Genomic DNA, 113,330 nt, shown 5'->3' with positions numbered 1-113,330 from the left:
TAGCAAATAAGCAAGCGCAACAAATGCATTAACGTCTTCGGTCCTTATTGCGTCGATAGGATCGGGGTGATCGCGATCGTGAGCGTGACCGGGAGCGTGAGTACGACCGCGAACCGGACCGACCATGCCGACGGGACGCGCTCGAGCGTTTTGTGTCGGACCGTCCGTGACTAGTCGATGAGGCGGTCGATTTGGATGATGAACGTTGATCACTCGAACGGCGTCTGCGATCAACACCGGGAGACTTTGAGCGGGAGTTTGATCGTGAACGATGACGATGAGCAGCTTGTTTGTGGTTGGAGGAGGCGTTGGTTGGTTTAGGGGCCGGTTTGGCAGCAATCTCCTCATCGGATCCCCATAGATCGTACTTGGAAAGGTCCTCATTGTCCTCGTCTTCATCGTCGTCTTCCTCTTCGTCATCGTCTTCGTTGCCTTTATCGGATAATTCGTCCTCTGTTTGCTTACGTTTCTGCGGCTCTCGACGGGTAGTTTTTCTTTGCTCAATCTCCTCCTCCGAATCCGTACTTCGGCGCCTTTGTGCTGGACGACTGTTGCCTTGATCATTCGGTTTGCCCTTTGATTTCTTTCGCCGTCCAAACTCATCGTACTCATCGTCCGATTCAACGCGATCCTTGTATTCGACCACGCCACGATCATTGTATCCCCCTCCGTATCCTGCGAAAAAAAGCGCATGATGTTTACCACCGGAAGAAAAAAGGTATACTCTGCAGCATTTGATTTGAGTACCACCTACCGGTTCGCTCTTCCACGTCGCAAAACCGTGGAGCGCTGCAGATGTTGCATGTGTGCCGTCGAGCCCAATTCACGTTAGCGCATTTATTGCATTGCCAGTCTTCGGCGCTGAACAGTCCGCGCGATTTCTCAGCAGCCGCCTTGCCAATCTCTGTGCCAACTTTCTTTTTCCCTCCAGCGCTACTGCTGCCGCCACCGTCCGAGTCGCTAGCCGTAGACCCATTTTTGGAACCACTGTTCGGACGCTCCTTCCCGCACCGATTACACTGGTTCCGTCGGGCAAAATTTAGGTTCTTACAACTAATGGGCGGTGAGCGTCATGGTGCGAATTGCGCGTTACCACGCCGTGTATTTTGTGGCGCAAGCCATACCATAGGAGGGATGCATGGAGGAAGCCAAAAACGTTAGATCCCAAATCTACTCTTCAAATGTGGTTGGTTAATAAATTGCCAGCGGGGGTTTGCTTACTCGGGCTCCGGACAAGTCCAATCGCCGTTCTTGTTATTGGATGGTCGCTTTCCATCGGTTTCGAATTTGACGGATCCGGCACTGTTCATTGCATTTACCTTTGCTGCCACCCGAGCGAAAAGGATGCTCGCCTTAGTTTACCGTTTCCGATCCAATCGTCCAGTCGTTGGTACCGTGCATTGAATAGAAATACTTATTGAACAACTCCCTTGCGCAGTAAAGTGTAAACAATTTATGTTATTTTCACCAGCACTCGGGGCTAAAATCGAACCTCACTATTTTTTTTTTGCACTGCTGTGTGTCAAAATCTGTCAACAATCGAATGACGCCAAACTGTCAAAGACTCAGGGGTAGGCAACTCATATATATTCTATGTTAGTTCAAAATTTTTATATTTTCTAAAATACAAGTTCAAAAGTTTGTAAAACTCTTATTTACTTCAGCTGGATTATTTATATTTAATTATTTATTCCATCATTATTTACTTATGAGGTAATTTTCCGTTAATGAATGCATTCTTACTAAAGGTATTATTGGTACTATTGATATACAAAAATTAATATTTTCCACAAAATGTGTTTGTTTGCTTCGTTTATCGTTGGCTTTTGATCATCTCGGTCAGCCAATATATTATTTTAAGAGAAATGTTTATTTATTTACAACGAACTGCATTTTGTAAGCGTTGTCAATCCCTGGCCCGGCTGGTATAAAAATCTGAACAGATATTAGACGAGTTTAAAATGCACAACACGATGTAATTGCTCAGCGTGGTGGTTGCAACGTATAAAATCTAATTGCGTACATCGTACCGACGTGATGCACTCTTCAAGTATTCTGCAGAATATTGACTTCTTAATAGTATCAATCTTATGATTATACGTAATCCTTTTATAACATACTCAACTATTTTTATGCGATATTACATAACGAACCAGTTTTGCTTTCGTCTAAAATGATAAAGACGCTATACGCTTCGCTACAGAAAAGGAATAGGGTACTTTGAAGACGCCTGGGCTGTCTGTTTGGAGAGGAAACCAGTGGAAAAGGAAAATTTCCAGAAGGATCTCCAGAGAATGTCGGAAGTTTTAGTGCAGGGTCAGTCATTTTGCTTCAAATGGTTCCAAGATTTACCTTCCATTGGATATCAATAAGCAGTTGTAAGTTAGTTTTGTCGAATTCTTCATTGCACAGCTCAAGTAAGAGACCTTATGCTCAGGAGTCGAAACCGTACAGAACTACCAGCTGCAACTCATAGTATTCGTTTTCTGTAGGTTTTCCCAAACTAATACAAGACTTCCCAAACGAGGATACTTTCTCGATAACGTTGGTTGGCCTATCTAAATATTAAAAACTAGAAATTTACTTTTCTTTTTAAACCTTCGAAACGCATCTGAATTACACAGAAACTATTGCCACATACGTATTTACAATAGTTAACACGGGTTCGCAAAGTTTTTATAGCCTTCTTGCTTAGCCAATTATTTGCCAACATTTTCCCAGATACATATCGCAACAAATTGCTGTTGCGAAATGTGTTAATTCGTAACGACTGGATTTGTTGCCAACAATCACCAAACATTACTTGTTTGATTATCGTTTCGCCTCAAGCACACCGCTGCAGACGTTCGGAAAATTATTAGCAACTTTACGTTGACAATCAACTTTCCACCCGGTGTGGGGTGTTATCTGCCAATTCCCATCAAACTCAAAGAGGCAAACGAACCGTATCGCTTACATAGCGCTACCGGTACAAGCAACTGGTTAACAAACTGCGTTTTCCCTGCTCGGCTTCTATTATGCTTTCCCGACTTTCCCGCATCTTCGGTTCACGCGGAAAGAGCATAAAAGTATCAACTCCCGGGTAGCGGCGTGACTGCCATATAGGGTGGGGCGATAATTGGTGGGGTGATTTTTCACGACCATTAATAACAATCATCCTCATCTTCCCGCTGACACTACCGTTGGGCCGTACTGTTGCTGTCCAACACCCAAAATAAGCAATATAAGCAAACGGCGCACGAGGGAGAAGGCATGGTGTCAGCGAATTAGATGGTATCGATGGCACGAATTCTTATCATCGGGTTGTCTTGTGGTGCGCTCGTCTAGAGGGATACGTGACTGGGAGGTGGCCACCAAAGAGATATTCTCTCTTCCCCCACCCTTTGTTGTACACACGGTCCACGTACTCGCACGAAATGAAGTTCCCAAATGGTCCGCAAAAACACTAATGCTCCATCAGGTGCCACACGAGACGAGAATTAGCAGAATACATAGGGGCACTAGCTTATGTGGAGCCATGTACTGTCACCCAGGACACCAAAAACCACCGCGTATGTGTGTGAAGACTGATGCACAAACAAACAAACACACGTCGATGGCGATCCGTCTGACTGTCTGACGATGGACGATGGATTAACGGAAGGCTCAAACGAACTATTTGCGAACCCGGCCATACGGGGGTGGGTGGCGGGAAACTTCCGGCCGCCACGTCCAAACAGGGCGCAAACAGACATTTACCCTGACGCAACGAGGAAGCGTAGGCACGAAATCTATTTGTTCGCTCGTCACTCGGCACCGGCAGCATACTTTTAATCTATAGTGCATAATGCTCGGCAAATATAGTTAGCCGCCTTTCGCACGTCACGTGTTCCGCTTCTCGCTGCGTGCCATCATTATCAACATTTTTGGGCGACCGTTGGCACTATCGTTTGGCGATTGCACTGGGTGGGGATGGAAGCCTTTCCACCCCCCTTGCTCTCTGGTGCCGTTGACCGCTTCACGTCGGAATTGCTTCGGGTGAGTGCGTGATGTTTTCCCGCTGTCTTTAATCCTTTCTTCTTCCCTCTGTCGGTTGTGGGCAAGATTTTTTTGTTCTTACACACTACACTTTTCCCTTCAGCACACCATCAAACGGTCCTAGGCATCCTGGGGTTGTTTGCTCTGGGCCAAATTCACGCAGCAATCTTTGCACCCGTCCCGAAGCGCACCGCCTCATGCCGGGCCGAACGCTTTCGGGCTTTTCCGTGTGGGCCGTGGCTCTTGAGTGGGTAAGTTTTGTTTGGCAAGCTTATTCCCTTTTTTCTTTCGGGGGCGAAACGGCAGCGGTCGGACGCCTTATCCGGGGAAGGGAATGTATTCAAAAGCCGGACCAGTCCGACGAGAGTTATCTGTCGTCCGTACGGTGTGGGATGTGTGAAATTCTGATCCTTTCCCACCCCCCTCCCCCCCACAATTCTTCAGTCGGTTTTGCCACCCCTGTGCCACCTCTCGGATGGGGGAGGCGAGAGAGCGCGCATAGATAAATGGATACATAATGTCGACATCTTGATGGTTGGCGCACACACATGCGGTCTGCTGTCCTAGGTCGGTCGGTCGGTTCAGTCGGTCGGTTCAGTCGGTCGTTCGGTCGGTTGGTCTATGGGACGGAAAAGGTTGATCCCTCCGTTTCTCACCCCCCCATTCACTTGTCTCCAGCTCCACATTCGGTCTAAGCATTCATCTCCGATACTCCCGCCGGTTTCCAAATCATCATCCCTTCCCCCCCTCCTCCCCCCACCTGGATTTGGGTCGTCCATTCTGCACGGTGTCCAACTCAGCCGGGGGGGGGGGGGGGGGGGGAGGGGGGTAGGGAGGGCTTCAGCACAATCGAATCCGAATCGTTGCGTTGTGGCAACAGACGCCGTATGTGATAGGGACCGTCCGAACCTGTACATAACACTACGGGGACTCACAATTTCGAAAGGGAGTCAATAATGCAAGGTAACGAAATTTGGAATATCTTACCGTATAACCCAGTTGCACGGCCGGTCGGTCTTTGTTGGCATTTTCTTTCCAAAGAAATCATTGAACTGCTCGTTTTTTTTTACGCATTGAAGAGCTTTTCGGGTTTATCAGAAGAGTTCTTGGTTGTTTCTTTTTATAAAAAAGTTTGGAATTTATTATTTATTGTATTAATTATATTTCATTTTAACAAATAAGAATTATACTTATATTTTGTTACATTTTTTATGTTATATTTTTGAGTCTTATTAACTATTGTTTTTCTTTGTGTTAACATAAATAACAAATGCAATAAATATAACATACGCAAAGCGGCGAAGCAACGGTCACCGAAGGGTTTTTTTTTTCGCCGTGGCCAAAAATACAACACTTCACCAAATTGCTAAACAACCCTGCTTAAGCAGCTCCAATCGCAAGCTCCGCATCTTATCCATCTTATGAAATTTTACCCAACGAATTCCCGATAAACGCACCGGCGGCCTGTACATAACGGGCGCGCGTGAAAGGACAGCATAACAGCGGCAACATTCGGCGTCCGTTTCATCCGTGCCGGCGTATTTGCGTATGTGTATGTGCACCCGCACGCGTGTGTGTGTGTGTATGTGTGGTGAAAGCGTAGAACCATCGGGAACGGTGCGGGAGAGGGGAGGGGTATGGTGACGGTGGAGAGTATCATCATATTATCCCCTCATTCTTTTCACCTCGACAAATGTGTAACATTCTAACAATTTTATCTCTCTGTATGGTTCGGTTCAATTTCACCACCCAGGGCCAGGAGAAAACGGATCTCTTTCACAACATCTCTATCTCTCCGGCCGGATGCTCGTGTGTTGGTGTGCTACAGTTTGAGGGAGGGTATTTCGGGGACGGGTCGGGTGGGAGGGGCCCGCCTGTGCATTTACGTTTGCCCGCCAGTGAAGGTGAGTGGGTGATAATCGTCTAGTGGAGAGCATGTGTGTGTGTGTGTGGATGTGTGGAGGAAGTACAGGAAGAGCGGATGGGACGCGGGGGGGGACAAACGCATCATCGAATACTACCGGTGAAACGTATCGTCATCATCGTCATCATCATCGCCATCATTGCCCAGCATCAATGTGGTCATTGATTTCATTGGTTTTCTGTATCAGCATGTGTGCACATATACAGTGATTGACAGAAAAGATCGGTGCAATGAAAAACATTGTATACTTTGATCTAACAATATAATAAACTTCAAGTTTTTTATGTAATTCAGTTAACAGTTGATGTGCTATTTGGCAAACGATTGTTTAAATATCAACTTTAAAGTTGGTTTAAATATTATATCAAATGTCAAATAAATCAACAAAACGATACACAACAATGACTTATTTTTATCTTCTCTTGTCTCTTGTTCTCTTCTCTTGTTTGTCTTGTTTCTTGTTTGTTTTGACAATAAACACAACATAACATGGATTTTTTTTAGTATTATTTTAAAACAGACCAGTCTATCCATACTATATAAACAAATAAACTATTAAAAAAGTTTTATTTTAAATGGCATACGAAAATGTCGGATTGAGATACGAATTTTTATTCGAAAAGAACGAATGATCGTCTTCCAGTTCGCTCAGTTCTTTACAAAGAACGAACCGGTTCGCTCAAGTTCATGCAAAACTAATCATTTACTCAACTCTAATCACTACTACACATGTCAGCTGAAGGTAGTTTTCCTAGTTAGAGGTATTAGCATTAATTATAGACGAAAAGTTCGTAAAAGAACTGAATCAAGTACTGAAACCAAAGAAGGAGTGAGTGTAATCTTAGTTAGTGAGCGATTTATTTTGCATCTTTGCGAAGTGTTTTTGAGAATAATTTGCGATTTAACCCTGTCATAATGCTATAAATCATTGCAGAGTTATAAAACTTATTGCATAAGTCCATAATATTGAGTGAGTGTGTGAAAGAGTTAACTAATTGCAATACTTTACAAATATGAAGTTCATTCCATTCCTAAAAACTAATTTACATAGGAAAGTTTGGACCAAATAAGCTACCGTGGTGGAGGCAACACCTTGACTCGACCTAAACTCGACCTAAAACTCGACTTAATAAACAAGAATATATTTCGAATCTACCCTCATCTCTACTTAAATAAAGTTATTGCTACAAAAACCTTGAATTCCTGGTTGGAGTTCCTTATAATCGTTACTTCAAGTAAGAGTTTTTTATTGTCTAAAATTCATATGTAGGTCAAATCCTGCTAATGCTCGAGAGAAAACAGTTCGTGTCGCGTCACATCCATCCGGCACTGTGCAGGGCACTCTCGTTCTAGCCGAACTGTGTGTATCCTTAATGTATCCCTTTTTTTTTTTGGAAGATGAGTCGCCCCTCCCACAGCCGTCCCCCGTCACCCGCCACCGGCAATTGCAGCACATATACCACGCAAGAGTACGGTACGATGATGCTCCGATTGCGCCTCGAGAATGACAACACGGCACACACATCCACAGTGCCTATCATTTTGCCGCGTTTCACCCGGCGTACCGTTGGCCGGTTCGTCTCTCGCACGCCCGTGCGAAACTACTTCAACAAATTGGCGAACCGGTACATGGAACAGCCAGGCCGAACGCCTCCTGACCGCTGCCACCTTCCGTCCCACCATTTATACACATGCGAGAATGTGAATGAGAATGAGAAGCGACATCTCGCTACACATACGGCACCTGTAGGGTGGGTGTTTTGGGAGGTGGGAGAGCGATGAGGGGGGGAGAAAGAGGTGGTGTACCAACACACCCACACACACATACACAGATACGACACACTGCGAGGGCAAACGCGTGCGCGCTCGCGCGGCGCTGAAGTGGCGGAGACGCTCCCGGAAGGTGCTTTCGTACACAGACACATGATGGAAATTTGTTTATATATCATGTATCATTCCGAAAGGATTCTTAGCTAGAGAGGATATGATTCTATTTGAAATGATATAGTTGGCGGTTGCCGTTCGTAGCGCGAGGACGTGTACGGTCTGGGCGAATCCACAGGCCAGCCAAGGCGCGCCGTTGCAGTGGTACACGGTACGCGGGAACGTCGCGATTCTCGCGTGAGCTTTGTGGGGGGTAGGGTGGGGTGGGGTTGTGGGGGGGAATGTTGGAACAGTGTGTGTGTGCCGGTGAGTGAAACCAGGTTTAAGCTGGTGCGCATCAGTTGGTGCTTGGGAGACTGTTTCCCATTGTTTTGAAGATCCACTTCAAACCGTTCGCTTGGCGAGGACTTTGGTTGGCGATGCCGTGGAAGTTTGCACCAGTGCATCGTGTGTTTGTGTGAATGAAGGGGAGAGAAGGACTGTAAGCACCGGCTTAATTTCTCGCGAACATGTGGCGTGCACCCACACATCCCGTCCAGTGACGGGACCAAATGCGGGACGCGATTGCGATTGTGTTGCAGCGAAAGTGAGCGACGGTGTGTGCACATTCTTCAACCCCTTTCCGTGCGCGCCAGATCCTTTTGATCCGGTTGTTGCCTTGTCACTTCAACCAGCATCGCCGGTACTACAGTCCGCTCCGTACACTGCACTCCGCTTTACGCGTCTGCGAACAGTCGTCCTTTTGCTGAAAAGGTACATTATCACTTTGCTACACATGCCCCCCAACCCACCCCACCCTTCACCCCCCTTAAACCCGGCCAGGGATTCCTCGGTGCTATCACTCTGATTTTATTATTTCCCTCCGGCTCGTCACACCACCCCTTAGCACACCTTTCCGGCGAGACCGTCCGTCGGAGCGGTGGAGCTATGTATATTGTACCGAGCCAGGGCCGTGTTAGAAAGGCGACGGCCTGTATCATCATCCCCGCATCGCTGTTTGGATCTCATCACACCGTAAGCCCTCATCACAACTCTCATCTGCCGCTTTCGGCCGGTAGCCAGGACATCCTTTGCTTACACAACACAACCCACAGGGGCAAAGGGAAGCGGAAAACGAGATTGATACGCATCGTTAAACATGTGCCACACACGAAGTGACAGGGCAGGGTTGTTGTTGTTGTTGCTGTTGTGCGAAATGATAAGTAATGTTAATTTGTGTAGTGCGCTGTGAGTTAGCGGAAACGGTTTAAATCACTGACACGAAGCGCAAAAAAAAATCGGATGTTGCCAATCCATCGGATGCGATATGCTGCGTACGGTAAAGAATTTCCACTCGTTAATGTTTGGAGGGGGTAAATGGGTGTTGCAAAGGGGAATGGAAAGTAGAATTCCCGGCACTTCATCCCGCACTCTTCACAACACTGTTCCACTCATGGCCACAGTTACACATAACCTGGTCCGGTACAAGCAGCAAATAATTGTCTACCTCAGCCTAACTCTAACACTCATTCCCCCCTTTCAGTCACACATACATGCACACACACACACATACACACAGAGGGATAGACGGAGGGTTGTGGTGGATGGGAATCAGCGCGTGCAGTGAAGTGAAGTGAGCAGAGTCCATGTGTTTGCTCAACAGTTTTCTCGAGTGTGTACTCTAGTCCTTTCCCAGACCCGACGACCGGAAAGAAAGGGGGGAGTTTGGGGAGCGGGGGTGCATGAAAGGGAAGGGATGATACTCGAGCGAGAGATGATTTTATTGCTCTTCGGTTTCGTACTTTTGAATAATTATGTGAATTGCAGTCGTGCACACCGCAACCATTGTCCACCCGGTGCCGCAACGTGCTGCCAAAAATGCGATACCGCTTTACCAGCCTGCAACAGTACATAAGTGGATACATAGTGGGTAGTTTTTAGAGAGGACAGAGGGAGGACACACGGTATCTATATCCCGCAAACTTCGTTACAATACAGATCCCCCGATCGGATTGGGATCGAGTGCCCGACGGTTGAGCTATCAGCAGGCACCGAAGCACCGGGTGTCAGTTCATTTGAATCGCTGCACCATCGTGCATCGTGGACGGTCGTCCGGCGGTGTGTAAGGAAACCCGGTTTGCCACCAAAAAAAAAACCCCGCCACTGTTCGTCGGTGTGTTGTGGAAAGTGAAAGCGATTCGCCTGCTTTAAGCCCAACCTCCCGGTTTCCGGGAAAAACTATTTCGCTACGCTCCTACGTCGTACGTCCCACGAGCAATACGAGGATAAAAGACACAATAAAAAGACACACAAATGTGACACCCTGTTAATTCTATCCAACGCCGTACGGAACGCGTACGAGCTGACGTGACAAATAAGTGAATGTGGAGATGAAACAAAACAAAAAAAAGATGCACTCACTCACCGGACAATGACTCAAATCGGGCCACGGTGACGGTTGATGGTGAGAAGGGAAAAGAGAACAGCAACAAACAAGAAAAGCTAGTACCGGAAGCAATTGAATGCTCCCCCCTTCCCCCACCCACCAAAACAACCGGTCTGGCTGATGTGTACGGCGAAAGATTAGCGAAACCGGGAGATAAATGGGAAAATATGGGACAACAATAACAACGGACAAATACACACACACGTACGCACACGTGGATACACACACACACACACATACTCACGAGCGCTCATCGCAACAACTGAATGGAGCTGTGTGAGTGGTTGGAAAACAGGAAAACTCACGGCAAAAAAAGGCCGGAGGAGGAAGGATAATTGGTCTCATTTATATCCTTTTTGCTTTCGTCTGCTGCTGCCACTACCCTCCCACGGCTGTGAGCAGCAGCGAGAGCTAGTTTCATTTTGATTCCTGTTTGCGTCCTTTCCTTTTTCATTCGCGTGTGCCGTCATCATTTCCTTTTTGCATGTTTTTTTGCGTGTTTGCCGCCGGCCGGGGGAGCAAAAACAACAGAAATAAAAAAGCGAAGCAGCGAATTCGCCACCCGGCAGCAAGGTGCGGGAACGGACGGGAATAAAACGGCGAACCCTACAAGCACGTGCGGCACACTGTGCGGCCAGGTGCAACAGTGCAGCTGGAGTGTAATAAAGTGATGAGATAATAATGCACACACGAGTTCTTCATTTCACGGCACAGCGCTGATGAGTACAAAATGATTATGATAATGAAATAGCATAATAGGAGTGCCGCGGTGGAGTGGAGTGGCTGTTGTTGGCGCGACTACGTGCGCCAAGCCGTGTGTGGAATTGGAATTCTTTCCCCCCTCCATTTTTGTTTCGAGTTGTGTGCAGTGTTGTGTGCGTATTGTACGTACTTCTTTTTCTTGTTAGGGGCTGTTTAACGTCAACCCTACAACCGGGGGGGCAGGGCAGGGCGTGCGGAAACGGAAATGAAGTGAATCAGTTGCCGGTCGGCGTGACAGTGTGAATCAGTGTGCGGTAATGCGTACAACGGACGGATGCAAATGGGCGATTATGTAGACAGATAGAAGAACTTGGTAGTTATCGCTGCGGTGTATTATTATGAATCTATACATTAATTAAGGTAAGTATCGTTTCCCGAAACACGATGGTTGAGATTAAACATTGGGTTGTTGGACAATATTCTTCATGGTTTTTCATTGAAATAAATTTCCACGTAGTGGGCTTGCCTTTGATCGGGAAAATCCACTGGTGCTGATATCAAATATCTTTTATTTTTCATAAATTATTAGTAAAATTGAAATTGATAAAGCAATACACACACACACATACATACACAGCGAACAGATGGCATGTGAGAGATTATATTTTGATTAAGTATATGGATTTTTTGCGGTTTGATTGTAAGATTAACGTTTTTCGTTCCATTGTCCTGTAAATAATTGCGATTTTTGATATGTTATCTCGTAGGGTGTGTTTAACGAAAACATGTTATGTAGGTTTATCATTTCGGGGATGACTTACTTAAAAGTATTGTTTAAATAATCATAGAAAGTATAAAAATGTGATTTTTGCTCGTTAGCCGTGCCGCCATGCCGTGTCAAATTTATGTTAACGCCTTTAAAATCTTTTTTCTCAATCATCGAAACATTTTTTGTAGGCGTTTGAAGCGATCGCCTTCAGCGAATTCTTCTTGATCACCGCAGTTGAATCGAAGCGGCGTCCCCGGAGTGGCAATTTCATGTTTGAGAACAGAAAGATGTCACAGAAGGTCGAGTCCGAGAGTCCGAGAGGCTAAGGGGTCAGATTACGCTTGCTTCAAGCATGTCTTCCGCCATCTTCTTTTGATGTAGTTTTTGGAAAAATAATTTAACTCTCTTGGGACGAGTTGAAGCAGTCACACGTTTCATGCCCAATTGACATTCTAGAATCCTTCGAACCGTTTCGTGAGATACGCTTAAGTCATTGGCAATCTCTCGTAAACTAAAAAGATGGTTTTCAATCACCACCTTCTCGACTTTCTTGACGTTTTCATCAATCGACGGGCAAAGTGGGGCAAATCTTCAACGATGTCTTGACCCGCTACGAACGTTTTTTTTCCACTCGTTGGTTCGTGTTTTTGACGAAACATTCTCACGAGAAGCGTTTTGCAGTGTTTTCAGTGGTTCCGCAAAAGAAATTCCGTTCAAAACAGAAAAAATTCTGACAAATTCTTTGATTGATATTTTTCTACATTTTCGATATTTTTATAGCAGAAACAATTGCATGTCAAACTCATTCTAATTGACAGACAACGTCAAAAACTTGCATAACAATCGAGACCAGTTGTGTAAACATTCTAGTGAAGAAAACAAATTGAAATACATGTGAGATTCGAGATTCGCGTTTTTAATTAACAATTCCCGATACTTGTATGACAGAATGCATATTTAAAGTAAAGATTAAATATTTAATTTTTGAATAAACATATGTATAAAGGATCTTTTCTGTGAGATAAATAGATAGTTTCATTATTATTATTATATTAAACACAATTCCTTTATGCAATAATTTAATTCAGTTTGACACGTACTCTCCATACCTACGTTTGTGATTTAAATAATGTATCTTTATATCTTATAGAGTATATCTTTCTATTATATTGCGGTGGTAATTAAGCATATCGAATGAAGTTCAATATTTGTTATTCAAAACTGTATGAAGCTTCTGTTCAAAATGTGGCTAAAGTTTTGGTCGAAATTCAAGTATCTACTTACAGTTCTTTCGATATTCCCTCGGCACAGTTATGCCCATTCCAACTAGGGTCATGTGCAAAAACAAAACGGATGAATATTCAATTTCATGCAGATTGATAGCATCAGTTGACCATAACCTGGCAACATATTGTTCTCGACGAGTTCCATCTTTCCACGCAACCAGCTTGATCATGATGCCAAACATCACAAGACATCCCCAAATACATAGAATACGTACATCTCTGGTCCAATGGTACAACTTTTCCGATTTAGATTTATGACATTGTTTTTTTTCCGTCCCCAGCTACGAACAGAAGCGCCCCAAAAAATGTATGTATGTATGTATGGTCATATTTTTTTGCTTCCGCAAAACGTACGGTTGCCAAACGAAACGGGAAACGGTGCTAATCAAATCGGATGTGCGATGAGAATGATTGCCTAGCAGTGGTGGGACCTGTTGAAACTAAATGACTTAACAATTCGGTTAGTTTTGAAAGCAATCGCAGCTGTGAAGTGTGCTTTTGAACAAAATGAATGGTTTCCTTTTTTGTGTGTTGCAATCGGGTTTAGTTTTTATTGAAGCGTCAAAAAGCATAAACCACAGTTTTTATTCTGCGAAGAGATTGTTGGAAAATTTCTGGCACGCTCTCTTTAAAGGGTGTACTTTAACTAATGAAACACTCTAAACTACCGCACACAGTTAGCAAATCGACTGTTAGCTCTTTTATGTACGTAATCGATTGTCGAAACCACTTGATAAATTATATATTGTATAATGAAGATCGTGAAACAAGAGAACTCTGAGGTGCTAGAGGGTCATTAAGCCCGGTAAGTGGAACACCGGGCGTCTCCATCATTTTAGCATTTTTGCATGGAGACGCCCAGTATTTGTTAAATTAGTTTCATACTAAAAATCAATCACCAGGCGGCTCCATCCGTTTGTACTTTTTGCATGGAGACGCCTGGTGTTTTGTGAATTAATTGAAAAATTGATTTCTTTTCTCAAATAGCCTTGCCACTATGACTTTTTTATATGTTCTTCGTAAAAAAATTATCACACGTGATTTAAACTTTAGTTTTAAATATAGGTAATGTCAACAAATTACCAAATGGAACTGATTGCCAGCCCCTTACAATATATTAAATACATTTAAACTATTTTAAAATTGACAACAGTTACTTTGATTGAAGTAGTAATCGATAGGTCTTGTTATTTTCGAGTGTACGTAATAAAATTGTTTGACAATTGATTGAATTGTTAAAACAACTGAAATTAGGCTTTTTTTAAGCTCCTAATTAAACGCATCAATTATTTTACAGTTTTATTTACTTTGTATCAATTTGCTGAATTTTATGCACTATGACGCGCTGTCACCCGAATTGTACACTTGTTTTCGCGCTTCAAATAAAAGCAATTTAACGGAAACAAAAGACAACGAAAACCAATTATGAATACCTGCGGGGTTTCCAGGTGCCACAATTATAGCATAAGGACATTTCAAAGGGAGACTTCGTGCTTAAATAAATTAGATTTTCTAGGAAATTTGCACCCAAACTAGTGCTCAATTGATGTTGTCCGGTAAGACGATTAGACGAGCTTCAGAATTTGCAACTATTTTAAACTGTTGCCACTCTTAGTATTATCGCAGATTTATTGAACGTTCCAGAAACATTTAAACCGCGTTATGAGCACGCACGTAAATACATTTGATTAAGCAATAAATACGATGCCTTCCACACTCACCCTGAACGATGCCCAGCGGATGTGGTGAATACCAAACCCTTTATTATTGTACGATGTTTTCCATCATCAAATACAACATATCAAATACGCAACGGTTGGGTTTCCACGTGATTCCAGCATGATAACGCAGGCACGGCACACGTCGCGATACTTTGTCATGCTCATACTTCAAGCTCGCTCGATCACACTCCGGCGACCTCAGTTGCGCCCGTACAGTGTGGTGATTAAGTATTAATGAGACGTCTAACGATACACGTAATGCTATTCTCAAAACGTTCACTGCGTTCACCCGTTTTTTTTTTTTCATCCACGCCGCAATGCAAGTCCGTCCCGGCGGACTACCGAGCGCACATTCGAACGCAAAATGCCATTATTTTTGCACCCCAAACATGGCTGACTGAGAGGTGGAGGGGTGGAATGATAATCATGGCTTCGTATTATCACCAGCACACCAACGATAGTCGGCGCCGTTGTAACCGTTTGCTGATCTACGGTTTGGTTGATGTGTGCACGCGTGTGCGAAATCATTGCACGTAAGGGCGGAGAACTTCCCAGTTGAACGTAGGCGTTGCTTCCCACTTGACACGGAGCTCGGTCGCGACTCCACGTCGGCCAGTATCTTGGATGCTCTTTGTCTAACTGCTGCACATCCCCTCCACGAGCTGCTTCCATTGACAATTGCTTGGGGCGTTCATTTGAATTTTGAGCAGTGTAAGAGATGGTACGGCGAAGCAAAACATGAAAAACCCCCTACTCGTAACACCACTTCCCCGTCAGAACACGGGAAGGAATGAGAGCAAAGAGAGCTGGAAAAGTCTACGCGACATTGCGACTCGCAGCCGTAACTTATCGTGGAAAACACACACCAAAAAAAAAAAAATGCACGAGGAACTTCCATTGAAGATTTGCATTCAATCCAATCGCGACGGTTTTGTGCAGCGAACGGCACGAATAAGGTAGCGGCGGCTTGCTGCGGCTTCACTGTTCGGAAAGTAATCGCCATATGACGAAGTTTCACTGCGGGGGAAAGAGAGATGATGCCAACAAAACAAAAGTTTCCAAGGGCAAGCCTTTAACACATCGTTCGCCGGCTGCCAGTGTGGACGTGGCGCGACGGAGGTGGAATAAATTTTTGGTGAATCAAAAAACCATTTGTACTCCAACTTTTCCCATCACCATCTCGAAGTTTTCACTCGCAGCTGCAAAACCGCAACAGAAAAAAAAAACACACACACAAACGCTCATATCACAAAGGCTCTTCGACTCCAAGCGACTCGTGCTTCCGAACGGTTTGAACGAATGGTTGTCGCCTGCCCACCCCACCAGGTGCACCATCGTGTCTTCCATTTTCTATTTGTTTTTTGTTTTTAATGTTTGTGTGTGTGTGGTTTTTCTCTCTCACCCCTCCGCGATGGGAGTGCATCCCAAAAATGCATCCCGTAATGTATGTTTTTTTTTTGCACAGGCGGTGGCAAGTCAACGTGCCTTCCTTCCTGTCATTATCCTCGGGGGGTTTTGGTGGTTGTACTGTTCGCACAGTTGTGGTGCGGCTATTGTATCTTCGGTTCGGTACCCGGCACGCCGCACGCTGCGCCATTTGCCCGGTTTGCCTACGAGGGCTGCGACACGCCAGCACACAATGCCATTTACCGTACTGTCTTTGACACACGCCCTACTTCTCCTTCCGTCGCGGTTATCTTCCGCCCGTGCGGTTCAACCTGCCAGAGTTTTCGCCGAAGTTCTCGCCACACCACCATACTCAATGCCATGAATTATCAACAGCTAACGCAAGTGGATTGTAACGAAACACCACGGGTGGTAATTTGTCATTTGGTTGATTAAGAACTACGCTCGACATCGGTACACAGCGCACGGTGAGTTGGAGTGCCTGTGTTGTGTGTGCGTGTGTTGCAGGACGATTTTTGCCCCTACGGGCAATGCGTTAGATACTCGTACGTGTATGTGTCCACAACCATCCGTGTACCAGCTGGTGCGCATCGGTCCGGGTGCCATTTCGAATTTAAACATTCATGATTATCGTAATACATCGCGCGAAGGACATGGACCGTACACACTCTTCCACCGGGAAGCTGTACAGCACTGAAATTTGTAGTATGTGGTACCACATTCCACCGCACATACGCCCACTCCACCGTTCGTAGTATGGCGTAATAGTATATCAACCCGCTATATTATAGCACTAGATAAACATATCGGCAAAAGGTATCCAATCCGGTGGCGGGGTATAATATGCTATCATTTTTGCAGGTCATGTTCAGATAACAAATGTGTGCCACTAATGTTGAAGTTTGAAGTGAACGACACGGTCATTTTCAATATGAACTATTTGTAGAACGTAGAAATTGAATCGAAGCATTAGATTGGGAACCAAAATTTAATTTGTTGAAGCATGTTAAAACAGGGAATTTGACTTATTTTATATAATACAGTTTGAAAATGAAGGAATTCTTTACTCATCAGCTAGTTTATTGGTTCATAAAGCTTTAACTGCAACTGCAGTTATCCACAGTTTAAATAGTTGGTGTGTTTTAACAGGGTTTTACGATAGAATGGATATGGCGATCCCAACTTACTGATTATGATAAACGTGGAGTTTGATAGTGAAACACAAAACACTTTACGGAATTGCAAGAATAGGATACGAAATCGCACATTTTAGTGAATGTCAAATTGGTCATCCTGTTTGTCTACAAGTGGATTCAAAAGTTGAGATATGTTGTACCTAAACTTAACGAAATTTTAAACAAATGATGTGCAGAATGGGAAATAGAAATTATGTTCATTAATAACAAAACCTAGGAAAAAAATAGATTTTGACAGGATGGGTGAAAATAAAACTGATTGAAATTGCTCAGGAGCATATGTAGTAGGCGTTGATCGCCTCATGAAAGATATTAATTTGTGAACGAATTATCTGCTTATAGGTTCTCCTAAAATCTGTGTATTTGTTATTCTACGAAGTTATATTTAAGGCATCGAGACGTAATATCTGTGACACACTTGGTCGCGAATGTGCTGGAAGAGCTGGATTTTGATCCGTGGAGGTTAATATGACTCAAGTACACGGGAAAGTGCTGTGGGATTCGCATACAATGCGCTAAAGTGTGATCCGTAGAAAATATATTGCGTTACAAACAAGAAAACGGATAAGAGAACATTTGGTGTCAAATTACGCGGCACTGAAAGGAATTGTGTTTATTTACCATATATTCTATCCAAATAACTAATAAACTTTCCATCTGTTCTATTATTTCATTGTGTTTTTAAGCTTCGACAACTGTCGTTCGGAGGAATTTTTTTTAATTATTGAATAAACTTCCCCTGAAACTGAATGAACTCAATTTCCAAAATATCGCAAAATATTGCAAAATCGAGTACATCGAGTATCAAGTATGCGGGGATTTTGTGTATAGTAAAACCCTGTAGTTTCAGTGTTATTTTAAGTTATCCTAGATTTTTGAAGTTTTTATGATGATGCAAAATGACTTAACCGAGCTTGTAAGCGTATTGTGATCATTTTTTTTCGCGATTCTCAGCCTAAACGAATCAATTGTTATCAATAGACCGTTGAAATCTTTAAATTTGATGTAGACAGCTCGCAATAGAGCACATTTAGCTGGTCCCACCAGATATACAGAAGATTTCGTTAGGAATATTACAGTTAGTTGTCACTGAGTGAAGGAATGTACGCTTGGTACACAGTGGGAGGGAAAATAAATATACATTGTCCTTGGTTCAATTGGTTTTTGATTTTCACATTTCGGTAGTATTCGGTCTGCCACACTCGAAGCAATAGATTATTTCTCATATTTATTCCCACACGGGCTCATCCCATTACCATCACCGCACTATTCTCGATAGTAATACCCATGCTAGAGAGGAAAAGTTTTACAAAACAGCAATTCTTCTTCCATTTTCAGTATCGCCTAGGAATTATGGAAGCGGCAAGAGCAACACTATCACGATTGCCCGGTAAGTAGCGGTTGTTATTGTTCGTGTATTTACATACACAATGCTCTCGTTTGGTAGAAGAAGTACGGGCACGATCTTTCCCAAATCCGCACACTACCCTACGCCATTATTCCCAATCCACCCCCAAAATGGTGGGTAGCATATTAAGGGAGCTAGACAAATTTTGTTACGAACAGCAATAAATCCACTAATAAACTACCGCGTAACCTCATAAATCATACCACACCCCACACGCACCGTGCTTGCCCCGTCCATCGGACGCAGGTTTCGTGCACTGCCTAGCAATGGCGATACTCATCGAGCAGGCAGGGTATGCGCTGTCGTCGGAAAATCTTCAGATGCCCAACTTTCTGCACGAGCTTCCGTCGAGCGTGCTGTTCAGCAACGACACCGGCAACGCGCAGCTCGTCTGCCAGGCCTACGGTGGTCCGCAAATGATCATCCAGTGGATACTGAAGGACGGCAGCCTGGTGAGCAGCGTGCCGGGACTGAGGTAAGTGGAGCGAAAACTTTTCAGATCACATATCAAACACGAGATTATCGTCGGAGTTGGGACGATGCGTTTCGGCCACCGGGCCGAAATGGGGGACGGCTAAAGTTACCGTCGGCTAAACTACCCGCTACCCGTCCGCGGCGCACCGCGCCGTTTTGATACGTGAATTATTAATTAAAGATGAAAGGCGCAACGGAACGGTGAAATAAACTACAGGAAGAGGATCCCAGCACGGGCACGTAAGCGCACACATACCCCGGGTGCCATTTTCGGGCGCTCCTTGGAGTTTGTTCACACGAACCGTCACGCCGTTGGGTGGGCGCGCGTGTGTGTGGTTTGGAAAAAGTTTAGAAGACAACCAAAGTCACGATTTGCGGTTGCGACCTTTTTCCAACTGTCGACGCGCGTTTCATTCCACCCCGGCGACGGCGCATTTCCCACCGGGAAAACCACGCACCACGCTAACATGTAAACCGAAGTTTATTCGAAAACTCGACTCGAGGCACAAAAGCAAATTCTCCCCCCACCCCTTCCCCCCTCACACCACTGCACAACAGGTACGGAACAGTGCTCAGGCTGTCGGAACCAACGAAACAGCAGAACGCTGCCGCATTAATTCGTGCAAAACGCAATCTGAGCCGAAGCGCAGAGGGCGAAAGATGCCATTCTTTATGTTCTACCTCGTGATAGTACACTTGATTATGTGCGTGGCGCGTGTGTGGGCCTTCAGACCCACCCATTCGTGTGCGGGACATTATATACGGTGCATTATGTACCTGTTCAATCTACCGTAAACTTATCAGTCTTGATGCAATATTTATTGGGATTACGTGCGTGTGGCTGGGTCGGGGATGTACGTGGCCGTTGCGGGTTCGAAAACATCTTCGATACATGCAGAGACACACATACACATGAGGTGTGTGTGTGTGTAAGAATGTGCACACAGCCACCGTATTCGGAACCAGCTCGCAATGGCGAAACAACGGCAAGTATAAAGCATCCGGGATGAAGGATCTTTTCTTGGATTTTGTGCAGTGCTTTGATTGGCATCCGGTCACCACACAATACCGCTGGAGATGGCTTTGCTGGAAAGCGGATGATACAGTAACAGTCGATGGAGACGTTCGTTCGAGACAGAGAGCGATTGGAAGTTAGAATGTTGTGCTTCAGGAATCAATCGGTACGCCCCATCGTGTACGTCAACTACTTTGCTGTGTTTGCTAACTTTATTTTAATAAAAAAGCACCATAAAATTATATCTTAGATTAATTGAAATATTTCAAACTGAAATGTGTTAATGAGATTAAAAGAAAAAAGCTTTGATAAGTGGTATTTTGAAGAAGTTCAATTAATGGCTTTTTTGGATCTGAAGAATATTTTACAACGTATCGTGGTATTTAGCCTTAACACATGATTTACACAGCCAATCGGTCATCGTAAACCCACCCAAATGTCATCATCAACAGTCACTTTGACACCGTGAATCCACAATTCGTCAGCTAAAAAATGGCGTTGAAATGTTTGAATCGGTCACGGTAAATAGCCTTATTTTGATCTACCATAGTAAATACCTTATGAAAAACTATATTTTTAATGGTTAATATGACAATAATAATTTTATTTGGATTATTTTTCGCCAAACTTCAAACTTCAAAAAATTAAAATACCTCAAAGAATACAAACTCTTCGCGTGTTTGCGATGAATAAAATAATAAAAGTTATATTTTGTTATTTTAAGCATTAAAAATGTAATTTTGCCAATTTAACATAAAATCACAAAAATCATTTCATAAAAAAACGGGGAATATAAGGGGGAATACTAAAATAGTATACGATTACTAAAATATTACAAACCTAGTATAAGGGGCAATCCTCTTCATCGCATTTCATAAAAAAAGTCTCGTAGAAAAAGCCTCCGAAGCAATTGTCACCATCCAATTGCACGGTCACTGTTAAATGGTGTCCTCTTGGAACGCCACCCTGCTAGATTCAATTTAATATTTAAATAAAACTATCGAATACAGTGGCGAGGTTCCTAAGGAATTCTTGGATATACTTTCAATAACAATCACTTTGTGAATCTGTCAACCTCTCCTCCTCCTTCTCCTTCGACAGAATCCTTTGCCCGATGAAGGACAACTCCACTACCAACCAGCAATGTTTTATTACAGGGATTTAAAGTTCGAGTGAAGTTCGTTGGGACCATTTCGTGCGTCTTTGTATGTTGAAGTTGCACATTTGAACAGGAGAAATGGATTACCAAAAGCATTGTCTTCACCATCTAAATGTTTTACTTCAATGAATGAAACAATGAAGAATTGGTGAAACTATCTGTGAAAATCCAATTTCCTACCTGTTGTAACGTATTTTTGAAATAAAAACCCCTGTGACCATGCTGCAAAACAATTTCCTGCAGCTCAAAGGGCATTGCGCGTGTTTTGTTCCTTGCCTAAATGGATTCCAAATGGCTTCTTTCTGCAAATAAAGCTTCCAGGGTTTGCTGTAACACATCTCGAAGCATACAGCCAGATGCATGGTGTCTGTCAAAAATGCTGACAATAAACACATTACCGAACCAGCAGAAAATGCTAGATTTTTGCTTTGCCACAGCTAACGATTTGCATTTCAGCAATAATCAAATTGTGTACGTATATTGATCCAAATCCCGTTCGCTGGAACTGGAACCGATCGGTTGAAAAAAAAAACAGAGGAGCAGTAGCAGGAAAGGTGGCAGTAACAGAGAAAGGGGGGTGTGGTGGGCTAAGAAAGGAGAAGAAGCTCTCTAACAGCAATATATCTAGCGTGGTACCCATACAGGGCTATGTGTTGTATCACTCACCCAAAAATTCAGCATTGAATCAACATATGATTGCATTCCGCCCGACGTTCGTTGGGCAAATCCCCAACCCCAATGATGGTGCCGGGTGGTGATCCGTATTGTATCGCATGTGTATTTGCATGTATCGATGTCGGGCAATATTGACAATACATACGCAGCCCCGGTATATAGCTGGAAGACGGTACGCTGGGCTTCGGGACCGACGAGCGTACGGAGTCGCACATCTTCAACCCTCTAACCCATGGACTATGCTTTCCATCCCGTCAGGCAAGCGTTACCGAACGGAACACTCTACTTTCCCCCGTTCGCTGGCCATCTCTTTCGGACGGACGTGCACGATACGACCTATCGGTGCCGAATCAGCTACTCCTACTACGTACTGCTGAGCCACGACATCCGGGTACGAGCAGGTAAGTCGACATCGCCTGTCCAAAACCCCCCAGCCCCCCCCCGGATGGCGACACAACGACGACGACGACGACGATGAAGATCCTTGGAGCGTTCAGCCTCGCACATTAAACACTGATCTGAAACTTTGTTTTCCTTCTCGGTGAATGCTGTTATTCCTTGCCATCCAAACACACACACACACACACTCGCACGGTTCGATGCGGGCAGTGGTACGGCAACCGTACGAGGTGAAGGTGGAGAACGCGGATGTGACGCTCGCCAACACGGCCTTCCTGAAATGTTTCGTCTCGTCGCACGTGCGGGAATTCGTCCATGTGTCGTCATGGTTCGGCGAGAAGGAAATGCTGCTACCCGGCCGTTCCGACATTGGTGAGTAGCTGCCGGCCACTGTCACTCTTTGCAATGCTCACCACCACCCGCACCCCCACAGGCACACGGTATGTTGTCACAACGCCCGGCGGAGAGCTGTGCGTACGGAACGTCAACGAGGAGGACAGATTGAAGCGGTTCTCGTGCGTAACGGTCGACACGCTGACGGGCGAGCGCAAAACAAGCGACGCCATCCTGCTTACACTGAAAGGTACGTGAGCCCTGGTGTGCCAAACCCTCGCACTGCCCAGTGCCATCCGCATATCCGGGTATCGGAAGTTCTAACACTATTAAGCGCATCTCTCCATCCTTAATCGTTGCCCCCTTTTTTTTTTTTGTTTCCCACTTGCCTCCGTGATCGAAACCGTTCCGATGCATACGCACACACGTAGATAGCGCTCCGAACATGGCACCATCCACTAGCCAAAAGTCAGTAAGTGAGCTCACGGTCGGCAAGGGAAGCAGTGTGCAGTTACCGTGCAATGTCCAGGGAAATCCCGTTCCCAGCTTCTCGTAAGTATTTTCATCCCATTAACTTTGATAGCTCCAGCTGCAGTGTTTCCAGTAAGCCCTATGGTTCCCCCCACCCCCTCCCCCCGGTGCTCTATGCGCCTCCTCACAATGGGAACACAGGTTGCTCTGTATGTGCGAGACCGAGACCTAACCTAACAAATTTTCAGCCACAAACGCTTCCCCACGCCCACAGCCCGGCACGGCGTGTGTACCTTCGTCTTTCCCTGGGTAATGGGAAATTTATGTTTTCACCCCTTTTGCGCCATCGGCATGGCATGCAACGAGAGCGATATGTACAGGGTGGGGTGTCAACTGGTCAACCTTTTGCAGGGAGACACCCGGAGACTCATAATAAATTCATTTATGATCCATTGATGGATACTGCAATTTTGATACACTTTGATCGTTTGCCGTGAGAGAAAGTGCCCGACGGAAAGCGTACGGACCACCGGTCGGGTGGTCGTCCCGCTCGACGGCACTGGTTGGAAGCGATTAAAGTATCCCTCGATCAATCTCGCACGGTTGTTTGATGTTTCACCGAGGTTTGGCCGGGGCAGTGTTTAATCCGCACTTTGCACCTGTCTGGGTGTGTGTCTAACGGCTGTGGACGAGAAGTGGATACTTTATACATCAATCCCGACAAGATTCAAGCCGTGGTGGCATGCAGTAACGGAATGTGTGATGCATTTTTCTCGCTACGCTTTAAAGACACAGCAGCAATCGTTGCTTACTGTGCGTGTGTGTGCTTGTATTTTGTGGTGAATTTTGTTGATTTCAGCTGAGATTCTGTATGGAGCTGACTTTAGCGTGGTTATTGTTAGTCGTTTAATGCAGCACACACTGTACATTGCAAGTAAATAAGATCAGAATTTAAATTGCTTCTTTATACAGTGCGTAACATAACTATGTGATTGTTGAGCTTTTTTTATTCAAGAACAATGGCCAGCCCTTTTTTGCTAATTGTTGAGCTTTGGTTTATAAAAAAAATGGCCATAACGTGGAGTTAATGTTGAGGACTTCATGTTGAGTCTGTTTCTCTACTCATAACACCTGTCGCGAGCTGAGACTAGATAGAACCTATATAGTTCCAGCACTCATATACGCCTCTGAGACATGGACTTTTGTCCGAAACTAAGGAAAACCTCTACGAGAGGTAAATGCTTAGAGGGATTTTTGGCCTCGTATATGTGGAAAGACAATGGAGGAGCTGCTACAATGACCAGCTCTATGAGCTGTATCAGAAACTCACCGTCGTATAACGAATTCGTCTTGTGGACTGGTCACGTCATGATAATGACACCGGACAATCAAAACCGTTCAGTTATTTTAAGTCGTCCATGTGAACAGTGGAGGGGTCGTAGACCCAAATTGAGAACGAGTGATGGCGTTGATGCGTTGCGGCAGAAAGCCTGAGAATGTGGATTGGCAGACGACGGCGCTCGGCCATGAGCGATTCAGAGGCCTCCTGCAGCAGGCCAAGACCACGGAGTCCTCTGTCCAGGTGGATGACCTAAAAGGACTTGAAGGGCTCGGTCGTCCGGTGTCATTCTCATGACGCAACGACAGTGAGTTCGCCGTACAGCACGTAAGGTTAAATCACAATTACACAAATTCATACAACATAATGCACTTTTTATGGGTAGATTATGAAATTGTTGTCTCATTTGAAGCCAATTTGTTCTGCATTTGGGCCTATTTCGGCCTGCTTGGATTAATTTTCTGCATATCTTTCTTTATTACATTCCAGGGACTGATACACATACTTTAAACTGTAATTTATCAGTTTTAGTGCAAATGAATATCTTCGTAAAGCGAAAATAAACAAATTGCATTACATGACATCTTATAACAAAGCGATGAAGGATGGAAATATCTTTAAAATAATTTATTGTTTGTATTATACAAAAATATACAAAAAAGGGTTTGTATAGTTATGTAACGCACTGTATACTGGTTTAAAGATCGTCCAAACCTAAACGTGATAATCTTTAGATACAAGCTAATGTATTAAGCTACCACTGAACGACTATAACACAACATTATGGAATTTATTTCGGCAATTTTAAATATTTGATTACCATGCCGCCATTGGTTTTGGGTGAATTTTTCTATAAAATAATATCACTCTTACGGATCGTGTTCGAAGCGTGGTCCGAAATGGAATTAATTTCCACCCTCGAACACCGGGACCTCTGCCCATCGCGATGAGTTAGAAACAAAATTTAATCATGGCTGGTCGGGACCGCAATTTTCGCACCCAGCATGGTGCGGACCTTTGGCGCTAATCCGAATCCGGTCGAAATAATTACCACACGCGCAAACACACACAATCTATCACCCGCTCGCGTGTGTGTGTGTGTGTGTGTGTATCTTTATCGGGTTAATGTTATCCGATCCGGTTTTTGGCCAGGTAGTTGTAGTGCCCACACGAGATCGGAGGAGCGGGAAATGAGCCACCGAAATGTGCGCGCTTCTGTAATGCAATCAACCAACGCAAGGGCGATGCGGGCCGATAGCGAGAGCGAGCGAGAATGGAGGGTGAAATATCCAATCCATTAGGATCGGCTCAAAATCAAGATGAGTTTCGCGTTTCACGTACGTCGGCGTTACTCCTTCGGAAATGGTTCGGCAGATCCGTGCATGGGTCCGCTCACGCTCGCACGACATGTTGGTTTTGCGCGAGTGCGCGTGCATTGTTGTGTACGCTGTCGCTTCCTTCATCGGTACCGATAGCGAATTATCAGAGCGTAAACTAATTTAAATCGAATTGATTGAACATTAATTATGCACATGGTTTGATTTATTTGTTTCCCATTTGCCGTCCATCGGATGATGATGACCGACATCGATGATGTTGCTGTTTCCTTACCCAATGTCCTTCTCTATCTTTCGGGGGTACATCTCCTCCCACTCCCCCCTCCCCCCTTCCCCTACAAAAAAAAACCCCCGTTCACCCCATACACCGGTGCTAGCATTAACATTATCACGGTTTGCTTTCGTTTCGCCCATCTCGCATACCGTCCCACGGCATGTCCACGCTGACACACACACCGAACGACATGCACACGAATGCGAACTGCGGGACAAACCGACCGGACAGTTGGTTTCGCATCTCGGACACTGGATCGTTATATACCGTGCCGTCCTCGCAGCGGATCGTGCCATCGCAGTCGCTGCTATTCATCCGTAACGTCGACGAACGGGACGCCGGAAGATGGGTAATTATTTACGTATAATAGATTTTCCCTCACACACACACACACATGCAAAGTTGACCGGAACTGACCAGAATATAACGATTCATCGAAGCGTGACATCAGCATGCAACCGATACGGGGGGGAGGCAACTGCATGTTTGCGATGCTCTCGGCCGGTGGTGCAGTGCATAGTAAAATGGGCGAAAGCACAAAACGAAAGCATCGGAACCGTGCACTAATCCACTCCACAGTTTCTAGTTCAGTCGGTTGAGTTGTGTGTGTGTGTGTGTGTGTTTTTTTTTTCTATTTGCTTCTTTTGCATGGTTTGTTTGTTTGTTTGTTTGCGCTTATGCCATTCGGTTATGCCCCCGGGCTGCATTCACAACCAGCTAATTGTTGTAGCTGTTCCCATTATCCTGTTCCATAGCTCCACTCTCCATTTGGTATTTCACCGCTGTTCTCCCGGGAAAGGATTTGCTCTCGTAGTCCACTAATGCACTATCCGACCGTTCATCGATCCTTACCCGCCATCCTTACTTTGCCCACCACCGGAGATTTATAGATGAATGTGAAATCACAACAGTGCTATCAACTACAATATTTCCTGCAGAACGAGTGGAATGATTGATCTGCCGCGCTGTGGACAGGGTTATAGTTTTGTGTGAAGAATCATTTCAATTTTGTTTGCTGAAAGGATCACTTTTTGCTGGGCCCTCTTTTTTAATTGATAAATCTTGGCTGACAGCTATACTTTTCGATGAATGCAACCGTTTGTAATCCTTTGCTTTTAGTGATGATAATACTTTTTTTTGGAGTGTAGCATGAAAAGTGCAATTTGAGCATAATTCGTTCGTGATTGCTTTTCACGTTAATATCGCAGATAGTCTATAGATAATAACAAATTTAGTTAAAAAATACACTGGTTGCAATGAGTATAAAAATACCTAATAATGCATTAAACATATTTTAAACGGAGTACAGTTGACAGTTAGTAATAATTGCTGATAACTGATAGCTAATAGTTCATAGAAATCCTGAAAAAATATTCTAATTTACACGTGCTTTAACACGTTCCGTACCATGTCACTCAAATATGGGTGAGGCGAAATGTTCCCGAGGGCCAGTGTCACCTACATATGGGTGACGCTCTGATGCGCGTAGAATAAAATATTCGTTTGCACTTTTTGTACAAAATCAATACAACAGGCTCCTTTGGGTAAATTACCAATGAACATTAACATAGTAATTGTAGTCTTCTCTAGATAAGTGTTACATTTCGTTATCAAAAAAAAATATTTTTTTTTTGACAAGGCGTGCAACAACGATGTCACACGATTAAACTATCTCTTCACATTTTGGGTCGTCTTGGTTTCAAATGCAGGAAATATGGGAAGTTTATTTTTCTCTGCCATCTATTGCAATTACCCCGATCTTTGGTCATCCTGTAGTATATACATTTGCCTATAAAATTGTGCATTTTTGGCATATATCATAGCTACGTTTTCCTTTTTTGTTAATTAATATTAGTTTCAAAAATTTAAGATCATTTTTCATTCATTCCAAATTAAGGGACTGTTCAAAATTAGAAGTAGCGCACCGAAATGTATTGAACATATTCAACCGGAAATTATTGTGTTTATACTTATTGCTACCACTGTAAATTACTTCAGGGAAACTAAATATAGGTTATAGTTATTTAAATCATCTTTTCCATTACTGAATGTGTCATTTCCATTGCTACACCCATACTACGATAAATTCCGCTGTGATATTATCCTACTACGCCGTCCATCATCGTCCAACGTTCCGATGACATTGTACCATGATGGAGCTAGAGCAAAAAAAAAAAAAAGAAAAGAAAACGACCTAACATGCAACCTTCAATTTCAATTTAATTCCCTCCCGTGCAGATATGCAAAGCGTTCAATCAGTTCGGCGAACAGAAGCTGGAAATCCATCTCACGATCAGCAACGAGCTCGTGGCACACATCCATCCACAGATACAGATTATCAACTCGGGCAATTCGGCACTGCTCAACTGCTCCATCTTCGGCAGCGAGGTGAACAAAATTGAATGGTTTCACAACGGGCAGGAGCTGTTTGCCAATGGTCGAACCGAACGCAGGTACGCCCGGTACAATGACTACCACAATGAAGGCGAGAGACGGACGCTGTGTTGGTGAAATCTCGAGCCGTACTTAGCCGTACATACACCCTGATCGGATGGCTGGAGCCATTTTACCGATTCCACGGATTGTTTAGCGTTTTTGTTTTTCTTCTCTTCATCTACCACTTTGTACTGCTTCTCTTACTGCTTTCTGTCTCTCTGTCTCCCCTTTTATCGTCATGTGGACGCTAGCATGAGCCTGCTGTCGGCGAGCACGCTAAAAATTGATAGGGTAAGCAAGAAGGATCAAGGCATTTATCAATGCATTGTGTCGAATGCACGCAGCAGCGCTCAGGGAAGCTCGGAATTGAAGCTCGGAGGTACGTGCTGGACCGGACTCCAAGCGGTTCGTCGTGTGTTTTATCCACCACCCTCCCCCTGAACCACTGTTTCGTTTGGTTACACTCACCAGAAAGCCCACCGGAGATAAGCTACGGGTTCGTGGAGCAGAATGTGCGCGCCGCCGCGTACATCTCATTGAAATGTTCGGCCGCCGGTTCGCCGCCACCGCAGTTTGTCTGGCTGCTCGACTACCAGCCCATCCTGGACGTCTCATCGCTGCACCGTTACACGATGGATCAATTTCTCGACATCAACAGTCACGTAACGACGCACCTCAACATCAGCCATGTGCACAGCGATGACGGCGGTCTGTACACCTGCGTCGGCTCCAACAGCATGGGTACGGCCACGCACAAGGCGCGGCTCAACGTGTACGGTAGGTGGGAGATGGGCGATACTTTAGTTTGGAGCCCCGTTTTTCGGGGTGGAGTTTTGGGTTTGGCATCGCACGATCGCACAATGATAGTGCTTGCTATTAACACCTGCCGCTATTGCGCCAGGCATTGAAAAAGCTTAACTGCTTCGGACTGGGATGCCACATCGTGTTGCTTGTCGCTGCTCCCCATGGAAATGCCTTTTTTACAGTGTGCTGCAGAAAAGATGCGTTGGATGTAGTGATTCAATATTTTATCAGTGCTTCAGTACTTGCAAAATGTATTCAAAAGGGAGGTAAATTTTCTAATTGCTTACATTGCTAATAGCTACCCTGAACCAAACGCTTTTTACGATTCATTTCAAAAATACAATCTACATTATTTCCATTATTATAGAGCAAATTCCTTAGAACTCAATGGACTTGTGCAAGCAAATACAGACTGTCCCCGAGATATACCATTTTAATGGACCGCTTTTATCTTGGATCCGCTTAATTCGTGTTTCCGCGTATGTTGAATCCTAATGCTAAATCGTTTATACTTCATAGTTGACAATTTGCTTTGCGCTTCACTAATTCAGCAAATCAGGCGACTTTTCGAACGAAAACGATTACATAAACTAAAAACAAATGTTTTATTTAACACAGTAAGGTATTGCCGACTAATTTTGCACCGTTTTGCTTAGATTTTGTGCTATAAATTAACTCAGCTGTCAAATTTCTTAAAACCACTGTTTTTCCTAAGCCACGTATAAGAGGAACTGCGTATCTCGGGGACTGCCGGTACTCATTTTTTTAAATTTGTGTGGCTTTTAAGTTGCTTTAAGTTGTTCAATTTTGGGCGATCCGTGTCCCTTAAAGCGCTGCAAATTGCCTACTTTCAGGCTCTAATTGCCGCTTATTCGAATTGCGTTTCTAATGCTATAATAAAATAAAATGCAGAAGAATTTATATTGTCATACTGGAAATAAAATAAAAAAAATAAATAACTTCTATTTTACAGTAAACTAATTAAAATAATTCCTACAAAGAGCTTCTAGATGATAGATATAAAGTGGAGTTTCTATACGATTTCCCATAAAAGTATCCATAATCATAATGTACAATTATATATATAATTTTAAGTGTCAAATATCGAACTAAATCTAGAAAGCAGTGTTTGTAGCTTAGAAAGGTTTTTTTTTCTAATCCTTCAAACCACCAAACCATTTAAACCTTCCGCAGCGTTTTGTAGCACACTGTAAGGATTTACCATGATGTGGTTTGAAGCATCCGGCTGGTCAGCACTTGCTATACCCCGGTTGCGCCCCCCCCCTGGACTGACATTACTGACCGCTACCGCTTCTCCTCCACAGGCCCACCGTATGTACGTGCCATCGGACCCATCACGGCTGTTGCTGGCGAGCCGATCGAGATGCATTGCCCCTTCTCGGGCCATCCCATCCAGTCCGTGCGCTGGATACGGGGCGGAAATGAACTGGTTTCCGGTAGGACGTAATGGAAAAACATAATGTGGCCACTGCTATGTGCAAGCGCGCACCGTTTGTCGATTAAATGTAATCCTTTTGCCCGTTCTCTCTTTCTCTTTTTGTCCCTCTCTCTCTCTCGCTCGCACTTTCTCTCTCTGTATGTATCTATGCGATGCTGGCCGACTCCTTCCTGTATCGCTTACCATGGCGTGGATCATTTATTATGGCATTTGCATTCGGCGTGATGACCGCGCTACCGGAAATGGACCCCCGTACAGGACCCCGGCACAGTGTGGCGGACGTTAAGCATGGCGGATATTTGAAAATTTATACCGTCGACCCGGCCCAGGACCGGGGACCGTACACGTGCATCGTAACCGGCCCAACTGGCGACGAAGGGCGCCGGGAGCTACAATTAGTGGTACACAGTAAGTGTTGCAATCGCCACACGGCGCGGACTTCCCTCCCCGGTTGGCAGGGTCAGGAACGCGGAGCTATCGCGTTTGATTGAAACTAATCCTTTACTTTGCAAATGTTGCCTCCTCCTCCAGGCCCACCCGTCATCGAGCCGTTTGCATTTCCGAAAATCATGAAAGTTGGTGGCCGGGCCCAGCTGACCTGCTCGGTGTCGGCCGGCGATATGCCGATCTATTTCAGCTGGAAAAAGGACGGCTCCCCGATAGCGCAGGATTTGCACGTCAGCGAGAAGAAGGAAGAGTTCTTCTCGCTGCTGGTGCTGAAGGACATTACGGCGCGGCACAGCGGACGGTACAGCTGCTTCGCCACCAACACCGCCGCCCAGACCAACTACACGGCCGAGCTGCTGGTGCAGGTACCGCCGTCCTGGACGCAGGAACCGCACGACATTGCGGTGGTGCTCGGGTATCCGATTGCGTTGCCGTGCGAGGCGGACGGGTTCCCGCTGCCGAAGATAACGTGGTTCCGTGGCAAGGGCAAGCTGTCCACCGACTTCCACTCCATACCGTCGAAGAACAACTCGCTGAGCATCAATTACGCCACGTCGCCGGATGCTGGTGAGTAGATAATGATGGCATCCTTACCATCATCTTGAGCTCATACGTTTAATGTGTCATCATTTTTTTCCGTACGAATGAGATCTAAAATTTGTCAAATAATTAAGAAACAGTTAAGAGTGGGTAAATGGCGGATTCGTTTAGAGTTTTTTTTTAATGTCTGCAAATAAGCGATAATTGTGCAATAATTAAAGCACACTTTTGAGGCATTTTCTCTCTTGAGGTGCTGAATTTAATCAACGCGATGTCTGGTTTAGCTGTTGATTACTTGTTTGAAGTTGGGTGCAATGACAAACTCAAAGGAATGTAAATGTAAATGTACTAATTGTACGATTTTCGCTGTTAAATACCCGGTTTTGCAAATTAATTTTTGATACTACATTGTAAAAGACTGCAGCAAGACTACAGTGCTCTCCAAAACTTTAGTGCCAGCCGAATGTTTTTAATTATTATATAAATTATTTTACTCCATTTACATAATTTCGTAACCTTACGCAAAAAATTGAAAATGTAGAGGAAATGTAGATAATGACATGTAATTTTCGTTGAATTTTAATACAACGACTAAGCAAGATATTGATGGAATACGAAATCCTAAACCAATCGATTCGTTCAAAAACGCATCTTTTAAATCCCAATCTCAAGTGTATTCCGATCCAATCCAAAATCCAGCACCTTTTTAGTAGACAAACCACGGGACGTTTGCTATTGCGGCATTTATTTCTATAACTGACGTCCAGTTGCTTTATTTAGCCCATTATTGCCAGTTTTTAAATAGTTTTAAATAATAAATAATAGTTTAAATAAAATAAATAGATAGTTTTCGCACTGCTGGGTATGATAGATGCTCTAAACCACATGAAAACATTGACAATCATTTTGAGTGCTTGGTTTTGTTGAACTTGGAGTGAGTTTTCGCCGTTTTTTACTTCACGACGTTACTCCAAGGCGTTACCGCTACTGCATTAATATTTAAGCCTTGGCAAGGGTGGCTACGATCGACTCATGTTTCTGGTGGAAAGTGTGGCGTTCTGTTCTGTTTTAGCCTCGTTTACTTTTCATTTCAATGTACTGCAATGTTTAGTGTGTACAGTCAAAGCTTTGTTTAATGCTGTTACAGTATTTTCAGGGATTATATTGACAAGTCCAGCGAATTGTTGTTTTGTTCGGGCATATAATTGACTTGTTGCTATGCTATGTCCTTTACGCTATGCTAAATGCTATGTCCTTTACGAATCTGTACAGAAAGATACAGCCCGATACCTGGATTATTTGGCAGATACAGGCTTAAAGCTTAAGCTATATTCTATATTTTGGTATAATCTTCCCCAATAACTGACGATGAAGATGACAGGTCAAAGCTAAAAGCATTGATATGTGTTTAAATTTAGCAGTTATTGTTTATTAACGTTATGGAACATTTTCTAATGAGTTTAATTTGATTATTTCTTTATAATGATGAATTAAAAACTTATCAGTTCCTATCCGGCCAACCGGTTAAACGGTTAAAAATAGTCAAAACTACTCTACTAGCTGTCATTTTTTAGCTCACGGATAATCCGCCCGCCGGTTAATCAGGCCCCGGATAATCGACGTTCTACTGTATTGAAAAGTAAGGTGGAGGTAGTGTACTACCTTGCGGTACTCTAGCTACAATATTTACGCTATTATTTGAACTGTTGATAATCCTATTAATCGCTGCTACTATAGGATTTATTCCCAGCGTTTGCTCAAGATAAAATACGACCCGAAAACATGGAAGTACGAGTTGCAAATTCCAGTACATATTCAATTTTCAGCATCATTTCCATTGTGTTTTAATCCTAAAAAATCCGGAATAACCGTGCTAGCCTTATTGTTTTACAAAGAACTGTGCGGTTCGCGAGGGATGTTACGCAGGGGTATGAATCAAAATTCGAACACGTTACAAGTTCGCCTATGAATTCCGCATACAGACCATGCAAATGCAGCTGTAATGAGATGCGCCATGATAACTAAATCAAAAGCATGCAATTAAATTATTGATTCAGTAATCGTGAATGTGAAATTAGCCGAGCGGAGAAAACTTCCCTTTAGACATGACCGAGCGTGCTTTCCAGCACAAACACATACTTCTGCGGGCAGATATATCGAACATTCGATGCAAAAACCTCGTACCATTCTTCCAGGAAAACTTCACTTTGCGGAACATATAATTCGCTCTCAAAAACAGCCAACCAGAAAGGGGCAGAATGGGCCGGTGCGAGTTTTGGAATCCATTATTTTGTTCACTCAAATTATTATTCATCTGAAAGCATCGTGCTTTTTGTGCTTCTTTTTTTTTTTTTTGGATGCCACACGCACTACGCAGGCTACTATATGTGCGAGGCGGCAAACGGGATTGGCAACAGTCTGAAGAAAATCATCCACATCGACGTGAACGAGGCGGTCCATTTCGATACGCCGGTAAAGAACGTGTCCGCCCGCCGGAACGATGCCGTCATGCTGGAGTGCCTGGCGCTCGGCGACGAACCAATCAACATCATCTGGACGCACAAGAACCAGCGGATCGATTTCAACAACTATCGGTAAGGAGGGGCAGGGAGGGGGGAGTGGGGGGTGTGGAACTGGGGGTCGACCAAATGCGAAAGTGTTTTTTGGCCGTAACACCGTGTGTGTCTACTAGTTGCCTCGCATCGCTCCCTTCGCTTAACGATCGTTCCGCAAAGCTGGAAATTATTCCCTTGCTGCGCCATGCTTCGGGGGTCTGCCTGCTACCGATGTGTATCTCGCTCTAGTCCCTCGACTTCCCACTGTTTATTTGTCCAGGTATAACATTATCGAAATGAAGGAGAGTGTTGGCGTGCGATCGCAATTATCGATTAGCCTGACGGAGCGATACGATTCCGGCAAGTACGTCTGCACGGCGGAGAACCTGTACGGCACGAGCGAGCATGTGATATATTTGGCCGTGCAGGAGCGCCCGGATGCACCGTCCGACCTGGAGGTGATGGAGGTGTCGAGCCGTCAGATACGGCTCTCGTGGAAACGCCCGTACGATGGCATGTCGCCGGTGTTGAGCTACCTCGTCCAGTACCAGCCGGTACGGTTGGGGAAGGATCCGGTCCAGGACACGCATCGGGCCGGCACGGATAGCACGATTGCGATGTGGGACAGTCCGCTGACGGTAAACGTCACCTTCTCGAAGGTGAACATGATCAAAAGGTAAGTGTGTGTGTGTTTGGGGGGGTGGTGTGGGGCAGTGGGATGTCAAATTCAAACCAATTATCATTAGCAGCATCGACGGTGGTGTGAGGGATGAAACGAGCATCGGGGGTCTGTTCCCGGCCACACAGTACCTGCTACGCATGTTGGCCATTAATGAGATTGAGTGTTCCTCGTTTACGAGCCCGCTGGTGGTGCGAACGCAGGAAGAGGCACCGAGCGAGGCGCCCGGTGGGCTGAAAGTCAAAACCGGCGCCATGGGCGAACTCGTCCTCACCTGGCAGATACCGGGCAGGGCGTCCTGGAACGGGGAACTGCTCGGCTACACCGTCAGCTGCGTGGAGGAGAAAACCAACATCAACTTCATCGCCAGCCCGAGCAACATCTCCAACACGACCCTGACGGTGCACGGATGGGCGACCACGAAGACAAGCATCGCGAACCTGAAGAAATTCACCCGGTACGCGTTGCGCATCCGCACGTACAACAGCATCGCACCCGGACCGTGGAGTACGGTCGTGTACGGCACCACGTCGGAGGATGCACCGGAGGCGGAACCGCAGAACGTCTCCTGTTCCAGCCTGTCGTCGCAAAGCATCAAGGTGCTGTGGCAGGAACCACCGCCCCAGTTCCACAACGGTGTGCTGCAGGGCTACAAAATCCTCTACCGGCCACTGACGAAGAACAGTAAGTGCTTCCCACCCCGCTCGCTAACGTCACCGTTTATCACCCATCGGAACTAACTCGGAACCATCCCGCGGGTGTGGGCTGTATTATTCCTCCACAGACGAGTTTGTGTATCCGTTCGAGATCAAGCGCACATCCAACCTGGAAACGTACCTTCACGCGCTGATGAAGGCGACCAACTACTCCATCCAGGTTCTAAGCTTCACCCTATCGGGCGACGGTGTGGCCAGCGTGCCGGTGTACTGTGCGACGGAGGAGGACGGTAAGTAGCGGTGATGGCCTTCGACCCGTTGCGAAACGGAACGACGTGCGAATATGTTTAATGATATGCATTGCACTGTGTACCGCATCCAATTCCGGGCGCGACGATATCTCAATTTCGATAAATTTCGACTAGCTTTGATCATCAGCAATGGTGCGCTACACATCCCGAGCGATCCGGGCTCGGCGCCATGGTATTGGGTATGCAATAATACCACGGCCAGCGTTAGATCCTTTGAAGATAGGTGAAACGAATTCGGTGCGTTTGGCAAATTGTGTTTGGTGAGGCCACTATTCATTCGATGTTTGTTTCATGTTATACGTGCCGCATTCAACTAGGTCAACGTTTATAATTCAATTCCATTAATAAGTTTACGATGTTACGAATAATCGATTGAACTGGTCAGTTATCTAATTCATACCCTTATTCACGCTTCCAATTTCCGATTAAATTCACTATTTTGTACATCACGTGACATCCCGGTGACTCCAACAAACTCCATATTCAAACATATTTCCAAACAAAGGGTGTCCCAGATCAAATATCCCCGTGAAGTTTTGAGAAGAAATAGTTTTTGTGGGAGTGTGCCTATTGTATGCCAATTTTCCGTAAATTGGACAGAACTGGCATTAGGTTAAAAACAACGTCATGAGTAGTTGTTGAACACCAACACGTGGAAAATCGCCTCAGCATCAAATATGGACGGAGCCTCATTGCACAGTGGTCGCAGACTGGGATGAAAAACGTTTTTTTTATTTTTTAAATATCGGTACTCACAGTATTTTTTACTAAAAGCAGTTTGTAAAATATTAAGAAAACCCAAAAACTGAGGTCTTTCAACTCTGTACTTTCGGCGAAATGAATTTTTGAAGTGAAATAAAATTTCCATGCACTAGAAATTTAACAAATAAAAGGAGCAAGTTTGAGCGATAATATTTCCTAGTGTATAGCTGCGATTACGATTGTTGGCATTGCTTTAAAAAGCTTGTTTATCACCCTTTACAAAACGTGTTCTTGAATGGTAAATAGATTAAATGTTGATATAAATAATACAAAAAATGAAAACTTTATATTACAAATTCTAAACCAATCTATTTTGGGAATGCGGAAGGTAGTAGATAATGATAGTAATGAAAGTTGAATAATACTTAATTATGAAGCTTGAATGAGACCGCAATCAACTGAAGAAGATAAAAGTGTGCAGATGAATAAGAAAATGGGAAAAATTGGATTAAATTTATCAAAAAAGAGAAAAATAACATTATTAGAATAGCAAAATCATCCTTAATTACGTTTAATATTTGTTTATGTACGGTATGAAACCAATTTTCTAACCAAACAAGCATAATTTCAAGACTTCCTATTTTTATCCCGGCCTGTTTATGGATTGCGTCCACTGTGCATTGTCGCATGATGGATCCGAGGCTACTATGTTTCACCGCCAAATGCAAATTTAATGTTCGGTGAAGTAAAGGCAACAGAATTCTACAAAATTTGCAAGAAATTACGCGCAAGCGATTTTGGCAAGCGATCTACTCATATACTCAAGCAGAGTAGTGCTCGTTCGTTAGTTCATTGATTAGTTCGTTACTGCCGGACGTTGCTGATACGAGTGCTCTACAATATTCCGACCTGATCTACTTCCTTGCCACTGTTCGAATGTTTTCCTGAAGTAGTACGAAGGTAAAGAGATTATTCTACCGTACTCAAGAATTTGACGCCTTCCATGGCACCGGGACTAAGGCTCATCAGAAAATACTGGGCTCTTTCTAATCAGGCACTACGGAGGCATCCCAAATAGTTGTAATCTTTAGCTGACATGAAGAAAAAGTGAGTTTAAGCACATAAGAAGCTGCAACGTTTTCTCCAAGGTGCAATTTGATGTGAGACACCCTTTAGTAAGTCACATTACTTACTTCAAATTTAGTCAGAAGTTCTATGAAATTACCTTCAACTTCATTTCATTACACCTTCAACGCATCGACTAAGTACCGAAACATTTAGTCAGGTTTGTCATCTCCAAAAGCCTTCAGTAGTTGGAGAATTTGTTATAAATTGCTTATATCAAATAAACAGTCCAGATTTCCAATTTCACCCGTTGATTACCAGTTGCAGTGTACTAAATAATAAGCTTAACCTATTTTGCACCTGCCTTTGCAATTCTCCCTTTCTCTTCATAATCCCCACAGTTCCCGAAGCACCCGCTGGCATCAAAGCGCTTACCTTGACGGCAGATTCGATCCTGGTATCGTGGTTACCGCCCGCTCATCCGAATGGCATCATCACTCATTACACGGTGTACGGCAAGGACCACGGCAAGAAAGGCTCTCCAAAACGTACTGACACTGACGAATGTGTTTGCCAGCAAGCGGCCACTGTACATGATACTAATTGGAGGCTATTATTTCCGTTTCCGTCGGTCTTGTTTTTTTTTTTCGCATCTAATTTCCAGATAACATCGTGCGCGTGGACGAAACGGGTCGACCGTCCATGTTTGAGGTGCGTGGGCTGAGCGAGAACAACAAGTACGACTTCTGGGTGACGGCCGCGACGGTGAAGGGGGAGGGCGACCCGACGATGGTGGTGTCGCAAACGACCAACACACGGGCGCCGGCCAAAATTGCGTCCTTCTCGCGGCTGCTCAAGATGCCGGTCGGTGTGAGCCTCGTGCTGGAATGTGTCGCCGTCGGTAATCCGACGCCCCGCACTCGATGGTTGACGAAGGACCAGGCCGTCACCTTCAGCCAGTATTACGTCATATCGCAAGGGTTTCTCAAGATACATAGCGTCGAGCCGCAGATTGCCGGTAACTTCACCTGCTCCGCTAAGAATCTGTTCGGCGAGGACGAGATACACTACATGCTGATAGCGCTGCAGACACCGAACGTGACGCAGCTTTCGATCCAGTACACGTCGTTCGATAGTTTGCGCGTTACGTGGGAGGTTGCGAGCGACGGGGGTGCTCCCATCCAGGGGTACAATCTGTACTACCGCACGACCAGCGGGACGTGGTCGAATGTGGCGATACCGAGCGATCAGATGGCGTACACGCTGAACGGTCTCAAGTGCGGCACTCAGTACATTCTGAAGATCAACGCACACAATAAGGTTGGCGTCGGGATGTTTACTGAGGAGCTGGCCGTGCGCACCAAGGGAAAAGGTGAGTAACAACCAGCCATTTTCTATATACGCCATTTTATGTGTCCGTATGGGGGGGAGGGACTGGTATTTACCTAAGAATCGGTAAACGGTAAGGAACTGCTCAGAAATCTTTAATACTTTGAACCGTTAAACAATCGTAAACATGTTGAAGATACATCTGGAAGATGTACTGCTGCAAACTGTTTACGATTTCATGTCTGATTGTCTTAAAAATGAATAATAAACTGAATAATAATCTATATTGAAAGTAAATATACTTGAATTTTGCCTAAACCTGTCACCTTCTCTAATTGAAAATACTGTTGATGAAGTTCTAAAGCTTTATCTGGTCCCGATGGACATATTGGCTATTGATGAGAGTTTTGAAAGGTTATTAAAATCTGTCTATAGGATGTGAATAGTGTTTTGCACTACTGAGACATCATATTTAGTATACTTTTCTTGTAGAAGGTCGCCAACCACAGGAGTTCAGATACGAAATCATTCCTCAATGGAACCAAACTCGATTGCAGAGTTCGTCTATCCTTAGTCTGAGCATAAACTCAGTAAAAAAAAACAACTGACTCTACATACAAAAAAGACAATTTTATTGATGAACCTCAAATAGCAGTCTTGAAGATTTAGGTCGGTTTTCACTCAAGGACAAAAATTGCTCAAGTTATGTGCGCCCAAAAGCCTTCTTTCCAGCTGTCAAATGCTATGTTTTAATGCGGTTTGTAGCGACACGGTTCTCCACACGACAGGACCGGTCCAAGATCCCATCCAGACCAAATACCCCTTACGCAAGACTGTCTATCTCGCTTCGGGTAAATAAAGTCAAAGAAAGCCAGAAATAGCCGGAGCCTAAAACCTCTGGAGGTTGTTGTGCCGATAAGGAAGAAGATTGACCAGAGAAGCAGGATTTCATACTCAATCCATACGAAAGGTACAGCTCAGGAAGTTAGATAGTCCCACGCCTTTGAAGCCTTTGTCTCCATTGTCCCTGCTATGGCCGAATTGTAACGGATGTCGTTCGTCACGGTACAGTTGATGCAGAAAGTTTCATCAAAGAAGGCCTCAAAAAGTTGTACAATAATGGTTTCTAAATTTCATTGAAAGACAAAAAACCAGCCAGAAGCCTACACGATCCCCATACATGAAATGAAACAATCACAATGCCTTTTTTTTTTAGTTATACCCAACGGCCAACTGCTATGTAGTTGGTGCTCACTGCCGGAAGCTTCTTTTAGCTAACCGGAAGCAGTATAGATTAAAAGGTACATAAAAGCTCACATTTGCGCTAGGGCGTCACGTGCTGTGATAGAGTAACTTTATTACATTTATTCTCGCCCAACTCCGAACTGAAGTTGCCGCTAGCCGAGACAGCAAATGGATCCCCACACATAATCTGGCACAGGGCTAATTGTCATAAACTTTGATGATTCGGGTTACGATAAGCTCTGAAAGGGATTTGTCAGTGGGAGATGTGTACGATTCCTTCGCTTCCCGGACCAAAGGGCCAACTCCCCGGATGGTGGTTCCATTAAAATACATCTTTGCAGCCCAGGTAGATGCATCCAACCGAAACGATATCCGGGTTGCAACCGGCAGCAGCATTTGCATTCCCGTGTTGTGTGAGAGCATTTGCACATGATAAATATCCATCCGGGAGCCCCCCCCTGGGGGGGCGTGGGGGTGTTCTGGTCTGAACATAAGTTTCGTTTATTTACATATACAAACAGCATAAATTGACAATGCATTCCGGTGCGTCCTGGGGGCAATGGAACGGCCAGTAACGCCTGTCGGGTTGGAAAATTTTGCGATTCATTTTATTTACAAACCTCACTCTCTGTCGCATTATTTATCTGTCGCATCGGTTAAACGCCACGGATGAAGAAATTAGAAAGTATCACTCCAAGAAGAGATGGGCAGATTCGATTAGTGATGCAAATTGATTTATTTCTACCCGTAACCAGCACTGTCCTGGGCGATGACTTTGTGAGTGTGAGTCTGTCTCTGTGTGTACATAAATGCAGTGCCGATGAATTGTTAAAACTATCTCCACGAATCCAGGATCTCCAGGATCTGTGTGGCAGATTATAGCTGCCCCCGGTTGGTGTGTTTTTGTTGGTTATTTTATTTGCATTTGCATTTTATACGGATGATGAAGTTCATCCACTGCTGAAAGGGGAAGGCAATGGAATGCAACGAGCTGGGGGATGCAAGGCTCCTACGACCACTCGATCTACAGGGTGTTCAATAAGTTGGAGTGCAATTTCAAAATACAATTGAAAAAAAAAAACTAACTAGATACAGGGTTTTTGAGATGACAAAACAACACAAACGGCTATCACAAGTGCAGCACATAATTTTTTAACGGCCTTAGATCAGCCAAGTACGATCTGATCAGTATAAACGCACTCTGGGAAGCATTTTCAGAAACAAACGATGTTTGTTTAGATCTGAAAAAATATTTACTGTATTTATCGAAATAAATAAGCTTTACTTCATTCAAAATACAATAAATTTTACTAATAATCATCGTATTGCTGTGAAAAATTCATCCTGGGACCCGTTTATACTCCTCGGATCGTACTTCTCTTCTACCGTCGTAGGGGTGTTGTGGTAAACTACGCTGCCATTGTGATATCATGTGCTTGCATTGAACTATGCCTGCTGGGATTGTGGTGTCTTTTAAGGTCATTGAAATGTCATGTGCTGCACTTGTTGGGATAGGCGTATCTTAAAGGGTTTATCAAGCCACTTTGCCTTTTGAATGGTATACTTCGCCGGTTTTGAAATGCATTTCGTATCCTATGAAGTATTTCCTCCCGCTCAAAATGTAAATCCGCTGGCTCGATATGATTTTCGCGTCGATTGCTTTAGCTTTTTCACTAGGGTTTCGGGGTTTCGGGTTCGGGCTGCGTAACCATGAACGTCACACGTCACTCAAGCCAGAAGCAAGCGCCACACATGACTTGTACGAGATTTGAGAAACGCCGTCTTGCGCTAATCCAAATCGATTTCCTTATACTCCTGGGGGGAGCAGTGTGGGGGGGTATAGAAGCGTCATATGGTATGGAAAATATTGAAGTGAACTGCGGAGTCGACTCCGGATTAATTCGAAGTAAACTTTTGGAATATTCCGGAGCTCCGGATTATTTCCTGGAGTTGAATCCGAATTTCGACGCCAATGTCGGAGTGGATTCATGAATCTACTCCGGAGTTCCCAGCCTTAGAGCCTTAGAAGTTTCGGAGACTCGAGGCAATAACCTGCATCAACAACTTCAGCAACAGTGTTTTAAAGTACGCCACGTTGAATTTGGCGTTTGTTGTTTGTTGATGCCATACTGTCGAATTGTTCACACCCAAAATCATCATGTACGATGCATTTGAGATGCGTGAGATGTAGTTTATAGTTGTGTAGTTTATGTAGTTTTAAAACTGCATATGAACATGGGGCAACAACAAAAACATGTGTGCATGCAAACTTATGGTACACCCTGTAGATTCCCTGTTCCGAAGCTCCAGCTTTGCGAAAGGAATAAAATTAAAAATATATCCAATTCATCCAATCCGATGCGCTTGTCCGATAGCCGAAAGGTGCATACGTTTCGTCCAGGCGTGCCATAATTATCCACTCCGCCGGCCCGGTGCAACTTGCTGAGTCGAGCAATTCGCACACAGGCCCCCCCCGGAATGGGGTGACCGGGGCTTTGGGGACCGAACTACGCCACACCGTTCGACACATTCGGCCCGCGCGCGTTACGGTGCAAATTGTGCAACATTTGAAGGAACTCTGGCTGCCGTACACAGCAGCCCGGTGAGATCTCGGGGATTGGGCCCGGGCCTAATCTCTTCTCGTATGGCTGCCATGTTGCGTGCTTTCTCGCCCTCCCCATCGTAAACCCGGTTTCCTCCCCCTCCCCCCCAGCCGCCTTTTCGTGGGGCGATAACAAAAGCGGGCAGGAAAAATCTTGACACAGACGAATGATAAGCAACCCCCGATGTCTCTCTGTCCTTAGGGAAATGGGCGACAGGCGGGGGGAAGAAGGCGGAGGGAATTGCCTGAGGATAGCGGAAGCATCCCGTGGAGCATCATTAAATGTACGTTTAATTATACACCTCAATGAACCCCCAAACCAAATGTGCACACGACACTGCACGACGCACACATTCACACAGTGTGAGATCTGTGCCGCGCCATATGCAGTGTCACACATACGATCCTTCCCTCCCACCCCCCGCCTTCCCACAGTCGTGCCATCACATCCGGGGATCCAAATGACATGCACACACACACACAAACGGTTCGCTTCACGGATGCACACGGTGGTGCCAGAATGCTGGGAAAACATAAAATCCTGTCCGTTTTGCATTGCTGTGCGAGGGAAAACCCTCATGGGGGGGGGGAGGAGGGGGGAAGGAAGTCGCAAGATCCCAGGCTTACGAAACATAATACACAACCGTCCGAGCCCAAACCCAGGATACATCAGTCGCCGCCCGCCAGCATTAGAATCGGTTTCGGTGGTCGATTGCTTTGGTTTTTAGAGGTTCGGAAGTAAGGCAGGGAGCATACCGGCAGGGGGGTATGCTACATAGATACACATACTACCCCGGGTGTGGTATGTGGTACCGGTTTCCCAGGCCCCAAATCCGACCAAAACGTTTGGACTATTTATCGATCCTTTCGTGCCCTGGGCCGATACATTCGGTCGCACACGGATATGTGCTCACGGGATCCTCAGCAACGGGTGGGCGTGGGGGGTGGGTAGGGTTTGGTCATGTGCAACACCAGCAGCAGCCCGGAGGGAGCCTTTGCTTCGCTGTGCTTCTTCTGTCGTGCCCATGATGTGCCGTGAGTGATGAGTCGTTCATCCCGTGAAAGGCCTGCTGATGTTGCAGTCGTAGCAGGCGTAGCTCGCACGACACACAACGCTCCCTTCCGATGTGCCGATGTAATTGAATGGATTAATTTGACTATTTAACAGCGATCCACAAACACACATAGATGCGCCAACACCAACGCCATATTACTACATCCGAACGTGCCAAGTGTGTGGCTGGTGCTATTGCCGTGGCGTCACCGGCACGAAATCCATTCGAGGACGTGACGGGAGCGGGCGTGACGCGTACGCAAGACTAGGCTGCAATCAGGCTGAAATGATTTACTCCCGCTAGTATCCGCTGTTGGCCCCTCCACCGCCCCAACGAAGCAAAATGGCAACCATTGCAATCGTAATGCAATCGAGAGATACGCATGGGCAACTGGACAGGACTCGCACTCCCGCACCCTGCACCAGTAGCGCCTGCAAAAACCATTAATTATTCCACACCATCACTCAACCATCGACGGGTGATGGGACGGCGGCAAAAAGCTCGGAGTCGCCGTACAAAAGTGGCACGCTCTTTTTCTTTGCTGTTCCCCTGGCACCTGACAAGGGGGGGGGGGGGGGGGGGGGTTTATCGAACCAATTGTTTAATGACAAATTCTCCACGAATTTGGTTCGCTGATTGATGTCACGGGCAAACGGTGTTTGACAGACAGAGACAGGCGGGCAGCGTTGTAACGCTGGCAGGCATTTTCGGAGACGAGCTCAAACCATTCCCCCAAAACGTTCGAATCGATAATCCCCCTACCCGGTGTGTGTTTTGAGCATTGTAAACGTGTGTTCAACAGCTTTTCAACTCTTTTTTTGGAAGGATTTTCACGCATAAGCTCAAATATTCTAGGTACAGATCGTTAAAAACGGTTCGGTGTTTAAATGATGTGCTTGGAGGAGATATTGTGAGTACAACTGTATCATCACTGATCTGATTGCGTCATAATCAGGATTATTAATGCCCTTGCGTTTGTTTGCGTTAAGTAAGAAGGAATATAAATGTACTTAAAACTTAATTACTTACAACTCGACGTAACCACGCCTAAGAGTTTGTGAAGTACTCACGGGCGAGCGGCTGTGTATTATTCACATATTTAACCGGATCGAATTGACCGATACTTCAACACGCCGCTGGAAAAGGATTAACTTGGGGGGTGTATTTGATAGTGGCACTGGTCTTCACACGGCAGTACCGGTACCAAAACCCCACCCATTCCGATCCCCCGTTCAAGAAGCACTGACTATTTAGGCCTTACGGGTAAATTAAGTCAAAGAAAGCGTGAAATGGCAGGCCTCTTCTAGGCCTCCTGAGGTTATTGTGGCGGTAAGGAGGAGGAAGAGGAGCAAAGAAATTAAATTAATTAGGTTGTCCGGTACACCATTCTCATGCAGTGACTTATAGAGCGGGCTGACGATGTTGTTGTTTTATTGGAATTTGAGAGACTTTTGAACGAAATTCAAACTCCAACATCATAACACACGTTCTTTCACTGGTTCTGGTTCCTATTTCTGCATTGCCATTTAGATGATTAAATTTGTGTCTTGATTTACCTTTAGCTGATCCTTTGAGTCCTTTTACAGCGTTCGATTGTGCTCAGGAAATGGTACTGATCTCTTCAACAATACAGCACCAGCAGCTTATCCATCCCAGCTGTGTGCAGAGCTGATTGTGCTGCTACATTTGAGCAGAAGTCCAAAAAAACAGGAAATATTACACAAAGACCCCCGGAAAATAAAAAAGACCCAGTATTATTTTTTTTATTCATTGCTTCTTGAGTCATCTTCATGGAAGAGTGCAGCATGATCAGGTCATTGGTATATTAGCTAATCTATTGGTCTAAACACTCATAACCTCAGTAGCTTCAAGTTTTTCTTTGGATTTTTCTTTAGATTTTTTTGCGGAAAGTTCATCGATTGCTAGGTTAAAAATAAAAGTGTTAAGTCCTCAAGATCTAAGTCGCAGAGACCATAAAAGGACCATAAGGAACAATTGGCCTTGGTTTTCTATGCGTACAGCCTCGATTATGGTGAGAGACGTTCAAAATTTATTACTGCGTTTTTACTGATCTGCAACAGGAACGGGGCTCGATCCTCGAAATTCGACCCTTTTTCATCCCTACTGACGGTGGCGCCCTCTTCCGTCATTCATTCCGAACTCAAACTCTTTTTACCGGGCAGGTTATGTCAAAAACTTTGACGCATAGTATAAAAACCGAGGTATAGCGTAATGTTTTAAATATTTTTGATAATGCCCATCGTCGATTTGTTCGAAGCACAATCCTTTTTCCGCTATTAAAAGGGTTCAGAATTGTTGCCGAAGTACATATTTTGAAGAAAACTCTACATTTTCATAGATAAAGAATAAATAAATTAAAGTATTTTACGGAACTTTATCTTTACACGCTACACGGGCTAAGGCATATAAATTTTTCGATCGTATCTTTGATCCTTAAAACCTTAAAATATCTTATATTTTAGAACACGGTAAAGGACCCAAATTGGTCCCATCGCTTCAGTCCCCGAGATGGATAAATCAACCTCTACTAAGAAGAGTAGAGTAGCTGCGAATAAAGTAAAATTCACATTAATTTGAAGGCATTACCTTCTCCGAACATTAATTTGAAGGCATTACCTTCTCCGAACAGTGAAAGGGCACTTTATCCCAGTTGTACTCAGCCGAATGATTTTCCATCTCGTTGAATAATTTAAAAATCTACAAATCGTGTAATTAATTTGTTTTCATCAACAGCTTTTAGAGCATTAAGGATTAAAACTATTAATTTATTGTATTATAATAACGATTCGTCCATTCATTCAAAGAACGCTTTTAATTGGCGTTAAAATTGGCTTCGAGCGATACAGGACCGTTTGGTACTGATGCCATCCGACGTCCGTAAATCAATACTTACAGTGGATAATTCGAGAAGGACAAAGGAAACTTCTTAATTGGCTTAACTTTGAGCAACTAAATTCCCGTAGCGATGAAATCTTGAACCGATTGCAGCAGAATGATACCTCAGCAGGCGCTGGTCTTCGTTCTTTTGTTATTTCAATACAACCAATGTGGGAAGTTTGTTGACGAACGAAAACGGTTCATCTTGGGTATAGGGAATGAATCGATATAGGTGATATTCTATACGAGAATCGTAAAACGTTCTGGTGCGTCAGTATTTTCTGTTGCCGTAATGATGTAATTTTAATGTCGATGCGACGAAAGACGTTTTGCTACAGACTACATCCGACAATCTGTGACTGGCAATAGGTTGTTTAAACAATGCAATGTTCTGTACCACATTTACTCTCCTCTCCCACAAGCTCCCCACATCCCGGAAGAGCGCGAACTGTTCAACACCAACTCGAGCTGCCTGAACCTGTTTCTCACATCCTGGCTGAACGGGGGCTGCCCAATATCGCACTTTTCCATCGAATATCGTCGCCTGCACACCCCATTCTGGACGATCGTGTCGTCGGATCTTTCCGGTAGCGATCAGCACACGAACGGCAGCATCTCGTTCTGCGACTTTGTGCCCGCCACCTGGTACGAGCTGAAAATCACCTCCAACAACGATGCGGGCAAAACGATGGCCCAGTACAACTTTGCCACGCTGACCCTGCTCGGTGAAAAGATTCCTCCGCCGGAGTACAAAGCGATCCCGGAGGAGAACAACGACACGGATCTGCTGCAGCAGGAAGAGTTCCAATGGTTGCAGTCGACGGTGATGATTGTCACCCTCATTGTGGTCGTGTTAAGTCTGTAAGTAGCAAGAGGGCATACCGCCGGGTTCCCGGGTCTTTGCTATGGTGTGATCCGTTACCGTTTGCGTTCCAGGGTCGTTGGGGCAAAGTACCGGGGCGTTCTGTGCTTCACCAACAACTCCGATCGGTACAGCACGCAAACACTGTCCGCCGATCTGAGCATGAAGGAGCAGTCGGAAAACATTCGCAACCAGCAGGTGTACAGCGCCTCACCGGTGAAGGTGATCAACAAGGAGGAGAGCGCGGAGATGTACGAAATTTCCCCGTACGCCACGTTCAACGCGAGCACCGGCCGGTTGTGCAAGGAGCCCCGAAGCTTGAACCCGTCGAACATCGACTACTCGCTGCAGTTTCGCACCTTCGGACACCCGGAGTGTGATTTGAATGCCACTGCCTATCCGCTGCTGGAGAGCACGGGACACATGCCGGGACATATCAAGGGCAAATCGAGCTGGCACAAGCAACAGTTTTACAGCACAGGTGAGTTGAACTGCAAAACACACACGGTGAATTGTTATTGCAGCTGCTCATGAGAATATATTCGTGGGCCAAACATATACAGCGCATGTATGTTGACGTTGGCCTAGCGTGCAGCCTGTGCTATCGCTGCTGTGGTTGAAAAAACAATCCGCCGCATCGTTCCATGTTTGTCAATGTTTGTCCAATAATTGCCTGCATATCCGATGACAGTAAAGGACCATGTGCTATAAAGTAAACCAATCTGTTTCGTTTCGCTACAGAGGAGACCCCAATCAATATGCCAAGTTCAACGAAATCAATCGCTTCCAAGTGGGACGACGGTGCTTTGCGACGCATGGGGCAGCGTAATTTCGGTCCCAGTAACTACTCCGAGTCGGATAGTAGCAGCCCTATCAACGAATTCTCGAACGCACCCACCTTTAGGATACCATCGAAAACACCTTGTTCAAGTAGGTTTCACATCATTTGCGGACTAAGTGAACTAAGTGTAGAACAGTGTTGAAAACAACAGGAACAGGATACGGCCTAGCCCATTTTTCATTCACTAAAGAGAAAAAAGAAACGGAATGGAACAAACGAGTTCGTTCTTTTTCGTTCCATTTTGTTTGATATGTTTGTTATATAATCCATTTTGTTCTTATTCGTTTCTGTCCGTTGCTGTTTTTTCCATGTTTTAGTTTCTTTTTGTTGGTTTTTCGTTTCTTCTTGATTCTTTTCGTTTATTTTTGTTTGTTTTTTGTTCGTTTTTCGGTTCTGTCCTTTCTTAACGGTTCCTGTTTCATATTTTTTCATTCTTCTTAGATTCTCTTTATTAATTTCATTCCTCTTTGTGTTTTTTTGTGTTTCATTTCTTAGTAGATTCTAACTAGTTCCTTTTAATTTGTTTCATTTCTTCTTGTTACTTTTCCTTTCTCTTCGTTACTTTTAACACCTTCTTATTTATGTTCGTTCCATTTCGGATATCTTTCTTCTATCTTCTTCTGCTAGTTCCTTTTCCTTCTATTTACCCTCATTTTCGTTCTTTGCAATCTCTTCTTTAAGTTTTAGTTTCGATCTTCCTGTTTGTTCCGGTCCGTTCCTAGGTTTATTCCCTATTGTCACTAGAACCCTCTATTTCTTCTATTTCTATTTCTCTGTTCTTCCATTACACAGATATACTACATCATGAATCCAGTACGGAATCCATTAAAGAACTATCGCCGGTGAGGGATCATCGTGCCAATACGCCCCGCCACGTGCAGGCTACGGCGAAAGGCCACTTTGGGCATCAGCTACGGACAAAGGACAATCATTGCCTCGATATGCAACCATCTTCAAGTACGCACAGGTAGTTCAGGTACCTAAATCTCAGATCCAAAATCTAACCAAACCAGGGAGCCCTACTGCATCGCATCATTATGCAGCGGCCGTATCACAGTATGGCCGGCGGTGCGTCTCCTTTTGACACAAGAAGCGACACTGCAGTAACGTCTCCCGAACTCAAAATTGACCACCTATATGCCAATACCAAAACAAAAATCCAAAACAAAACCACAAAAAAAAAAAATAACTAAACCGGATTTGGAACACTGCCACCTTTGTCGACGGTACACTCACGTTGGCCCCAGCCAAGCCAGCAGATGCTAGTAATTGCCTTTTGGCTTCGTTTTGTAGATACCACAATAAAACCTACGTGACAGCGGCCGAGTTTAGCGAAACGGAAAGTGATCGCGAGCGGGCACTAGATCTCGAGGTACAGCGTGCCATGGAAAAGGCTATACGGCAGGACGAGTGCAAATCGTCGATGAGATAGAACGAAACCGCGTACACTTCCAGCCAACCGACACACACACACTCTCTATCTGTCTCTCTCTCTCTATCTATCTATATTTCTCTGGTCTCTGATGATTGCAGAAATGTCCTTTCGGTCCTCGTATCCCGTGTTCCGTATCCGATCCAACTCGGTAGTGGATAGTATCAATACCGAACCCTCCCATCCCTCCATTCCACGGCGAGACTCATCAGCCCATCGTCAGCAGTGTAGTTGACCCGTAGTGTAGAGCAAAAACTATTGTCGTTATTGTAGCACAATACCCCCGCATCATGAGATTTTTATATCTTCATTATAGTTGAATAAACGGTTTTTGTTTTACATTGAATGTAAATCGGTGATAAGATGGCGTCCCGTCCCATTTGTATAACAAGCATCCGAACTGCTGGCACTGTGGAACATTTTGTTCTAAAGTAGACATTTTCTCAATAAGCTTGAAATGAGTGTAACTGATTTGTTAACGTACCTTTTCGTTGCATATATTACATACAAACTGTTCGCTGTCAGAAGTCGTTCTTTACAAGATGTGCCTTCTCGCGTAACTGTTGCTCTTGTAAGGCTACCATTCGTTCTCCTTTGGATTTCTTGCCAATGCCCAGTTTAGGCAAACCACGGTTCAATCCTTCCAGCAGCACACAAGCCTTGCACGGTTGCTGTGACGAGACGAACCCGCACCGACCACAAACCCCGCGTACCGGCTTCTTCACCGTACCCTTGATCTGTAGCTGCTCACCCGCATGAATGATGTCCATGATCGCTGACGGGCGTACCTTTTCGAGATCTTTCAAAAACGCCCGCGCATGGCCACGGTAAGCGTTCGGTGCGAATACACATTCGGTCGAAAAGTAGACCAGCTTCTTAAAGTGTGCGTACATCACGATCTCCTTCTCGTAGCTATACTTTAGCGGTTTCACACGCGGAATTGTGTCGGCTTCTTTGGAACCCGTTTTGATATCGCAACAGCGGCGTAACCGTGCGGTATCTCCGCGCAGTATGTTCATTATGACGGTTTCCGCAATGTCGTCCGCGTTGTGCCCGGTGGCTACACAATCGACCTCCATTAAGCGTGCCCCACGGTCCAATGCCTGCCGGCGGAACACACCGCAGAACGTGCAATTGTTGCTACGGCCTATCTCCGCCACTATACGATCCATCGTCCATCCGTACAGCTCCTGATACGAGAGCACGCGCAACTGCATCCCGTAATCGTCTCGGTTCTGTGCCACCGTTTTAAGGCTGTCATCCCGATATCCGGTTATTCCTTCGTCGATGGAAAGCAGCACCAAATCGAGCCCGTAATTGTACCGTTGGTTCAACAGGTTCATCACATGGGCGAGAACTGTGCTGTCTTTGCCCCCACTAGCCGCAATCGCTACCTTTTGACCCGAGCGAAATAATTGCTCCTGCTGAATGGTGTTGTGTATTTCCGTCTCGAACGCCAGAAAGAAACATTCCTTGCACAGCACATCCCCAGTTTTTGGTCTCTGGAAAAACACTCAGCATGAAACAGGCTTTTTAAAAGCTTCCCATCGTACTTACTCGCATAAACGCATTGCGGCCACAACCGCTACGGCAAGCGATGGGCATGTTGTTCCCGAATTGTATAAATCTAACTGCGGACTGTGCGAACAAATGTGGTGTGTGTTATTGTTTACATTACAGTCACTGCCAAATTTGTAGCACACCGAGCATTCCTACCCCTCGCGTGTTCTGACCTGAGCTGTCAACAAGATCGTATGCAATTTGACAACAGCTGTTGAAAATCGATATAAAATAAGAATTGTTGAGTTCTTAACTCACAAACAAATTAAATTGGATGTAGAATTTCGTACGCAAATTATACTTTGGATCTATTTTTTAAATAATTGATCTATTTTTATAAATAATGTCTCGATGCTATCGAATGATGGTCCGAAGACACTGTGCACCGAGAAACGTCAAATTGCCGCAAACCTCGTGTTGAACAAACAACGTGCACGTTTTTAATGTGCCCAAAACTTTGTTCCTCTGCGTACTGTGCTTGGTTTGTGCATTTGTTGACCTGTATACCGATTTAAGATGGGCCGTAAAATACATGTCGAAAGACCGAAGAAGGGCCCTGGACGGAAAGCTCGCAAACAAGCAGAACCAGTGTTCCAGTTTGCCAAGGATGAAGGTAATGTAGCGCACAGAGTGCGATGGCGTAGCACGTCGGTTATATAGCTATTTACCGCACCGTTGGTCGTAAAATATGGAAGATTAATCCCTTTTTGTCGATTTCCAGATGATGATTCAAACAAGAAGCTGTCACGCCATCAAAAACAACGACTAAAGAAGCGTGAGACTACAAAACAAACGCAGAAAGAAGCGCGGAAGGTAAAGAAGGCGGTCCAAAACGTCACCAAAGCTGCCGGTCCCAATACGTTCGATCCGGCCGAAATATTTAACGTGGAAAAAAGTCGTCAGAAGTATCAACAGCTCGGACAAAAGAGCAAAGCACTGCCGGTCGCATCCAATGGTCATCAGAATGGAGGTCAGAAGGGCCGCAATTTGTTCGATAGTGACAATGAAATGGATGAAGATCAGCAACAGGTACCGGCGGCAGCTAAAAGTAAAGTATTGGTGAAGAAAAGCCAGATGAAGAAGTTCCTTCAACAGGGTGATTCTGAGGAGGAAAGTGATTCGGATGAGGAGGACGTGGACAGTGATGTGGGAGAGGAAGAGGAGGAGGACGAAGAGGCGGACAGCGTCGATGCCGAAGAAGATGAAGATGTCGATGAGGAAGTGGAGGACGAAGAGGAAGTGGATGATGAAATGGAAGATGACGATGAGGATGATGAAGATGACGAGGACGATGATGAGGATGACGATGACGAAGAAGACGAAGAGATCGATGGAGACATGCTGCCGATAGAAGCTGCGAACAAGAAGCTGAAAAAACGGATGGCACGGGAACAGAAGGAAGCGGACGAGGAGATGGCCGAAGCCGCCATCAATCGGGAACGTTTTGTGTTTCCGACCGAGGAAGAGCTTGCTCAGACCACCAACCTGCAGGACGTGAACATTCGCATTAAGGACGTCATAGGAGTGCTGTCGGATTTCACTGCGAATCGTGATCCGAACCGTTCCCGCTGCGAGTACGTGGATCTTTTGCGTAAGGATCTGTGTCTGTACTACTCGTACAACGAGTATTTCATGGGTTTGCTGCTGGACTTCTTTTCGCCGAATGAGCTGCTCGAGTTTCTCGAGGCGTCGGAAATTCAACGTCCGGTTACGATACGTACTAACAGCCTTAAGACACGCCGTCGTGATTTGGCCCAAGCGCTCATCAATCGCGGCATCAATCTGGATCCGATTGGCAAATGGTCGAAGGAAGGTTTGGTAGTCTACTCGTCACAGGTCCCGCTGGGAGCCACACCGGAGTACCTTGCCGGACACTATATGCTGCAGGGTGGTTCCAGCATGTTGCCCGTGATGGCTCTAGCACCGGAAGAAAACGAACGCATACTGGATATGTGCGCTGCGCCCGGTGGCAAAAGTTCGCACATTGCGGCGCTGATGAAGAACACCGGTGTTATCTTCGTGAACGATACGAACAAGGAGCGTTTGCGTGCGGTGTTGGGAAATTTCCATCGGCTCGGAATACAGAACGCGGTCATCACGTGTAGTGACGGAATCAAATACGGCAACATCATGAAGGGTTTCGACCGTGTGCTGCTCGATGCACCCTGCACCGGATCCGGTGTCATATCGAAGGATCCGAGCGTGAAGGCGACCAAAACAGAAATCGACGTGCAGCGGTGCTACAACCTGCAGCGACGTTTGCTGCTCACGGCAATCGACTGCCTTTCAGCGAACTCATCGACGGGTGGTTATTTGGTTTATTCCACATGTTCCATTCTGCCACAGGAAAATGAATGGGTGATTGATTTTGCACTGAAAAGGCGCAACGTGCGCCTTGTACCAACTGGGCTCGATTTTGGCGTCGAGGGTTTGACCAACTACGGTGCACTGCGGTTTCATCCGACAATGAAGCTGACCCGTCGGTTCTATCCCCACACGCACAATCTGGACGGGTTCTTTGTGGCAAAATTGCAAAAGTTCTCCGATGCCATTCCGAAGAACGTGGTGGACGAACCGGTAGAAGACGCTGCGGCAGCGGAGCAGCAGGAGGAAGAGGTTAAGCTTCCGAAGAAGCTCAACAAGCGCGACTGGTACTATCAGGACATAATCGAACAGCGTAAAGCGCAGCGTGAAGATCCGAACCATGTCGTGAAAGTGTTCCAGAAGCCACCTAACGTGAAAAAGGGACCGAAAAAAGAAAAACCGACTCCAACCAACGGCAAGGAACAAAAGGAACAGCCTGAAACTGATAAACCGAAACCGCAACCTGCAGCAAACGGCGAAAACAAGCAGAAACCGCTGAAAAAGGCAGGCAACAAGACGGAGGTGCGTGAAGCTGAGGAAGCGTTGCGCTTGAAAATGAAACTAAAACAAGCGCAACAACAGAATGGCAAACAAGGTGGACCTGGGCAAAGTATGAAAAATGGCGCACAGAAGTCTCATGGAGTTCAGAAAGGCGCATTTAAAAAGAAGGTCGGGAAGGTGAGAAAGTAAAAACAAAACACCAACACGAATGTAATTAGTTATATTCAAAATTGTTTATCAACTTATTCCTTCGGTTAGGAATAAAATAAATATAATACAATACTATCAATAATTCCCTGTAATATAGATGCAACATTTTCAATGTAACGGACCGTTAACTCGATACGGCCCTTTGCTACCATTTGAAATACTAAACCCCCCCTAAAAAAAAACACGTGTTGAAGCAATGCTCAAAACAAGCGCCATCCTTTCACGCATGGATTCTACAAAAAGGGCGTTAACACGATGTGTCTTTCGCTCCCAGGCGAAATTTTCCTGCTCCACGCGCTCGCGAAAACACTAACACAATTGTAGTAAACAATCACTATCCCCGCTCAGTCCCGGGAAGATGTACGGGAACTCTCGCTCTCTGTCTCGTAGGACAGTTTGCAGGACATCTCTCTAACCTCCATTCGGTAAGTGCACGAACTCTCCACCACAAGGGAAGAAATGAAAAGGCTCCACATCCTAGTTGCTCGTCCACGCTTACTTGGACGTTGAATGCGAATGCGGCTTGTTTTCTACGGTGCTGCTTTTCCGAACACTTTGATCAGACACTTGCTGACAGGTTGTTTCGTTGCAGAGGCACAAAATATCTTCCGCACACTTTACCACCTCAGCAGCGCTCCATGCGGACATTCGAAGTAATGCAAGCAGGACCCCACAAAGCGTAACGCATGAAAGAAATACACGATTTAGTTCATATGCGTTTTTAATTATTAAAGACCCATATAGGAGGGCACACCCTTCGCAAGAGAGTAACTAACAAGGCGTGTTGCATTATTGAGTCGAAACATTTCCCGTCATATTCCCCTTTTTTTTCACTTTCGGAGTTTTGTTATTCGGATAGGTTTGTTTTCTAAGGGCCCGAGACCGGACCATCATTCCCTTTCGGGGGCAAGTATAATTGAATTTGAAGTTGTTGTTTCGTGGCGTGAAGTTGGTTTGCTGCAGAGCAGTAGTAGCGTTAGCAACGGAACATGAAACTATTCCTCACGCGTGGTGGTGTTTGAATGAAGAACGGTGCCAGTTCTTAACAGCATAGTTGAGGTGTGAAAAACAAAGCCAAAACCCTCCTCCGAAAAAAAAAACGGTTCGGCCGACGGTTCAGTTGTGCTTAGAACATCAAATAACTGGCTCCACCGCTTGCTGATATTGGAGCCCACATTTTCAGTGAAGTGTGTGCTTGGTTGGTGCGCCCGTAACGTTCGTCCGGAAAGCATCATTGTGCTCTCGCACTGTTGAAGTAACAGCCTTTTGAATAATTTAAATGCGAAAAGTAAATAAAGCACAAACCAAAGTAGGCCCAGCATCTTTCGTTCGATTCGGGCTGCACAGCATCCGTGATTGTTCGGGTCCGCTCTCTCGCTCTCTCGTTTTCTCTCTCGCGCGCTCCGTCATTCCAGCACGCTGCTCTTTCCAACGCTGTGTGTGTTTTGTTGGGGTTTGTGTCTGTACGAAAGAGATTTTCTCTCCCGCTCACCAAACACTTACGCACACACACACTCGCCCGTGTTTAAAGCTGCTTTTCTCTTTTTAATATCATCCCGTGCGCGTTTTTTGGCAGTTTTTCCACCCTTCGGAGTAAATGGGAGTGTGTAGCAAAAGCGACTACTGTACGCATCTCAACCAGGCCACCCAGGTAGTGTGACACGGGGTTTTGCGTGATTTATTCATTAAAATCAACAAATTGTTATCACCATTTGGTGCTGGTCGTGTGCTGGACGCTGTCGCCGACCAGTGTGCGGTCGAGTTTTCCCGCGTGCGTTCCAAATTTTTGCGCCCAACAAAACACACGGTGGTCGGATGTGAGGGACGCTGCTACGCATCGGGCACCGAAGTGAGATAAACAAAGAAGTGAAGCACTTTTTTTCCGGATGCCACTCCTGGGACGAGCTGATCCGTAAGGCTGGTATCGATTGGCGCGCAATACGGAGTTAACCAGGACGCAGTTGGGAGGAATTCGCGCTCGGTGCAAACAGCCAAAGGACCAGTGCGTAAAGTGGTGCTGGGACGTGTACGGGACAGGATTGGTCAGGGGACCTCCCCTTAGGGCGTGCACACTTGCACGCTTCTTCCGCTGCATTGCACACGGCCACAGCGCCCGGGAAGATTCAACTTCTTGTTGCAAGTTGCATTTGCATACCTCCCTGCTCTCACGCTGCCTATCGCGCTCCCGTTCACTCGCTCTCTCTCTCTCTCTCTCTCGCTTTCACTTTGTGGCTCGTCAATCACTCGTTGCCAGCACCAGGCAAGGAAATCTAGCACATCTCAAGGAGGAAGATATTTAACCTTAACTTATCTCACCACCAACTGATAAGAGCACCACACTAATCCACCAACCGTCCATCTCGCATCACCAGTGCCCGATTACGACATCTTAGCTCGCACACGCACCAAGGTACAAGTGTGTTTTTGCCTCTGTTCTTACAGGTACACCCGACCCGAGAACTCCTTCGGACATCACCCATTCCAGTGCGCACCGACGGCCCAGTGACGGCGAGCAGACCTCCCACAGGCGTCCCGCATTCTTCTCGTGACGTGTGGCCGTATAATTAAACCGCCAAAATAAAGCTCAAAATGGACGGATCCTCGGTGAGCCCCCTTCCCTGTGAGGCTCCGCTAGCGATGATGGAGAGTGAAAAAACACCGCCGAGAAGTCCCAGCCAGCACGATATGCCGCCACCGCCGGACGAAAAGTGAGTACCGACACCGCCACCTGGCGGAAGTTCTTGCAACAGTTAGCTCTGTGCCAGCGGAAGATTTCGGTTGCGTTATCTACGGCCTGAGTTGCACGCATCACCATTTGATCATGCTTTGTCCAAGATGGCAACAAAACAGGACGTACTCGCCCAAGTACGCTAGCCGTGCGTAGCAACAATCACGATATAAATCTTAAGCAAGTGGGCACAAATTCTTCTTTCAATGATCGTAAATTGAGTTACGCAGAAGAGGCCGGGGACCGCTACTCGCCGTCGATTGCAGCATCCCAATTATGATCGTGCGCGCCCTCTTCCCTTACTGCAAGTGCCGGTTCTTCGGGATCTTCCTGCTGTGCGGCTGAGCTGGCGCGACTTGTGTCGAGATGTGTCCAGAGATGTTCAGATCTTGCCCACTACTAAGTCATGCGGTAAAAAAAAGTGTGACAGATATGACATCTCGTTCTTCTTTATGGGCACTATAAACCTCAAGAGATCTAAGGAGGCCTGCACCCATATTTCTGGCCTTCTTTGGACTTTATCTCCCGTAAAGTCGGGAAATAATCAGTCCTAAGTGCGGATAGAATAATAAGGTCCAGATGAGATTTTGGACCGGTCCTGTCCGTGTGAAAACCCACACCGCTACCAATACACCACTGGGCCGCGCCTCGTACCCACTGCTAGTCATGCTATAAAGCGTGTAGCACCTGTGACATCCTTCCAGATCTTGAGCAAACGTGCCTTTGAGATCACTTTAGTAATGTCCAACAAAGGTACAACTATTGGAATTTCATACCAAAACAACCAATTTGCTTCGACACCCCGGGTCGCCATAATTATGGCATATGTTTTGTGTTACGAATGATCTACTCCCAACTGTACGACATTCAAACGAAGGTCGCTAATTGCATCTGCACGCTTCCAACGCAGCAACGACGGCTGCCTGCGGTGTGCAACTGTTCGGTGCAACAGTGTCCCCTCCCCGATATGTCCCTCCTCCCTCCTTCCACCTCAGAAAGGCAAAGTCTCCACCAAAGTCGGAGGCAGCATTTTCTCTCTCTCTCTGTTTTGTCTTGCTTGCCGATCGTAGTCGCGATCGTGGATGGTAAAACTGCGCCGTGAGATGAACGCATGGCGCACTTCCAACACGGTCCACCGCATGGCGTTTGCATCCGTGTGTGGGTTTGCATATCGGAAACACGAGAGAGAGAGAACGAAAGAGAGTGTGAGAGAGCGCTCGAGAGAGAGAGAGAGCTGTGCGACGATAAAACCGTAGGGGCGAAAGATTGAAGTCAGTCACACTGGAGATGCTGATCGCATTTGCAACGGGCTGCACAACGCGTCGAGTCTTTCGCAGTTCGTAGTCGCACGCGAACCCTGTCCTGTCCTGTGGCGGCTGTTGTTTTCTAATGTGCCCACCGTTGCCCAGCAAATATTGTGCGTGATTTCGTATCGAACGGCTGATCTAAAGCGTGTACTGCCGTGTGTAGCTGCGATCGGCATCGGTTCCCGATTGAAGGGCGGGTGTTTTTGTGTTTTCTTTGGTGGTCGTCTCGCTGTGTTGTGAGCTTGTCTTATTGATCTGATCAAAAATAACCACACCGTCGACAGACCGATTGATAGTGTCGGGTAAAAGCAGACGGGCACGCGACTCGACGGTGGTTTAGTGTGAATTGGTGTGCCGTTTCGGTTCCGATTGCGTGACTGTTTTTTTTTTTCTACTAGCCTGTCTACCCTATCCTGCCAGCCCGTCGACAGTATGCCGCGTAATTCTACCACAACCGGAGGGTAAGGGCGGTTATTATCATTTGGGAGTAAGAAATTCTAATAACCCATCCCACCCCCCCTCGATCACGTGTCATCCGTGTGTCGCGACAAACCTGTAAATGTGTGTGCTCATTATTACACGTGCCCACCCCACCACATTGGGAGGGGTGACGTGGGGTTTCGCTCTCCCCCCGCAATGCCGAGAATGATTCACTTTTGTGTGCTTGAAAATGATGCAGCAGATAGTAAAGCGAAGGAACGGAAGGAACAAACAAAATCAATACGAGTGAATCTTCCGCGCTTTTGCATCGATTTTGTTGTGCGGACGAGCTGTGCCTGTTTTGTGTGCGGTTTTGTGATTGTTCGTGGCCGTGATTGAAAGCAAATGAGTTCATATTCAAATGCCAGATCGACTGCTGGTTGGCAAAAAACAACACATTTTTCCTTTCCAAAGAGCGTGTGTACGCCAACGGCGAAAACCGTTTCCATCCGATCCGATCGATCAATCCATCCGGCGGAATGAACTGAAGGAAGGGGAAGAATGAAGAAGGAAGGGGGGTGGGGAGGGGGCAATTTTCCATTGGCCAGGTGTTTGCGCGCGCTCGATCGCGAATCGATCGCCGGTGGTGTGACGGGTGGGATGGAACTGACTGAGAGCCCCCCCCCCCCCCCCCCTACCTCCCTCCCCACCCCCTGGGGGGTTTTTGATAGGAAAAGAAAGTGAAAATAAACCTGCCGTAGCGCGATACGCCGGAGTACCGCGGGAGGGAAAGCCGCACGGAAAACCGCATTCAAATGCCTTTCCACGCGATGGTTGGGTCGGGTCGGGTCTCCAACACGCCAAAACCAGCCCGATTCAACAGCGCCGGCGAAGATCATGATAGCAGGCCTCTCCTGTGCGCTCTCGCTACAGGTGGGAACGGAATGGGCCCGGTACCCGGGAACCCCGAAACGAGAGAAAGCATTACGCCAAGGGCGGTGGCGGGGGGGGGCGAGGGCGCTTCGTGTAAACAAGTTTGATTTTCCACCCGAGCCGAGCCCTTGGCGGGACGGGTGTTGCGGTGGCTAGATTGCGCACTCGATGCGCTGCTGTACGTGCGAGCTGATCCCGCTCTTTGATCGCTCTGCTAATGGGTAGCAGGGAGGAGGAGGGCGTCTGGGAGGGGAGGGCGGGAGCAAGGGCTCAGATCGACGGGAGAGTGGGGGGGGTTACTTTCACTCTCACGTGCACCGTTCGGAACAGGTCTGAGGTCTTGAAACTTTTGCTGCGACTCGAGCGCAGCCCTCTGCCAGAGGGCACACATCCACACAAGGGCAAAGAACTCGCGCAGGCGAGTGGCTTTCCAGGTGGACCTGGCGCAGCCATTCCGCTGTACGGCGGTCGTGGTTGCATGCTTCAACATTCAAATCAAGCAATTAATATTCATGTTAGCTCAAGACCCGACCCGGGTTGGGACGTTTGATGATCGAATCTGAGGAGGATTTCCGCTTGGAGTATGCCGCTTTCCAAGGTTAGGTTGAAGAATTATGCTACGGCAGGAACTAATTTATTCCTCGTCTGCTGATTACAATTTTAACAGGGGGTGGCACACTCTGCAAGTTTTAAGGGAATTGGTTTATTTGGTTACAACAAATTCTTTGGAGTGACTGTTTCATCGTGAACTTTACTACAAGTTCGCGAGAGTTTCCAAAGAAACAGGCCAAAGGCAAACTTCAAATGCAAGTTTTTATCTCTAAATCAGCTTTCCAAAGTTAGTTGTTTCGATTGGAAAATGTTTAAAATGTGTTGAGTTTTAGACAATTTTGTCTTTTTGTTGTCAAATCAACTCTTTCCGTGCAAATGAGCAAAATTTGAGGTTAATTCTTCAGCCAGGAATCCCGATCCTCGTTTAAAATTGATGTCAATTTTTTAACGTTGGACATAACCAAAAATTGCTACGTACGATGGCAGGAAATTTGTTTGAAATTCTAAAAGAAATATTGATATCATGCTAGCTTCAACGGTTTGGTCTCTAAAATGTCCACCAATTGAGCAGACTTCGATCGGTGTTACACTTGATACGGTGACTGACACTAGTCCAAATGAGGTCCAAAATTGTATGAACCCTAAAAAAGACACAATAAACAAATATATTGCATTTTTATGATACATTTAAAGTTGAACTAACAAACCCAGATGTGTAAGTACTTCTCCCATAAAAATCCCTACAGTTGCACTGTTGCAATTATTTGTGATCTTTTTCGATCTTCAACTCACCTCGCATATTCATGTACAAAACTGTCTCAACTAGAAGGGGAAAAAACAGAAGAATTGCAAAAATGGTAACTACAACGCAAGTCGCCACAAAAAAAAAAGTCCTCCGAGCACCGTGCTCTGTCACGCATCTATTTGCCAACTGCAGACAAATAAACCGCACAAGCACCGTGTGATCGCGCTCTTGGGCTCGATTGTAAATTAAAGACAGCGCGTGAAAACACTAAGCGTCCAAAAGCATAATGAGTTACATTAAACAACAACACTCCTCCCAAAAAAAAAAACAACGCAGAAATGCCATAAAACGGCCCAATCTTTCACGCACCCGCTGGACGTGTGTGAGTGTCCCGCGTGGCGAGAACACGGCGCAATGCGCAATCCCCTCGCGGGTTTACAAAGATGAACCTTCGCTGCCCACCAGATAAACCTCCCTGGGAGTGATCCCTACACCCTCGCCCTCGTTTAATGATTGCTCGTTGCTTTAATTATCGTGTCATTTTATCACGCGCCATCCCGAGTTGCTACCTTCCTCCCCCCAGCCGACTTCGGCCACTGGGACTGTGCTACGGGGTAGCACAATTTAAGATGGATGGGCATCAAGTTTACATTGCCTATTTATGGCGCTAAACCAGCGGCGCGGCTGAAACAGTGTCATTTGACGTTTTGTAACACTAGAAGTCTAGCATAGAGCAGAAATGGAGGGAAAATAGAGCCACAAAACGGCAACCGAACAGCGCGAACTCGCTCGGAATTGATATTGTTGGCCCGGTGGCTGGATGTGCGGATACACATCCACCCACTTGTTCCCTATTGGGACTCGTTAAATGAGGCAAACCGTCGAACGTCGCGTCTCTTTCGCTCGCCTTGTCTGAGGCCAATTAACTAAATTGACCTCTTCGCGTCAACTGAGCGAACTCGGGCCCACTCGGCCATGGTGGATGAAGTTGAATCACCGGGCCCAACAAACAAACAGGATGTCTCCGCCGACCCTCATCGCGAACGGGCACGGGGTTGCTTTCCCTCCGTCCAGCATACGACGTCCGCACGCCCGGGGAACTATTGTGCGACCGGGCAGGACACAGCGCGGGAGCAAAGGTTGCTGGGAAGATTATAATTTCAATTCGTCTTACTAATCGTTAGCATACACACTAACTCAATTAGCTGCCCCCGGCGAGTCGGGACCACCAATCCCAAACCATGCTCTAACACCCGCTACCGAATCACCCGCAGGAGATACGACGACGATGATGACCGCGTCTGGAACTGTGGCGCATGGTTCGAGTACATACTGGTCGTGGTCGTCTCATCGATTCTGCTGATTGCGGCCTCGGTGCTGACCATCTTCTGGACGATCTACTACCGGAAGGGCTTCAACATGGACGACCCGAAGCTGCAGTTCAACCTCCATCCCGTGCTCATGATCGGTGGATACGTCACGCTGTCCGGATTCTGTACGGGTTTTTTTGTTTATTGTGACTGTGCAGAGGTTATATCCGGGCACATTATAATCTTCCGCCTCCTTCGTTTGCAGCGATCCTTCTGTACCGGATTTGCCGATGCTGTTCGCATCTGATCGTGAAGCTGTGCCATACCTTCTTCCATGCCTGCTCGATTCCGTGCATAGTGATCGGCTTCATGGCCGTATGGGACTCGCACAACCAGCAGCAGATTCCAAACTTCTACTCACTGCACTCCTGGCTCGGCATGATCACCATGGGGCTGTTTGCGCTGCAGTTTGTGCTGGGATTCTTCAGGTGAGTTATCGGCGGGTGCTCAGAAGCCACTCAGAATTCACCAAAGGGTTTTTTTTTTGCTGCTATTACAGCTTCCTCATTCTGCTGTGCTGCGAGAACGCAACGTACAAGTTCCGTTCGACCATGGTACCGATCCACGCTAGCTTCGGTGTGGCCACGTTCATGCTCGCCATCGCCACCGCCGTTACCGGTTTGACCCAGAAGGCTCACTTTGAACTTGGGTAAGTTTCGTCGACCTTAAACCTTTTTTTCACTCAGTAATTGGGGCACTTTGTAACGCCGACGCGAGATCTTATAAATCGTAAAATTCGTTTGCCAAGTCGCTCCTTATATAGATCCACGTTCATGCTCCTTTTCATCACAAAAACGGTGGACTAATTTGCCACAAAATAGTCACAAAAAAAGACAACCATGCGCTTTGGTGGACAGCACCTGAACGTACAGAACTTCAGGGCCCGATTTCTGTGCCGGAGGTGTGTCGAATATCTCGGTGAATAAATAACGAAATTGCGTCAAAAATCAGTACCAACTGACGTGTCAACACTACTGTCAACAGTAACGCTGTCAAATGTTTCCATTTTGGGCCGCTCGGAGCGCCACTATCTTTAAAAACAAAGTGCCCTATTTCTAAATGTCAATGTGAACGTCGATTATCCGGGCAACTGCGGACCGACACGAGCAGATATACTTAAGGGAGCTTAACTTGATAAACTCTTTATGGAAAACTCACAAGTTCCTCTCGTGCCAACTGTTTAAAACGGTTAAAAAATAGTCAAAACTATTCTACTAGCTGTCATTTTGTAGCTCACGGATAATCCGCCCGCCGGTTAATCAGGCCCCGGATAATCGATGTTCTACTGTAAATCCAAGCCTTAATTGTTTTTATTTTCACCTTTCTTAAAACCTTATTCGTCTTGCTTTTTTTTTACTCTATTTTAGTGAAAATTACTCACAAACCATCGAGGAGGGCATCATCATGAACTCGATCGGTGTCATCCTGACCGGGCTCGGCATCATCATTCCGTTCGCGGTGCGTCGCTCCAACTCGCCAGCCAACTGCAAGGTGTACGTTACGGAACGTATCTAAGCGAAGCAATTGTCTTTTTTCGTTTCTTTCCAAAAGCTCAAAAACATATAATGTCAAGTGCTCAAGCGCGCTCAGCAAAAATGCAACAAAAGAAACCCCCCAAACAATCGATATTTGTGACGCCAACGGCAGGATTGCGGATGACGGACATCCGATCGGTCCGAACGGTTGGCAGTGAAACAGAAGCAAACACAAAACGCACAACTCGCCCAACGGGCTGCAATTGTCGCTTATTTATTGGTACGGAATAGTTAAGGCCAACGTATTTCGCACCCAAACGTTTAGTTTACGTTCGTGCGTGCGAGGTGCAATGCGCTTTTGTTGTGTATTATCAATCATTCCCCTCACGCCCAACTACGCAAAGTGCAAAAAAGTTAAGCAGTTTTATTTTAAACGTGTTTTTTCCTTCCGATAGTTTATTTGCCGTTGTTAATGCAAAGGCGAAATGTGGGGCAAAGTGGAAATTTGTTGTTCAATGTTATTTATTGCAATATCTCTAACAGTGCGTTTATCGCTCAATCCCACAAAATGGGGGCGAAATGTTTTTTTGGAAATGCGTTTAGAACTTTTCTCATTATATTAATCGATCGATCGAGAATCGGGATACTCCCCTTGTTGAGTGACGTTAGAAACCGGCCATCGGTAAGAAATTCCAATGTTTGTTTAATCGCGGTACCAAAATGGGGGTTGACCAAAAAAAAAACAACACAAAATGCATCCGTACGAATCAAAACAGCAAGTCAATGGCGACCGAATCAAGAGCAGCAGCAGCAGCATTGCATTATACCATTTAACCACTAATATTGATACAATTTCTCAAAACAAAACAAAACAAAACCCATATTCGTCAGCTAAGTAGTGAAGAAGCAAACTCACAAGTAGACGATTGAACCGCATAGCAAAGATAGACGGTGAGCAAGGGCGTGAAAGAAGAAATGATAGTAAGTAAGGTAAATGAATCAACAGAAAAATACACACAATCCCACGTAAAGAAAATGTTAGTGCCAATGGCGTAACGCGCAAGTGACGATGATCGGTGACGATCGTCAACGCTCGTCGCGCTTTGTTAGATGAACACTTCGCAACCACGCTTTGGTTGGCTTTTAAGTTTTGCTGCGGTTTTGTTTTTGCGTTTGCATTTGCTCTTTATCGCATTATCGCTGCACCACAACCCTCCTTCCCCCCCCTCCGCAACAGCAGTGTAATGGAACAATTGCTCATTTTACGAAAGGAACGGAATTGAACTTTACTATTTATCGACAAAAAAAAAAACACAAACGAATCAATCAAAAACGAACCATCGGGATTTCAAACAAATAGCGAAAACAAAACAAAAAAAAACAAACACGGAAGCATAGTTTAGGTAAATTTAATCATCCATCTCATCCCTTTCCCACGCGTATTCCGATCTTACGGCAATGGTACGGTAGGTACGGTATACAGAGGCGCAGCTCGATTTTAAGGTGACCATTGAAGTAAACACGAACAAGGAAAACCACAAAAAAAAACAAAACAAATGAAAAATCATATGCATATATTTAATGAAAAATGTGTGTTCAAACAAACTAACGTATTAACTATTTAAAAAACACAAAACGGACGAAAGTAACGTAATTGATTATTCAACGTAATGTGTGTATGCAGAGATTGCGATCCGCACCAAGACGCCAACAGGGCGTACGAGAATGGGCCAACCAGGATTGCCCGAATGGGCGGCGTGTAAGGAAAAGAAAAAAACCCACCAAGTTCTTTGCGAAACATCTTCTCTTTGCATAGGTTGATTCGGAACATACAAAAAGGTCCCGGACCCCAAGCGAAATAAACCTCCTCCCCCCGTAGCTTACATTACATTACATTCAAAGAGATAAAGAACAAAAAAAAAAAATTATATAGCGACAAAAGTACAGCTAGTGAGCGATGTAATCTCCAACCTTTAAATCGTATTTACGTAGTTTAAACAAAAGCAAAAAGCGAAAAAAAAGAGTGCGTACATTTTCGTCCCAATTCCAGCGCCCGCACCGAGGAAGAACGCCGGGTGTATTGTTGTACTTTATCGACATCGAACGTTTGTTAGTTATACGTTGAGCCGTTACGTTGCGTTATGGACCGTTACGTTCCGCATTCAAAGCCATAACCCGGATCGTTGCACGGTTGCGCTGCGTAGCGAAATGGCGGATGGCAGACCAAACAACCCACTTTTACTATTACTACTACTACTACTTCTACTACTACTACATCTACCCACTACTTACAAACTTACGCATTAGTCGTGACAAATGAAATATGGGACTTTACAAAAAACGGGCCGGCCCCTCTGTCGGTACACCCACGAGCAATCAAACGATAAGCAAGAATTTAGCAGTAACCAGTAAAAAAACAAACAAACAAAGAACACAAATTTACCATCCGATCGAACAGAACAGTACAATTTGGTGGTGCCGGTAGTAGACGCGGCAATCATATTTATGTATGTTTCCCTTCCTTGTACCTTAAGTTTGTGTTACTAGGTGTCACTAGGCTGGTGTTTTTGTAGCGGGGTGGCCCCCGTCCGGCGTGCTCAAAAACCCCAAATTTGTGGAGAAGAAACCCCCCCCTCTTAGCGGGTCGAAATGTTTATCCGCTACAGCACACACACACACCCTTAGCTTAAACAACAACAATAAACTGCAATAAGAGAAGCGGTACGGTGTGTGTGTGTGTGTGTGGGCACTCGAACACGGGCCCCGCCGGATAGGAACGATTGACGCATTAATTAATCTAACGCGAAACACATTTTTTATACACGTATGATGAAAAACAAACCAAAATTTTTGCTATCGTCTCATTTCCCTAGCAAAATGTTACAAAATAACCAGCTGTGGAAAATCATTTCATACCATAAACACAAGTATATGTAAAATAAAAGATCTGTAGGAAAGTGTTGTAGTCTTTGGTCTCTTTTTTTTAGAGTTCTTGGGGGTTCTTTTTTGTGTAGAGACAAAACATTTTACGTCGCAGTAAGTTCTTTTTGTCAGTGCCAGACTGTGCTGAGGATTGAATGCTCTAATAGTCCTTTTGCTACCGCAGAGGATAGCGAGGTGAGCTATTCTACTCTACAACTTATACTTAAGTTTACCAAGATCCAAGAATGCACTGATGACAAAGACATCATTGGAACAACCTGATGGAGGTTCGTACAGCCGGTGGAAAACCTCGGGTTGAAGATTAACGAGACCAAAACCAAAGTTATGGAGTCACATGCCAGATTATGCTGTGGAATGAATTCTCTAATAGTCCTTTTGCTACCACTAAGGATCTACGGCAAGGAGCGAGGTGAGCTATTCTACAACTTATTCTTGAGGAGAGCCTTCCTCGACTAGAAGGTGTAAACTCCGAAGACCATCTTCTGTAAGTCTACTAAGATCCTAGAATAAAATAAGTCTCTCCTACGTAGCGTGTACTTCATCAGCAGCTCTGCCATCGCAGGATGATTTAAAGATAGGTAGATAGATAGCAACCACCAAGAGTCTGCGTCAAGACGACGGGCTAGCTTGTCTACTCTTCGACCTAGCGCTAGAAAGGACCTTCCGCGACTCGGAGGTGGAAACTTCGAGGACTATATTTTATAAATCAATCCAGATCCTGGCATATGCTGATGACATAGACATCCTTGATTTACGGTTCTCCTCGGTGGCGGATCTAACGGTGGGCGGAGTTGGCGGCCGCCTAGAGCCTCGCCGTGTGGGGGCACCGATAAAAAGCTGTTTAGTAGGAAAAACTATATGAATTGACCTAGAAAAGGGCCAGAAAAGCGTCGCTTTAACCCTCTTCGTATGCTAGAACGGCCCCGAAGTGTATCACATCCCGGTTCAACAGTTAGAAAATATGTCCAGGGCAACTCGTTAAGGATGTTATCGAGCAGCCCGTCTTATGAGACATCGATTTTTGTCCAAAACGGACAAACCGGCTTAGCCGCGTTCGAGAGGAAGATGCTCAGAAGCATTGTTGGTCCCATATGTGTGGAAGGACAATGGTGGAGCAGCTACAATGAAGAACTCTTTGAGCTGTACAGCAAACTTACTTGTCACACATTGAATTTTAATCGTCTTCCGTTCCGTTGGTCTGGCCATTACCGTGTGTCATTAAACTGACACAGGCCGATCCATTCCCTTAATTTCCTTTTAGATCCTTTTAGAGGACTCCAGCAGCAGGCCAATACCCTGGACGCGGTTGTAGCGTCTGAGAAGTGAGTACGTAAGGCCGCAGCTTGAAGTCGCCCAAAATATCACCTAAATTGGCACCGGTAACTTGCATGATGTTGAGATACACACGGGTTGCCAACTAACAGGATCCAACTGGTCTAAATCCAACTTCCAACATACGGCTCTGAGACATCGGAGGCTCTGTTCAAAGTTGACGAAACCCGCGTAGTCGCGTTCGAGAGGAAGCATACTGAGAAGGATTTTTGGCCCTGTTTTTGTGAAAGAAGCCGCTACAATGACGAGTTCTACGGAGCAGTATGCCGTACTCACTATCATACAGCGGGTCAGATTCGGCAGTTGGTAATGTCATTAGAACGACACCGGACGACCCAGCCTAGGCCTAATCCGAGATAGACGGATGTTGCTTAAGCCAGAATAGTCTCGGGCCATTAGATTGACAGACGAAGGTGCACGACCGTGACCGGTTTGAGGGATTCCTGCCTAGACCGTGAAGCGTAAGTATGAAACGAAAGAAATTTATCAAACTTTGGCAATTCTAAGTCTCCTATACATGTTAGAGGTTTCAATAATCTTGGAAAAAGAGATTCAGATTCATTCATTTCGTTCAAAGATTTATTGGGTTCCATGAATCTTGATGAGATTAATTCTTCATTTGACAATAGTTTTGGGTACAGTTGACTTGAGGAACTAGAGAGTGGACACTGGGACTTGCTGCTTTATCCTGTTATCCTGCTTTTCCCGGCCACTGAAATACATCTTTTCCATGTGCGATAACAGCTCTTCAAACAACGCTGCAGAACGCGCAAGTGCGTGGCAAGCCGTTAAACTATTTAAACTTGCCGTACGATCACGTGTCACACGAAACGAGTCACCCTGTGTCGCTGCTAGATGGCCGCTGGATCGGGAGAGAGAGCATTTCTCCACCAAGCAGCTGTTTCGGGATCGCGAGAGACGGTTGCGTTGTTGTGCATTGTATTTTTGCAACTTGCATCTTTGGAAGTCCGTCCCTTTCCCCAGTGTGTGTCACCCCTGGTCAGCCCATCCAGCGCGGAAGGCATAACACACGGAACGCACCACCTTTTGCGACTGTCTTTGTCGCGTCACGGGTTAATTCATAGGCGAATGGAGCCGAAGCGCGCTCGTGACCACCCACCTCCCAAACACACACACGCACAGGATCGGACCAGCCGATCGAGACGCTTCTCCACGGAAATGGTGGCTGTGTGGCGAGAGGAGGTGGAACGGTGGATGGGGGAGCACGAGAGGTGGTCGCGGCGGTTGGGTGAGAGTTTGGTTCGGTACACCGTGCATCGCGAGCGGAACGCGTACGACGGCGAACCCAAAACCGGACCGAAGAATGGTGTGCAAGCAATGGAAGGAACACAAACACACACACACACACACACCCCCGGACTGCATCTCTGCGTGTGGTGTGCCGCACGGACCAGCCCGTTCGAAAAGTCAGTTGCGTTCGGATTGTAATCGGAATTGGTTGTGTGTTTTCACTCGGTTTCGCGCGCGCGGCATTTCGGTTTCTTCTTCCTCTCCCCCATCTCTTGCGTCTGTGTTTTTTTTGTCTCCCTCTTCTTTGCGCACGCAGTTCCACTGTGCGATCGATCGATCAATTAACGACCGTGCGCGATTACGCTGGGTGCGTATCGATTCCGTAAACATTGGACACGCGTAAAAGCCGCTGTCGCCGAGTGGACAACCTTCGCAAAGGGGAACCATTGCCAAAAAGTGGTTTGCCACAGTGCCCATGACACTGCGTGCGTGCGTGCGCGCGTTACATAGCGTTACATACGTCCCAGTTTCGTTGGGGGGGAAAAACAAACTCGTCAACACAGGTAGTGAGTGCCGCTGGTGGCGGCACAGGAAAGAGCCTTGAATGCGCAAGCCAATTCAGTCTTTTTTTTAGTTGCAAGCAAGACAATAATTTTCTCAATCATTATCCATCATCAGCGTCAACAACCGTGTGCGCCACTGGTATACGATCACGGGTCGTAGTAAAGTTAGCGATCGCGGCATTTTCTTGTTGATCACCTCGAGCACCTCAACGTAATACACAAAAAAAAAAAACAACTGATCGTGTGCAGAGCAATAAACACACACCCACAACACAACAATCTGGTTTGTGTTTGGTTCCAAGTGATAACGGAGTGATAATCGAGAGTGTGCGTGAGAGTAAAAGTAACGCGCCGTTACACACATCCACCCACAATCAAAAACCCGTGTGACCTTAGGCTGATTGTGTTTTAACCTCGATCGACGGTTCCACTCCCTGGCTGGACTTTGTGCCCGGCCTGTTATCGCAACGGTGCACAAATTAGGGTAGCCATAACATACGTGTTTTCTGCACCGTCAACGAAACCATTCTGCCACCATGTATCATCAATTTATGGAGCTGCGTGTGGTGTGGTTCGTGGTCGTCGGGCTGTGGCTTGCCCGGCTAAGCCCCGTGCTGGCGTCCGGCTTCGGCAAATGTCCAAACTACCCTTCAATGCCAAAGTTTAACATGACAAAGGTAAGACGCTGAGAACTTTTGAGCACCCACCCCAGTCTGGTGGACTTTTACACAACGCAAAGTTCACGTGTGTGCCGCAATTGCAGTGCCGCAACAAGCGAAGGCATTAGTTTCACCTCTGTGTAAACCCCGCACCGGTATAGAACGCAAAAAAAGGGAGGAAAAAGGCAGCAATACTCGGTGCACACACACACACACACACGGCCAGGCCCCACACAAAATAGTCTGCAGCAATAAGTGTACTTGCGTAAAAAAAAAAAAGCGTTCCATGATCAGGGCAATGAGTTCAGGGTTATTTGGTTATAACAAACAAAGCACCCTCGCCCGAGACGGGGTCTCTCCTCGCACGGAGCTTTCTAAATCAACCCACCCCAATGGGCGGGAGTATTAGAGGTTAGAGGAGAGACCGCAAAAATATAAGGAACGTTACAGTGAAAGGAATCATAAATCATCGTAACCTCCTTCTTCCTGCCCACACCACACGCCGGGACGATGTAAACAATCCGGTTCGAATACGGTGCCAACACACTGGCCGGAGCGTTTGGAAACGAGGCTTGACCAAGTGCACCGATCGTGTTACCCTATTGGAAGTGGATCCAAAGTACTTTGTTTCAGGGTGTTGTTATTTGGTAATAAGCGCCATAAACGCAACACACACACATCACATTACCAGCAACAAAACGGAACCGTTCGGTCCGGTGGTGGTGGTGGGTCCGAAAGTAAGCGGCCGATGTTAACCAATGATGCCACCCAAGAGAGTGGCCGAACACACTGGTTTATCACGCACTTTCTCACCTTTCCACCCCTCGGTTGGTGTGGTTGGCATTAATATTCCTCCGCGATTTACATCATTTCACCCACACCGCGAGGTGGCCTCTTTGAGGTGCAACAACATTTAAACGGCCGATAAAAACAACCTCGAATAAATAAATTGTCCAAGGCGGGTGAAATCGGGGAAGCAAAACAAAAAAAGAAAAGAAAAACGGTTGTGTATCCCCCGGGCGGCAGAAGTGCACTCGGGGACCGATGTGTGTCGATTGGATTGGCCTCGCACCACCACCACCAACCCGCAAAACTTTCAAATCCCAACGTGGCTGACGTGCCAAACTTACGTAATGAACCGTAAAAATCCGTGGTGTGGTGCATTTCGTTGGTGCAGGTTGAGCGCCCACCCGTGTGTGGGCCAGTGAGTCAGTCAGTCAGTCAGTCAGTCACTTCCACTTCATGCTTGCCCCTCGCCGGGGCAAACCGCCAAAACCGTGCGCAATGTTGGGGAAGTTTTTCGCGTAACCATCGGCCTTTTGTCACCGTCGGTGGCGAGAAAGTGGGAAGCCCGGCAGCAGCAGCACTCGAAACGTAACGTAGCCCCACAGAACCATTGATTGCTCTTTTGCTCTGCTTTTCTTACGTTCCAGTTTTTGGGCAAATGGTACGAGGTGGAACGTTCCTTCTATCTGCCCGAGCTTGCCTCCGGCTGTACCACGCTGACCTTTGAAAACACGACGCTCCGGGACGAAGCCGGCCGGAGCCAGCTGGAAATTTCAATTAAATCCGTCAATCAGTGGTAAGTTGGGGTGGCGCACACCACCATACGAACCTGCATCGTTCTCCGGACACCGCGTACCTAAATGCACTTCTAATGCTGTTACATCTCTTCTGCAGGACGGGAAATCCATCCATCAGCATCGGTGAAGCCGTCCCGGAGAGTGAAACGTCCTCCATCATGAACGTCCAGGTATGCACGCGGCCAGAAAAAAGAAACTAAAACAAACAATGCGCGGAGAGAGAATAAAAGAAAACACACTTATCCTCGTAACGGTTCACCCCGCCCCGGAGGGGATGCGGGGACGGTGGGGGGTGGGAAAATCAAGAGCCCCCTTTTAAAAGCCGCGAATGGATCGCGTGACGGAATGCACAACGGTACCAGCACCGCAAGGGGGGTGGGGTGGTGGTAATTGGTGGAAGTGTTATCAAAACGGACCCAAAAGCATTCTCGGCCGGGTGGAATTTCATACGAATGTCCGAGAGCATAATTGGGATACAAATTAACCTACTTCTGGTTCATTCTACCTGTTGCCATTCTTTCGATCGCATTGCAGTTAATGATGATCTTCGTTGATCTTCGTAGTTCATCAATCATGGTCGGGATTCGATGTGCCTTTTTTGTCTGCCATTGTACGATGTACGTGTGTTTCAATATCCTGCCACTAATTGCAACTGGGCATCCTAATGAAGGGGTGATGCTAATTAGTCGAACTAGTGTGTGTTTTTTTTACTTTTTACCTTCACTCCACCTTCATACTTTTAGCAAACTTGCATAATTACTTGCTTCAAAGTAGGAAAAAGGAATTTAAGGCGTTTAGTTAGGCGGAAACAATTTGTGTGAAGTATTGTGTATCCATCACTTAAAGCCGATCTGGCAGCAATTATTATCTGGTTAAAGACGAGTGTGTCAAACAGCAGTCCTGTGCTGACTACGCGTGATGTATTCGTGCCGGTAAATTACAACAGAATTTCCTATTGAAGATCAAGATCCAAGTGATCTCTTCGTTCTCTCTTATTGAGATTCAAGCAATGAGACAAACAGTGAAGGCTCAATGAAGATCAACGAGGTTCCAGAAAATCGACTAATGCGTCTGTTTAAAACAATCATTTTGCATGATTAAGGATATGATTTTTTACTAAAAGTAGCCAACCATTATAACACCGCTCAGATGTGAAGGACATAACTATTGAGGGCAAACCTCAAACAGAAGCTCTAATATCCATTAGTTAGGAGATAAGCGATGAATGAGCAAACTGCTCAATCAATCATCATTAGCTATGAGCTCAATGCTAAGTTGATCGACAAGGGCACGGAAAAGCTAAACTGATGTGGTAACATTTATGTTTTGGGAGACTTTGGGCATAAGGGTTCTGGGGGCAGCTGTGGCGTGGCTAATAATATGGCGTGAAGATCCTTTTAACCTGTATTTGGGTTTTTAACGTTATATAATATTAAAATGGTAAGAAAAAGGAATCTCTATTTTCCCATACCGGGAATCGAACCCGGGCCTTCCGGGTGAGAGCCGGATATCCTAACCACTAGACAATATGGGACTAATCGACTGGCCGAAGAAAACCAATGACCAGCCTGGTGTGTTCACACCATGATCCTTTAGATTAGAAACCCCCCTTTGTTTACTCTTGGTTTCACGTGCGTGACGTCAGTTGAAAAACACTTTCCTGTTACTTACCCATGCCCGGCCTTGTTACTGCTCTACCCTGCTACGGTTCGATGCTGTGGTTAAAACTGGTTTTTGTGCCGTTGCAGTGTACCCAATGAACCATTGTTTTTGTTTGTCTTTCACTTTCAGCTTCAGTCACGGCTTCCAACGGCGATTGCACGGCTGCTGCCCGGCTCTGGCCGATACCAAGTGCTGTACACCAACTACGACAATTTCGCCATTCTCTGGTCGTGCACAAGCTTTGTGGCGGTTCACGCTGGTAAGGAAAGGGCAAAGAGAAGAAAAAGTGTTACAACAAAAAAATGCTAATCATGAAATTCGATTTCGTTATTTTTTCTTACCGTTTTTCTTTTGTCTGCCTCGCTCGCTCGGCGAATAACTTCCTAATCTGCACGAAACGAAACAGATCAAATCTGGCTGCTCGGTCGCGAACGGGACTATTCGACGGACATTAGGAAAAAGATCTACAACGCGCTGGAGCAGCTAAGCCTCGATCCGGACCGTTTGTTCATCGCGAAGAACAAAAACTGCCCAGCCACACTGTAAAGGCCACTGGTGTCACTGGCGTGCGGCGCGACCCACCCAGGCAATACTTATCAATTACTGGATGATCTGTGATATTATTAACAAGAAGACATATTTCGGTGGATGCTGAAGCTAAAGACGCGTTCCAAACGGACCGGCGCGGCCATACACGTTTCGGACGTAAACACACAAAGCAGTTTGTTCTTCAAAATATAGTTATAATAAATGCAAACGACATCGTGTAAAGTAAAACGCACTTGAATAACGTTGATATTATTGTACGCCGAGAGCTGCGCTTAAGAGTAGTGTAGAATAGTAGTTGCATTCTATCGTGTTTCTGTAGCAGATGGTATTGCGCGACTTTAGCATGATTATTATAGGAGCAGTGAACAGTTTTTTTTAAAAGCTTTCATTCATTTCATTCATCATTGCAGCAGACAGTGAATGGCATTTTTTCTTCTAACACAAGTTACATTTAATGCTGAAGTAGAGAGATATATATATATATAGAGAGAGAGAGAAAGAAAAGGGAAAGGTTAATGGCCATTACGCCATTAGTCCCGTGTAGTCGGGGTAGTTTTCCACTAATCGGAGTTAGACTTTTCTTATTGCTTAGCTAGTGCTTAAGTACTGTTCTTAATCGGTAGAGAATAAAGCTAGCAGAAATGCATTACATGGTTTCGAATGGACTAAAACAAAAAACGGAGAACAAAGTTAAATAAAAAAAAAACACATACACACACAAACAGATCTAACTCGTTACACAAAATACAAATCGGTACAAGGGGAGGGAGGGAAAGGGTTTCGTTAAGGGTCGGTTTGTCTAAAATAGAGGTACATATTAAAAATGGCATCCCACCATTCCACGGTTTCCGAGAGTGAGCAATAGTTATCTAGTGAGAGAGTTAATATCGTTTAGCGCGATCCGATCATCGGATGTTCGGTATCGAAGTCATAGTACAATTGCTTGCGTGTGTCCTCGGCACCTAATACTAAATTGTCGTTTTACTGTAGTGTCTATGTAATACCTCGCCATCTGACCTTACTGATTCACGCGAACACGCGCGTGTCCGTTGTCTTGTCGCTTTCCTTCTTGCCGGGGGGGAAAGCTAAATTTAGTGCGCAATTAAAAACAAAACAAACCTGCCCCTTCTCCCTGTGCATCTGGTTTACTTGGGCTTATGGAACTCTTCCTTGCACAGTTTGCAGCTCCAGGAGCCTTCGGGCGGTGAAACAAGCGGTGGCGACAGACAGTACATATGGTAGCCACGGTCACAGTCGTCGCAGAACAGCAGCTGATCGTCGTTGTCCGATGTGCCGCAGATGGTGCAGTACTTGCACTCGATGCACTGCCACCGATACTTCCGCACGGAAATGATCATGTTCGCGGTGAACTGCAAACAGGACGGATGTCCCGAGCGGCCACAGTCCGAACAGGATACCAGCTCTTCCGGCTCGAACGTTTTCTTGTTTTCCCGTGCATCGCCCAGACAGAAATCACAGTAGGGCGAGGGTACGGCACGGCTTTTCTCCACCGTACCACCGCCCGCACCGCCACCACCAATAGCCGGACTACCACCGGGACCAACGCCCGGACCGATCGGAGGACCACCCACGATCGAGGACGCCGGTGCTCCACCGGCCGATGCAGCCGCACCGGTCAGGGCGGCCATCGGTCCACCAGCAGCGTTGTTAGTGCCGAGCCCACCACCGGCATGGTTCGGGGCCGGGCCGGGCCGGTTGTTGCCCAGCTTCGGTTGGCCACCGTCCGTGGGATCGTCGCTACCCTCGACCTTCACTTCCACTTTTACTTTCACCAGTTCCTGCATCGGCAGCTCTTCTGATCCACCTCCTCCAGTGCCTGCTCCGGGTAGGGTCAGTGGGGATGAGCTGTTCGATTGGGGTGTGAGGTTCGGTAGTGTTTGAACACGGTTCTTTTTCGGTGTTTCCACCATATCTTTGAAGCTAGGACCCAACTCGCCCCCAATACCTTGCGATTTTCGTCCTCGGCCCCGGCCGCCACCTCTGCCACCACGGCGATTGTTCGCATCCGACAGCGACGAGCCGCTTGATTTGCTGCGCCCACCGCCGGAGCCACCGCCGCCGCCGCCACCACCACTCCGCGCGCCCTTGCTCTTTTTCTTCCGCTGGCTGAAGCTTTCCTCGTAGTCGCAGTCGGAATCGGGCAGATCGTGATCCTCGAACGATTCCATGTCGTGCATTTCCATCTCGTCGTAATACCAATCCTTGCCCACCTTTTCCGACTCGTGCTCCTTTAGATCGGACGCATCGACCGCACTGGACTGGTCCAGGTTGGAGTTTTCCGAATCGTATGTGCTTCCGCCACCACCGCCACCGCCTCCGCCACGGTCACCGCCAATGCCGCTGCCGGGCAGGATGGAGGGTGGTGGCGCCGGCTGTAGATGTCCGAACGGACGATGCGTGTACGCCGGGAACGGTGGGTGCGGCTTCTGCAGCAAATACTGACGACGGGATTTACGCCAGCGTGCGGCCGGGTAGCTGTACACCTGTCCATTCTTCATGCCCGGAATGCGGTGACGGCTGTGCATAAACAACGCACAGTGATTCTGAGCGACGCCCGTCTGCGGGTCGAGAAACGGCATTCGTAACCTCCGCTCCAGGCATAGCCGGGTGTTGAACGTTTCACTGTTTTCGATAATCTCTTTGTACGTGGAATCGTTGAAGAAATTCTCTATTTTCTCCAGATTATTTACATTCACTATCAGATCGGAGGACGCCATTGTGCGTGCGTCTGTCGAACAGTGGTTCTGCCGTAGGTGCAGGAGAAATCAAATGACAGTTCTTATAATGGCAAAATATGTTTGTAGACGCACCACAGGGTTTGAAGCTGCCCTTGCCACATTTTTGACTTGACACTATGGGCTGAGCGTGGTCATCGAAGGGTTAGAAATTAAAAATTATTATGTTTTTACATTACCGTTGAAATGGTAGTTTAACACGGTTACAAATTTATTTTGTTATTCAGATTTCTCGCTAACATTTAAACAATTTCAAAATTTATTCCTTAATTTATTACAATTTTCATTAACAAAGCTGTTTTTAACTATTAGAGCAACGGAAACAAAATTTTAAGCAAACCACTTTAAATTTACTTTGTCACATTCCATGACGAATTGGAGCACATAGTGCAAGAAATATGTCCAGGGTGACTTCAAACGCTATGGAGGGGGACTACAACAATCTCTTACCACTCGATTATCCGGGCCTTACTTACCCAAGGTGTCGATAGGATATTTCAACCCCACAAGGTTCTTACTGTTTAAATACCACCGGATTGATTGAACAAACGAATGTGTTAACGATATTTAATTCTATTTCCCGTATTTCCTTCACCGTTGTTCGTTGTCTGGCAGAAGCCATTGTTGTGATTTATCCACCTCGCCTGTGCACACCACAAATAATTCTTTATCATTGCTTTGAAGTTGCTCTCGTAGGTACTGTAGCATGCTTGATTCCTGGAACATATGGTCATACAGCAGGGAATTGATTAAAAGTTTGTAAGGCAAAGCTTTTCTGATTCGACACAATACTCACATCTCCTAAACATTGAGGAGCGTCCAGTTTGGAGTCCAGATTCCAGTATTCTTTGTTGATTTGCCGTATGGCAATCCAATGTCTGCGCTGAATCGGTAGCTTTACAAACCCCACCTTGTAATTACTCGGAACGTTCAGTATAAACCCAACTATTTTCGATGTATCGATGCGTGATGGATCTCTGGGGAAAAGTAGTGGCAATTTAGGGTGGTGTTACTACACACTCACAATGCACGCACTTACTTTCGCTTATCGAACCAGATGGCTTCACACTCTTTCATGTGCAAAGCAGCAATGATAACATTCACATCGTAGTTTCCAAGTCCAAGGATGGATCTGCAGAATATGGAAGCGTGAATCGATTTTTTCCATTTATGTATCAGCTATCATACCTGTGAGGATTGATGTACTCGTTTGGAGATAGATTCTGGCAAATTTGGTCCAGTTGTGATTTGCTGAAGGACGATTTGTCTGTAAAGCATGGCAATAGCAGTGGTGTACAAAGCATCGAAAGGAACTGCCTTAATACACTCTTCATACCTTGAAATAAGTTGTTCAGTGCATGCAGGGCGCACAATTCTCGCTGCTGCTTCTCGTGGTACATGCTGCGGGTTGGTAATGTAATCCAAATGCGAAATGAATGAATATGGCTTTTTGTAAGAACGTTGCGTGTTTTGTTTTGAGGACAGGATTGTTGACAACACAATCATCTGTCAAACAAATCGATGCACCAACACGACTACACATTGCACTATGGGTCAATTGGAAACTACACTGATTTCGTATTTTTCGGACGATTTTTTTTCTCGAGATCTAAATGCATAAAACGGTATCAAAGTATGTGAAATGTACGAATTCGATTTCGAACCATATGTTGAGGTTTTTTAGTTCCACCTGTTTAGTAGTTTGATATTAAAATCTGCTCGCGATAGAAGGTTTAGAATCACCATACGTTAGAATGGATTATGCATCGATGAGTACGAATTAGAACCAGACAATTAAAACATTATGGAAATAGGCGCAATGCATGTAAAATGCATTTGCTCTGAATCGTGAGAGGCTTTAACAATTTATTTCGTCAAAAGACAAAGTACCGACATGCCGATTTGTGAAGGACGCAAATGTGAAATCTTGGGGCTACGGACTAACTTTGGCGGGATTTGTAAGCAGATGGCGAGGAAAGGAGAATGAACCGCGCCATTATCCATTTTTGTGAGCATTGCTGCAAATTACAGTCATTTCAAATGTCTCAAACACGTATGAATGACAGCTACACATGACCATAGTGGTCAACCATAGTGCGTTGTCATCATCAATTTTTTGGAATCGACGACGATTGCAAACATTGCCAAATTCCACTTTTTCAACAGGTTTTAAGAAAGTGGCCCCAAAGGGTAAAGTCAGCCATAATTTTCGCCAAAGTCGTCGGTTTCGTGCGATGGTAATAGTTTTCGGCGTGGTACCTCGAATTTAGCACCAGCTCCATTTATAGAATTGGATATGTGACGACACTGAAAGCAAAACAAAACAGCAGCTTCGTTGATTGTTTCCCTTTCGCTCGAATCCACATCGGTTTTTGCCACATCGAAGTTGGAAAAAAGAAGACCCTGTGTTTATCCCCGTCGGGTGGATAAATTATCTGATAATCCCACCTCGGGTTGTTTCTTTTGTTTAAATTATCGGAAATTGTTAAGATAAAACGTGCTGTATCTTGCGTACCTGAGATACTTTCCACGCAGCGAAGCTTATTAGATAAGCTAAATCGCTAAATAGCAGTGCGGGAGGAATGGGTAAATGTGCAATTGCATAGTTATGAACATTTTTGACGCGCGCAAATCGATTACGAAAACACAAAACTAACGATGAAACCCAGCACAACAAAGCAAGCGAATGCGGGAGCGCAAAGCTCGATTGCTGGTGTGAACAAACTGCCCGATGGGTTTGCATCAGCCAATGGCTCCGCTGGCGAGAGGAAATTCGTCGACTATTCAAGCATCCGCGAGAAGACGGTGCTTGTTGGACCGACCGAGGAACAGTTCGATCTGTTGATGAAACGATTAGAAGAACGTATATCTGCTAGCCGTGGTGAGACGGTCTACGAAATTGGGATCGGAGAAGGTAAGTAGCACACACGCACAAACGCCCACACCCAAAGTACAAATAAACAACACGCGTTCACTGATGATCAATGAATATCAAATCTAGATGGCAGTGAGAATGGACTAGAGCAGGATGAGTATGCCGCTTCCCTGGCAACGCTGCAATCGTTGGCAGCGATGCTGGCTGCTGAATGTGTTGAGTTGCGCACCCGCAAGGCAGAGAAAGGTATCACTGGCCAGTATCTGATCCGGCGGAAGGTAGAGGATGATGATTTCACCGAAGTACGGGTAGCGGTCGTTGGAAACGTCGATGCGGGCAAATCCACTCTGCTGGGCGTGTTGACACACGGAGAACTAGACAATGGACGTGGCTTTGCGCGGCAGCGCCTTTTTCGCCATAAGCACGAAATTGAAAGTGGTCGCACCAGTTCCGTTGGGAACGACATACTTGGGTTTGACAGTGTGGGTAATGTGGTTAATAAGCCAGACCATGGCACGCTAGATTGGGTAAAGATATGCGAAAAGTCAGCCAAAGTTATCACTTTCATCGATTTGGCCGGACACGAGCGATACCTGAAGACAACTGTGTTCGGAATGACGGGCCACGCACCGGATTTCGGAATGTTGATGGTATGTCTAAGCGCTAGGGTCTCGATTTGAGCCGGCAATTATTATTACTATTACTGTTGCAGATTGGAGCAAATTCCGGTATCGTGGGTATGACGAAAGAACATCTTGGACTTGCTTTGGCGTTATCAGTGCCGGTGTTTGTAGTCGTCACCAAGATTGACATGTGTCCACCGAATATTCTGCAGGAGAATTTGAAGCTGCTGTACAAAATTCTGAAATCCCAAGGCTGCCGAAAGGTTCCGGTGATGGTGAAAACCAGCGATGATGTCGTGCTTAGCGCTACAAACTTCGTCTCGGAACGGTTATGTCCCATATTTCAGGTGTCGAACGTAACGGGTGAAAATTTGGATTTGTTGAAAATGTTTCTCAACCTGCTGAACGTCCGTACCACGGGAAATGATGCGCTACCGACCGAGTTCCAAATCGACGATACATACGCCGTACCGGTACGTGTCGTGTAGCATTCCCGAAGAATGGACTAATGTCTCTTTCCACTTTCCAGGGCGTTGGAACCGTAGTGTCCGGGATCACTTTGCAAGGTGTCGTACGGTTAAACGATACACTCCTGCTCGGACCAGATCCTTTGGGTGATTTTCAACCGATCGCTATCAAAAGCATCCACCGAAAGCGAATGGTGGTGCGCGAGGTGCGCAGTGGCCAGACGGCAAGCTTTGCGCTGAAAAAAATCAAACGCTCGCAAATCCGCAAAGGCATGGTAATGGTAAGCCCGGTATTAAACCCCCAAGCCTGCTGGGAGTTTGACTGTGAGATATTGGTGCTGCATCATCCGACGACGATTTCGAGCAAGTACGGCCGTTGGTCGGCAATGGTGCACTGCGGCAGCATTAGGCAAACGGCACAAATACTGCAAATGTCCAAGGAATGCCTTCGCACCGGCGATAAAGCGGTGGTACGGTTCCGGTTTATCAAAAACCCGGAGTACATGAAGCCGGGCCAGCGGATGGTGTTCCGCGAGGGTCGCACGAAAGCGGTGGGAAACGTGATTCAACCGCTGTACACACCGGGCAGCATCCAGCAGCGCTCGAAACCGAACAAAATGCAATCAAACCGAGGGTTGACAGCGACGGGAGTCGTGATGCAGAGTGGTTCGGGCTCTGCCTCTGTAAATATGCCCCTTTCGAAGGGTTCCAGTGCAACGGTCGATGGGGCTGGAATTGACATGGACAATGGCACGGCGAACAGTTCGCCGACGCACGATTCAACACCGGTGCTCGACATTGGCACGGACAAGAGAAACCACCGACCATCGGGAGGTGGTAACAAAAAGCGCCTGAACATGGGCGGGATGGCAGCTGCTGGCGCTGGTACATCTGCTGGGTCAAGTTTAGCACCCGGCGGCAGCAGTGGGAAACTGTTACCGTCCGGTGGCACTGCGGCATCACAATCGCCGGTGACTTCGAACGCTTCCACCGGGTCATCGACTTCCGGTGCTTCGGTCGCCGTTGACATGAGTAAGCTATCGATTGCTTCCAACTAAAAGGATAAGGGATTTTATTTGTTGTTGAATTGCGCATCCAAAGTGCAACATTATTGATTTTGTCGGACTCCTCGTTGTGATGAGGTTTTACGTTTGGTTACAAACCAACTTAACAAGAGTGTACAGTTCTCTCTTTTATCACCTGTGTTTGACATCGCGCATCTCTTTTTGGACGCGATGGCCATAATCTGGCAGATTCTGCTACTCAACTACGTAGCATGCAATGGAAGCGTTACGTACACCTCCTGCCAGCAATAAGATTCTTTTTTTTACTTACTTTTTTGACATTTTTCAATTATCTTAAGCATCAATTTGTGTTATTGTTGCGGTGTTGACACCAATCGTGCGAAATACTGAACTCTCAAACAAATGGAAGCGAGATCTGATGACACCATTGTGGAAGGAATGTATCGTGTTACCAAGTTACAAGAGCTAATGGATAATTTTCTTAAATTTTGAAATTCACCACACACACGACACGATAAATTTTCAAACATACAAATAAATTTTAATTACATTGAAGCACGGCACAGTTTAGACAACTTTTTCTTCTCTATTTGTTAAGCAAATTCCGGCTGAACCATGTCACTTCTTCTTGCTCAAATCATTCTTGGCATTTTCGATCTCTTTCTGCACGTTCGACTTGAAGCTCCGTAGCGCTTGCTGCAGACGTTCCGGTGTCATGCCGACTAGTTTCTGCTGTTCGGCAACCGACCGGGTGCGATAGTAAGCGCTCAGCACCATCTGGGCGGCTCTGCGTAGCGGGTACGAGTCAGCCAAACGTTGGATGAGCTGTTCGTTGTTGGCCAAATAGCGAAGGATGATTTGCAGCACCATTCTATTATAGTGTGTGGGGAGCAATGTTAGAACTGGACGTTTTTATACTTTTTGATGAGTTGCTGCTTCAGCGCTAGCTGCTTCCGAAGGCTTTCGAGCCTTCGCAATTGTTCCTCTTTGCTGTACTCGATACCGTGCAGCTTCCGTATGGTTGATCGTGCGGCCTCTAGTGTCCGCTGGAGTTCAAGCACCTGGCAACGAGAATAAAGGACAACCGTAGGATTCGCTCTTTGTGTGTACCGCTGGGGGAATATCTATGCACCCATACCTTCTGACTGCACTCGGCACTCTCCTTTTGTTTCGCGGTGTTATCTATCGGATCCTTTTCGACACTGTACGGCGAGGGAGAAACGTTGCAAACAAAGCACTGATAAGAATGGCGAAATTTCACTTTTCTTTATATAATTGTTTATGTTTTCCTGAGTGACCGGTCAAGCAATTGCGGGACGAAGCAGGGTACAATGGCTGAAGCGCAACGTGGTGCAACATTTTTGTGCAATGTGCCCAATCAGAGTACAATTCCTCCACAACTGATTCGGTGTCTCCCACAGAAACAACGTCGCAGTGTTTGCCGCTTGGAAGAAGTGCAGAAATTGTATAGCTACTGTAGACAGGCAACCATTACCTTCGGATTATGTCGTAGACAACGGGCAGTATCTCGATTTCTACTGGCTGGATTTTGGTTTCTGCAAGTGAGCAAAGGGGTACAGTTGATGTATTTTCTGCTTTTCAGCATAGTAGTGATGGTACTAACCTGGAATGTTGGTGATTTGCGGCTTCGTTTCGACGGCATCCATCGTTTTGTTTGGCCACTGAATGTTTTGACTTTTTGTGATGACAGGCGTGAAAACAGGGCTGTTGAAGTTGTGTTGCACATTTTGGACGGCGAAAGGAAATTCCACTGTTCATCGTGGCTATTTTTTACGCCCATAGTTCAAACGTAAACAAATGAAAGAGTGAAAGAGAATGTTAGAAGGAGGGAAAGAGATTGTCACACATGTGCCAGTGGTGCTGTTTAAAGGTAGCCACGGGTCGCTTTTGCAGCTGCGATGAATTTTGTTCGAATCTGTCGATTTTTTAAAAACATCGATTAACGGACAATTTGAAGAAAAAACATAGAATGGCGGTTCTTCCGCTGGAAGCTGCTCCACGTGGTGTTGGCCAAAAGTAGTGTAGTTTTCGATTTCGATACAACTATTTAACTTCCACTGATTAGAGGCAATTTCCTTAATATTGCATATGTTTGCGTTTTGTATGTTCCGCACCTTGCAGTGATTCCTTCGATTCCTGGCGATTCTTATGCTCTTGTTTCGCACATTCCTTACCTTGTCCTTGGAGGGAGGTCACATTTTGACGGAATTTTACTTAACTTCTATAGTTACCTTGGAATTTATCCTGTGAGTTATTTGCGACTTGAGGGTTTTAATTTAGTTACGCATGATAATGGATGAGTCCAACCAGATACCTAATTAACAAGTGCAAATTTTGTTATAGCGGTGAAAATCTGTTGGGAATTTATGCGACTTCGACAGAATACAATGCAAAAACACACGTAAATGTTCGTTCAATTGACGAAAGCATTGGTTTCGATATTGTATTCGGAGCTGCTTGAGTTCATAAAAACGTGGTTTATTCAGCAAGCAAAACAATTCGCCTGTACCTCTAGTCAACGAACGGTCTGAACATCAAAAGAGCCAAATCATGACGGTGATTCCACTCCATTTGTACCGCAATGAACGGACAGTAAGTGGATGCAAATTCGAGAAACTTGCTATAGACGTTATAGAAGCCAATTCTTGGAAGGTTTTATAAAGAACGCGCACCATTTGCCAATGGGATATTTAATGAAAAATAACGATTTCTTTTTATTAAAAATAATCAAAGAAGTATTCGTGGCCGGTTTTAGTGACGTCTATAAATATAATGTGCTTTGTTTTAAATTAAAGCTCACGGTTATCGAAGGAATGTTGCAGTAGACATTTAAAGAAAGTGTTGATAAAATTAGATAAATTTATTCCATTTAGCCATTTTGCTCTTTGTTCTTTCAGCTGAAAAAAGGAACTGTAACGCCTCAATTACACAGCTTTACAATGTTCGCATCTAACAGTATTATGGAAGACCTCTATAGAGGTTCAAACAAATCAACCGCTCTTCAAGTGTCGGAGCAGGAACACACTCAGACTAGCTACACTAGCTCAATGTAACGTACAAGAACACGGTGCAAGCGCTGCTCTTACTGCTGTAAGAGCATTGTGGGCAAATTGAATGGAAATAATACTAATTAAACGATACGCTTCGAGTGCGGTCGTACATTGAGTATGTGTCGATGCCGTTACTCTTGGGCAAAGATGCGAATTCAAGCGAACTCGGACTCGATGCGCAAGAATAGCCGCTGAATGAATGGTTCCCAGCTCCACCACCGACCGACCGACCAGTCGAAACGCGAAGCGAATGTCCGGTGTGAAACCCCGGACCCGGACGATGAGTTGACGAACAACTTTGCTCACTAATGTGCTGTCATCGTTCCAGTGTGCTTAAGCATTCGAGAGCGTTTGGGCACACTTTGGAGGGGGTCGTTCCTGGAGGCGATAAAAGAAATGTGCCTTTCATCGCGTAGTATCAATGCTATCGTCGCGTCATTACGATTCTTACTTTATTTTCTACCGAAAAAAAAGATTTATGCCCACTGCCCAGCCCAACCGATGGCCACGATCAGATCACTTAGGCTTGGTTGCCACTGCTGCCTTTAAAAAAGTTTGATTAACAGAGAACTTCTTCTGCAATGTATCTTGGGCTTCCTCTTGGGGCCATTCTTTTCCGTTTCCCCGTCACCCGAAGGGACGAATTCACGAGGCGCCAGGAAGGTTAAATGACCCATCTTTGTAAGCGCGGCCCAACTTCAATTGCAAACAATTTATTCGGAAATGGGTCGATGGCGGCTTAATGACAAAAAAAAGGGCGGATTCTCAACAGATGACCAATCGTTTGATGGGTTTGTGGGAAGGTGAGCCACCACGTCCCACTCGGGAATGGAAATTGTTTCTTTCTTATCGTTTTTTTGTTGTTGCTTTGTTAGCGCCAGACCTGCGTTTTTTTTTTTGAATTTCTTTTTTAAAACTAAGATTGGGGCGGTATGGCTCACCAAACCAGGTCCACCTTGTAACATGGGGCATGGGAGTTTAGCATAAATTCCAACGGTCCAGCCAGCCTGTCGTTAATTACAGGCACCTAACGAGTCGGTACCGAGCATTAAAAGTAAGGTTAATTGGATGGGCTGGCGGCGGAATTGAATTGAATTTTGCCTTTGCCGTGCCCTGGCCGCTTTAAAGTAGCAGGAACGGCCAACGGAAACTGTGCGCAGATCAAGTATGCTAATGTCCACCATGGCCGCGGGGGGTCGTTTCATGCGATTTCCTTATGAATGTAAATTTAATTGCTCGGAACTGGGGAAGGATCTTGGGAACGGGACCAAATCTCGCCAGTGACGTTGAGCTTTATTATGCGTCGGCTAACAGAGGATGACGTTTCGCAGCCTCCGAGATGAAGGGAACACTCAGAATTGCAGCACGGGATAAGCTTTGCCGAAGGGACAAAGCAATATAAATGTAAATAACGTCGCTGATCGACTGATGGGTGCCGTCGGCAGAAGGTAAAGCAAGGCGGCTGAGGGGGAATTTGACAGGGTGCGGAGTGCAAGTACACATCATGGCGATGGGCACGGGATGGGTCCACATTACCAAACAATGTGTTTATTACGCCTGGGAAATAATGTACATTGGCGTAGAGAAGACTGGTTTTTTTTTTGTGCTGTTGTTATGCTTCGATTCTCGAATCTCATTTCCCCGTACGCCGATGACAGCGAAGCGCAAGGACGAGTGTGACACGTGTATGGCATCTTGTCAAATTATGCCATATTAAGCCGAACGGTGTAATCACATGATTGCTTGGATTCTTGTGTAACGCAACGTGATAATTGCGCCGTTCGTGGAACACCGTGCGTAACAGGCATCATTAGGCATTTTGGCTCGGGAAAGGCGAAGCGGAATTTGACTGCGGTTCGCGCGGCATTCTGAGAAAGCTACGTGTTCGGCGTGTTGAGAAAAGATCCTAATCTCGTTGCAAAGCGAAGAAAAAACCACGTTCGAAATGCTGCTTAAGGTAATTCGGAACGTAAACAAGTGTAGACTTTTGCTGAGAAACAGAAATTGGCCACAAGTCTGGCACACAATTTCTCGCAAAAAAAGCGTTTATTTTTCGTGGAAATGTTTTGCTATCGTTTGCTTGTATATTTGTGTTTATTAATTTAAGCTAAAAGCATGTTTTTGAGCAACGATGGGAAATATTTCAGAATTGATACATCTTTGCCCAACGCTGCAGGGTGTTCAATAAGTTCGGATACACTTGCAAAATATGATTGGAAAAAAATAAGGATTTTTTGTATTCTCTTGTTTTTTGCTATTCAAGTCTATGCTTGAATCTCCGTAATCACAACGGATGGAAAATATAGAAGTTAACTTCGGAGTCCACTCCGCATTAATCTGCCGTGAGCTTCGGAGTCGACTCCGGAATATTCCGAAACTTCGGATTCAACTTCGGAATTTATCTGTTAGAGGTTTCAGAAACTGACCTTAGAGGTTTCGGAGAGTCAAAAAAGTTCCCTCGGCTATTTGCATAACATAGCAACAATAGCAGAACAGAATATGGACATGGGGCAAGGGTAATGGGGCAAATCGATTCAAATTTGCATTCTAACTTATTAAACGCCCTGTATAACTTACCAAGTAAACAGGGATCTTCTACTGCTTATGACTTTATTTGACATCCGAAAGTCATCCGAACGTCATTTCGTAGTTAATCATGTTTAGTTTGCTAGTTTAAGTTCTTGAGAATGGTGCAACATCCATACTTCGTTCGGATTGAAGTCTATTACGCCCATTTTTTCGTAGTGAATGATTGATTCGGATTGTCCGGTGTCATTCCAATGACACGACTTGTCCATCGAAGTTTGACGAGTCGGATGCACCGCACGATATTGAGGTCATGACACAACTCAATTATCTCGAAATACACTGTCAATCAGAGGATGACGTAAGATTGAGATTGAGTTAGTGAAATAAGTGATGCAACCCGTAGTGGTGAGCTTCGGAGCTTTATGAGTGCGTTTCTCATTACAACTAAAATGGTTCTGTTATGAAATTATTAGAAATGATCGTGACAACCCCAATTTGCTGGATGATTGGAGATCTTTTATCGATTTAGTACACACTTGTGGCGCAGTCATTAAAATTAATGGTGACACTCATATTCATTCCCCATTCACCATGGTTTTATTGGCATTGGAACTCTTTTATATTCTGAAGCTGAAAAGTTGAACAATAAAACGCAACTGCAACTCGAAACCGACCGATCAGGTGCCAACCAAGCTACCCAATCGCAGCTCGCAAAGCGTACCAATCGGGATCAATTGCGCACAATGATAAAGTTTTCTGCTGACGGAAAACCCGGAACGGAGACAAACAATACTTGACCTCGCGCTGGGAATGCTGTCGAGTGTTTTACTGGCCGTTTACGGCATGCTTTTATTTTGCTACGGCACGGTTTCCGAAAGTTTTCTCGATCCGAGTGAATTTATCCATGCATACGATGGTGAATATTGAATTGCCATATTTTATGGATGCGCTTCCGAAGTGTTGTTGAGATAGTAGTTTAGTGGGGGCGGGAGAAGAAGAAAGAAAAAAAAACCCACGGTGTGGTATTATTTTATTACTCCCCCCCCCCCACCCTCTTCCTCCACCCGGCAAAATACGATTATCTTGGGCGAAGTTTGGCTCGTTGACGTTCTGTAGGTGGAATAGTTTATTCCACGCCACTAATGATGCCGAGTTCGGTGCAAAATTAATAAAATACTTGTCCCGGCGTTGGAATGCTGTCAGCCACTGCTTGGATGGAAAATCGAAATAAAGAAGTTCCGGTCATAGTTTCAAAGGCCTTTATTTATTAACGCAACGGTAAGGTTAAATCTCTTGACAGATATATACGTAAACATAAAAAATATATTACACGTAGTTCAACTCTACTTAACAATAGATTTTTTTGTTGTTTCTGCTAAATCGCTACCACCGGTGCGCCTCGTGCTTTGCCCCTTTTCCAATGCTTGCTTAGTCGGTAAACTAATACGATGAAACGCCATTTACAGCCGCCATTGCGCTGCTCTTTGGCAGACAGAATTGGGTTTTGTACAACATTTGCTTATTTAGAATTTAACGAATGACACGTATCACTGCTCGTGCGGTCCCGGTCCAGTATGCGGTGAACGAGCTCACTGTACCTACAAACAAAACAGCAAAGCCCTGCTGAAATAAGCCCGACTCGGGAGCGCTTTTCTTTCCTGCGAATCCCGACTTTACCGATCACTTTTGTTGTCTCTCTGGTTTTGTTTTTGTTTAATGGTTGATGCTACTGCTAGAATCTCCATCCTTACATTTATAACGCTACATCTACGATAGTTTAGTTTGCCCTGGGTGCGTTACGCAAGTGTAACGCAGCGTAACGCTTCGCGCTAGGTTTAAATATTCAATACTGCGAGCGCGCGCCAGGTAAGCGGTAGTAACGAAAGCGAAAACAAAGCTTTTTAGCTTTTGCCGTTCTGTTTATTATAAAATCCATTCCATTTCGCTGGTTCGATTTCATTTTGTGCCCGGTGTGTGCGTGTGTAGTGTCCATTATCGGCTAATAGTAATGGGGGGCTAATCGCCAAATCGGTAGTGTGTGTGCGTGTGTGTAGTGAAAGCGATCTTCCCGGGGCGCCACGGGACTGTCCGCCGCCCGGTTAAGTAATTAGACGCCCGGGCAAGTTGGGGCAAAAGTTTGCTCCCACCAAACCCCCCTCCCGGGCAAAGTGTGTCAGCTTAGTGGGTCGACCAGAACGGCCAACCGGTGAAAGGGTACGGCAGGCTGTAGTTGGGACGTCGCTAGAGCATCGCACAGTCGTCACGGCTCGATGTTTGCCGGTTGCTAATTAAAACTCCCGCCAGTGCGGTCGCAAACTGCCCGAAGCAACCGTGGCAATGACTGTTAGGACGTCCCGGCGTGCGCTATATCTGCGTAATCTGCGTCGTCGCACCGTCCTGGTGGTGGCCACGGCCCCCCTGCTCGTCCTCGCCCTCCTGCGGCACCGCCATCCACCGGTCGAGGATGCGCGGCCGGAACAGATCGTTGAAGGTGCTGCGGAACTGGCGGCTCATCGAACAGTAGAGGATGAAGTTAATCGCCGAGTTGACCAACGCCAGCACGTCCATCACATCACCTGGAACGAGATTGGGACACAATTGTTACACACTTGATCGGCCACCCGAAGGGCAATTTGGAGGTAAATTAGGGGGGATGCTTTTAAGCTAATGAGCGTTGCAAATGGGTTCCCAATCCCGTGGAACCAATTATCATTACATCTTGTGCACCTGGGGCCATTTTTTTTTCATTGTGCGGGATTAGCTGGCGATGGAGGAACTTTCGATTGGGGCATCGGGAATTATGGAAAAATGAAGATATTATTCAAAGGCATAATTGAGATTATTTGAAACAATGGTACCCTCAGTATCTTCGAGGAAGTTCGGTAGAGTACTTAACATAACTGTAGTGACACAAGCCATAACAGACGAGCTTATATATTCACCCATGAAGTGAATTGAAAAAAGTTTCGTTAAGTATTATGCATTATTCTTCAGTGTTTAGTATGTTTTATAGCATATTTTATAGCTCTAGTAACAAGTTTGTAATGCCATTAGTTGTATGTAATGGTCCTCGAAGCCATAACGGTTGTGGTGCTTCAGGATGTAACCAATTTGTTTATTGGGTAGATTGAGCTTAAAGCTTAAAAGCAGTTGGTTTTTGTGTCCATCTTTATTTAAAAATGATGTAGTAAATAATGTTTTTTTTCTGCAATCCAAGGTTTTTTAAAAGTATTAATCAAAAATTATTTAATAATTTTATAGAATAAAACGTGGAGCTTGGGCGCAAGCTTTTGTGTTACGAGCTTTTTCGGCCAAAAACCCATATTTTCTTTTCAAAACCTTATCATTTTTTATGCTATAATGCAACAAAAAAATCCTACGTACGATAGGAAATATGTTTAAAATTGCGAACAAAATATTGACTTTATCTTGGCGTTGACGATGCAATTTCTATAATGTCTGTCGATTGACCGATTACCGGCAGAAGTACACCACCCTTATAGGAGTTACTCAACAATGACCAAATGCTTCATATTTGCAGCCGCAGAACAGCGAAACAAACAAATTTGCTCTATTTTTTACATACGTTTGAGGTTGTTTTTAAAGAAAATTCCAAAAATTGTCTTTATTCTCATTCTCCGTACATCCTTATAAAAAGGTGTCTCTATAATTATGTCACGCACTGTATTAGATTCCCAATACTACACCTAGATCTGGGCAGGTTTTGTTGTGTTATTCCAGCGTTTTGCGATTTATATGAGGTGAATCTTTCACTATGGATCGTTTTACATGGGTTTGCGGGTGCTTTATCATTACATTCAAGGTCCCACCAGCGCTACGCATCAACTCTTCACTCCACAGTGATTAATCCACAAAACCGGCAATGAGCAAGCGTCGGTGTAAGTTGAAACCTATCGGGATGGGTATTGCTACCTCTTGCCGATATAATTTGTCATCCATCATCACCTCGTTCACCACGAAATTGTGTAAACGGAAGTAAAACTTCTCGGTAAATATTTCCTTTAGCTACCTTTAACCTTTAACTACCTTTAACGAACGCAGGGTTTCAAGCGCTACGGCAACGAACAAAAAAAAAACCCCCCCGACGCAGACGTTATGATGCCCGCATGATGGTTGAAATTCGGGTCTGGAATGTTAAACGGTTCGAACCTTAAACATCCGTCGATGCGCTTCGATCCGTTTCCGCTGCGTTTGTTTACGTAAATACGATACGATACGCTCGCGGTACGCCAGCTTGTATTTATGCATAAATCTTGCGCCAATCATTCACCTCGCACATGAAAGTCCAATTGGTTGGCTTAGCTGACGCCACTTCCACTGGGTGTGCCGGTGCACAACGGCAGTAACTCAAAAAATGCGAAAAAAAAAACACAATGATCAATTCCTAATCGGTTGTTGCGCCTTTTCGCCGGAGTCGGAGTGGTCGTGCGGTAACACAAAACTAATTGCCCAATATATCAAGCGTAAAGCGTTTGTTGATTTGCAAACGAGTGTAACACGACGGTACCAAACAAAAGGCGTAATGGTGGGAGGGAAAAACTGCCCCCATTCCCTCGGTAGCACATATCACACAGCAAAGTGCTTCCGAACTTGGGATGCTTTTTCTCAGTTGGGGCCAGAGTGCGAGAGGGCGAGAGACAGAGTCGGGGGGTTTTTTTCGGGATGGTCCATGTTTAGATCCACGGCTCTAATAAACGGCTGCAGCCTAATGGAGCACCCGGTTGACAAATGGCCGAGGTCGTTTGGGTCGCTCTGTCTCCCCCCATTTGCTTTGCGCAAAGTTGTCAAACACCATTGAAAGCCCCTTTTTTTCATGCCGACAGCGTCCCGGGGCGCATTCGTGTTCGTCGTCTGACAAATAGTACGTCGTTGGCCGCGTTTCCCCCCCCGCGCCCGCAATACGGGCGCTAGCAATTTTTCACCTCGTTCTGCAATTGACGTGTAAAAGTGTCCCCAGGGCACGTATGGCCGTAAGGTGCACTCGGGCCCATGCCGACGATTCCGGATACGTCTCGTGTGCGTACATCGTTAGCGTGGCAATCTTTCGCCACTTCGTGGAACGCGAGGGCAAAAGGGGCAATCTGAGATATTGTTCGGCGGTGCATTCACCGGCGCCGGGGCGCAAGCGAATGGACATGAATTCTTTATTCACTTGTTCATGCTGCCGTCACGAGGGTGAACTCACCGAGTTTGAGGTAGCAGTTGAAGAAAAAGTCCTTTTTTAGTACCGCGCTCAGCAAGCCGAGTATGCCCTGGGGGAACTCGGTGATGAGGAACAGCAACAGCACCGCCAGCAGCATGCGCGTGGTCCGATCCGTCTGCTTCTCCTTGTCGGTTTGCTTGCCACCTTTCGCGTCCACCACGCGACCGTCCACGATCTGCTTGAGCCCGGTGGCCGTACCCGTCAGCTGGCTGCGGCGCTGTTTCGCCTCCAGCAGCGCACCGATCAACCGCAGGCTGAGGATCGTCAGGGCGATGCAGGGGATCAGCTTGAACACGACGCTGTAGATCCAGAAGTTGACGTTCAGCAGGGCCGGATTGTCGCGCACCAGCTGTGACGTACCGAGCCGGTACAGCGTCACATTCCGGCCCTGCGTCGCATTGCCGGCCGCGTCCACCGACAGCGCGTTACCATCGCACCCGAGCAACTCCACGTTGGACTGGATGCTGAAGGAGAGGTAGATCGGCACGGCCAGAAATGGACAGACGAGGTACGAGCTGAAGATGGCGGCGAGCGTTTTCGACATGTCGCACCACTGCCGGTTCCGCTGCGGATAGGCGACGGCAATGTAGCGCCAGATGGCCAACGTCACCGTAAGCCAGATCGAGATCGTGTGACAGATCTGGGCGAAGATGGAGTGAAACATAATGTACCACGCCCAGCCGTACGTGAGCCGCTCCTCGCGCGACAGGCGCAGGTACGGGATGGAGTTGATGGCGTACGGCATGTAGTCGAGCATGACCAGCAGGTCGGCGATCGCGAGCCCGGTCAGGATCGCGTTCGTCGGTGAACGCATCTCACGCCGCGTCAGCACCACTATGTTGAGCGTGTTGGCGATACTGCCAAAGATGCACACCAGCAGGCAGACGATCCCGTGCGCTTTGGCGTAACTGGAACGAGTGAGACGGTGATGCGATTAACACGGTGATCACACATTGTATTTATTAGCGTATCTTCATCTTAATATTGTCTCACAAAACCCCCAATCCCCGGTGCGTATTACCACGGAAGAGAACCAGTTTTACCACGCTAAAATGTTTATTGTTGCAGGAAATGGATGTGTGTTTACTTTTCGCAGTTGAGTTCTTGCGTCCTCCACAAAGCTGTTATTAGAAAGCATATCCGCCAAAAAGGCGAAACGAATGTTTGGTTTGCCATGTTGACATGTTTACGCTACACTGACACCTGACTGCAGCAAACTAACCGAGGCTCATTTCCGAAGAGTTTGCCGTGGTGATGCATTCGAAATGAATCCCATACGTGCCGGTAGCATTGGCTTGCAACTGCTGGAATTGGTAAACATGTCATCGTTTCTCGTCCTTGATGAATGGACGCGCATCGTAGTGTGCTGGGTAAAACTTTGTACGCCAGCCAACGGTGCTAAGATGAGTTTAGTCTCATCCCCATGGTGATTGCTTTGATGTAGAAATTGGGCATTTCTATTTGTAGTATGGAAAAGTTTTGAATACGTTATGAAAAGTGTGTCTATTCCAGAGCAGATTTAGACAACTCACCAATAGAAAGCGATGCCAGTGTGTTAATTGGATGGAAGCTAGTTCAAATAATTGATTTGAGGTATCTAAACTTCAACCACGGCTGCTGTCATTACACGTGCCGTTTGCAGAAAATTTATTGCAGAATACAAAACGTCTCGGTGCATTCGGTTAATTTGCTGCTGGGGAAATTCATCCCATTAAGAAAGAAGCGTACCCGCCGGTGTGGAAGCAAACATTCCACCAAATTGTGTGTCGTTAGCAAATGACGTGAAGCGGTGAAGCAGTAACAAATTTGTCTGTTACCTCGTCGCCAACAGCTTTGTTGTTCGCGTTTTCTTTTTTATGCGTTTGAAGTACAGCATTATTGATTTTGTCTGCTACACGGCTTCTGAACATTGGCAGTTATGGTGTTGCTGCTTTCACACGGAATAACGACCGATAATTGGTATTCGTTATGATTGAATTAAAATTAGGATTGTTATTTGCTTTTCATTGGCACGTGGCCTTCCCTAATGTTTATTAATTTGAAAGATTATTTTAAGAAAGATTTCAGGTGTGAAACGTTTATTTTAAGTTAAAAATTTCACAAATTGAGAAGCATGGCCAGAAAAAAATATATTTCAAGCAGCAAATATTTCATTACGCAATAATAACGCATAAAATTTCAACAACAATACGATTCGGATGAAAATAATGAACAATGGGAAATAATTCAAATAATCGCATGGAGACGCCTGGTCATTCGTTGCGCATGGAGACGCCCGGTCTTTCATTACGCATGGAGACGCCTGGTCTTTCACGGAAAGCACCGGTATCGAACGTCGAAACGTATCTCATCAATATGAAATATGGCATCCGTGTTTCCCACGGATAAATAGCGATGACAACATCTGCACCAACGATGGGCACAGGTACGCAAGCCCATGTCACCGGGTAATCTCCCCGTGCACAATAATCGCCACGGCAGAATCACTAAATGAGCCATCAGCGTTTTAATACGACCGATCAATAGAGTGCATCGCTTTCGGGGAGCAATAAATCATCCAGCGGTAAGCCGAGATTGAAGCAGAGATTGAAGCAAGCTAATAGAAATAAATGGAATAACTGTCGGTCGTCTCGTCTCCGGATGTGTGTTGGTGTGTTGCCGATCCCTTCAGCAACGGGCCGGCTGTTTTATGCTGCCCACCACGAGTGCCTTACCTGGTGTGGAAATCATCCAGTGCTTTGCCACAGTACAGCAGGTGTATGGTGGCTGTGGTCGAGATGTTGCTTCCGTCCCCATCGCCGCTAGCCACACCGGTCGGCCCATCGGTGACATTTATTACAAATTCTCCCAATTCCGTCGAGCTCATTGTTGTGCTGTGATTAATAATACGCTTGGGTTAGACACACACACACACGCGCGACTTAGTGCTGCTTTCACACAAACACACATACGCACACAGGGCGTACTTTCACTTTCGTTCACGGTAGCATTTTGCGTTCGCTGGCACTGGATGATGGTCACCACTCCGGCACTAACGATGCCTTATGTTTTCTTGGGTGTTTTGGGGTCTTTTTCGTAGTATAAAATTTGTTTCGCACGCTTTACGACTGCTCGGCGCTTATACTGTGTGCCGCCACGGCCTGTGGGACAGCATGTGCAGTTTGACTGTTTGAAAACACACGCTCATAGAAATTGTCCGAAGGGCAGTCGGGGTCGTTTTTTTTTTCGCTTCTCTCTCCCTCAGTTTCTGTTCCACTCAGACCGTTCGCATGATTTCACCGCCACGCTTCCAATATTGGTTCCGGTCATGGATTATCGAGCTCGTGTTTGCTTGACCGGGCAGACGTACGTGGCACAACCGCTGGCGGGATGCTGCAGCATGATGGATTTCCTTTTCGATTCCAGCCTCGCACACGTACACACTACGGCACCTTTCTGGTTTGGTAGCTGACGCCAAGATGCTAACGACGTGGTGGGAGCGGGTCTACCATGAACTTCCGGAAGGTCCTTCCGCAAAATTCGCTTTTATCACTTTACACCACGCTTTGCAGGCGAAGGATTTTCTTCGGTACGATTTGAAGCCGTTCCAGCTTTATCCACCTTTGCTTGAACACATTTTCCCCCCGGCCCCGGACAGGGGACCCCCTTCTCGTTTGGGAGGTATTTCCTTCAGCGAAAGCAAGTGGGCACGAAAGTGGCACATCCGTCCAACGAAACCGGTCCGGTTTTGCGAGCAGGATGCTCGGTGCGATGCTTTCAACTGGCACTCGTTACTGAACGGGGGAACGTATATTATGCGCGTGCTAGGAAGAAAAAAAGTGTGCAAATCGGTGTAAATATTCGATGGAGGTTGGTGTAAACAGGATTTCATTGAAGCTAAATAGATACACCCCACCGGAACGCAACGATTTTTGGTGAAATGAAAATTAAACAATGTGAGAATCGCACGGCTCGGTGCGCGTAAGTGTAGGGAAATTGTTTGCTGAAGTCTGAAACTAACGACAACTTCTGTGACTGGCAACTGGTGTGTGATCACGCCCGTGTGTGATTCGATTTCCTTTTTGGCATCGGTGACCGTGTGTGTTTCCGCTATCGAGGATGGGGGGGTGGAGGTGGAAAAAACACACGAATACACGGGAAAGATTTCAATCAACCGGAAGGAAGTAGCTGGTAAATCAATTTCACATCACAGGACGGAAGGGCAACCGTGGAAGTTTGTTTATTGTTGGAGAGTTTGTGTGTGCCGGAGATCGACGCACTTTCTTCCGTTGGCCGACGGAAGGGAATGAGCGTGTGAAGGGAAGAAGGGCGGAAAATAATACTATAGAGAGAAAGCGAGAGAGAGAGTGAACGGAAACCGTCTTAGTCTTAGGGCAGGATTTAGGTGGGCCGCAATGAATGGATGTGAGAAAATGCTTTTTTTTCTGCACATTTTTCACAACACTGCATTGATGAGGCGAAGCCGTACGGTGGGATGAAGTGGATGACGATACGCTTTCGCTTGATTATCGTCGCTCGTCGGATTCAATCTTCTGCGTAAGGTGAATCAATTTTGATACGTAACGAAGCCATCACGGCGTAACTCTGCCCAAGTGTCGTCAGTAGCTTTCGTTGGCAAAATATGTGATAAGCAGCTAAACGAATAGACAGTAAGGGAAAGTGTCTTTTGTTGGCTTCATTGTTTCTGAACTGCTATTACACCAACTGCATACATTATGGCGAAAAATGTGCTTACCAGCCAAATACCATTGTGCCCGCGACTTTACTTGTAGGCAAAATGTGTAGTAGCTGTCACTGGCTTTTTTATAGCAAAATTATAGCATGGTAGTGTTAGTAAATTGATACTTAAATTAAGCAAACATAATCAGGAAAGAGTTACTTCAAATATCAAAGAATTACTTCAAAGATTGTGGGATTCACTATCTGCACGATTGTTTGACAGATGTCAGAAGAAGTTCATACACTTAAAACTGGATTTGGACAACTTGCAATATTTAAAAGAAGAAACTGCACCCTAACGAATATGAAGTACATTGTAATGTTGTTCTAAAACCAAATTATCCAAAAGTCTTCCTAGAAATACGGAAACGTTTTGTTCGTTGCGAACAGCTTTAAGAATTAAACTGTATGTACGCGAGAAACACACATGAGAAAACGATATTTTTTTCAACGAAGGTGGGATGCTATAAAATGCTGTAAAGAACAGAACATACCAAGTAGAGCTACATTGGACGAAAATTGCGACATAAACAGGAATGCGGAATGAAAGCATGAGCGCAATGTAATGTTATTAGCAGGGTATTGATTGTAATCTGCAAGAAAAAAAAAACCTTCCCTCCAAACATGCCTTCAATTATAGGCCATGATTTCATAACCGTAACGCCATCATTCCCTTCTGTTCCCCCGGTTAAGGCGAAGCGTCACTTTTCACCGAACTAGATTTTGCGTGTTTGCTTCCACTTTAGACGCTCTGGGCCATCGCTCTTCGCAGTGCGCGACCTCAGAAAGTGGAATGTGTTTTATCCCAAGTGCGCTCTTGATTATCAGCCAGATCAGTCGGAAGAGGTTCAACCTTGTCTGGAGGCGAATTTTGCATTTGCGTTCTGTTATCCGTTCCCCTTCATTTCGTGAGTTTGGTGGAATGAAATCAAATTTGCACTTAATCATTCTCAGTGCGCCATGGGGAAGGAACGGAGTGTGCATATTTTCCAACAAACCCGCTCGCGCGGACAGAGCGCGCGCGTATCGAGGGAATTCAATTTCTTGGCAGCTTCGTCAAATTGTCTAGTGTTTTAGTGGGCAGGGACCACCGGGACCACCCACCCCACGCGATTATACAGTTCGTGGAAAATGTCTAAAAGTTTCATCTGAAAAGGATACACCAGCGTAATAAGCGAGACCGCGCCTGGTGTCGCTGGCAATTATTTTCATCCCAAGGTGCCCGCAACAGCTAATCCTACACCGGGCATTATCCGGGGACGAACCAGAACGGCGAGAGAGGACACGTGAATGGCGTAGAGCCTATTCGTGTCCTATCGCCAAACACGGAATACACATCAGCTAGTGCGAATGCGAACCCGGGAAACCCGGGAACTACGGTGCCGTTTACACAATTAAGCGAACGTTCTTCGATCGGCCGACGAGCTCGATGATGGGAAAGTTTAAAATTAAATTATTTTCAATTAACTCGCGTTGTTTCCGCTAGAGGGCGCGGTAGCATCGTACACGAGCCAAGGCATACTTTCTTCCGCTCGCCATAGACGAACGCCGACTTTTTCCGATGCCGACTGTACACGTGTTTCCTGCCAGTTTTTTTTTTGTTTCCCCGTTTTTTCTGTGGCTTCACACCGCTAACAAATGGCCGTTTGGTGTACCGGGAAAGTGAAAACAAAAATCAATCAACTGTGAACATGGACATCCGAAAAGACCCACGATACCGACGGGTTCTGGGCGGTTACGGTGCTACAATTTGAATCGACCGACGGTGAACATCGTTAGTAACAATTTATCAAACACGAGGATGGGAAAATAAGGGAAAAGTCCACCATTTTTTTTTTTTGTTGTCTGTTGGTCATTTTGCCGAAGGAAACCCAACAGTGATGGAGTGCATTTCGATTCGACACCATTAATGATGGCTGTCTATGGAAGTGAGCAGGGGCATGGTGTAAAGTTGTCTAAAATAATTTGGCACGCTCGTTTGTGTGTGTTTTCTGCCATTTAATCAACGACTCAAACAAACGGTGAATAATGTGCTCATTGAGCATGAGGTGAAGTTTATTAGAACACTTGTTAAGCTACCCACTGTCACGCTCCACCATTCTTTCCGAACGATGAAATTTTAAATTAATTCACCGAAGAATTGGCAAAACTTTGCAATGCCACTTGCTGTGGCGCAATTAACGAACCTTAATGAGCGATTGTTTAACAGCGTTCGACAAGCGCGGCGTGTAACACTTACCAGACAACGCGATAAGGGAAGTTATCGTTTGTGGTTGCGCGTTCTGGCGGTTCTGATAAAGAGGCGTTGTTTTTGTCGATTGCGCCACTTTTACGTGGAACATTAAGAAAAGTTAAATGAACACGTCTTGTCGTACGAGATCAAAAGGAAACACGTTTTGAAGGTGGTAGAGAACTTTGTCAGGGTGTCCGTATGGGTTTGTTTCGATACTAGCGAAAGGGAATCTTCGTTATTTTGTTCGAAGAGGTGCGTTACCATCTGAAGGACTTGCCAAATGTTGGAAGTTAAATATTGATATAATATTGGCAGACTTTTAAAGCTCTCAAACTGTGCGGTTCTGAACAAAAGTATACAGAAGGCGAGCTTTCTTCCATTCTCAAGAAGTTTTCGTTAATGGTCGCAAAGTTGTGTCAAGTGTCATTCTTGATTTCGGCAAAGAAATACGGAAAATTCCTAGCAATTTGTATTTTTGTGCTTACATTAGGAGCGCCAATAAGTTCGTATCGATTTGATGTCAGATGTCGCCACTTGTTTATGTCAAGTTTGTTTGGTCAGGCAACAATTTTACTTAGAACTATCGTCATTAGGCTTCCTTTTCCAATATCTTCCATTTCACTATAGTATTCTTAGTGCATTGTTTCTATAAAATCCATCTAACAGAAGGGGACAACTTTTGTACCAAGGATTTCTGAGTTTTTCTGCGGGATTTTTGCTTTATTATTACAATATTTTACTTGGAAAGCCATCATGTTTTGTCGGAAACTTTCGGTAAACATGCTCCAGCCGAAGTAACTTGTCGGAAGATAGATTTGGAAGACGAAGACGAACGTTCCGGGGCGCTACGAAAGTTTGAGGATTAACAACGAGAGGAGACACTTGGTGAAGATCCTGCACAAACAAAACAACAACAACTCGCAAAGACGCTTGGAGTATCCGAGCAAGTTATTTCCTAGCGATTAATAGCAATGGAAAGTGATCCGGAAGGAATCGGAGAATTGAGTCCTATACGAACTGAAGCCGAGTTCCATCGAACCGGCGTTCACTTATGAGCAACTGACAAAATGACAGAAACGAAAGGTGTTACTTGGGATTGCAATAAAAAGCCATAACGTCAAGCTAACTAAGAATACCACGACCTTGGACATCATAACCATCAGTCAAGTCGAATATTCATGGTCCAAAGAGCACACTGTATATCTGGAGGGAGCCAGCAAAGAGTGATCTATTCTGAGTTGCTATAAATAAGCGAAGAGATAGAATCGATCGAAAGATGCAAAAATACAGTAGCAAGCGATGGAAAATATTTTGTAACACAGATAAGTAACGAATTTCACATAAATACACTTCAGAAGTTCCTATAAAAATGCTATAAACTTTATAGCACTGTTTATCAATTGAGTAAAACACATTTTTTTATCTTTAAACTTTTTCTTATGCACTCAAAAAATAAGTGATGATTTAGCTACGTTACGGACTGTAGATATTTTTGTAAACAATTTCTAACGACCCAGAACATAATCATTTCTCATTAGAAATTAGACTTCTCGGTAGCATGGGAATCGAGCGGAATGATTGTTAATCCCAATTTACAAGGAAAGTTGCAACCACACTCGCACAAGTACAGTACGAACGTTTCACATAAACAACCATCAAATTGAAAAGCGGGATTTATTTGCTCGCGCACTAGAACACTTCTTCCGGAAGCGAATCGAGTGCATAAATTTCCCTTTTATTAATACCGTGGTGCAAAAATGGGATTCAAGATGGTGGAAAGGTATGAAAGGGGTGTATGCCATGGGAATACTATGTACAGTCACTTGTTTTTTTGTGACTTTAAGATGTTTTTAAGCAATTTCTTATCGCACATTCTTTACAATCCTTGTATAATAACGCTAGGCTGTATGATATATTGGTGTCAACTGGCAGAAGATTCTCAACGCAATCAACATTCATCATAGCAGGCTTAAGTGTGATCATAGCAGGCTTACCCCTTAGAAGCGTAAGCGTTACCGTTCAGTAACGTATTGCCCACAAATACCGTTCTAATCGGACCGAATAAAAGATTATCACACGTGTCGGCATTGGATCGCGGCAGCCACAATAAAGACATTTACGATAATATCCATTGCGCCCCCAAAAAATGTCCCCACATTCCAACGCCGCCACCAAGAGAATGTAATGAAGTCCGTGGTCCGTGCACTGGGCACGCTTTCATTCCCTGAACCGGCACGTAATGTACATATCAGCCCCGAAAAAAAAAACCCCCAATAAGCGGCAGACAGTGGCATGATGGCTTAATTTGTTCCGCTTAACAAAGGCCCTCCATCGGTTGGGGACGGAGCGAACGGGTGGTCGGGTTTAACTGTGACATATTGCTCAACAAGATTTTTCAACCCTGGAAGCTTGCTGCTCACGGCCAGCGGAGACTATCGCAAAACCTCGAGAGTAAACACGCGTCCCACACGGCACAGTACAGTGGTGCCAGCGTTTCATACATGATCGTAACGCTATCGCTTCACGTCTGGGTTGGGTTTTAAAGCAGGAAAGGTGCGCATACTCCCTTTATGGCTGAGGGTTTTCTTCCTGGCTCAGGGTGGAAGCCGAACCACCCAAACCGCATGCATGTAATTCGTGACGTGTGTAGACGCAGCGAAGGTGGATCTTTTGAGGGCCCAATTCTTTCGCGTCGCCCGCAGGCTCGGGTTTCCATCAACCGACGATGGCAAACATCGGGCAAAGTGGGTGTGTGTGTGTTTTTGCGTGTGGTTGGGTGGATTTTTCTTTGTCATGCCGCGCACCGCCCCCCTTCCATTCTGAGCACTTGCATACTAAGCGAAGAAACCCGTGTGAAGAATGTGTACTTAGCAGTTTGTTTGCACAGCTGCGCTGCGATTCCGTGCTTTCAGGTGCTCATTTTCCCAGCCTTCAAGTGGGCGGCTAAGGAAAAAAGTAAGTTCAAAAATCGAATCGGTTACATTGCCGGCTCGAAACATCGCACCGACAGCTACTCGATTAATGATGTGAAACTGATCGGCCGCGCGGGGTGGCTTAGCGACCACACCGTGCAGCAATCCATGGAAAAAAACGAACATTAAAACCTTCTTTTTCACTTGAAACCTTTCGTAGAAAGTTCATCTCATCTTCGCGCGTGTGTGTGCAATCGAGCAATCGTTTTAACATTACCCGCAGCCAGCTTGGATGAAAGAAAACATTTCAAAAACAACCAGATCCTTCGGTGGATGAAAAAAACAAACACACACAAAAGTTTTGCCGCGTGGGATAAAACAGACTTAAAAACTCCGGCGTCGCAGATATGATGCTGCAGGGTACAGGAAATTGTGGTTTCTCCGTTTGTAAATTACACAAAACCATAAAATAAACTTTGCCCGTTTCCGCGGTTGATGGCCGACCATTTGACCAAAAAAAAAACAACAACAACCATTACACGGGGGTCAGCCAACGTTGTTGCGTGCGATGGGTTGGAAGTAAAGCTCACAAACTATGCCCCCGGTCACCTAATCCATCAATCCACGCCCGCACGGGGGGATTTTTTTTTTTCGTCTTGCTCGATGCGGTCGAGCGCGGGCTTTTATTTTAATTTCCGGTACCAAAACACGACCCATTGAGCCATTCGTCTAAATAGACGACCGGCAGACCCATTCCGGCGGGTGATGGAATGACACGGGTCGAACCCGTGAAACGGAAGATACGCAAAGAAGCACCAACGACGAACGACATTAGGCCACGGTAATGGATTAATATTACACCGAATACTCAAAGTGTAGTGCTTTCGCGGGATATCGGAGTGAGGATTTTTCGCTGTTGTTGTTGAGAGCGGAAGCTTTCGGTAAACATGGCTCGCAATCATTGGCCCACGTTGTTGTTTATCGTTTGACGGCTTAAGAACTACAAGGCAGCACTGGCACGGCATTGAAACCAGAAGCTGTTGGAACCACTTTCCGCCCCTTCGGGATAGTAGGCCACTGTTCTGGTCAGTGCCATTTTGACGACCGCGCCAACAGAAACGCTGAAACTGAAGCAGCAATTCAATCTGCTGCCGCTGTCCCAGTGACTGGCATATTTGGTGGCTGTGTTTTCCACAACGGGCGGAAAACCGGCCCCAAAACCAGAATCGCTTTCAACGAGCCGAGCTGGCTAGCTGGTCCACCAAGTCTGGTCCAAACAGTTGGGACAAGTCCGTTTTTTGTGCAATGTTGTTTTTTGTTTTGTTTTGTTTTTATTTATCTTTCCTCTTTGCCAGTTTGGCTTACACCGACAACCGATTCCGGGAACGGAAGAATTTGATTACACATTTTCCAACGTGGAACTTTGCTTATCAACATTCCGCGTCGCTGGTGGAGAATTATTTCCTTTTGATTTGCACCTCCCCACAACCCTCGGCAGGCTTTCAATTGATTGTTTAACTGTTGGTACTGTTGGCCGATAATTTACTGAAGCAGATGTAGATGAAGTCGGACGGGCGATGAAAATGGAGGCCCCTGTGGTTCCCCTTTTACCGCCCATCACTTTGATCTTGACGGCGCTCCGGTTGATGTTATGAAAGCGGATTATGCTTACGCCCGATCGTGTGCTTTGATGAGCTGCACCTTGTTCGGCTGTGCACAGTTTTCATGATCATCTCGTTAACCCCTTTTGGTTGTATTTCCTTGCTTTTTTCTCTGTAACGCACCATGTTTCAATAGCGTTGAATGGGACTGAGGATAGAAATGGCATTAGGTAATGCTTTGCTTCAACTGTTCCATCATGCCACCCCCCCGGGGGCGGGTAGAATCATCATCAAAAAAACGTGAATTAAAGATGAGCAACGAATTTGCTTGGTGCTTGGCACGGTTGTAGGCACACACCAGCAGCGGAACAAAGTTGATACTCCATTTAGATGATTGTAAATATTTGATGTATCTATTCAGGCTGGTTTCCAGGCTCTGTTGGTTTTCTTTTTTTTGCACTGTTGCTGTCGGTAGTTGCTCGACGATCCCTCTACTTACGGGATGATGGATTTGTGCTTTCGAGCGTTTCCTCTTGGGCGAAAACAATGTTGACCAATTGTCCTTGACCAACACAAACACACGCACAGCACTGTAATGGAGGTTTAGGTTTAGATTTACTGTAAACCCACACAGGGAAGGTGTTGAGTTCGGGTCCGGATTCCGGTGCTATGTCGAGGGCTTATCGTGCTTGTTTGGGCATCGATAGCCCAAAAAACGTACCCATAAAAGGAAAAGCTAGAAACAGCTCATCCCCTTCTAAAAGCCCCCCCCCCTCCCTCCCCTCCTCCCCCACCACCATCGGGTAAGCTTATAGTAGTGAGAGATATCGCACCTATCCTTCGATAATGATGACACTGCACAATGTCGTTATCCATGTTACGATGAACCGCCGGAGGCCACCAAACGATGAACAGCGTGGTAACAGGCATTATCAAGGAAAGCGGGGGGCGCTAATTGCAGATGATAAAGTTGCCCCTCTCCCCCTACTGATAGACGACAAACCATTATGACACGTCCATCAGCCCGAATCGTTTGATAACCCGTTTTTGGGGAATGGTGGAATATTGCTGTCGCTTGAAGCGGCATATCCGATGCACTGGATTATGCGTGGTTCTATAACCGGAAAGTATTGGATTCCGAGCTGGGAACATCGACGCCACCCACGTACGGCTGCTACATCGAGCGAGAAGCGAAAAGAAAACAAATCGTAACACAACCCCATTACGGATGTGCACGTAATCTGCGGCCGGCAACGAACAATGAAGTGGACGAGACACTACGAGATGTGATAAACAGGTGGGAAGCACCTAGCTTCTGGCATACTTTCGCGAATTACGTTTTGGGGATAGCGCACAAACGTAGTAATCTGAAGCCTGGGATTTGATGCACATTGCAAATAGTAATAACAGTATGTCGTAGGACATTGGTTGGGCTTATAGACCCCTAGAGAGGTGTTATTGTTGCTCCGAATAGTTAGTCATTACTGCGGATTAGAGACAAAATCCGCAGCCTAGGTATCAGCTGTGGTGTAACATGTGTTGTGTTAGGACTAATAAATGCCTTGTATTCAGTCGACCCTCGCTGGTTGGGTTTATTTTAGTTGGGTTACTCGATAGTTGGCACCTCTGAAGTTCGGTTGCACTCCCAACCTTCCCAAGGCCTACTAAGCATGAACTTTTTTCTACGTAAATACTTCATGTTAATTTCTCGATTTTGACACATGTCAAACAACCCAATTATCGAGTGCGATCTCACTAGTTGGCACGCATTCATATCCCAACCAGTGAGGTTCGACTGTATAATTAATAACTAGTACTACGACAAAAAAGCTCTGGATCGGATTTAGTACACTGCATTAAGGAATTCTGGAAATTATTGGGATTATTGTAGGATGCGGGTTGCGGCAAAAATTTAATTAAATAACCAAATATTCCGTTCCTATAACCTCATACAATACACCTAATCTCATACATATTATAACGTTTCTATCATTTTTATCATCTATTTTGATCTTATTATTACTTTATTATCTATTTTATTCTTATAATGTTTCAACCAACTGAAATGCGCTGCCAAAATACAAGAAAAAACACAATAAATTGAGAAAGTTTGTGGTACACCGCAAAGCTGAGAATAAAATAAATTGATTCGTGGTGTCGGCCAAAAGCAAAATCAACAGTTTATCACCAAGGAAAACAAAACAATTTAAAAAAAGATTAGCTCTTGGGGTAAAAGAGCCACCAATCTTTTGCTCACTTTGAGGCAAGAATGCCACCTTATCTTCTTTAGAGTGAAGCTGTCAAAAACGTAAACACTACTGTTGAGTCTACTGTGACGCAGGATGGTGCGTAATTAGAAATGGATTACGTCACGAAATTTTTATCCAACTTTGAATTCAAGTAAACTTCATGACGGTACAATTAATTGCTTATTGAAACGATCTTTTCCATTACCCTTTACTTATATCACACTTGTTAATATTTGGCATTTTCCATGAAATTTTTATATTTTATTAAGATGCCTATCTTGCTCCATACATGTGGCACACTTGTCCGATATAATTTTTCAATCATCTTTAACTGCTTCAAAGATGACAGTTTTTACATTTCTTTATGGAACTTTTAGTAAGTGAGAACAAGTATTGGTAAGAGAAAAAAATAAGTGTAAAATGTCAATGAAATTGAGCAGGTAATGCACGATTTACTAACACCGCTAAAGGAATTACGTTCAAATACAGCTAAGGGTAATTAAATGCCACAGAAATACTATCAAAAGACCAATAACAGCTATGGAGACAAATAAGATGATGAACAAGATTAAAAATACCTTTACGTTAAATAAAACGCAATACATTCTAATGGAAGTTCGACAAGGTCAAGTCCAACTGGCTGTTATCTATTAGCAAAGATATATTGCTGGTGGTTGGTGCTGTTGCATTGAATGTTTGGAGATCACATCAACAGTATTAGTAAGCATATAACATGTAGTAGAACATTGGAGCTTATTATTCGCTATGCTATTTCTCGGTAATCAAGCCCACGGTTCAAAGATGAAAGCGAATTCAAATTAGATTTATGATGCTACCGTTTACTGTAGGTTGGTATACGTTCCATTCCACTGTGATCTTTGCCATGATATCTGACAGTGAATGTCAGCGGATGGTATGCAAAAGAAAGTGCTCTATCTCTTACTTTATTTACTGCGTGGTTCTACAGGGAAATTCGGTCGAAAAAGCATTCTCAAAGGACGAATTCAATCGGGGCTTTTTCCTTACTTCACTTGCCATGGCAGATAAATCTAGAACTTCAAGCTATCATTCTTAGAATGGCTATGATATGAAATCGATATGTATGAAAGAATATTTAACGCGCTACCGAAGGCGATTGCCAGTAAATCGAACCACCGTACAAGTTTCAGAGAAATTGTTCAGTGTTATTGAGTGTTGTTTGAGTATTTCCAAGGCAAACACTCTACATGTAATTTGTGTTATTGATCGGAAAACTACAGTATTATTTAGACTATTAAATAGCTTCAAAACGTATGCTACATCGTATTTAATGTGAGAAAAATAAGCTAAATTCTCTTAACCATACGATGCTCTGCAAAAATATTTATTGCCAATTCAAAACGCCACATTTGCTTTTTATCTATCGTAACAGCTCCCTAGGGTTTCAAGTCACCAGTACAAAAGTTAATGACAGTACCGTTTCACTTTGATTGTAATTAAACAATGTAATTCCCGTCGGGTCAATCAAAACAAACGCAGAACAAACCGTTACGGGCAGCGCTCGAAGTTAATCTGTGTTGGATAAGCGGCAAACTATCTGACAGCTGAAGTAATTTGGCGTACGCAGCAAGCACGTTAGCCGCAATTATCGATGGCAAATACGTACGGAGTTCAAAACAAAAAGAACCTCAACCATTAGCTTTCGTTCCCCAAACGCCAACGCTTTTCCTGTCCACTTGGTTTGCGAATGGTGCGAGTGGTCCATTGTGCGTTAGAGAAAAGCTCCAACTGTGAACATCCGTGTCCGGAGCCCCCCAGAACAGCTCCTATCTACATCCCCCCCCCCCCCCACCTCCTCCCACAGCATAAGGGCTGTCGAGTGTGGGTCATGTATGTATGCGTGTGTGTGTTCGCACGAACTTTTCCTTCGCACGAGACTCGCACCCAGGGATGTCTCTCGTGGCCATAATTGAGTGCGGTTAGCAAGTGCGTGCTGTTTCCCGGCCACTGTAGGTGAGCAGCACTGCATTCGGTAAGCAACAACCGAAGCGGCACACACAGAACAAAAAAAAGCTCGGGGACGATGTTTAACAAATAGGGGGCAGAATAAAAGGACAGACAATAGCGGTGATGTGCACCGTCCCGTTGTGTCCGTCCCGTCCCTCCCTGGCGTTAGCCCTGCAGAGATGGAGTGCAGTGCAAAATAAACTTCAGGAGCATTCGCTTTAATGACTCGCTACACAGGCCGGCATTTTTTTTTCCATCCCCGAAACAAAACGTGAACGTGAAAAAGTTAGCCACACATACGCGCGGCCAAACACACACACACACACACACACCCACCTAAAAGAGGCATATTTAAATTCATACGGTTCGGTTCCATTTGCGAAATGGCCGCATGAATGGCATGGAATGGACCCATGGAGCGCAAGGCTACATGGCCAACCCCGGGTGTCGGTCCTCTCCCAATGGTGGCACATTGTTTCGTGTGAGGGATGGAATGGAGTACGGGAGGGGTTGGGGGAAAAAAAAAGAAAGAATCGTGCGGAAAAGCTGGAACGCCAACTTCCGTCCGCCAAACACGCAAATCCCACCCCTTCGAGCTTGATGGGGGGTGGAAGCACCCCCAGCAAAGCTGGATCCACCACGTGTACAGGTTTTTATTTCTATGTTTTTTAAGTTTATACTTTTTCGAAATTATTCCGGTCTCTTGTACCTTATTCATCGGTACCTCCCCCCCATGTCACCCAATCATCCAGGCCTCACTTTACCCTTCGGGTAGACTTTTAACAGGGCGAGCGGGCGCGTGTGTTTGCGATCTGCAGCAGACCATCTTCAGGGATTCATTTTTCACGTTCACCTACCCATCCAACTTTAATGAACGCGCTATTGTTCTGTTTTAACATAATGTTTCTCACCAAGCGGTGGTTAGACTGAATGATGATGCAATGCTGAATGCATCGACCGAGAGCTTCTTAGCTTCGGGTTCCCTCAACGATCCTCGATCCCACACGCCCTATAATCCATCCACACACGGAGAGGACCTTCGCATTTCTTATAGGCCCGTGCACACGCTTCATTTTGTGTGTGTGTGTGTGCGCTGCAGTTCGTATTATTATTCCCGCTCCTTAATGAATACCCGTAGCTCGTTCGACCGATAGCAAATTTTTGCTGCCTCTGCCTTTGCCGGGTGAAAGCGCGAGAGAGAGAGAGTGTGTGGGGTGTGGACGTAAAATGAAACACAAAACAACGAAGAAGTATACGTACGAGCTGGGAAAAAGATAAACACATCCGATAGCAGTGCGTCCTTTCTGGGGGCCGCTATGTGGGGAGAGGGATGCCCAACCAGCAAAGGATGTGAAGTGTAAAATTCCAACCTCCTACGGTGGGACCACGTGGCTTGGTGGGGTGGGGTGCTGGGTTATCAGCTCCGTTTCGTGTCCTGCCATTGCTCGGTAAACATCCAGCCTCCAGCACACGGTGGCGGGCAAAACGGGAATTACACAAGTACCGCACAGTTGCTGGTTGCTACTGCTGCTGCTGCCGGATCAACGGAGCGCTTTCGAGTGAGCATTTGAATCAAATTTGTTTTACTCGTACTCGTAGCGTGATAACGATGAGTAAGAAGCCCAACTCGCTAGCCCGGTGCGAAGCGAAATGTTGCAACACCGTCACTCGGCTGCAGCACGGACCGCCCTGTTTACGGGCAAATTTTTATGATTTTCCCCTTTTTGGGAGTTTTTATTAAGCGATATGTTTACTTGGTACTGGGGCTGGGAGTGAATTATGCACAGATGAATCTCGGCCCGTTTCGGGGTGCTTACGATGGAAATAGGTTAGAGTTTTTCTGAGCACTAACGCGGTCATATATCATAAGCACTAGAAATCTATTTTATGTGTGAGTATGGGTACAGCAAAAGTAGTCATTTTTAAGAAAGATTAAGTGTAACGTTTGCAATCAACCCTTATATCAACTAACTATTTCAAACTATTTTGGAAGTTCATAATAAAAACAAACTCGAAAGTAAAAGATTCTTGTTGCAATTTTATTTATGGAATGTAATGGAATATTATCTTTCGCCTTTATTAAGCCTTTCGAAGAGCTACCTGATGGTGTATTGGTAGTGGCACCGTTTATCACACGAAAGAATCGGGTCAAAATCCCATCCGGACCAAATTCCCGTACGTCAGGACTGACTATCCCGCTTACGAGTAAATAAAGTCAAAGAATGCCAGAAATTGAGGTTGTTGTGCCGATTATTAAGAAGATCCCCCAAGCCTTAACGAGCGAGATTTGTCCTTTTTTTATATATAGTTAAATGTCAACCGTCTAATACAAAACATACGAAGTGTAGTTTTAAACGTGCCAGTAAACAAAAGAATTCGTGTAAGATTGCACACTTGAAAGAGAAATGTACTGTAGACCGTCGATTATTCGAGCATCTGTGGACCGGCCACATGCCGGTTAATCGATTTCCACGGATAACAGGTCCCTCAGCTTTTTACGCGCAATAACTGAAGATGATAGGTCAAAGCTAAAAACTGTGTTTAATTTTAGCAGTTATCGTTTATTAACATTATGGAACATTTTCCCGGGAATTAAACTTTATAAACTCTTTATAGAAAACTCTCTAGTTCCTCGCAGGCCAACCGGTTAAACGGTCATAAAAGTCAAAAATATTCTACTAACTGTCATTTAGGAATAATTAGTTTAGACTGTTTAATTCACGGATAATCCGCCCGCCGGATAAACGAAGTTCTACCGTATGTAAAGAGCACCTGGCGGAAATTTCATGTCAATCGGTCCGAAGGGATTTCAAGAACTTCTGGGTACGGAAATGCGTTACAGTGCGGAAATGAGTTTCAGACATTCAAAGGACATTGAGCTTGAGGATAAATCGAATGTGATGCCATCACACACGCTGACTGATCGTAAAGCCAACGACAGCAATAATTTTAAAGGAGGAAAATCCACTAGCTCTGCAAATAAAGCACAAAACGCTAATTTCCTATCAGTTAAATACAAATCAACCACGTCATTCCCATGTTTTCGGTGGTTTCGCAAGTTTAACACCGAACTGTCAGCATAAGTCACGCAACAGCGAGCAACCGTGATCGCGATTGTATGTCTCACCCGCGATGATGGATATGATTCGGCGATACACTTAATCTATCCCACCACAACGATAAATTAAAGGTTTTTCACTTTTACCCGATGCAAAAACCGTTGATTACGCGATAGGCATCCACGCAGCTTTGCCCGCACCAAGTCTTTTCACCAGAAATTTAATCACCACAAGCCAACAAAAAAAAAGCGAGACAGGTTTGCTTATAATCAAGGAAAGGGCTTAAGCAAAGCAATTAACACTGAATGCAATGAATGGGGAGCGGCTTAACGAATAAAATACAGTCCAGTCCAGACACAAATCCCCACATCTTAATTCGTTTTTCCCGGTCTAGAGTTGGATGTGCAGGATTTACTTTTGCGATTTCACTTTCTACATCTTACCAAATTGATTCACAATCTCCATTCTCAAACCTGAGACATGGACGAAAGTTTGCAGACAGCGGTAGACAGAAGAGCCAGACAGATGTGTTTCTTGTGAGTGGTGTAGCTTTGTTTCGCTCTCTGTTGTGCTATTCATATTCTACGAGCTTCAACTTAAATTGTTTGAATGCTTTCAAAATAACTTACGTATTGCTTAAAGCCATTTTCTATGTTTTATGCACAGCATTTCAATTAAAATGGAGAAAAAAATACAGAATTTAATAAGTAAAAGCGGAAGAAACAAGAATATTTAATCGTTAATAAGAATCGTCCCAAAAGACACTTCCGTTTAAGCTTCTGGACGGTAAAAGTGACGATTTCCAGCAAATAAAACATTCCAAATACGTCTGAAACAGCACTCCCGGTTCACACTTGTTCTGCCAACTTCCGACAATGGTAAGCATTTTAATCTCCCAGCACGACCATCTTGGATGACGCATCGTAAAGAACTATCTCCGGGCAGAAATCAATCAAACATTTTACTACCTTTGCAGCTTTTTGCCATTTCTTCGGTTTCATTAATTTATCTACTACACACTTGCTGCCATCGGGCAGTAATAATGGCAGTCTTCCAATTACGAATCTTGCGACATTTATGTCGCCCTTCCCGAACCACCGTGTTTGTAGCCGGAGGGTTTTATCGGGTGACAGGTGGCCCAAGCAACAAGTCCAGTTGTCC

General features: G+C 45.5%; 12 protein-coding genes and 1 non-coding gene across 13 annotated transcripts; 5 read left to right on the top strand and 8 right to left on the bottom strand.

The window, feature by feature from the left end:
* Nucleotides 1–28: 28 nt before the first annotated feature.
* Nucleotides 29–1,310, bottom strand: LOC128714429 (zinc finger Ran-binding domain-containing protein 2). Its single transcript, XM_053809304.1, has 3 exons — nucleotides 1,222–1,310; nucleotides 755–1,053; nucleotides 29–675 (listed from the first exon to the last, which is right to left on the bottom strand). Exons 1-3 carry the CDS (start codon nucleotides 1,308–1,310, stop codon nucleotides 29–31), a joined length of 1,035 nt encoding a protein of 344 aa, XP_053665279.1.
* Nucleotides 1,311–18,684: 17,374 nt separating this feature from the next.
* LOC128716219 (cell adhesion molecule Dscam2) lies at nucleotides 18,685–50,161 on the top strand. Its single transcript, XM_053811138.1, has 24 exons — nucleotides 18,685–18,721; nucleotides 18,986–19,214; nucleotides 22,321–22,463; nucleotides 22,672–22,833; nucleotides 22,895–23,044; nucleotides 23,226–23,346; nucleotides 26,447–26,564; nucleotides 28,454–28,668; nucleotides 28,903–29,030; nucleotides 29,123–29,428; nucleotides 30,781–30,912; nucleotides 31,173–31,322; nucleotides 31,446–31,928; nucleotides 34,279–34,495; nucleotides 34,737–35,132; nucleotides 35,203–35,819; nucleotides 35,920–36,081; nucleotides 38,271–38,417; nucleotides 38,534–39,241; nucleotides 47,421–47,859; nucleotides 47,935–48,341; nucleotides 48,602–48,790; nucleotides 49,494–49,668; nucleotides 49,995–50,161. Exons 1-24 carry the CDS (start codon nucleotides 18,685–18,687, stop codon nucleotides 50,131–50,133), a joined length of 5,970 nt encoding a protein of 1,989 aa, XP_053667113.1. The 3' UTR covers nucleotides 50,134–50,161.
* Nucleotides 50,162–50,654: 493 nt separating this feature from the next.
* LOC128714324 (cytoplasmic tRNA 2-thiolation protein 1) lies at nucleotides 50,655–51,738 on the bottom strand. Its single transcript, XM_053809199.1, has 2 exons — nucleotides 51,691–51,738; nucleotides 50,655–51,635 (listed from the first exon to the last, which is right to left on the bottom strand). Exons 1-2 carry the CDS (start codon nucleotides 51,736–51,738, stop codon nucleotides 50,655–50,657), a joined length of 1,029 nt encoding a protein of 342 aa, XP_053665174.1.
* Nucleotides 51,739–52,209: 471 nt separating this feature from the next.
* Nucleotides 52,210–54,747, top strand: LOC128712023 (uncharacterized). The gene is made up of 2 exons (XM_053806916.1): nucleotides 52,210–52,306; nucleotides 52,415–54,747. Exons 1-2 carry the CDS (start codon nucleotides 52,210–52,212, stop codon nucleotides 54,745–54,747), a joined length of 2,430 nt encoding a protein of 809 aa, XP_053662891.1.
* Nucleotides 54,748–57,357: 2,610 nt separating this feature from the next.
* Nucleotides 57,358–64,338, top strand: LOC128710790 (transmembrane ascorbate-dependent reductase CYB561). Its single transcript, XM_053805642.1, has 5 exons — nucleotides 57,358–57,476; nucleotides 62,728–62,948; nucleotides 63,029–63,251; nucleotides 63,323–63,472; nucleotides 64,191–64,338. The coding sequence occupies exons 1-5, from the start codon at nucleotides 57,358–57,360 to the stop codon at nucleotides 64,336–64,338; spliced, it is 861 nt and encodes a 286-aa protein (XP_053661617.1).
* Nucleotides 64,339–70,923: 6,585 nt separating this feature from the next.
* On the top strand, nucleotides 70,924–74,837 carry LOC128711117 (apolipoprotein D). Its single transcript, XM_053805981.1, has 5 exons — nucleotides 70,924–71,064; nucleotides 72,480–72,628; nucleotides 72,727–72,799; nucleotides 74,421–74,550; nucleotides 74,698–74,837. The coding sequence occupies exons 1-5, from the start codon at nucleotides 70,924–70,926 to the stop codon at nucleotides 74,835–74,837; spliced, it is 633 nt and encodes a 210-aa protein (XP_053661956.1).
* On the bottom strand, nucleotides 74,092–74,163 carry Trnae-cuc (transfer RNA glutamic acid (anticodon CUC)). Its single transcript has one exon. It is a non-coding gene; the product is annotated as a tRNA-Glu (tRNA).
* A 1,148-nt stretch (nucleotides 74,838–75,985) lies between the features above and the next one.
* LOC128712109 (zinc finger protein DPF3) lies at nucleotides 75,986–77,578 on the bottom strand. The gene has a single exon (XM_053807004.1). The coding sequence runs from the start codon at nucleotides 77,576–77,578 to the stop codon at nucleotides 75,986–75,988; it is 1,593 nt and encodes a 530-aa protein (XP_053662979.1).
* Nucleotides 77,579–78,187: 609 nt separating this feature from the next.
* LOC128713045 (josephin-like protein) lies at nucleotides 78,188–78,996 on the bottom strand. Its single transcript, XM_053807908.1, has 5 exons — nucleotides 78,933–78,996; nucleotides 78,785–78,863; nucleotides 78,636–78,728; nucleotides 78,393–78,573; nucleotides 78,188–78,313 (listed from the first exon to the last, which is right to left on the bottom strand). Exons 1-5 carry the CDS (start codon nucleotides 78,994–78,996, stop codon nucleotides 78,188–78,190), a joined length of 543 nt encoding a protein of 180 aa, XP_053663883.1.
* A 1,258-nt stretch (nucleotides 78,997–80,254) lies between these two features.
* On the top strand, nucleotides 80,255–82,619 carry LOC128711824 (GTP-binding protein 1). The gene is made up of 4 exons (XM_053806709.1): nucleotides 80,255–80,510; nucleotides 80,598–81,121; nucleotides 81,184–81,567; nucleotides 81,624–82,619. Exons 1-4 carry the CDS (start codon nucleotides 80,255–80,257, stop codon nucleotides 82,617–82,619), a joined length of 2,160 nt encoding a protein of 719 aa, XP_053662684.1.
* Nucleotides 82,620–83,204: 585 nt separating this feature from the next.
* Nucleotides 83,205–83,456, bottom strand: LOC128714932 (protein NCBP2AS2 homolog). Its single transcript, XM_053809814.1, has one exon. It carries the CDS (start codon nucleotides 83,454–83,456, stop codon nucleotides 83,205–83,207), a length of 252 nt encoding a protein of 83 aa, XP_053665789.1.
* Nucleotides 83,457–83,482: 26 nt separating this feature from the next.
* On the bottom strand, nucleotides 83,483–84,253 carry LOC128714195 (mediator of RNA polymerase II transcription subunit 9). Its single transcript, XM_053809071.1, has 4 exons — nucleotides 84,211–84,253; nucleotides 84,082–84,142; nucleotides 83,725–83,788; nucleotides 83,483–83,647 (listed from the first exon to the last, which is right to left on the bottom strand). Exons 1-4 carry the CDS (start codon nucleotides 84,251–84,253, stop codon nucleotides 83,483–83,485), a joined length of 333 nt encoding a protein of 110 aa, XP_053665046.1.
* A 6,297-nt stretch (nucleotides 84,254–90,550) lies between these two features.
* LOC128716037 (G-protein coupled receptor dmsr-1-like) lies at nucleotides 90,551–96,276 on the bottom strand. The gene is made up of 3 exons (XM_053810961.1): nucleotides 96,125–96,276; nucleotides 93,393–94,318; nucleotides 90,551–90,762 (listed from the first exon to the last, which is right to left on the bottom strand). The coding sequence occupies exons 1-3, from the start codon at nucleotides 96,274–96,276 to the stop codon at nucleotides 90,551–90,553; spliced, it is 1,290 nt and encodes a 429-aa protein (XP_053666936.1).
* Nucleotides 96,277–113,330: the final 17,054 nt, after the last annotated feature.

This window comes from Anopheles marshallii, chromosome 3 (assembly GCF_943734725.1).
Source record: "Anopheles marshallii chromosome 3, idAnoMarsDA_429_01, whole genome shotgun sequence".
Lineage (NCBI taxonomy): Eukaryota > Metazoa > Arthropoda > Insecta > Diptera > Culicidae > Anopheles > Anopheles marshallii.
Note: the sequence above shows the minus strand (reverse complement) of the source record. Positions and strands in the feature narration are given on the sequence as shown.

Excerpts from the sequence above, each read along its gene's own strand:
- LOC128711824 (XM_053806709.1), top strand. The coding sequence starts at position 80,255 with ATGAAACCCAGCACAACAAAGCAAGCGAATGCGGGAGCGCAAAGCTCG. Across the intron at positions 81,122-81,183 it reads CGGATTTCGGAATGTTGATG|ATTGGAGCAAATTCCGGTAT; the intron begins GTATGTCTAAGC and ends TTACTGTTGCAG. Across the intron at positions 81,568-81,623 it reads ACGATACATACGCCGTACCG|GGCGTTGGAACCGTAGTGTC; the intron begins GTACGTGTCGTG and ends TCCACTTTCCAG.
- LOC128712109 (XM_053807004.1), bottom strand. The coding sequence starts at position 77,578 with ATGGCGTCCTCCGATCTGATAGTGAATGTAAATAATCTGGAGAAAATA.
- LOC128714932 (XM_053809814.1), bottom strand. The coding sequence starts at position 83,456 with ATGGTGCTGCAAATCATCCTTCGCTATTTGGCCAACAACGAACAGCTC.
- LOC128713045 (XM_053807908.1), bottom strand. The coding sequence starts at position 78,996 with ATGTACCACGAGAAGCAGCAGCGAGAATTGTGCGCCCTGCATGCACTG. Across the intron at positions 78,574-78,635 it reads ATCTGGTTCGATAAGCGAAA|AGATCCATCACGCATCGATA; the intron begins GTAAGTGCGTGC and ends ACTTTTCCCCAG. Across the intron at positions 78,314-78,392 it reads CTCCTCAATGTTTAGGAGAT|GAATCAAGCATGCTACAGTA; the intron begins GTGAGTATTGTG and ends CATATGTTCCAG.
- LOC128714429 (XM_053809304.1), bottom strand. The coding sequence starts at position 1,310 with ATGAACAGTGCCGGATCCGTCAAATTCGAAACCGATGGAAAGCGACCA. Across the intron at positions 1,054-1,221 it reads TGGACTTGTCCGGAGCCCGA|TTGTAAGAACCTAAATTTTG; the intron begins GTAAGCAAACCC and ends ACCGCCCATTAG. Across the intron at positions 676-754 it reads CGACGTGGAAGAGCGAACCG|GATACGGAGGGGGATACAAT; the intron begins GTAGGTGGTACT and ends TTTTTTTCGCAG.
- LOC128716037 (XM_053810961.1), bottom strand. The coding sequence starts at position 96,276 with ATGAGCTCGACGGAATTGGGAGAATTTGTAATAAATGTCACCGATGGG. Across the intron at positions 94,319-96,124 it reads CTGGATGATTTCCACACCAG|TTACGCCAAAGCGCACGGGA; the intron begins GTAAGGCACTCG and ends CACTCGTTCCAG. Across the intron at positions 90,763-93,392 it reads CAACTGCTACCTCAAACTCG|GTGATGTGATGGACGTGCTG; the intron begins GTGAGTTCACCC and ends ATCTCGTTCCAG.
- LOC128711117 (XM_053805981.1), top strand. The coding sequence starts at position 70,924 with ATGTATCATCAATTTATGGAGCTGCGTGTGGTGTGGTTCGTGGTCGTC. Across the intron at positions 72,629-72,726 it reads ATTAAATCCGTCAATCAGTG|GACGGGAAATCCATCCATCA; the intron begins GTAAGTTGGGGT and ends TCTCTTCTGCAG. Across the intron at positions 74,551-74,697 it reads CTTTGTGGCGGTTCACGCTG|ATCAAATCTGGCTGCTCGGT; the intron begins GTAAGGAAAGGG and ends GAAACGAAACAG.
- LOC128710790 (XM_053805642.1), top strand. The coding sequence starts at position 57,358 with ATGGACGGATCCTCGGTGAGCCCCCTTCCCTGTGAGGCTCCGCTAGCG. Across the intron at positions 57,477-62,727 it reads CCGCCACCGCCGGACGAAAA|GAGATACGACGACGATGATG; the intron begins GTGAGTACCGAC and ends AATCACCCGCAG. Across the intron at positions 63,252-63,322 it reads TTTGTGCTGGGATTCTTCAG|CTTCCTCATTCTGCTGTGCT; the intron begins GTGAGTTATCGG and ends CTGCTATTACAG.
- LOC128714324 (XM_053809199.1), bottom strand. The coding sequence starts at position 51,738 with ATGCCCATCGCTTGCCGTAGCGGTTGTGGCCGCAATGCGTTTATGCGA. Across the intron at positions 51,636-51,690 it reads GCCGCAATGCGTTTATGCGA|AGACCAAAAACTGGGGATGT; the intron begins GTAAGTACGATG and ends GTGTTTTTCCAG.
- LOC128716219 (XM_053811138.1), top strand. The coding sequence starts at position 18,685 with ATGGAAGCGGCAAGAGCAACACTATCACGATTGCCCG. Across the intron at positions 22,464-22,671 it reads CGACATCCGGGTACGAGCAG|TGGTACGGCAACCGTACGAG; the intron begins GTAAGTCGACAT and ends CGATGCGGGCAG. Across the intron at positions 47,860-47,934 it reads ATTGTGGTCGTGTTAAGTCT|GGTCGTTGGGGCAAAGTACC; the intron begins GTAAGTAGCAAG and ends TTTGCGTTCCAG.
- LOC128714195 (XM_053809071.1), bottom strand. The coding sequence starts at position 84,253 with ATGGATGCCGTCGAAACGAAGCCGCAAATCACCAACATTCCAG. Across the intron at positions 83,789-84,081 it reads GTCTACGACATAATCCGAAG|TGTCGAAAAGGATCCGATAG; the intron begins GTAATGGTTGCC and ends CTCGCCGTACAG. Across the intron at positions 83,648-83,724 it reads GTGCCGAGTGCAGTCAGAAG|GTGCTTGAACTCCAGCGGAC; the intron begins GTATGGGTGCAT and ends TCTCGTTGCCAG.
- LOC128712023 (XM_053806916.1), top strand. The coding sequence starts at position 52,210 with ATGGGCCGTAAAATACATGTCGAAAGACCGAAGAAGGGCCCTGGACGG. Across the intron at positions 52,307-52,414 it reads CCAGTTTGCCAAGGATGAAG|ATGATGATTCAAACAAGAAG; the intron begins GTAATGTAGCGC and ends GTCGATTTCCAG.